At 38.0% G+C, this 144,179-nt stretch overlaps 2 protein-coding genes and 1 long non-coding RNA gene across 3 annotated transcripts; 1 reads left to right on the top strand and 2 right to left on the bottom strand.

Moving 5' to 3' along the window:
- The first annotated feature begins 5,792 nt into the window (after positions 1 to 5,792).
- On the top strand, positions 5,793 to 89,298 carry LOC131253207 (V-type proton ATPase subunit a1). Its single transcript, XM_058254105.1, has 18 exons — positions 5,793 to 6,127; positions 18,303 to 18,347; positions 19,861 to 19,983; positions 20,099 to 20,206; positions 26,819 to 26,932; positions 27,022 to 27,195; positions 32,741 to 32,878; positions 61,069 to 61,176; positions 61,408 to 61,515; positions 61,688 to 61,836; positions 72,201 to 72,354; positions 74,813 to 74,973; positions 83,257 to 83,463; positions 83,566 to 83,749; positions 83,886 to 83,969; positions 86,577 to 86,770; positions 86,873 to 86,932; positions 88,652 to 89,298. Exons 1-18 carry the CDS (start codon positions 5,987 to 5,989, stop codon positions 88,854 to 88,856), a joined length of 2,457 nt encoding a protein of 818 aa, XP_058110088.1. The 5' UTR covers positions 5,793 to 5,986; the 3' UTR covers positions 88,857 to 89,298.
- An 11,176-nt stretch (positions 89,299 to 100,474) lies between these two features.
- LOC131253954 (structural maintenance of chromosomes protein 4-like) lies at positions 100,475 to 106,029 on the bottom strand. The gene is made up of 4 exons (XM_058255044.1): positions 105,900 to 106,029; positions 105,739 to 105,812; positions 100,705 to 100,881; positions 100,475 to 100,600 (listed from the first exon to the last, which is right to left on the bottom strand). The coding sequence occupies exons 1-4, from the start codon at positions 105,946 to 105,948 to the stop codon at positions 100,586 to 100,588; spliced, it is 315 nt and encodes a 104-aa protein (XP_058111027.1). The 5' UTR covers positions 105,949 to 106,029; the 3' UTR covers positions 100,475 to 100,585.
- A 240-nt stretch (positions 106,030 to 106,269) lies between these two features.
- Positions 106,270 to 109,390, bottom strand: LOC131253955 (uncharacterized). Its single transcript, XR_009175382.1, has 4 exons — positions 109,248 to 109,390; positions 107,797 to 107,882; positions 107,134 to 107,226; positions 106,270 to 107,015 (listed from the first exon to the last, which is right to left on the bottom strand). It is a non-coding gene; the product is annotated as an uncharacterized LOC131253955 (long non-coding RNA).
- Positions 109,391 to 144,179: the final 34,789 nt, after the last annotated feature.

The following is a 144,179-nucleotide window of genomic DNA, read 5'->3' on the forward strand; positions in this document are numbered from 1 at the left end:
CAGTGATGTTTGAGTGCTTCACCATTAAAAATTCTAAAGGGCCCATCGTAAGATCTTCATAATGTTTATTTGCAATCCAACCTCTTGATAATGTCAAAGAAGACTTGGATAAATGGAAAATACAAAGATTAGATTGATCCAATACTTTTGTGGCCCATAAAATGATTTTAATGGTAATTCATCATTATTTCTAGTGGTATGGTCCACATGAGATTTGGATCTTCTTTAAGGTTTGAGATAACGTTAAAAAATGAGATGAAAAAATAGATGGACGGTACATATATACAACAAATACATCAAGGTGGGCCCCCACGCAGTTAGGATAACACCCACTAAGGTAAATCCCAGTAACAGCAAATACACTTCTGTCCCTATTGGATTTGTAGACTAGACTTTTGTGAGTTGGGCTGGTTGTAACCACCTAATGATGGATGGATCACATATGTATCTGCCTTTTCGGATGAACCGGCGTGCAAATAGGCCCTAACGTGTATGAACCCTTGTTGCATAACTAATTAATATAATATTTAATAAGAACGTCTCAAGTCCAACTGGTTAGACCACAAGGAATGGTCCATCCATTAGTACTTTGATATAATATTTTATAAGAACGTCGGTCCATACAATGGATACTTTTAGTCTACTAAGTGCTTGCGATGTCCGACCTTTCCGTATCCGTTAGCCCTAACAGAAGGATCTCATCCACTACAAAAATTAGTAGTATCTATGATTAATTTAGCTATGACAGATCCAATGGCTAATAAGGCGGCAGGTAGCAACACCACTATTTTGAAGATCAAAACATTATCCTCACAACCTATTAGATTGGTAAGACAAGATTGTGAAGACCAAGATAAATTGTTGCCCTAAGATACATGTCATTGCATCTGTGTAAAAGTTATTACATGACACATGGCAAAATGAAAAGGGCCATATGCTTTGTAATGGCTTAAACAGGACATGTGTTGTTGTTATTTTAGCTTTTAGTGATTTTTCCATATAGCCAGAAGTGGAAAGTTCAACTATGCACTCTTAGTTGAAGCAGCGACTAACTATGGCACATGGTGTGACATGATTGGCCACACACGTCCAAAAGCAAGTTGATTATGTGAAGATCACGAAGGCATATTTCGAGATTTAAATGCAATCAGTTATGCTTGTTAAACGATTGCCCAATTAGAGTAAGTTCTCACAAATTCATCTTAAGTTAAAGGTATAATCGGTCACATATGTTAATTGGTCAATCAATCAAAAGAAAATATGAGAGGTCAATTCTACTATGAGTTTTTAGTAAATCGCCTTACACCTCTATAAATTTAGTAAAAAATGAAGAACTTGAAGCCCGCATTACTCCAATACAACACAAAACAATACAAAACTACTATTTTCAGTTCAATGTTTTCTGTCATTTATTCACCATGACAATTATTATTATTATTATTATTATTCAATCTAAATCCTCCACTGTTAGTCAACAATGTTACAAACTAGTCTGGATTGGTTATATTAGAATATGACAGTTAAACATTCTATATCCACGATCACATCATTGGAACTAAGAAGATTTTTTAGTCTTAAACTAATGGCTGACGGGGCCATTACACCACTTGCTTAGAGATTACACTCAACCATCTTGCCATGAAGTTTGATCAAAGTTACAACACAAGTCACTATTTAACTATACTTGTCCTACCTTAAAGCCTAGTCGAGCAACAAATGGGTGGTTGTCCCATGATGGCCTTTCCCAAGGAGTCTGGTTTCAGGTAATGAATAGTTGGTCATCACGGTTACTATCTTTCCACGAAATGAGAACCTGAGGCGATGAACAAGTTATTACCCCCATCAACCTTCCCGCTACAAAGTACGTGGTTCAGTGACAAATGATCAATCGTTTAACAATGACAAACTTGTTCGTAAAGTTTAGCCGTGCAAGACAATGAATGGACTATCATTTCCAACAATAATCTTACCATGAAGCCTAGCTATACAACAAATGGATTGTTTAAGATCCACTCAGCATCAACCATCTCACCACGAAACTCAGTCCTGCGTGACAAACAAATAGTCGCCATAACGACTGTCCAGCCAAAAAGTCAACCTTATGACAAACAAATGTCCACCCTACACGCGAACCGCAATTGTCTCACTTAACGAAGACGGGCCCATGTCAATCAAATTGTCATCCATAAGAACTGTCCAACTACAAAACTAGTTAAGCAGGCGACGTAACTTTTATGCTCGACATTCTTCTTGCTATGAACATACAATCGTTTCCAACATCTGTCTTGTTATGGATAAATTGTCATTAATTATCTTTTTCTTTTTTATATCATTTACTTTTTCACTTAACTATAGTTAAAATTTTTTTATTTAATTGCTCGACTTCGGCTTAGTTCTTTGTTTATTATTATTATTATTATTATTATTATTATTATTATTATTTTTTAACGTTATATTATGTAAGCTATCACATGCTTAATTGAAAGTCATATATATATTTATATATAATTTACTAAAAGAAATAACTCTATCCCTTGTGAATTGCTTGATTCTACATAGTCGATGGTTGGATATTCAATCGAGATCTTCAAGATCCGATCTTAATTTATCTATTTCAGCACTTAGGGTCACAAGGTGTTCGATTCGAGTTGAGTTGTTATTGGCTCTGGCATGCCCAATGGTAGAGTTTTATTTATTATTTATTTATTTAAGGAGAACTTTTTATCAGCTAGATGTGGCCCACTTTTCTTTCGTGTCCCTATACTGTGCCGTATTTCAACATGCGTGAACTATGTTTTTATATGCGCGTTATAGTAATATCATAGGGATTTGATCTCTCTCTCTCTCTCTCTCTCTCTCTCTTTTGTTTCTATAAAAGGGGTATTCATTTCTTGAGTTTTGACGCAACATCTCAAAAAAGGCCGAGCTCAAAGTCTTGGGGGGGGGGGGGGGGGGAATAGGACTATGACAAATAAAAAATAAATACGGAATACAAAATAGATAGTATAATTAAATAGCAACTTCAAATGCACTAATCTTGAAAGGTTGATACAAACTAAATTCTAAGGACAACCTTTCACCAAAAACTAAAGTTTATGGTAGGACAACCTGATATCTAGAACATTGGTAAGTATCAAAAACTCAAACTGAGAATGAGGCAAAGGAAATAAACTAAATTATTACAACATTCACTACAAGTGCATAAAGTAAATTATAACATTTATTACCACATACACATCACAATCATCATCCAAACTCGAAGAATTATAGTGGTTCGTTTGTGTGTATACCAACTGTTCGCAAACAACCACACAACTACTCTACTCCCAATATCCACATCCACGGGGTATTGGCTTTCACTAAGAAATAAGGTTTTCCAAGGTTCACCTTAAAAAATTCATAATTGTGTTTTTCAAATGGGCTTATACAATCACAAAAATCTCACAATGAGTTTTTCTTGGCTGAATCTCACAAACCAAAAATGCAGAAATTGAAATTGTACTTATCTGAAGATTTTTCTTCTGATGAAGTCCGGTAGAATCAATTTGATGTAAATGTAGATGTTCAATGTCCAATCTCATAAATGAAATGATTATAGGTCTAAATGATTTTTAAATTAAATTAACCTGGGGCTAGCTTGATTTGATTTTGATCTCAAAATGGTAAATCACAATTCCCCCTTTTAATACAATAGAGTTGAATAAAGAGATTACAAAATCAAATACAAAAAGCTATAAAAAGAATCTAAAATGAATAAGTAATATCTTCACAATTATAAGAACTTATCTCTCAGAGTGATAGCTTGATTAGACTTAGAATGAATAAAAAACTCTGAGATTCGTCCTCTATTTATAAGTAAAAATTTTGTTCCCTCGACTAGTCTAAGGGTCGGTTCAATTGGTCGAAGCACCAACCAATTTTCAAAATTTCTGACTCAATAAGATAAACTCGTTACTCGACTGGTCGAGTGGGACCAGATGAGCTTGCTAGACTTCGAGTCGAGCCCTGTTCGATTGGTCGAGACTATTCACTCGACTGGTCGAGTAGTGTGCACGACTAGTCAAGCCACAACTAAAAATTCTTAACAAATTGGACTGGTCGAGAAACTTCTTGGACTGGTTGAGCCAGTGCCTGAACTAGTTGAACAATGATTTATACTAGTTGAAGAAAAGCCTATAAACATATATAATGACCCAAATTCAATATGCAATTAACATGACCTAGCCTATGGTCAATTTAGGGTCATTCATACCTTAAATGTGAGTTGAAACATCGTTCGCTTCGGTAGAAAGCACATGAAGCTTGACCTCGAAGTCTTAAACTTAAGTTTGAGCTAGAGCTTGTGTTCATAAGACTTTAAGCTTGAGGTAGTGATTTTATAATATGAGCTTGAGTACTTAAAACTTGAGGTAGAGGTAATGAACTTGAACCTGAGCTTTGAGCTTGAAATAGACTTTGTGTTCTTGTATTTGAACTTGTATTCGATCTTTGGCAAAATTCTTCAACTTGAAAATGTAGAAGAGTTGACGATGACTTGAAGGTGAACTTTCCATCTTATCATAACGAGATACTAACTCCAAGATGTTTGGCACAACAAAATTTGACAAAACCGATTGCTAAAATTATAACATAGCACCTACAATCTCCTCATTTTTTTAAAAAAAATTTAAATTTCTCTTTTTCTTTTTCTCCCTAGCCATATGAAGAAGGTGTGGTGGTGCTTTTGCCGTTGGATTTCGCTCGAAGCGTGCACATTGATGAGATCGTATGTTGGGCGATTATATTATAGGGATATCACGTTGCAAATGTTCTGCACTGGAGAAATTTTACCAAGCGACACTATCTTAAAGAGAAGAACATAATCCACACATCATCTAACAAGAAAAATGGGGTCTACATTGGCTAAGATTATTGCATTTGTGATCTTCCAAATAGGTGTGAAGTTCTATATCTTTTTATTTATTCTATTTTACATATTTTCCTTTACCATTGTTTCCAACACCTCGGCACACAAACATAACATGTGCAATTGAATTTGACACCAACATCTACCCATCAAGTGGACTACATCATAGAAAATGATGTCTAGCCATTGATATTTACATGAGTGGTTCAATAACTGAGTGGATATGTCTAAGTTTTATAAAAGGTGATCTCATGATAGGCCCAACTTATTGGATTTGTTAGAAGTCGCAAAAAGTGAAAGGTTCGAAAGTTATCCACTGGGTGGACTATAAGTCATAGTGCAAACTTAATAGATTTTCATCTGGGTCCACGGTGTTGGCTAGATTGCCATTTGATAAACTAAAAAAATAAGATCTGAAAATTAATTGAAGTATTAAAAACTTATAATGCTAAATTGTAATTTTAAAATAATTTTAGAAATATTTTAATCAAAAGTAAAATGAAATTTTAACACATCACTAATTTCAGCATTTTGGCTTGGAGGGGTTGTTAAAAAATGAGCTATATTTTTGGGTGAAAATTAATTTAAAAATATAAATTTTGAGTAACAGTGGTCTAAATAGGTTTTATCAACTAACCCTAAAAAAAAAAAAAAGAAACCAATTAAAAATGGGGTCCAAAATGGGTAGACCTGAACCTGACTTGATTTCAGATAATTTTCCTAGAAAATTGGACCTGGATATGTTAGAGTTGAGTCGGGTCCGTCTGAAAAGACAATGGCCCGGCCAGAACGGCCCATCTGTTACACGTTTGACTTTGGACATGTCTTCACGCGAGTCGAGTGAGGCACGTGCGGTTCTCTCTCACCGAGGTGGGGGGAAGTAGCGAGGGTGCGGGGCGCACCGTCAAAAGTGACGGGAATTTTCCGCTTCCAATGGCAGTTGAGAGAACGCAATACTGAAACCCAGGCGACCTTCCCCTTCGATAGAGATCCCACACCAACAACACCTTCTTATTGGAAGCGATCCCTCAGATCTGAAGCTGAAGATCTTCTATGATATCTTTCTCCATTTGATATAAGATGCAGATACTGGAGAGATTGCCAGCCATGGATTATCTCCGGTCCGAGAAGATGAGCTTCGTCCAACTCATCATGCCCGTCGAATCTTCCCACCGTGCCATCTCTTACCTCGGCGACCTCGGCCTCCTCCAATTCAAAGACGTAAGATCCACTTCTCCCCAGATCTCATTCTCTCATTCCATGCCTTCTCTCTCCCTCTCATATCGATTCCACGTCACTTCTTTTGGATTCCCGTTGAGATTGGGATCTTTTCAGGTTCGTATTTCCTTAGGTTTGATAAACGGATCTTGAATTTGTTTTTGGTTTATATTATTCGGTGTCGTCTGTGTGTGTGTTGAGGGATGATCCTGTTTGGTAGATCTGCTGCTGGATCACGGCGAGAGCGTGCTTATGCTCTTTGCTTACACAAGAATTCGACATGTGGAGTTCGAGATCTTTGATGTTTGCTGTGTTGATTCCAATGTAGATCCACCATACTAGTCTAGTGTCACTGATCGGTTGGTTTTAACTGTCTGGCTGGTGACCATCAAATGGCGATGGCAGGAACCAATAGTGACATTTTCAACTGGAAAGGTCCAATAATTTGATGGTTTGGATTGCCCAAAATTTGTGAGTTGAGGATAGTTGTCCTTCCATGGTGGGATGCATCTAATGAATGGTCTGGATCTTCAACCATTTTGCCACGTTTCCAATTGTAGAAGAGTGCACCAGATGGTGAAATTGGTATTCTGCGATCAGGTTATATTTTTGTAGTCTTAAGTACCCCAATTTTAGGGTCTCGGGTTGTGAGGTTATAGTGATTTGCATTGAGATCTACATTAATGTTTATTGTTAAAGCTTACAGAAATATGCAGACTGAGGCGAGTGGAGATAAAAATGAAGACCAAGGGTGTGTTTGATGACTGCCCAAATCCCCATTTGGTCAGATCCAGTAAATTGGAATGTGGAAAATGTTGTTTGGGATGAAGTCCATTTGTAGATATTCATTTTGATAAGCGTGCAGATATATATATTTTTTCCTTGTTGGGATTCGTCCAATTCTTGCAATTTGAGGGCAGTGGTTCATTCATGGTGGAGTGAACCTGATGAATGGTCCGGATCTTGGACCATGCTGCCACTTTTCAAATTGTGGTGCAGTGCACCAGATGATGAAATTTATGTTCTCACTCAGGTTATCTTTCCACAGTATCCTCTACCTGAATTTTAGGGGCTGGGATTGTTAGGTTATCGCGTCTTTCTTTGAGATTTACATGGACGTTTATTCTAATAGCTCAAGAGAAGTATGTAGACTGAGGTGCTATTTGATAAAACTTATTTTCAGCACTTATACGATTCAGATTGTTTGGCAAATCCAGATTATTAAGTGCTTAATTAATTTTCAATGAAAATATGAGTCTTTTTTTTGGCTCCTCTCTCTTCACTCTCAGGCTGAATGCTGAAAATGGTGGCGCATTCCATTTATTTGGAATCGAACTCGACTTGTGAATCGAGGGCGGTAGCTTCCTTTCCCAGTGAAGAGGGAAGCAAGCTTGGGACGGATACAAAAAAAGAAAAAAAAAAGAGGATAAGCAAGTCGTGTAGTCAAAGGTTGTGATGCTTCACCGATTGAGAACACAGGCCTCACCGCTTGAGAGTACCTAGAAATAGGATGTCCGAAGAACTCATTAGTTTGGTTGTTACTAGGAGTGAATGAACAGAGTGATAGCTCAATGATGCGAGGACATGTGATGACCTAATCCTAGATGTATGTATAATCAGGTTAAAGAATGTTCAAGTAAATACACGAATCAACTAACCCTTTCCAATCAAAGGGATTAGGTAAATTTCAACACAAAGATGAGGTCATTCCATCAGGATCATGCCCCTTAGCATAAAATCGCGTAAATAGTAAAAATGGAGGACCTGAAGATATGAGGATATCCCAGATCTAGCATAAGTCGGTCCATGGTGAAGTTTGGATATGATTTTATTGACTGACCATCCCTCTTTTCCGTTCAAACTAGAAATGAGGTATCCAGAGGAACGGAATGGGTGAAGAATGAAGGGTTCAAGATGAAGAAAGTACGGGTCCTTTTGTTGTCAAAAGAAAAGGAGGATGATTCTTACATTTTCTTGCACCTCGAAGATCTAAAAAGAAGGAAACTTGAAATCAGGGTGGAATCCTCAACACCCAAGGGCCAATCCTGAAACCCTAATCTCTTGAATAAAGAGGAAGAAAAAATACGAATTTCTATTCATTTAATAATAATGAAAATAGGGTTTCTCACAACGTATATATAAGCTATGGAAAAAGTAAAAGTTCACTAAAGCCCCTAAAAACAAGAAAAATAATAAAAAGACGAAAAAATAAAGAAAGTGCAATAAAGCCCTTGAAACAAGGAAAAAGAACAAAAAGGCCTAAAACTAAAACACCCGTGTGGTAGGGTGTGAAAATCCGACCTATGGATATATGGTCAGGCTGTGGTCATGCCGCTCTTGCACTAGTAGCGCGTCAGAAAATGGATCTGATGGACCCAACGTCCATCCACATCTACTCTTTCGCTCCGGTACTCTGTCGGCGACGCCTCCTTTGGTACACTTTAAAGGGTGCACCACTGATGTCTGCATCACTCAACTCCTGTAGCAAAAACATGCTCCGGTTTTCCATTCTTATATGAGACCGGAAAGTTTATTTGCAACAAGTCGACACACCATTTTGAAAATTTCTTATCACTTTTGACTAAAAATCCCTTAAAGTATTTCAAAATTACAATTCAACACTTTAAGCTTTTAGAGCTTCTTCTTCTTATTTTTTTAAATTTTTTTTTTTTAAATTTTTACCTTCAGTTTATTAAACGGCACCTGAGGAGAGCACATAAATATGCAAAGGGTGTGTTTTATGTACATCCAAAGTGCTATTTGGCTAGATCAATAAATTGGAATATGGCAAAGCTGTTTGGGAGGAGACCTTTTTTAGATATTCTTTTTCATCACTTCAAAACTTTCTTTTTAATTTCATGATTTGAAGCCAAAAAGGGCTTATTTCTACTTCAAACAATCTCTATACTAGAAATGATGACCCGAATTGGCAATTATGCTGCTCATATTTTGGTGGAAAGCTTTTGTTCTGCCTATCAATTGATGACTGCCTAGATGGGCCTAACATAATTCAAAAGATCACCATATAGGATATATAGATCAATAATTCATAATAATGTAGAGATTTAGAAGGAACTCGCTGATTGTAATCAACCTATATACTAGATTATCAGATGGCACTCGATTGTAATAAACCTATGTACTAGATTATTAGATGACACTCGATTGTAATCAACCTATGTACTAGATTATTAGATGGCACTCAATTGTAATAAACCTATTTAATAGTCTATTACATTGCCTTTGTGGGAGTTTCGTGCTCTAATTGCTGGTCCCAAGCTCGGATAAAGGAGGGTTCGGTCAGGTTAGTCAACGTCAAACTTATGCCATAACTTCCATCATGATTCCAAACAATATGATGATGTAGAGATTGAGAAGGATGTTGCTTGGTGAATTAGACTTGGATGGATAAAGTGGAGATGTGCCTTTTGAGTTTTATGTGATTGTTGCATACCAATCAAATTGAAGGGTAAGATCAGCCATGCTTTATGAGATAGAATGTTGGGCAATCAAAGAACCATGTGTTCATAGAATGACTGTAGCTGAGCTGAGGTTGTTAAGATAGATGAGTGGCAGGACGAGGAATGATAAACTTAGAAATGAATACATATAAGGGAACTTAGGAATAGCCCCAATAGGTAATAAGATGGGGCAAGTGTACTAAAGATGGTTTGTCATTGTGTGTCAGAGACCAAGAATTGCACCAAGAATTCCATCATTACCAGATTAAATTCAATCTTGTAAGTTGGCATCTTTGACGATATGAAATACTAATGCATTTTTCTAGGTATTGAAATTGGACTCTACTGGTAGTTATTTTGAGAACATAGGGCCAAAACGTATTGGGAATGTACTCAGAAATGAAATGGGGAGGTTATGTATTCTTTTCTGATCCAATTAGAATAAAGGAATCCATGAGAGCGGAAGCTAGAGCTCTCCACAGGACATCAACTATCCTCTTGTACTCCGCAACAACTTCTGTGCATATAGTAGAAGGGCCTTTTTCTAAAAAAATCTAACAGGGATTGTAATGTAGGGGCATTTTCACATTGGGCTTGAGTGGGGTGGCTTGTGGGATGCGGGGTCACACTCGGGGTGGGCGGCCTGTGTGAGGCGGAACCCATGCGACGTGGGGTTCATGAGGGTGGTTTGGTTGAGGACCTAACCCATGGGATGCGGGGCGCGGGCTATGAGATAAAGGAATTGATTTGCCACGCTCTATCAGTTCAAGCTTTTAAAGCAAGTGATTAGTTGTCCTGCATCAAAGTAGTATTAGAGTAGGAGGTCTTGTGTTCTAGACTCCTCACCGGGAGTGATTAATGTAGGGGCATTTTCACATGGGGCTTGAGTGGGGTGGCCTGTGGAATGCGGGAGCACATTTGGGGTGGGTGGCCCGTGTAAGGTGGGCCCCATTCATGGGAGGTGGGTGGCTCATGTAAGGCGGAACCCATGTGATGTGGGGCCCACGAGGGGAGTTCGGCCGAGGACCTAACCCATGGGATGTGGGGCTTGGGCTATGAGATAAATGAATTAATTCGCCACGCTCTATTAGTTCGAGCTTTTGGAGCAAGTGGTTAGTTGTCCTGCGTCAGATTGTAGAGAAATCTAGAAGATCTAAAAGACTCTAGGAAGGTCTAAAAGGGGTATAGAAGACTCTAGAAGATCTACAAGGTATAAAAAACTCTAAAAGGGAATAAAAGAGTGTATTAGTGTGCAAAGCCCTCTAGAAGCTTCTAGAATGCTCTTATAATTACATGTATGTAAAATTGAGTTGAGACCTCTAGAATATGGAGTTTAAGTATGAAAGATTCTTAGTAGGATGTTACATAGCAGTATCTACTGTCGTATTGACTAGCTTGCTGGCTAAATATGATATGGGCCTTATCGGTCAATACGACCCTATAACGACTAAAAATTTTCTTGGGAAAAAAATCTAAAAAAACATTGGTAAAATTCTAAAACATGTGAGGATCTCAAATATGTTATTAATTTTTTATTGTTGTTTTGGACATGTATTTGATGGTTCAACCAGCGATTTTTTAGTAAGAATGCTATTTGTTGGGCAATTTCGGCTTGACTTGCTATAATTTGGCTAAAAGGGCCCTGATCAAACAACTAATGGATGTACTTATTTGGTAAGAATGCAGCATGATTTGGTAATTTAGGGCTTGTTACATATAAATACAACAAAAAAAGATGGTAGAATGAACAGAAGTGATGGTTTACCCTTATGATATTCTCTAAAATGGGCCACTTAGCTTTGATTCATTGAATCCTACTCAAAATTTGTGTTTTAATCATCAAAATAGGCCTTAATTTAGTTTAAAATTGGTTTTTAAGCTTCCTTCATGGTTGAAATGAAGAAAGAAGTGGAAAACGAGAGAAACTGATATAAATTTTTTTTTTTTCAAAATGGGCCCTTTATAGCCATATTGGCCTTTAATAGTCGTATCCTCTCGGTAATTGCACTGATACAACCCATTTTTTCATAATGGATCAACTTAACCTTGTATTGTGTAACAAGGCTAACCGTTTCCTTTACATATCGGCTGATATGTAACTGTTTTTCAATACCATGATTCTTAGGCCATTGGATAAGTACAATTTGGCAAAATCTACATCATTCACAAAGTCCATGAACTTATAGATATTTGGGGATCTGCTCTTTAGTGTTGTAACATTCTCCTCATTAGCATTATGTAGTTTTGTAGATTAAGAATAGAAGAGAGAGAGAGAGAGAGAGAGAGAGAGAGAGAGAGGGTTGAATTGAGGTTGGACGTCCTTCCCTCCCCTTTTATATTATTCAATAAAATGATTAAGACAAAAATATCCTTAAGTGGAAAAAGTTAGAATCTCCACTAAGTCCTAACAACTAATTAACAAAAGGAAAAGACTAGGTGGGTTGTATAGTGTTACGACTCACATTCACATGTCAACACTATCCCTTAAGTTGGAGCATAGATGTTGTCGATGTCAAGCTTGGAGTTTATGCGTATAGATTGACTATGATTAAGGGCCTTGGTGAACATATTAGCAAGCTGATCTTGAGACTGAATATGTGGCGCAGAGATTTCACCACTAGAGACTTTTTTCATGTATGAAGTGACAGTCGACTTCAATATGTTTTGTTCTTTCATGATAGATTGGATTATTTGCAATGTGGGACGCTGCTTGGTCATCACATAACAACTACGTTGGTAAATTCCCTTCAAACCCCTTTTCTTGCAATGGCTTCTTGATCCACATCAACTCACAAATAGTATGAGAAATTGCTCTATATTTTGCTTCAACACTTAATTGGGCCACAACACTCCACTTCTTACTCTTTGACATGACTAGATTTCCTCCCACAAACGTGCAGTACCACTAATAGATCACTTATCTGTTAAAGAACCTGCCCAATCTGTATCATAGCCATCATCTCCTATGTATGAATCCTTTCAAGAGCTATCATCTACTCCTCTATAGCTCAACCTTGGTGCCATAGAGGAAAAATAAGAACCTCCTTCAAATTTTTAGAAATGGTGGATTAAGAACACTTAATGGTCGAAACAAAGGACTAATGCTGAGGGGACATGGAATGAAGGAAACAAACCTTTGAATAAGGTGATACGTACATTGTCTTTTTTGCTTTTCTGACAATAAGAGGTAAATATAAGACATGTTCTAAATAAGAATCATCATAAATAGGCAATCGAGTAGGAACACTATCAGTACTTGTAGCCGAAGGGGCATGCTTTGTGGTGTCCTGGGAAATACTGGGTTCACTAACATTCCCGCGTTCATATACTATCAAGTTTGACTTAGTGGAATCAGTAAGAACCTTATTTCTAACATTGTCAGGTTCAGAAGACAGACACTATCTAATCAGACTTGAGCAGGAATAGGAAGAATCATAGAATGTGTCACCCCTTTTCTATCAGAAAAGTATGGAGCATCTTCTACAAATTAACATCCATAGAGACAACTTTTTAGTAAGAGGATCAAGACATTTTACCACTTTTGTGAAGACACATATTCCAAGAAAATGCATTTGACAACTTAATGCAGGGGCATTTTCATACTGAGCTCAAGTGGGGTAGCTTGTGGGATGCAGAGGCACGCTCGGGGTGGGCGGCCCGTGTGAGGCGGGTGGCTCGTGTGAAGTGGAACCCATGTGAAGTGGGGCCCGCGAGGGGGGTTCGGCCTAGGTTCTAACTCATGGGATGTGGGGCCTGGACTATGAAATAAAGGGATTAATTCGCCATGCTCTATCAGTTCGAGCTTTTAGAGCAAATGGTTAATTGTCCTGCAACACAACTCTATTTGGCAATTTGTTTCTAAGAGGATCAATGTTATAGACAACTCTATCTGACAATTTACCTCTTTACGATACGGGCTGTAATGGACGTTGCAGCCAAATTGAAAAAAAACCAAAATACCTATGTTGGTCCCGTAATGGACTGTTATAACCTTTACGGAGGGTGTAACGGGCCATTACGGGGGTTGTAACGGGATAAGTCATTTTTTCTGTAACAACCATTATGGTTGTTACACGTGTAACGGTTGCCGCCATTACCTTTACATAACGGCTGCCACCATTACCTTTACGTAATAGCCGTTACGACATACCATGCATAACATATACATGCGAAGGCATGTAAGGGAATGCCATATATTGGATAAGAGTCCAAAAAATATGGAATAGTAGACTCTCCAATAAGAACTTTAGTGAGAAGACGATTGATCGGATATTAGGCTATAATAATAACATTTGACAAAAAAGATTTAAGAATAGACATTCCAACCAGAAGAGCATTAGTTTGAGTGACTTCAAAAAGTTGTCTATTCTTCCTTTCAGTCACGCCATTATATGCACGTGGTCTAAGAGTTGATACCTCCTAAAGATAAGATATAATAGTATGGGAAATGTATTTTTTTGCATTATCTGTACAAAGAGTACCAACACTCACATTAAATTGATTTTTAACCCAACTATGAAATGCTTCGAAAATAGAGTTAACCACATCTCTAGATTCTATCAAATGAATCAATGTCATATAAGATGCATCATTAATAAACAAGATAAAGTATTTGAACCATTAGAAACAATAGGAATTGGACTCCAAACATTCAAATGAACTAAAAAAGGAAAAAAAAAATCCACTGGAACATTTCTCCATAGGGGGATAGACAAATTTATGGTGTTTGACTAAAACATAAGCCTCACACTTTAAAATTTTAACATCACTAAACTTGACTAATGCTGGTAATAAAGATTGGAATACAAGACTTGAAAGATGACCAAACCTTTATTGTTCGTTATAAAAGTCTTCCTTTTGGACACCAAGACACTCACTTGAAGTATTTAAACGAAAAAGGTATAAACCATCCTCCTCATGTCCACCACGAAGCAACTTGTTCGTCTTCAGATCCTAGAAAATACAATGATCAAGATAAAATGTCACATTACAATGCAAGTCATTAGTTACCTTACTAATTGATAACAAATTAGGCGTAATCTTAGGCACCAACAAGATAGATGACAACGAAAAAAAATGGGGAAATAGATATAGTATCCTTAACCCCCAATAGGAGTTAAGACTACCATCTGCCAATTTAACACGACCTAAACTTGAATTGGGAGTAAATGAAGAAAAAGAGCCAAATGTACATGTCATATGATCGGTAGCCCTTGAATCAATGACCCAAGGGCTTGATGTAGAGGTAGTATGAAGAGTAGTAGATGTATTACCTGTCTGACACAAGGAAGTGGATGAGGAGGCCTTATTTTGAGTGGTGTATCTTAACAAAGCATTATACTTAAAAGTTTGAGACGTGAACAACATCATCAGCAGATGGAACCGCAAGCGAAGTTGAGTGTAAGGAACTGTGTCCCCGGTAGTAATCTGAGAATCTCTGCCATATGATGTTGCAGAGTTAGCAGCTTGGCTTGGAGGTCTACCATGAAGAATCCAACAATTATCCACACTATGTCCCCGTTTACCACAATGAGTAGGTAATCGATCGATGCCATGACCACAACCAATACTACGGCCACCATCATTTCCTTCTCTTCTTGACCCTCTACCACGACCAACATTAGCATTATTGAAGTTTCAAAAACTTGTCATTAGAGCAAATTTCTCAACTACAACCAATCCCATAGCAGTGCAGCGCTTCTCAACATGCAACAATAGTGCATAGACGCTATTTAGTGATGGTGAAGAGGGTGAGCCAAGAATCTGGGTATGAATTAGTTCAAACTCTGTATTAAGGCTTGTCAAAACTCAAAAATTCGTTTCTTCTCGATGCTCATCTTATATGCCTTAGCATTTGTGGAACACACAAAATAAAGATTATCTAGAAAGGATAATTCCTGCTTCAGATCATAATAATCAGGCACTGATCGTTCCCCATCTTAGATTTCCAATCTCCTTATAAATATTATAAATCCGAGCCTTATTATTTTGATATGTATACAATTCATGGGCAGTTTGCTAGATGTTACGAGTAGTAGATAACAAAAGAGGCCTTTGCTGAGGGCTCTATGTGAACATACCATTTCTAAATGTGCCTTCACAAGCTTCCTCACGTGTTCTTCATGCGTGTTTTCCTTATCACCTCTGGTTTTATGGTGCTCCTCCTTGAGTTGCCGCTTTTGTATGGTTAGTGGGTAAGAAACGAATATTAATAGTGGACAATTTACAACGGTAGGCCTTTATTCTTCCAAATGTATGTTTGTTGTTTATGGGGGATGCGGAAACAATTGATCATTTATTCATCCATTGTAATTATGCAAGACGAATCTGGGACCATTATTTTGCTGCTCTTTGTACAAAGTGGGTGATGCCAAGTTCAGTTTTTGATCTTTTATGGGCCTGGCATGGTGGGGGGCTAGTAAATCTACAAAGGCATTATGGCGATTACTCATCATGGCTATATTTTGGATAATATGGAGAGCTTGAAATGATCGTTGCTTTAACAATGGGGAGGTTGCAGTGCTGGACTGTGTACATAAGATCAATGTCTGCGTGTTGGGATGGACTCCTTATGTAACTATGATAGACTTTGACCAGCTTCATTCAGTATTCCATTTGTAATTTTATTTGTGTTTTTGTTTCTTTGTATTTTTAGCTTGCTTCTTGCGAGTTTTTAATAAAATTTTGTGGTTAATTAAAAAAAAAACCATTTCTAAAGATATGCTGGTTAACTCATAAGGTGAGCCATGTGTACTATGAATACAAGGCTGTTTGTGATTTTCCTTCTGTCCATTTTCCTCATGTGAGTGTGACCCAACTCATGACTATATTGGCATAGTCCGTGGGCAAGGGCCAAGGCTTGTAGTCACCAAATCTCACATACTTTTGCAGTGATTCGCTCATCAGCCTCTCCTCTCATGAATGACTGTAGCATTTCTCATTACACGGTGCTCAAGCCAAAGTTCGTATAGAACCGTCTTGGTTTTAAGTGTACAAGTGTGGTCCATGGTTGAATGATTCAAACCATTGATATCATGGGTGCCATTTAGGACAGCCTCTGCACCAAAATTCCCGTGGAAGGAAAAATCTAACCCTCCTAGGTGACCAACAAAAAGAAGGCTAAAAAGAAATTACAAGATTGGTTCTTTTCGAACCAACAATAGAGGGCCAAATATCCTATTGCTAAGATCTTCTAGTTGGGTTTCTTTTGACACATTGACCATCCACAGCGAGTCCCATCATATCAACAATTTGGATCAATGAACCACAGGCCCTACTTGTACAAATTAAACACTGGATGGTGCTTTACGGACTTTTGGTGTGAGCATATTTTAATGATAAATGCTGTGGTCACTCTTTAGGAAAAAAAGAAAGATAAATGCTATGCTCACTTCACAGGAGTGGTTGAACAAGCAAGTCACTGCACATACGTGAACCTGGCAGACATGTAAGATCTGGCCATTCATTAAGGTTAGGGCTGTCTGTGGACATGCGCTGGCCGATAAACCATGCCAATCATGTAAGATCTGGCCATTCATTAAGGTTAAGGCTGTCTGTGGACATGCGCTGGCCGATAAACCATGCCAATAATGTCATCAGGTGACCACCCTTGTATGATGAAAATGGATGGTTAGAAAGAAATCATGAATGGCCTTTATGCAATGTACATGTGTGGCTCACTTGATGAGTGTGCCAGACTGGCTTTTGGGACAGGGCATTTTCGCATAGTACCAACCTGGTACATTGACAGCATCTTGCACACACTTGCCATGTATAGCCCAATTGGAAAGAGGATTCTATAAAGTCTTAACCTAGTTCTTTTAAGTTGATATGACTTATCCTATTCCTCCCAAGCTAGGTCATGTTGGCTGCTTTAGAAGATCTAGGTAGTAGAAATAAAAGTGAGGTCTAAGATTTAGTAGAAAGTTCTATGTTAGTGGTCAAAAATAAAAATGAGCATCATTGGGTCTACAAGGATTCGACTGACTGTGCAAATAAACTTACATATCATGTGTTTGCAAGAGGAAAGATAAAATTTTAAATTTCTTGACACACAAAAGAATTCATTGAAGACATGGAGAGAAGGAATTCCGAAGCAGTAAGGGAAAATGAGGTACTCTTGAGAAGGAAGAAGATGAAGAAGAAGAAGAAGAAAACTCGTGTAAACCAATGATAGCAGACCTACCTGGTAATATACACTAAGCATGTGAGTTGACTTCTTATCTATTTTCTTGGTAGTGTCGCTGTTGCATAAGAGTTTTGTCTTACTGTGATTTCTCTGACTATCATCTGATTAAAATCCCAGCATAAGCTTGTAATTACCAATAAATTGCATGGAGCTGTCCAGATAAACTTGTATTATTGTGTCCCTTGCCTGGACAAACTCGAACACTAGATACACATATTTTGATCCTTGAACTATATATATATATGTTTATATATATATATATATATATATATATATATATATATATATATATATGTATATATATATATATATATATATATATATATATGTATATACTTTTTGATTTACCTTTTATTTTCCAAAGTACTTTCCAAAGTACTCTTCCTGATGCATTTTACATTTTCTTTAAACATTAAATTGCATTCTGAACTTATTTGGTTGCTTTTTTACATTTTCTTTAAACATTAAATTGTATTATTAACTTATGAGTTAATTTATCCAATGTCCTCACTTTCTTTTCTCTTGCCAGTTAAACGCTGATAAAAGTCCTTTTCAACGAACATTTGTCAATCAGGTACACACTGTTCATAATTTTCTATGCTTGCTGAAAGGTTGTCCTTTTTAATTGAGAAACTAGTGGAAAGGCTTTCACTAATTGGATGTAAACGCGATGTTCATTAAAGTAGTTCCATCAGTAGCTACATTTCTGATTCCTCAGTTGCTACCTGATCTTAATGCTCATCATGCAACATGTATTGTTTGTTCCTTTACAGTAGCTTTCTCATCAGTAAAACTCTATTGTTTGATCATTGCTGGAAAGAGCAGCTTAGCTTGTGATAGTCGTTCTTAGTTTCTAGAAATGGCAGGTAGCAGAAGCATGGGTGGCATGAAAATAATCATTAGCTATGTTAGAACCCTAAATGCCTAAGAATCATGGCATTCCAAAGCAAGTGCTAGGTAGAAGTTATGTGCAACTTTAGATACACATACACCAAGGTGTTCCAAAACAGTTACGGCGGCCGTAACGGCCACCACCGTTACTGTTATGATATGGGCTGTAACGGCCCTTGTATCGGCTGTTACAGCCCTCTTTAATTTTTTGAAAAAACTGTTACATGACCATTATGGGACCGTTACGGGGCTGTTACAGGGCCGTTATGGGGCATTATGGGACCATTACAGGGCATTTATGGCCGTTACAGCCCTCTTTTATTTTTTGAAAAAACTGTTACATGACCATTATGGGACCGTTACGGGGCTGTTACAGGGCCGTTATGGGGCATTATGGGACCATTACAGGGCATTAACGGCCCGTTTTTTCTGTAGCGGCCGTTTCGACCCTGTAATGCGTAACAGTTATGACCGTTACCATTACGTAATGGCTATTACATAACCGATTTTGAATACCTTGACATGCACATTAAATATGTGCTGTTTCCTGATTTGTCCAGCCAAGTGGGACTGAGAAAGTCTGTAATTTTTTCATGTCTACCATCTTTGATTCGTGAGATGCATCTTTGACTTTATAGTCACATGCCTTCTTTTGAGTCTCTATGGTTCTTCCCCCAAAAAAAAAAAAAAAAAAAATGACGACATTTTCATGTCATTACAAGTATCTCAAACAAGAGTTAAACCAACAGCCTTGTCCATATGGCCTTGATGCAAAGCAGTATTTTGGTGAAAAAAGAAAAAAAAAAAACAACGCACCCTTAGAATTTATGAGCTTTAAAATGTCATAGTATGCATCAAAGTTGATTGAGTCTTTCCAATTTGATTTGCCATTTCCTGTAGAAACTTTACAGTATTTATTTTATTTTATTTTTTTGTGTTGAACTAATGTAGCATGTGTTTACGGTACTTGATTAGGTCTCTCCATGTTTAATATGTATGTGATTTAGCATTCAAGCCTTCTATTTGTAGTTATTCTTGAGTTCTTTCTTTTTCTTTTGGGTTTTTTAAGAAACGAAAAAAGATCTCTAAATGGTTCAAGTTGCAACTATGGTACATCTTTTCTGGAATTCATCTGTGGGACTTTTGTCAGCTGCTTTCATTGTTTCACTAGAGATTTGCTGATAGCTGTTCCTCAGGTTAAACGATGTGCGGAGATGTCACGGAAGCTACGGTATTTCAAAGATCAAATAAGTAAGGCCGGTCTATTATCTTCCGCTCGTCCTGCGTTGCAACCAAATATTGACTTGGAGGCTCTAGAGGTGCATATGTATATGATTTACTCTAGAAAGATGTTTACGAAATCTTTATCTCTGTAAGAACAGTTGAATTCAAAATGCCACTGCAGATTAATGTTGTAGACTTTCTTGATTTCAGATACAACTTGCTGAGCATGAAACTGAACTTCTTGAAATGAATGCAAATAGTGAGAAGCTGCGGCATACCTACAACGAGCTACTGGAATTCAAGCTAGTATTGCTGAAGGTACTTTTTTATGTGTACTATTTCCTTGTTTTGTGTTTCTGCTTGCTGCTGCTTGATGTATTACTCATGTGATTTCACCTTTACCCATTGTTATTCTATAAGATTTGTGATATTTACCGCTTAATTGAGAGCTGTCATCTTTAGTATGTGGGGTTATTATGATTTAGAGACTGCTATATGAATCTAAAAGTGCTTCTTGCTATCCTTAATGTACCATTTCTAATTACTACTACTAATTAATAAAGAACAAGAGAGCAAGTTAATTCAAGGAGAGTTTGTCCAATCCCAACTCCCAAGAGAGGTGCAGGAAACCTCCTCTTTATCTAAATAGTTGGCTAAGCTACTAACATCTTGGAGCTACAAATGTCTTTCTTCAGATCCTGGTCCCTCTTTCTATGTAAATGGCGTGCGTGCTGTATTCACTTATTTTGGGAAATTCTCATCTTAAACATTGGAACATTTTCTTGTATGAGTTTTATTTTTAATCACCTTTTCCATAACTCCAACTGGATTTATTTAGAAAATCAAGTGCTGTCTACAATTAGTGCAACTGATGTAGGATTTTATCTAGGTGTTTGTTCCAATATAGGGAGTCATGTAGGATTTTGTATCCTTTGATCAACAATGACATTACTTGGAAAGAAGAGGATGTAGAAGCATAAAAAGAATGGTCAGAATTACAAGAATGGAAGCTGAACCTTTAGGTGCAGTAACTCCATCTTCATCAAGTTAATCAGCCTCCAATTAGCTTCTCAGTGGATGTGGTGCATCAGGCCCCCCTAGTAGGTCACTATCTCATGAATTTTCTCAAAGACACATGGCAGCCTGTAAGGGATCCTCTTATGGACAGATACCCCCAACCTCTGATGGCTTCAAATTTTGTGATAATTTCATAACCTGCAATAGGGCAGGCACTTCAATAATTCATGAATTCTTTATACCAAATGGCCCGATTGGTATTCTTAACTTGTCCCAAATCATCTTTGACAACGCCTCCGATGCCTGCAGGGATCTGGTTGCAAAAGGAACTAGCAACAAAGTTGAGGTCCACAGACCCATCATTGGAGGTCTGCAAGAATCAGCCAGAGACTTAGAAGGCCCTAAGTTTCTCAGGCTCAGGAATGACCCAATCCCCCAAAGAAATTTCTTACCTGTTTATGCTGGACATGTTAGTTATTCATCTCTTTTTATATTTTATTACAACTTTCTGAATAAGTTCTCAACAAATTAGGCAAGGAAAAAGGTTGGAACAAAAGGCTTCAGCATTCGCATCTTTAAGTAGGATTTTGTAAACACGACCATGAATGGCCATACATGTGGAACATTTTGGGGGCATGCTTACATTTAAATTGATATTGAATATTTATTTTCCTTTTCCTTTTATGGTTTCTTGAGACTATGGCATAATTTCGACACTGGCTGCCAACCTGACGCAACCCTCCTTTATCCAGTCTGGGGACTGGCTATGAGAGCATAAAATTCTTGCAGGCGCAATGTAATTGACTATTACATATGTTGATTACAGTCAAGTGCTACCTAATAGTCTATTACATAGGTTGATTACAGTCAATAAATTGATTACAATCAATGAGTTGATGACCAAGTTATGGCCCTTATCGAGTGGAATGGCTGACAAGGATTCATGTAGCTGAGCCCAATTAGTTGGGATAAGGCTCCTTTAAAACAAAATTACTTGGGGTAAGGCTTAAATGATGATGATGATGGTTTCTTGTGATTAGAAACTATCTTCAAGAGGTGTGATTCTTCTACAAACCTAGGAGGGAGATCTCTTTAGGGTTTTGTGTGGCAAGACTTTAGTTATTTATCCTGTTTAAAAATTGTTTTATTTGTTTATTTTCTGCTGCAATTACTGTTATTGAAGAGATTTGAATCATCTAAGTTGGAATTATATCAGTAAAGTGGTACCTTTTCTTGTCCCAATTAAGTAGATTCAATTCTGTAATAGTTGCTTCTTCAATTTTTGGTAAGTTCCATCTTATGGAATTTTTTCATTGTCTTTCCCTGTTCCCCTTTACCCTTGATCTGTCCAACATCCTACTCCTAAACCCAAAATTTTCCAATTTTCCCTAAATTAACCCTATCCCTGAACAGCAAAATTCTTCAACTTTCCCAAAACCGAATCCTGACCCGAGTTTATTAAACTTTCCCTGATTTGAGAACCAACACCCTAATTCCCGCCCAAAACATAATCCTGACCTTCTATATCCCAGCTGAAACTGCAGCTCTTATTCTTCCTAAACCCTAACCGAAACCTAATTCCATCTCTTAGCTTTGAACCATAATCCCCATGCTCAATCATAGCATATATACAAATCTCATACACAACTGTTTGCCTGGTACTTCAAGCTATCTTATTATGTAGCACCTTAACACCCTTGGAAATTCAACTTTACACCAAATAACCCCTTCATTTTACACCCTAGGCTTCCTTAGCCTCTATGCAACCCCCTCTTTTAAAGACTAGACTACATAGTCTTTAAATTCACTTGCAACCTATCACTACTACTACTAATGACTCAAAAGCAGTCTCCCATAACCCAGATCTTTGCTTTAAAATCAATCTTATTTACAATCAAGGTATTACATGATGGTATCGGTTGGTGTTGGCTGATATGATATGGGCTGTATTGGCCAATATGGTCTTTTAATGGTCAGTTTTTGAGAAAAATCATCATTACCATCATCATCTAAGCCTTAACCCAACTAATTGGGGTTGGCTACATGAATCCTTTTTCATTATTCCATTTTATCAAGGGCCATAACTTCAGTTAGACCATAGGTCATCTAGTATTTTCTTACTACCTCTACCTACGTCCTTTTTGGGCCTACCCCTTGCCCTTTTAGAGCCTTCATAATGCATGGGCATTTTCACACCGGGCTTGAGTGGGGTAGCCTATGGGATGTGGGGACACTCGGGGTGGGCGGTTCGTGTGAGGTGGATCCCACCCGTGTGAGGTGGGTGGCTCGTGTGAGGAGGTACCCATGTGAAGTGGGGCCCACGAGGAGGGTTAGGACCCACGAGGAGGGTTCGGCCGATGTCCTAACCCATGCGATGTGGGGCGTGGGCTATGAGATAAAGGGATTAATTCACCATGCTCTATCAGTTCGAGCTTTTAGAGCAAGTGATTAATTGTCCTACATCACTTCAACTTGTACCAACTCACTCTCAAGTTCTAACCAGAATAGTTCTTGGTCTCTGTTGCACATGACCAAACCATCTAAACTCTAAAGTCTACTTCACTCATCTTGTTACCTACTGGCGCTACTCCTAAATTCCCTTGAATGCATTCTTTTCTTAGTCTATTTTTTCTTGTCTTGCCACTTATCCATCTCAACATCCTCATTTCAGTTACATTCATCCGGTGGACATGTTTTTCCTTAATTGCCAAACATTCTATCCTATAAAGCATGTCTGGTCTTGTAGCCATCTTGTAAAATTTCCCTTTCAATTTAAGTTGTACATGCCAATCACATAAAACTCCAAAGGGACGTCTCCATTTTTGCTTGAATTCTATAGGCATCATCCTTCTCAATCTCTCCACCCATGAATTATCGGTCTAGGATATTGAAAGTGGTCTTTTTGGGAAACTCCTTGGTCAACAATCTTTATCGATTCCATGTTCCCTATGCTTCTTTCTTTGGGAAATTTCTTGGTCAACAATCTTTACGAATTCCACGTTCTCTATGCTTCTTTTCTTTGGGAAACTTCTTGGTCAACAATCTTTACCAATTCACCGTTCCCTATGCTTCTTTTTCATTTGTTAAGGTGAATAACATCTAGAAGCTAGTTCTTGTCTTGTAAGTTGTAAGCAACCGTGCTTATATTATATGCTTGAATTCTTCTTACCAAATTGGTCCTACTAAAAGGAAACTAAGCTTACAGTTCCATTCCAAGTGACATGAGGGGAGAATTTTCCCATGTGAAGAGTCATTCATATGACGAGAGGGCATAATGACTAGTTTTCAGAGGAGGTTTGTTCGTGGGTGAAGGGGAGTTTTGAAGGCGAGTAAGAGATCCATTTTAGGGGCTATTCCCAGAGCCCCTCCTATCGCCCCTAGAAGCCTTGCAAACGTCTTTGATAGTAGATCCCTTCTCTGGCCTCTCCGCAAAGGCAACTTCCAACGTTCATATCCTCATCCCACTCTCAGTCTGCTAATCATGAATGTGCCCTGGTGGTAGTTGACCCAACCACTCAAACTGTTGTCTCCTTTTCCCACCTTAACTTCAATATTCCTTGTTCTTTTACTGCTTCGTTTCCTATTACCAAGGTCCCTCCTCTTCAATCCTTTCCGGATTCCCAACCTCTTCAGGAGCCCCATGATCTCTCTCATCCGGTTGATCTCTATGGTCCAGGCTCAATCCTATCTACATGCAAGAACCCCTAACGTATTATTGTAGCCTTCATGGAAGTTGGGACCTCAATGGGTATGTCATTTGGAGATAAGGAGGATGATTATATTACTTTACTCCCGTTTATTAAACAATGTGAAGCCATGATAACTTTGGAGACCAGGAAACATGCGAAATCCCCAAGAGGATGGAGGGAATTAGTGAGCCTAGAGTCCTTGGTCAACTACAAAGCAGGTTCTATCTCGCGTTCCACCAAGAAAGGTAGAAGGGGCAAGTTAGTTGTCTAGTGATCTCCTGGAATGTTAGAGGCCTTGGGTCCGGAAGGAAGAGAACTCAGGTCAAGGACATGCTCTGCAAATATAAACCTCATATCGTCGCTATTTAGGAATCCAAGCTCTCGTCAGTAAGTCATTCTGATTTAGACTCCATTTGGGGTTTAAGGAATAAGGATTGGATCTCCCTAGATGTGGAGGGCTCTTCGGGGGCTATTCTCTTAGTCTGGGACTCCTGAGCTTGGGTCAAAGAAGACTCTCTGGTTGACTCTTTCGCTATCTCAGTGGTTCTCAGGAGTCCCTCCTCTCACTTCAAATGGGTCTTCTCCTCTATTTATGGCCCATGCTATGCTTCTATGAGACATCTGTTATGGCATGATTTGAATTCTATTTAGGATAAGTGGTCCCTTCCTTTGGTGATTTCAACATTGTTAGGTTTTCTTTCAAAAAAGTGAACAGCGGTAGAATTACCAGGAGCACGGGAATGTTTTCCGAATTGGGGGTCGTTAGATTTTTAGATATGGAATTAGAATTTGAGTAGAAATGTGTTTTAGCTTGATTAAAAAAAAAAACATATTTTTGCTTATTTTCTGTTTGTTTGATGGTTTTGATTTAGATCCTAAACATGAAATTGAGGAGAAAATCATATCAGTGGGGGAGAAGAGCTAAAATCTCAAAGAACTTCTTGGTTTCTCAATGTTGTCTCAAATCTTTGAGTTCTTTCCCCCTCTCTCTTTGAAAGGCCGGGCATGGGCCAGACCTTGAATTTGTATCTCGGGCTCGAGTTGGACTATTTTGGCCTGTCACGGGCTTGGGCCAGGTTTGGGTATATATTGAAGAAGGCGGGGCCAGGCTTGGACAGAGCTTGGCCCAGCCCATTGACACCCCTACAAGTGACACTTGAGTTGCATGTGAATATAGGTGATTGGCATTAGTTATGAAATTTGGTCCGTTGTTTACAATTTCAGCAACCACCAAATGCTGGTTTCACGTAATATAGTGCTTTTCCCAAAGGAAGAATTTGATCCCAAACATGAGATTAGATGGTCAAAATACCATGGTATTGCTAGACATCTAGTCCTTGTGTAATAATGGTGTTAATTCCATCTAATGTAATGCAATACCACCTAATCAGCCCAATCCATCAACATTTGGTCGTCCATGTCCCCATCAAATACCAAATGGGGCTATAGCCATACATATGGAACTTTGGTGGCGTGGTTATGATTGATTCGAATGAAATATTTCTCATTCTTAGTTTCTCAATACTATCTTTTAGATGTGAGATCTTCTATAAACCAATTGAAGAAATTCCTGTAGGAGGCTTTTGTTTGTTGTGTCTCGAAATATTTATCCCATATACAATATAATTCTTTGTTTTCTGTTGCAATTGGTGTTTTATTGAAGAGTTTTGAACATCTAAGTTCGAATCATATCATGAAATTCATACATTTTCCATATCCTAATTGAGTAGATTCGAGTCCACAATACTTGCTTCTTCAAACCAGTTCCAAATGGTAAGTGAGCTCAATGCAGGAAAGAACCGAATTGAGCACAATGGTAATTTACACTAATGGCCATTCCACTCAATACAAATATGGTAACTTCCAAAAGCCTTAATGTACTTATGCAACTTGGAAGATTGCTAGTGTATGTGGTCTTCAGCATGTATTTTTTCTTTCAATTATCTTATTTTTGTTAGCTAATGTGCTAATCTATGTGAATGTATAGTATCTGAGGAAATTCTCTCTATGCGCAATCTAATCACTTTTTGAAATTTCTAGTGGCCATGTTGTCTAATCTGCTTGTTATTACGACATGCATTATTCTAAATTGTTAACCTCTTTTTCTTGGATGATGATACTTTCATGCCATTTATGGTTTTCTAGTGTAAGCATTTGTTCTGACTTTTTGAATACCTGTTTTGAGCTGCTTGTCCTTTGCCTTCTCATATTTTTTTTATTCCAGGCAGGTGGCTTCCTTGATTCAGCACAGAACCATGCAGTTGCACAGGAGAGAGAATTAGATGAAAATGTGTACTCCAAAGACGATTATGTGGAGACTGCATCATTACTTGAGCAGGTCCTTTTCCTATATTTCACTTGAATGGTTAGTTTCATCAATCTGTCATTATGATTTCTATTTTCATTCAACCTTTTTCTGTTTTATAGGAAATGCAGCATGAGCCTTCGAACAAAGCTGGCTTGAGATTTGTAAGTGGGATTATTTGCAAGTCAAAGGCTTTAAGATTTGAGAGGATGCTCTTCCGTGCTACTAGGGGTAATATGCTTTTCAATCAGGCACCTGCTGGGGAACCCGTCATGGATCCAGTCTCCACAGAAATGGTTTGGTTCCCTTATTGTCCTTACATGTTCGATTATCCCTTTTACTGTCTAATCTAGAAGCTATTCTTCTCTCTTATTTTATCTATTTATTTATTATTATTATTTTTGTGGTTGCAACGCAGGCCTTTTGCTTTTGTGTGTGCGCTTGTGCTTGTGTCTTTTACTTCTCAAACAATCTGGACGCTATTCTCTCTTTTCTTCGCATGCAGCTCATGTGTGTGTGTATGCGCATGTGCGCCCATTGATTTCAATGGTGTCGCCCACCTTTTGAGTTAATCAACCAGATTTTCCCACCAAGTGGCCTGTAGGGAGTGACCACCTTGTGCATGGGTCTGATGATGACATGCTGTGTGATTTTCTCTTCGCTTCCATCCTCTGACTACACACATGCATACACACATACATTTATATTGGGGGTGATCACATGAACTCAACTCCACAATTGTGGTGGATTTGTGTCCAATCTGAAGATTCTGGACCCTTGGATATACCATCATAAGATTATATGGTTGATTAGCTCCAGCTTGTTTCATGGGCTACAGTGAGAAAACGACACTGATCAGAACATTCTAACATCTGATCAATAGTCCATAAAAGGGATAGTTAATATCATTTATAGAAATTAGGTCCACTCAACAATTTGATATTTCTATTTAATGGGCCTCATCTTGGATTGCTTATGATTTTAAAGCATCCCTGTCATCAGCTCATCCTAACTACCCACCCATTGCTTGGAATGACTTTAAAATCGAAGGCCATGTTATGGATGGATTTGATCATCCAATTGGTGTAATTTTTTCATGGTACCCCATAAAATGTGTATGTTTCACCTTATGGGCAGTCTGGACCGGTTGATTAGTCCAAGTGTCCTCATTAAACTCAACTACACCATAGTTGTGGAGTCGATTCCATGTGATCATCCCAACCACACCCTGATGCAACCAAATCGAAAGGAAATCTCAATTCGGATACCTATCTTTCTGGAATATCAAACCAGAAAGTTTTGTCACAGATGCAATGAAAAGATGAAAATAAGGGTTGTGGATGAATTTCCAAAACCTACTGGCCAGTATGGTAGTAATCATAATAATCCTTTCTTTTACCATAAGGTAATACACGCCTAATGAATGCAACTCATGCTTTAAACCTAAGAGAAATAGTTTTATTTTATTTTATTTTATTTGGTATAATCATCATAACTCTTTAGAAAAGACTCTTCACATGTATATATAATAATTCTCGGAGCAAAGGAAACCCGAATATGATCCTAACCATCCATCACTTCTAATCCTAACCATTTGTTTAAAATATTAAAATGAATACCCTTGAATCCCGTCACAAGACTCACAACCCTCCCTATAGTCTCTCACTCAAATGGTGCCAGAATTGCAATATCTTGGACTTGTCTAAAAGTTAACTCAGTTGGCTTTCGAATGGACCAATTTCGCATTATTCAGACATTGTTTGATATCCGAAAAATGACCCACAAAAGAGGTGACGAAAATACAAAGGGAAACATTAAACAAGTCATAGACTAACTCTAAATATCTAACAACTAATTGAATAATTGCTAATATGATCTGGAATACATGTAAGGACTTTTGATCTTTCATTGGATAAATTAGACTCTGTGGTTCAAAACTTCAATCTTGCTGTTTGGATGGTCTATATTGACCTTGATCATGACACTTGGATGGGCCTGATCTTTGACCAACCAGCCTGTGTGGGTCAAATGTATCATTTCCCCCGGCTTTGGAAAGAAAAAACTCATCTGCAAGTTTCGGTGGTGGTAGTTGGTGAAGGCCCCCACATCATATCGGGATCTTTCATGTGGTGGTGTTGTATATCATGTTGTTCCTTCTTTTGTGTCTTCATGTTCCTCCACGTGTTAGGTGTCAACTTCCACTTCTTCTGCAAGATTGGATTTGTGAACTTGGACTGCTGGAAGGTTGACTGTGGCTTCATTCCCCTTTGTAGATTGGTTCTTTGATTTGTGTCCTCCCATTGTCACTGAGACATGACCAAAGCATCCATCACAGCTTTGATATTCACTGTAGAATTCACTGATTTCATCATTGAGGGACTTATCCTTTTGGTCACCTCAATGCATGAGTTTTCTGCCACTTCATACTTTGAGTCAGATCCACTTGCTCCTGTCAATTTATCTGTTAGTTCTTCTGTTTCAGTTGATTCCTCATTTGATCCTGTTGTGGTTTTTTTTTTTTTTTTTTGGTTGAAAGGTAACGATGCTATTATAAAGAAACTGCTGAAGGCAGGAAACAACACAGCCAAAAGCAACTACAACCCAAAAAGAGAAGGAAATTTATAAATGTCTATAAACTAAGAAGAAGAGGCCCAATCCACAATGTGACATTTTACAGACCCAATGGCCTTGAGGAGCGAGTTTTTGATCCCGTTGTTGATCCATCAATGAGGCTATTTGTGGATCCGTTGATCAATCCAATGCGGATTAATCATGAGCATCGCCTTAGATTAAGATGTTGATAGTAATCCAATTATGTTCTTCTTGCCAGTTCTTCCTTTGACAATTTAGAGGATGACTAAAGCTCTCTAGACATTGGGCTCATTGTGAATTTTATTCCATCACAAATTTATAGGTATTTCTTTTATCATCATGGATGGCCTTTTGATGTTGTATCCATGGTGTTCCAAGTTGATGTGACAATGTTCCATGGGAGTGACTTTACACCACAGATCTTCATATTACTTTTCTTGGAAGGAATATGTCAAAAGATATTGTTGAAGGGGCCTTCTTCATACTCAGAAAAATATCCCAACTGCAGCAATCTTGCAATCACTCTCTCTGATACAAAGTTCTCACTACTATTTCCATTGATTATCATCTGAACAGTGTTTCCAATTTCCATTCACTGCTAATTTCATTTTAAATACTTCACTTAGTGGAGTTTTACCAGGCACCGACCCACCATGGCATTAAAATTTTCAATCATCTATTGAGTCATTTTTACCATGTTACTTGATTTTCTAAAATTGAGTTTGTGTGATGGTATAGGGCTGATTTTGGATGTAGGGCTAAAATTGAGTTTCTAATTTGGCGAAGATGGGAATTTAGGATTGGGATTTGCGGATATTGACAAATTGGGTATTTATGAGAGAAATTGGGAACTTTGCAAAATTGTATTTTTAGGGTTTTGAAAATTGGCATTAAAATTTTCTATCATCTATTGAATCATATTTACCATGTTACTTGATTTTCTAAAATTGAGTTTGGTGATGGTAAAGGGCTGATTTTGGATTTAGGGTTAAAATTGGGTTTATAATTTGGGGAATTTTTGGGAATGGGAATTTAGGTTTGGGATTTGGGGATTTTGACAAATTGGGTGTTCAGGTTGAGAGAAAATTGGAAAACTTCGCAAGATTGGATTTATAGGGTTTGGAAATTTTGGGGATTTTGGCATAATTGCGATGATGGGTTGAAATTTGGGGAAATTGAGAAAATTAGGGTTTGGGAATGGTGAAATTTGGGGGTTTTATTAAATTAGGGTTTGGGTGAAGGAACTTGGGAAAATTTGTAAACCCTTGTTTAGGGAATTGGGGAATTTTGGGTATTGGGAAACTTTTAGGATTTCGTGATGGGGAAGAATTGGAGAATAAAAAGGAAACGAAAAGAAAACAAATCCTAAGGAATGGAACTCTCTTTGATACTGAAATTGATGTAACCAAATGGAAAAGGAAGAATCTCAATTTGGGATTGTACCTTTTCTTGAATATCAAACCACATACTTTTCTTCATAGGTGTAATGAAAAGATGAAAATAAGGGTTGTGGATTAGTATCCAACCATGTACTAACCACTAGGCTAGTAACTGTAATAATCCCATGTATGTGCCCAACATGGTATGCCGTAAAGGCCGTTACGTAAAGGTAACGGTGGCAACCGTTACACGTTACGAGGTCGTACAGCCGTTGTGGAAAAAAATGACCGTAATTGCCATTAACGGTGTGTTATGTCCCCCATAAAGGCCATAACAGCCCCGTAATTGTCTATTATGGGGCAGATACAGGTTTTCCATACTCTTTAATCAACATTACGGGGCAAATACAGGTTTTTTAGGAATTTTTTTAATAAAAAAAGAGACCGTAAAGGCCATTACGGCCCCCCGTAATGGCTGTTACAACCTGTATCGTAAAGGTAACGGTAGTGGCCATTATGGCCACCGTTACTGTTACAGAACACCTTGGTGCCCAAAGAAAGCAACTCATTCTCTAAATCCAAGGGAAGTAGTTTTAGGGCTTGTTTGGATTGTGAGAAAAGAAAAGAAAATTTTGTAATTACCCAATAATGTTTTTTGTGAGCATTATTTGATATCGATTCCCATGGATTCCATTTTTAGGGGTCTTGTTTGGATCGCAAATGATTTTTGTGAGACATGCTTGTATTGTATTTTGGGTGAGGGAGTTGACTATGCAAAAGTATAATTGTTGCTATGTGAAATGTCTCATCATGGGAAAAGTTCTTCATTTTACTTTCATTTCCATTCTTTTCCTCCAATCCAAACAGGTCCTTGCTCAAATAACCATCATAAGTATTTAGAAAAGAGTCTTTACATGTATATATACCAATTCTCAAAGCAAAGAAAACCCAATATAATCCTAACCATCCATCAGTTATAATGTTAACCATATATTTAGATAAAACGTTAAAATGACTAAAATACTCTTGAATCTCATCACAACCTATTGGCTCTATGTAAATTTGCTGTAATTCATTTAAATGGTATCATAATTGTATGATCTTGGGCTCATTTGATAGTAACTCAATAGGAGGCTTTGAAATGAGACCAATTTTGTGTTACTTGGGCATCATTTGATACCTGAAAAATGGCCCTACAAAATAAATGACAAAAATTTAATGGGAAACTTATTGAGCTGGTCATAGGCTAACCCTAACAACTAATTAAATAACTGTTGGTATGATCTAGAATGCACATCAGGACCATTGATTTTTCATTGGGTTAAATAGACCCTCAAAATGGTTCCACTCTTCAATATAGATGGTTGGGTAATCTACATTTTCCTTGATCAGCACCCGTGGATGGGCCCGATCTTTTTGATTGGCTAGCTTGTGTGACCCAAAAACATTACACTCCCTCCTGCCCACACACTCATATCATAGTTAAACTTGCGCTAGTAGTTAACCTTGCGCCATCCTATCTTCAGCCTAGGTTAAGGGGTGTTAATGTCAGATAGTAGCTAGTCGTTGAACTTTTGCCAAAATCATGAGAATGCTTGTCTGGGGAAACATGATTCATAAAGCTGATGCCAAATAGCTTGGACAGTGCTATGGTGATGGTGATTTTACTCAGCAGAAAGCTTCTATTTCTTTATTCTCTCCACGTACCAAGTTTTTGTAGTACACATGGAACTTGATAAATATTTGAGCTCATGCAACCTCATAGTAGTATTAACAGCTTCTTGTTTTCATAGTCCATTTCTATGGATCTTTAAATCTAGATAGCATCTATGAATTATTGCTAGACCAACTCTTTTCTTTCCTATTGCAGGTTGAGAAAACTGTCTTTGTAGTTTTCTTTTCTGGGGAGCAGGCTAAATCGAAAATCCTGAAAATTTGTGAAGCATTTGGTGCAAATTGCTACCCTGTTCCTGAGGCTTCCGATAAGCAAAGGCAAATAACTCGAGAGGTATGGGGGCTCTTAAGGAGGTTAACTATTGCTCTTATGCATTGTGAAAAAGTTTTCGGCATGATATTTTCTTTCTATATTCGTTCTCTCATCATCATCATCATCATCATCATCATCATCTTCTCCTCCTCCTTTCCCTTTTGAAGAAACAATGAATGTTGAGTGTGGCATATGAATTTCTGCCTAGATATTGTTAGCTTTTACACCATGAGTAAAAAAGGGCAGATTTTAGTGTGTGTGTGTGTGTGTGGTTTTTATTTATTTATTTTTATCTATAAGGTTAATATCGGATCACAGGGAGGATGTTTAAAGAATGATCAGGATGGAGCATATCTTGCTTGGATATGGTGATTCATTTATCTGGGGTGTGCCACATGTAACACTGGACTCTGTTTGATCACAAAATGGATGTGTGAACTCAAAATCTTCCAAACATTCTCCAGGCTGTTTTCTTTTCTTTTCTTCTCTCTCTCTCCCCGTGGATAGGCAACCAAAACTTTATTAGGAGAAAAGAAGTATGGTAAAAAATGAGGAATCCATGCCCCCTGTGAAAACAACTAACAAGACCAAAGTGAAACAAAAGACTCAAGAGTTCAATTGGCAAATTGCCTAAGTGACATCAGGCCACCACGTCCAATTTGGTTCTCAAACACCTCATTGGGGCATTGGTGATGGTTGTGGAAGCATATGTTCTCTTATACCAAACTGACTAAAGACCTAGTACCAGAGAGCAAAATTCTCACCTTCCTGTGCCATGCGAAGAAGAATGAATTGATTGGAGAAGGCATCACCCAGGTGCACTAAAACAAATCAAAGACCCTTCCCCACATGGCTCTAGCGAAGATGCAATGCAAGAGTAGGTGATCCACGGACTTTGCGTCGTGAAAACACATATTAGAATTGATCATGTTTTTTCCGAAGGTTATCAATTGTCAACACCTTGTCTCGCTAGCCAAGGCTGACCCTTATATGACCAACTGGACTGTTCGATCGCGGTAAGCCCAATAGAATGGAAAGTGAATTGCTGCATTGAAAGAACAAAGATAGATCTACATCTTTGATATCTCTCCAACGTACAAATCAAACCATCCTTGTCGAGCATGAGAGTCCACACTGCAAAAGATTCAACAATCTCATCATAACATCTAGCTCCTCATCGGATAAGTCCTTGCCACAAGGTGCCCGAACTGCTTGGTCCCTCAAGAGTGAGCAACATTGGGAGATAGATACCTCCCGCTCAGAAGCAATGTTAATGAATCCCAAGCAAAGAGACATTTCTGAGCACTGGACATCCTGTCAAAATTGGATACGAGAGCCATCACCCACTGCGTATACAATATTCTTCTTGAATAGGTTAGTGACTCTAAAAATTGCCTTACATAGACGAGGGATTTTGAACCAACACCCCTCTGTCATCCCAAATTTGCAGGAAATAACTTGTTTCCTTAAGCTGCCTTCTTTTGTCCCTAATCTCCACAACCATTCCCCAATAATGCTTTGCTCATAGATTTCAAGTCTCTGATGCTGACTCCAACATAGCCAATAGATCCACACATACCGCTCCATTGCATGGGAGATGGAATTTATGCTCGCCTTCCTTTACTTTCAAAAGAAATCCCTTTGGGTCTTTTCTAGCTTGCTGAGGACACTTGCTGGCATTGAAACAGAACACGAAGTAGAAAGGCATATTAGGCGTGACTCCCTTGATCAACATAATTCTTCCTCCCAAACAACAACTACATGCTCTTCCAGCTAAGAGAGTTTCCTCTCTAACCTCTTGACCACCTTATCTGGAAGATGTTTGGCAGGCTTATGGGAGACCCAAATTTGATGAGGGAAGTCTACCAGTCTTGCAACCAGACATCCTGGCCAATCTCTCAACTTTTGCCAAGCCCAAATTTGATGCCTAAAGTCTGGCTTTTATGGATGTTGATCTTTAGACCTGAAACAACTTTAAATCACTAAATAATCTTCTTGAGGTTATCGATCCAAGCTATGCCAGCATCATAGAAGAGTGTGTCATCAACAAATTGAAGATGAGAAATATGAAGAAACTAGCAATTTCTACCTTGAACCCAATAACCAAGCCAACTAATCCTGCTTTCTCCAGCATCATGTAAGAGCCTCAGGCATAGCCATAGAGAAATGGGGAAAGTGGTTCGCCTTGACACAGACCTCTCAGATGCTTGAAGGATCCTTTGAGCCATTAACCAGACGAAAATATTTGGTGGCTCACACACTTCTAACCCATTTTATCCATCTACTTCCACACCCCATCAACGCCAAAATGTAATCAAGAAACTTCCAATCAACGTGATCATTAGCCTTATCCATATCCAGTTTGCAGATAACTCATTTTTCCCTATACATCGAATGAATGCATTTATTCATGATCATGCCTCCATCTGAAATTTGCTTGCATATGTGAATGATTGGGCATATCTGTACCTAGGATTTAGGAAGTAACCTGCTGCATGAAGATCGTGAAGGAGTTGTTTTGTCCATCTCCTGTCGATCATCCTCCAATAAGACTTACAGCTTATACAATCACGTTGAATTGCAACTTTGACTTATCCATGACATTGTATAGGAAGCTCATGGTAGGTGCTTCGTCGGTTTCAACAAGACGGAGTATCCTCATTAGTGGCTCCATCACCTTTAGGATCGACTTGACCCTCTTCCAATATTTGTTGTCCTGTATAGTGTTCGCAACTTCAACTGGTGTCCCTGATGTCTTCTGCCCATGTTTTGTGTTGAGCGATTCTCGGGAAGCGAAGATCTCACTCAACTCTCCCCTATGTTGGAATAAACTCTCTAATGCTATAAAGTTTGTTGCGAATCTAGTCGCCGCAGGCCTCAACAACTCTTATCCTTTTGTGAACTTTCTCATTATTGCGGTTACTTGATTATTCTTGTAAATAAATGTTGTCACTTCTCTTGCCCTTTCGACCATTTCCTTAACATTCTTCTTCTTCCCAATATCTTCCAATATAAGATTAATACAATGAGCAACACATGGTGACAAAAAAAGATGTCGTCTCTTATTCATCAACTTATGTCCTGCAAGCTTATATGATGCTTCACTATCTATCACAATTTGCACTACATTCTCCTCTCCAATCTCTTCCACAACATTATTCATTAGTCTAGTAATATAATTAGAATCTTTTGTTACCTCTGAGGCATCAATTGACTTGTGGTATATAGTTCCTAAGTGGCAGTACACCATGAAGTTGATTATGCTACGTTTGGTTGGGCTAGTCCAACTATCACACATGATCGTGCATTGTCTGGCTTGCCATACAGGTTTAAAGGTAGAGACGTATGCTTTCACATCCGCATACTCTACATCTGTTCATTTCCCTCTAATCTCCTTAGTCGTGGGAGCTTTTATTCCTTCACCTGCTTCTGCTGCTGCATCAATTACCACCTGCCAATAAGGTATGTTGGCATGTATAAATAACTTTGTTGCTGCTCTACCTAGCTTCTCAACGGAAGTTCTATTCCACATTTGTTTAATCTTCTTTTGTTTAGTTGATTCTTTCCTAAATAGGATTGGATCAATAGAGAGTCTCCTAGGCTCATTTACTTCTTCATCCAAACGTATTAGGGGCATCACGTGAAGATGGTCGGCTCCCAAACACACGTCGTATTGATCCATGCGCACCAAACATGCGGCGACGTTTTTCCTCTTCACGAGCTAGATGCAAGCTCTCTCTCCTAGCTATAATTAATTTCTGATTTGAATCTTCGTCAGAATCAATAATATCTTCATCACGAACGCCCATATATTCAGGACCAAACACCTCCTGTCGAGCTGCATCCAAAATCTCATCTTTCTTCTTTTATACAGTAGCACGTTTATCCTTCAACTCATCTAGACTAGCTTGCATTAAAATCACTATCTCGTTTGATACTCTAGTACATCCCGCAACTTGACCCTTTCGATGTGCCAAATGTTGTTTAAGACGGGTAATTCCACCAGTCATTAGTCTATCACAATAGTTGTACTTCATTTGGTGCCTAGTACCACCGACCCTCTGAGAATGTTGCCATCCAATATCCTCACTTGTTGGCCAGACCCAGACATTTCTTTAGGTTTAGGTAGATACTAGATAATTAGTTATAAATTAGATATGAGTACGAGTGTATGACCTATGTCTATGTGAGATTGTGAGTCCGGTCTACTCGGCACTCGCTATTCTAAATTTATATACAGTTTTAGAATCTAATCAATAAAGATGATTTTATATTCTAAACCCTAAGAAGCTCCAAAACCTGTCCAATATAAGAAAATAAAAACATAAAGTCACTAATTCGAAAATAGAATTTTTTTTTTTAATTTTATAAATATAAAATGACAACAACAATCTGTAAAATGCACATTAACATATTCTACTATGATTAACACCATATTCTACCATTAAAACAACAAAACATTTAATAAAAAATGATTTTTCGAATTTTAAAAAAAAAGGGCCAAAAATAATGCGTAAATAGAAAAAATTTAAAAATATATAAAATGACATCAACAATCTGTAAAATGCACATTAACATGTTCTACTATGATTAACATATCATATTCTATCATTAAAATAACAAAATATTAAATAAAAAATGATTTTTCGAATTAAAAAAAAGGGCTGAAAATAATGCGTAAATAGAAAAAAATATAAAATGACATCAACAATCTGTAAAATGCACATTAATATGTTCTACTATGATTAACACATCATATTCTATCATCAAAACAGTAAAACATTCAATAAAAAATGATTTTTCGAATTTTCAAAAAAAGGGTCGAAAAGAGTGTGTAAATAGATTTTTTTTTTTTTTTTTTAATATATAAAATGACATCGACAATTTGTAAAATGCACATTAACTTGTTTTACTATAATTAACACATCATAGTCTACCATTAAAACAATAAAACACTCGATAAAAAATGATTTTTCGAATTTTCGAAAAAAGGGCTGAAAATAGTGTGTAAATAGAAAAAAATTAAAAAAATATATAAAATGACATCAAGAATCTGTAAAATGCACAGTAACATGTTCTACTATGATTAACACATCATATTCTATCATTAAAACAACAAAACATTCAATAAAAAATAATTTTTCGAATTTTCAAAAAAAGGGCTGAAAATAGTGCGTAAATAGAAAATTTTTTTAAAAAACTATAAAATGACATCAAGAATCTGTAAAATGCACATTAACATGTTCTACTATGATTAACACATCATATTCTACCATTAAAACAGTGAAACATTTAATAAAAAGTATAAATACCTAATTTTGAGGAATTTCTAGAACATGGCCCATGAAGCTTCGAATCAAGAAAATCCTTAATATAAGTTGTTTTTATCTGAAATATTAAGCTAAGATTGGTCGAAAATAGTAATAGAATGATTTACGAAGAGTTTGGAAGAAAGAAGTTTCAAAAAAAGTGAAAAAACGGGCCTTAAAGAGCCAAAAAAAAAGTTACCGTTTTCTGACCGTTGCGCCCTGGCCGTTACTGGGTAGTAACAATATCAGTGGGGTGCCCGTTACGGCCTCGTATCGCATAATGGCATCTGCCGTTACCGATATGTATCGGCTGATACGCCCGTATTGTAACTGATACGGGACACCCTGGCCAGCCCCCCACCATGCCAAGCCCATAAAAGATCGAAAACGGAACTCGGCATCATTCCACTATTGACACGATCTTATTGAAGATCACAGGTTCTGATCAGAGTTTCCCTTCAAAAATTGTTTTTTTTCCTTTCCAACTGTAACCAACAAAGGGAAGCCTTTGGGACTGGCTATCATGGCAGTTTGCCAATTGGATCCCAACCCAACACCCTCTTGACCTTGATCAAAGGTCCACTTGGCATCACCCAACTGATTCTGAAGTTAGAACTGTTGCTCAAATCTTACCAGCAAATTTGGAATGAATTCGGAGAGGCTAGCATTTTCTTCCACCTGTCCATGCATTTCATATCCATTTGGCATCATGAACCACTTCTTTGGAGCTGGATTATCATAAGAATCCTGCTTTGGCATGCCAGTCAAGAGAAGACGTTAACCTTCATGGTTAGACCACTTCTCAAAATAGACGGAGTCTACTCCACATTGTTCCCACTACTCATGGTAAATATCTTACAATACAAACGAACTGGGAACATATGATTTGCTTCAAGGGTTCACAACCGACAGTCAGCGGCGATCCTCTCCACATCCGGATCCTCTAGTAAGGACAATAACTGAACCCAAACCAGGATCTCTTCGCCTTTCAAAGCTTGACTGAATTCTGGCCTTGATCTGTGAAAACATTGAGAGATCAGACCGTTCTTCTATTTGGCAATGTGAAGAAACTTCTGTGAATTAGCTGTCCTTCCAAAATTACGTTGAACACCCATCTCCAACCTCTTGCTGAATGTGGAAAATGAAATTGCTGTACACCTTGGATATCACCTTCCAAGCTGTTGAACCTCTGTTGCTACTGCATGCTTGGATATCTCAGCCGTTTTCTGACAATTCGTATTTGCTCACCAAGATTTCTTTTAGGCTAGGGGAGTTTCCACGCCCAATATGCCCCTACCACTTCACTAGCATAGCTGAATTCGTCTCTCTCAACAGCCTAATTCCAAGACTGCCATCTTTGGTAGGCTTACATACCTCCTTATTGCCATTAGATGAAGTTTTCTGTTACCTTACCGATTATTCTAGAGAAGTTTCTTCTTAAGCGACTCTAACTTGGTTAGCATCTTGGCAAGGCACCTGAATAATGAGAAACATGTAGATTGGAAAACTCTCTAGAACTGATTTTATAGGCGTGAAGCGGCCTCCAAGTTCCATCTCCCTTTCCACACTCCAACTTTTGACTGCATTTTTTGAGCGCTTCATCCCTAGCAACTATAGTGGGTATACCAACTCCAACTAGCATACCCAGTAGTCGAATAGGTAGCTGAGTGACTACATACATCCCGCAAGCCTGATTACTTCCCCTTCGTCAAGGTTAATGCCGGATAAGCTACTTTTTAAGCGTGGTTCAACCACCGATTGGTAGCCATCTCCCTTTCTATGACGCTAGCTTCTGGTTTCACTTTCTGACCACTTCATCCATAGGTAGCCATAGTGATGTAGGACAATGCCACCCCACTCGAGCCTGGTGTGAAAATGCCCCTACATCAATCATCCCCGGTGAGGAGTCTCGAACACGAGACTTCCCGCTCTGATACCAATTTGATGCAAGACAATTAACCACTTGCTGTAAAAGCTCGAACTGATAGAGCATGGCGAATTAATTCATCTCATAGCCCGGGCCCCACATCCCATGGGTTAGGACCTCGGTCGAACCACCCCCCCCACATGGGCCCCACATCACATGGGTTCCGCCTCATACGAGCTACCGCCTCACATGGGCCGCCCACCCCGAGTGTGCCCCTGCATCCCATAGGCCACCCCTCTCGAGCCCCGTGTGAAAATGACCTTGCATTACATAGTGGGTTTACCACCTCCTACTAGCATACCCAACAGTTGAATAAGTAGATGCATGACTCCACAACCAACAAATTCTACGAGCCTGATAATTTCCCACTCATCAAGGTTAACGCTAGATAAGCAACTTTTTAACAAGTTAATTTTGAGCCCAAACACAACTTAAAACATTTGATAATTTTCCTAAAGCCTATTGCAAGGTGACCCATTGCAGTAATTGTGGGCATAACGGTGCCCAACGTTACCGATATGTGTAATGGCCGTTACACCCTTGCATTGGTCGATTTTTATTTATTTATTTATTTTTTGGCTTCAAAAAATCTGAAAAAATATCCAAAAAATTGTAAATATTCCAAATATGCAATGATTTATAATTTGAAAAAGTTTATGGTAGTGTAATGGTCTACTCTTTGGTAAGAATATTGTATTGGGTTGTCTGATGAATTTATGAAACTGACAATATGGAATTGACAACAAAACTCTTGGATTTAATTTTCTAACTATCTAATACCAATGATTAATATATTAGAATGAATGTAATACTAAAATATTTCACATTTGTTGGTACTTGCTATTATTTACCAGAATTTAGTGTATATTACGGATCTGCTTTCGCCTGATAAATGGGGTAGACTGACCATGGATAATGTTCCATTTAGGTAGGGAGGAAGCAACTGGGTACTTTGAGAAGCCCAATCTTGAAGAAGAGGTTCAAGCAGCTTTGCGATTGATGTGTCGAGAAAAAGCCCCTAGCCTTGATGGCTTCCGCATTTTGTTTTTTTCAAAAACTCCGGCATGTCGTCGGGAATGATGTGATGGACTTTTTATCGGAATTTTTTTGAGCGGAGACGCTCATCTACTAAATTGGGAGCCACTTTCATCGTTCTGATTCCTAAAGTTGAAGGAGCCGAGTAGGTGAAAGACTATATAGGCTAATTAGTCTCAACGGAGCGCCTTAAAAGATTCTAGCTAAGATCCTGTCGTCTAGATTCAAGGAAGTTCTATCCAGTGTTTAAATTATCAGCGATAATATCGAATTGTCGCCGATATTTTCGGTATTGCTGGGTCGTTGATACCAAACACCACATATTTCATTTCTCTTCCGGATATTGGCAAATTTTCGTTGATTTTTTCGGATTTTTCGACAATTTAAAATTATCGCCGCTAAGTTTCTATTTCTATCCAACAACCACCCTATTATCGTTGACAGAAAGGGAAAATTTTTGGCATTTTCATCTAGTAACAAATTCGAGCAAGGTCCAGATTAAATACTCGAAAAAATAAAATAAAATACCCCACTCCAGCATCGCCGCCCCCCTCCCCCTTTTTTTCCCTTTTGGAGGTGCTTGGATTGCGATTGATAGTTCGATCTTCAAAGGAATGAAAAAACTTGAAAATTTGGGAATTTCGACGAGGGTGTAGGAGATTTTCCGTCGAAATTTCCTTCTATTGCAATGAATCAGCGATTTTTGCATTGAATGGGCTTGAAAATGCTCAGATTGAAAAGAGAGAATCTAATTTAGGGTTTTGAAATGGGGGTTAAAAAAGGTCGGCTTCGACGATTCGACCCTCACTTTCCCTTTCGTTTTTATTTCTTATGGATGCAACAACCGTGATGTGTGTGACTGTGGGGCTCACATCAATGTATGCATCGTATATCTACACCTTCTATTAGTTTTTCCATGTAATTTTAGGGCATGGGCCGAAAAACGAAAGTAGATCTAGAAATCAGGTGGACCACACCACAAGAAACAATGGTCGTTGAACACCCGCCATTAAAAACTTCTTAGGGGTAGGGTCCACCATAATGTTTATTTCCCATCCAAGTTGTTCATAAGGTCACACATAACTGAATGTAGGAAAAACATAAATATTAGCTTGACCCAAAACTTTTGTGGCCCACAAAAAGATTTTAATGGTCAGTTACCATTGTTTCTTGTGGTGCGGTCAGTGGTCCACTTGAGTGTTGGATCTTCTTCATTTTTTTGGACCATGCCTTAAAATGATCTGGTAAAATAGATGGACGATGTGGATATACATGTACATTGAGGTGGGCCCCAAGGACAGGTCCCGTCCCACCCACCTAGCTGGAAAAGGACGCGGATTGGCTTACGACATAGCGAATAGAAAATGACTACTTGTCAGCTTTCTGTGGGCCCCACCATGATATGTGTTTCATCCAGGCCATCCATCTATTTTTCATATCATTTTATGATATGATCCCAAAAATGAGGTAGATCCAAATATCGAGTGGATCCCCACCAAAATCATTTTATCACCGCTGCTTCCTATGGTGTGGTCCACTTGAGCCTTGGATCTGCCTCATTTTGGGGCTTATATCCTAAAATGATATGGCAAAATGAAATGGACAGTGTTGATAAACTCATACATCACAGTCGGCCCCTCAAATAAAATGTCATTTTGCCACGTGTATTGGAGGGGCTGCAAATCATAAAACTCCCGAGAAGAGTGCACCCTTGTAGGGTTTCTTTTGCCCATGGAGCCTTGCTAAGCCACACGCACGTGCAATAAAGCTCATGTACGGTTATGTACGTGCCTACATGGCATGATACGTCCAAGATCTAACTATCATAAAAACGACACCACTGCATTGATGCCATTGTCCAAGAATCAGTTTGATCTACTGGTCGAGTGGGCCACATTTTGCAAAACAAATGTATAGCTCTGACAACTAGGGTGAAGCTTTTTAACTATCCACCTATTTCCCATATTGGGGCTCGCATGTTGATTTGATCATAATTATTTTTGAAAAACATGTATAAGGTTGGATCAACCAGATGAATGGATTGCATCTTGTACTTATGTGCCATGCTAACACGTGTATTGTGTACGTCAATTTTTTCACGAGCAGATTAGTATTAATATTACCTAGGTAACACCGTAGTAGGTGTTTCCCTAACCATGGGGCCCACCTTGATGTATGTGTGTTGTATATCCATGTCATTCATCAATTTTTTGAGCTCATTTTAGGGCGTAGTCACAAAAATTGAAACAGATCCAAATCTCATGTGGACCACATGGTAGCGATTGAATGTACACCATTTTTAATTCAATGGTTTAAATAAAGCACCGTAGCTGATCAACATGGTTGATCTTATGAAAGTTGCACCATTTGTACACCATGTGTACATTGTGGCACTCTTAGTGGCCGCATGACTATATGTGGAGATAAGGGGTGGCCAGAAAGGTGTATTTTTTTAGTTCATTTACTTTGACATGTCTTAATTATTATATAGTGGTTGCATTTGTATTATATAAAACCATTTTGATTACTATTGGAATGATATCTTATGATAGTGCATGCTTTTAGGCCCCATTAAATGTAAACTTATTGTGTATGCATTCTTTGTGCAAATTTTTAATTGCTAAATATGCAAATATGTGTATTTAGGCATCTCTTGAAGTTTCATTGAAAAAAAATCCACCGTTTCCCTCATGTTTCCCCTTTTTTTCCCACATTTCCGGTTATCGGCGATAACGATATTATATCTTTATCTCTGGCCAGCGAAACTTGTAGCGATACCGACAACTCGAACATTGGTTCTATCCAATGTGATCTCTGACAATCAAGGAGCTTTTGTTGCTGGCAGACAAATTCTAGATAGTGCGCTGATAGCCCATGAACACGCATAGATGCAAGATTTAAAGAGAAGAAAAGTAGCTTAGTTTGCAAACTTGACTTCGAAAATGCCTACGACCATGTGGATTGGAAATTCCTGGATTACATGCTTATGAGGTTGTGTTGCGGCCAAAAGTGGAAGCGCCGGATTAGGTCTTGTGTCCTTTCTTCGTCTTTCTCCATTTTGGTGAATGGGTTGCCTAAAGGTTTTTTTCGAGCTTCTATAGGATTGAAGGCAGGGGAACCCTCTATCCCCTTATTTGTGGTTGTTGGGGAAGCACTTAGTGGTATGCTTTAGAGAGGTGAGGAGTGGGCTTTTCCAGGGATTCAAGATAGCCAACGATGGGCCTCGGATTTCTCACCTTCAATATGCACAGATGATATGCTCCTATTCTGTGAGGCAGATGCAAGTGCAGTGGACAATATTCGGAAATTGCCCGTTTGTTTTGAGGCAGTATCAGGTTTCAATATTAATGTAGCTAAATTTGAACTTCTTGGCATTCACATCGATGAGGAAGAGGTTTGGTCCTTGGCTGATGTTTTTGGGTGTAAAGCTGGTTCGTTCCCATCCACCTATCTCAGTTTGCCCCTTTGTGTTGGAAAACTTCCTATCCATTCTTGGAACAAAGTGATAGAGAGAGTTCAGAGAAAGTTTGCTTGTTGGAAGGACCATCGCATGACTTTGGGGGGGGCAGCATTTTCTAACATGCTCATCTATTTCCTATCTTTATTCCGCTACCCAAAGTCGGTCCTCTCTGGGATTGAAAAGTTGAGGAGACAATATTTGTGGAATGGTGCTAGTGAGGGGAAAAAATTTGACCTCCTAAAGTGGGGAGAGGTGTGTAAGTTGATAAATGAAGGGGGGCCTAGCATTAAGCCTTGGGGTGATATGAACACCACTCTATTGGGGAAATGGATTTGGAGGTTTGGAGTGGAGTAAGGGAAGTTGTGGAGAAAGGTGGTGGAAAGCAAGTACAATATGCAGACAAGTGGTTGGTTCATGAAATCTTCATCCTTTTGCAGGTTGTTTACCATTTGGAAAGGGGTGGCGGCTACTGAGCATTTTATCCGCAGGGGCACGGCCTCTTCTTTGGGAAAAGGGTCTCGGATTTGTTTTTGGGTTGATGCTTGGTGTTAGGATCAGCAATTGCAATCTTTGTTCCCTAGGATTGCTCGGCTAGCTCTAGACATATTCATCTCTGTTGCTGACTGCGTCTCTTTTAGGGGACGGGACGATTTGGACGCCCCCCTGCCGTAGAGATCTCTTGGACATAGAGATCGGCGAATATACTAGCCTCCAAAAGATGCTGAGGAATGTGAGGTTTGATCCTCAAGAGGACTCTTTGGTGTGGTGTATAAGCGCTTCCGAGAAGTTTTCTATTAAATCATTATTTGGTGCGGTTTCGGAATCTTTGCATAGTCTCCTTGGGCATCCGTTCCATCATTGGTTTTATGAGGCTCCTTGTGTGGCTGGTATGTCGAAAGCGAATCCTCACAATAGATAATTCATAGAGAGGTCAATGATTATTCATAATATTTGCTTCATGTGCATGAATAATGAGGAGACAACTGACCTCATCTTTAGCCACTGCCCCATAGGCTATATGGTGTGGAGCTATTTCCTCTCCTCGGTCCACTTGTCTCGGGTGATGCCGAAGTTGGTGGACGACCTCCTTTGGGCTTGGCATGGGGGAGGAGTTGGGAGGACCGACAAATCTAGGTCGAGGCTCCTCATTATGGCAGTTTTCTGGGCTATTTGGAGAGCAAGGAATAGATGTTGTTTTAACAATATTTGGGTGAGGTTATTAGTAGAACCTATTTGTATTTAGAGTCTTGGGTGTGAAATGCGAATGCATTTTGGGCTTTGTTTTCGTTGCTCATCTTTGGCGAGTTAATTTAGTTATCTCCTAGAAAAAAAATGCATATTACATACTTGAAGACCACATTCATTATAATGTGCATTCCATTTAAAGTTTTCAATATACCAAAGACTTTTGTGTCCTATCCTGTGATTCCTATCCTGTCATCCACAAGAAAAAAATAGTATTGTTTGATTAACTCCCTTGCACCGTGATCATGGAGAACTTGAGTCTTTGTCAGTGAAGTTATTTTAAGCACAAGTTCAGTAGTGTCTAGTTTGTGCTTGCTTAATGAATGTGTGGGTGTAGAAAGACTTACCTTAAATGTTAATAATATTAAAAAACAAAAAAAAAAAAATACTTAATAAAACTCACTAGTCAATCACCCCCACCAAAATGAAAATATGCTTTGTTGTGGTTGCTCGACCTTGATGTCCTCATTTTCATCTGGCGGCAGCTATGAAATGGGTATTGCATATTCATAATATCTAGTGGTAAAGGAAAAGATCGGGTCAACGCAAGGTATCCCAAATCGGTTACGTATCGGCCGTAACAGCCGATACGTAACGGTAATGGTGGGACCCGTTACACGATACGGGGTCGAAACGGCCGTTACGGAATTCTATGACCGTAACGGCCGTTACAGGGCCTTGAAAAACACAAAAAAACCTCACCTTTTTTCCTTTCTTTTCTTCTTCTTCTTCTTGTTCTTCTTCTTCTCAGGCAGCTGCGGCTTCTTCCTGTTCTTCTTCTTCTTCTTCTTCTCTCTCTCTCTCTCTCTCTCTCTCTCTCTCTCAATCTCTTCTTTCCCCCTTTCCCTCTTTTTTCTTCTCTCTCCTTTCCCTCTTTTTTTCTTTTTGGTTTCCCTCTCTCTTCATTTTTTTTTTATTTGCAGCAGCTAGTTGCTGTAGGTACGTGTCATGCAAAGACGAGCGCTGACACTCCTCGAGCTCCGAGTTGTATGAACGGTTCAAAGGAGATCAAAGTTATATGGGCTCCATAGTGATGTATTTATTACATCTACACCGTTCATCTATTTTCAGAGATCATTTTAGAGCACCACCCAAAAAATGAATTATATTTAGAGATCATCTGGACCACACCAAAAATAGCAGCGGAGAAAATGATTTTCATGGTTAAACAATTCGTAGGGTGCACAGTAACATTTATTTTCCATCCAATCTGATCAAATCCGAGTGGGCCCCACCATGATGTATATATTTTATCCATATCGTCCATCCATTTTGCCACGTCATTTTAGGTCAGGATCCAAAAAATTAGTAATATCCAAATCTCAGGTGGACCACACCATTGGAAATAGTGGTTATAGAATGCTCACCATTAAAAATTTCTTAAGGTCCACTGTAATGTTTATTTTCAGTCTAACCTATTAATTGGGTTACACTGACGTGGATGAAGGGAAAACACACATGTCAGCTTGATCTAAAACTTTTCTAGCCCCTAATAAATTTTTAATGGTGAACGTTTAATTATTGTTGTTTCTTATGGTGCAGTCCACCTGAGCTTTGGATGTGCCCCATTTTTGGGCTCATGCCCTAAAATTATTTAGCAAAATGGATGGACGGTGTGGATATAACACATTCACCCAAAAAACTTTGACACGTGTGCTGCACTTTACAATCCGAGTCCCTCCTAATTCAAGCCTTAAAAAATTGTACACGAGACATATATTAACTTAAAATTTGGCAATTAAATTATGGACTGCAATTGCTAACTCACAATGCCAAAATCAAATTGTTTGAATAGTTTTAATTGTTAATTTGTGGACTTTTATTTTTTAAAATAGGGCTTTTTGATTTATTTATTTATTTATTTTTTTAATGATTCACTATCCAATAAATGTCCACCAATTTATAAGTGGGATAATGACAATAAATGACATGAATTTGAGGTTGATTTGGAGAATAGATTGGTCCTCCAAGTCAGCCCCAAATTGGCAACGCCATCTACCTGAATTTAATTTCATTTTTTTAAAGAACTATTGGGAGAAATGATATCAAGTTGTTAAGTATAAATTACATATTTAGAAAATTAAATATATGAATTTTGTAGTCAAATTCAAGTTACCTGGTTAAAAAATTAATCAGACAATTCGATACAACTTCTCACCAAAGAGTGGATCGTTACACCACCATAAACATGTTCCAATTTATAAATGAATGCATGTTTGGAATGCTTAGAATATTCCGGATTTAATCCATATTTTTTCATATTTTTTTGGCAAAAAAAAAATATTTGCGCTGTTACGGGCCGTTATGCCCCCGTATCGCCGTTATGTCCCCATATCCGCATCGGTTTCGGAGGGCACCATTACGCCAACCGATACAGATACGGGACACCTTGGGTCAACGAAACCAGAGGACTGATCCTGAGTAGGTAATGACTCCAACCCCGAGTAAGGATATCCACTAGTGCCAGACGAATAGTCGTACTGCTGCTTGTACTGTTGAGACTGAGATCGTGTCTGTGATGAATAACTTGGATCTAGATCTAGATATTTGCATTTATATGGAACATGTGGATTGGGAGGACTACTCCAACATGAATGTGGCGTAACAAGCTTTGTATATTGCCATTGGCCATAAGAATATCTATAAATGTCCACGACTGTAAGCTTGATGATGTCCTTGTGCTTCACTAGTGCCAACCTTCCCTTAATGCTCCTCCCCCTTGGTTGGTTGTGTTATGACTCAATGGACTCAAAAGTTCGACATCGTGTATCCTGTCGATGCTCATCGGCTTCGCAATCTGTAGACGACTGTATAGTGTGTTGAGCAACACCAAAAGTGGGACCAACATCAAGTGCACCACCACCATGACCATCTATCCTTGTCTCGCTACTACTAATTCTCATACTCTTATGCCAAACTAGTCTCTAGATGAAATCTGCCCCCCTTTGTGGGTCCAAGATAGTTGCATGACTCTCTTACTATGTCGTGCATACCATTGGGTCATCCACTTTTAATTTTTCATTGCCCTCTTTTATACGTTTCTCCCATTCTCCAACCAAGGCATTAACATGCTGTCTTCATCATAAATGTTGTTTAAGTTTATTGGACAGTAGTCGGTATCATCGTCGGCTGCTGTAATGCTCTTATGATGTCTTCGCATTCTTAGCCTTATATTGTAGTGCATGATGATGGGTCGATCCAATGTCCCAATCTGCAATATATACTACTTGATTGTGGTTGTAAATGAATGTCGTTGCTTCTCTTGTCCCTTTGACTAATGTCATAACACTCTTTTTCTTCCTAATATCTTCTAATATAAAATCAATATAATGTGCAACATATGGTGACCAAATTGTATGTGGTCTCTTCAGCATCAACATATTACCTGTAGCTTTATATGTTGCTTCGTTATCGGTCATAATCTGCACCACATTCTCCTCTCCAATCTCATCCGCCACTTTATCCATTAGGGAGAATATAATTAGCATTTTTTGTTTCATCTAATGCATCGGTTGACTTATGCAACACTGTTCCCAAGTGGCGGTACACTGTGAAATTGATCATGCTGCATCTGGTTGGGTCAGTCCAACCATTGCAAATGATTGTGCATCGTACGGCATGCAACACAGGTCTAAAGGTAGCCATACCTTCACATTCTCATACTTTGAATTTGTCTATTTCCCCTTAATCTCCCTAGTCGTGGGGTGCCTGAATTCGTTCATGTACTTGCGCTGTTACATTGATTACCACCTGTTAATATGGATAGTTGGCCGCATTTGCGGGTATGTTGGCATGTATAAATAACGTAGTTGTTGCCTTACCTAGATTCTTAATGGAAGTTTTACTCCATATTTGTTTGATCTTCTTTTGTTTACTTGACTGATTCCTAAACAAGATTGGATCAGCAGGGGTCTCTTGGGCTCCACATCTACGTTCATAAGGGCATCATGCGAAGATGTCTCCCGTTGGCTGCCAATCATACTCCGTAATCCACTAAACCAACCCACACTTGTAGTCGCACTCTCAGCTATACTCTCCCCCCCCCCCCCCCCCCCCATCACGTACGGACCTCCTCCCGCCAAAAATGCATTGACGTTCTTTATCTTCATGTGCAACATGCACGCTCTCTCTTAGCCATAGTCACGTCTCTATCTGAATCTTCATCTGATTCAACATTCTCTTCATCATGAAGTCCTACATAATCAGGACCAAACACCTGCTAGGCTGCTTCCAGAACCTCACTTTTCTTCTGTATAACAGCTTGTTTCCCCTTCAACTCATATAAACTATCGCGCATCAAGAGCATTATCTCCCTTGACACTATTGTACACCCCACGACTTAGCCCTTTCAATGTGCCAGATGTTATTTAAGTTGCGTGATTCCACCAGTAATTAATCTGTCATGATAGTTGTGCTTTATTTTGTGCCTAGTACTACACACCTACTGTCGATATTGCTATCCGATACCCTCATTTCCTTGTTGGCTAGCTATTTTCTTACTAGTTATATAGCCTATGAGAGCCTAAGTCTAAAATCCAAATATAATATGGGAGTCTTAAGTCCAAAAAGATTATGACTTATGAGAGGCCAATTAAAGTCCAAATGGGAATCCAAGTACTCAAGTCTAAAAGAATAATCAATAACCCTAACCAACTAATCAATTCTAAAATCCAAATGCTAAAGTGAAAGACTAAAGTAAATAAGTATTTCTTAATTAAGAATGAATCAACCATGATTTATGAAGCTCCAAAACCTATTCAAAATGACAAAATATAAATGTATAATCATTATTCACGTGAAAATAGATATATAAGTAGAAAAATATCAAACAAACTGATTAATATACAAAAACAACATGGTAATAAACAATATTAATTATGAAATAACAAAAACAACATGCATCTAATGTATACACATGATAATGAACCATCACAACTACAAATTGGAAAAAAAAAATATTTTTCATTTTTTTTAAAATTTTTTTAAATTTTTTTAAATTTTTATTTTTATTTTGTTTTCAGCATATTAGTTCCAAAAATAGAAAAAATACAAAAAAAAGGAAAATAAAATAAAATAAAAAACTGATTAATACACAAAGACAACACTATTATATGCCTCTAGTGTATGCACATGATAATCAACCATCACAACTACAAATCAGAGAAAAAATATTTTAATTTTTTTTCATTTTCAGCATTATTTTTTAGACGTAACAACAATTTATTAAGAAACCCGCAAACAGGGGGAACGAATACAAAGTAAAACTAAGCCAAAAAAGAAGAAATAGTTGCAACATTAGCTGCCTTTACATGAGGAGTCCATCCTGATAGAAGCCATTTGACCCTACAAAAAATTTCATCCACCAAGCAACTCTTATTAGAGAAGCATCAATCTTTCCACTCCTTCCAAATGGCCCAAAAGATAGCCATGTTAAGAAGCCAACATAATGCTTTTTCGGCTTTGCCAACTCCTCTCCTATGCCACATCCATAAGAGATACTCGACTGACTTCGACATAACCCACGGCATGCATCGCGACGAAGAAGAAGTTCCACACTCCTCAAGTGAAAAGGCAATGAATGAATAGGTGATCAATAGACTCTGCATCACTCATACACATCAAACAAATATTAGGAAGGATGAGGGATCTCCCTTGGAGATTGTCAATCGTTAGAACTCTCTTTCTTCCCATCAAACAGTTAAAAGACCGCCACGGAGCCCCATAAAACGAATGGTGGAAAGGATGGGGAGGCCAGAAACTCTATTTAACGATTGCAGACTGGAGAAAAAAGATCACATAGAAATTTCCCAGAAGGGTGGCCTTTCCAAAGGAGGGAGTCCTCTTCCAAGGAAGAAGGGATCAGTAACTTCAAACGGTTCAAAAGATCTAAAAACTCGCAAACTTGAACATCGGTCAGATTCCTATGGCAAGGAGAATTCCAAACCATGGCTCCACTGACAATAGAGAAGCATCTAGTGATCGTAATGGAATGATCTAGAGTGAGGAGGGCTAATCTAGGAAAGACCTCTTGGAAAGCCACATCACCATGCCATACATCCATCAAAAAATGAATGTGGGTCCTACTGCCATACTGCCAAGAGCATAAGCAATCCTACTCCGCATAAGGTGTTTTGTTGTTGTTACACCTTTCCAAATACCCAAGGCATGGTATAGAGATGACCTCTTCACAAACCATCCACCTTCAACTACTCCATATTTAGCCACCACAACCTCCCTCCACAGTCTTCCGTGCTCTGTCCCGAATCTCCAATGCTAGTTGCTAAGAAGAGCAATATTCATGAGGCCCAGGCTCTTGATTTTGGCACCCCCCTTTTCCACTAGCCTACATACCTTCCCCCAACAAAGAAGATGAAATTTCCTACCCTTGTTTGCCCCTTTCCAAAAGAAATCTTGTCTCATCTTTTCAAGCTTATCAACCACCGAACTTGGACACTTAAATAGTGACATGAAATAAATTGGCATGTTGGCGAGGATTGCTTTTATAAGAGTCAGCTTCCCCCCATAAGATAAGTAACGACATTTCCAACTAGACAGCTTCCGCCTGATTTTTTCAATGATCTTGTCCCACAAATGTTTGGCTGGCTTCCCAATACAAAGAGGCACACTGAAATATGTAGAGGGAAAAGCTCTTGTCCTGCATCCGAATACTCTCGCAAGAGAGAGAAGCTTGGCATTAGGAACATGGACTCGGCATTAGGAACATGGACTCCTAGCATCTAATTTTGTCGACATTAATCTTTAGCCTCGACATGGCTTCAAAACAAATGATGATTTTATGTAGATTATCCACTGAAGACGTGTTTGCATTGCAAAATAACAAAGTGTCGTCCGCATACTAAAGATGAATGATTTGAGTCTCGTTTTCTGATACTTTGAAACCCTTTACCAGGCCTACAACCTCTGCTGTAAACATCATTTTGCTAAACACCTTATCGACAACCACAAAAAGATAAGGGGAGAGGGGATTGCTCTGTCTGAGGCCCCAAGAAGCCTTGAAAAGCCCTTGCGGCAAACTGTTGACCAATGTAGAAAAAGAAGATGCCTAAACACAGGACTAGATCCATCCCCTCCACCTATCTCCACAACCCAACCGAGCAAGCATGTAGTCCAAGAACCCCCATTTGACATGGTTGTAGGATTTTTTTCATATCTAGATTGAACTCTATACCACTTTGCTTCTCTTTGTATCTAGAATCGACACACTCATGAGCAACCAAGGCACTATTGAGAATTTGTTTTTCTAACACGAAAGCCCCTTGATTTTCTACAATAACCTTAGATAGCACTCCCTTGACATGAATCAACGTAATTAGTTCTGAAAATAAAAAACAAAAAACATATTAATACACAAACAACATTGTTACATGCCTCTAATGCATACACATGATAATCAACCATCACAACTACAAATTGGGAAAAAAATAGTTATTTTTCATTTCTTTTCATTTGAAAGCCTTTGGAATCAAAATACAATAAAACGAATGCCAAAATGACATTTAAATAGAAAAAAATAGTCGTTTTCTGATCGTTATGGGGTCTTTTTCGACCGTTACGAGCAGTAACGGCTATTATGCCCCTTAATATCTGTTACAACCCCTGTAATAACCATTATTGTCCCAAATTTCAGAGGGTCACCATTTTGGACCTGTATTACGTAACGGTATCAGCCGTTATCGTTACGTATTGACTGTTATGGCTGATACGTAACCATTTTTGCACACCTTGGCCTATTGCCTCATCGATGCCTCTCGATCCAAGTACCAGTCTCATTTGCATATTGCACGTGCGTATAGACAACATTAGAATTGTTTAGAGATAAGCCTTTCACAAAGCTTAGCTCCTTTTGGCCTTCTTTAGCAACTTATGGAGACCTTCCATCCACCAAATTACACAATAATGATGATAGGGGTCTCCTTGATACCATGAAAACTCATGAAAAAATGAACAGGAGACTTGTTGGTTAGTTTAGAAAATCAAACTGAATCAATGCATCCTTTGATCCACGTTCTCCATCTTCGTCCAAAACCCATTCCATCATCATCATCATCATCATCTATGCTTTATATACCAATTAATTGGGGTCGACTGCATGAATCTTGTTCCTCTATCCCATCTTTGGAAACTTCTTGGTTAGCAATCTTAACTAATGCCTCATTTCACTAAGGTATCTAAAGTGGTCATCTTCAGAAACTTCTATGTTAGCAATCTTAACTAATACCTTGTTTCACTCTATTGTTACTAAAATTGCACTTCTTATACTTTGTTATATTCTGACTAATTTTAAATCCTTTAGATTCTAAAGCACCACTCCATAAATCTAACTCTGTGTTTGCGCACTCCTTCGTCTTGTCAATCTAAACTATGCCATTTGCAAACAACATACACCATGGGATCTCTTTTTGCAAATGCCTCGTTAAATCGTCTATAACAAATAGGAAAAGGTAGGAGCTCAATGCCGATCCTTGGTACAAGCCCATAGTAATTGGTAACTCCTCTCCACTAGTGGTCCTCAAATTTGTTATCTCTCTCATACATATTCTTAATCATGTCAATGTATCTTCTTGAAACTTCTTCCTTCCCAACACCCATTAGATTAACTCTCTACGGACCCTAATATATGCTTTCTCTAAGTCAATAAAGCCCATGTGGAGATCCTTTTTCCTCTCTCTATATTTCTCCATTAATTGTCCAAGTAGGAAAGTAGCTTCAGCGGTAGACCTCCCTGGCATGAAACCAAACTGATTTTTTGATAGACTCATCTCATGTCTCAATCTTTGCTCAATCACCCTCTCCCAAAGTTTCATAGTATGACTTATAAGTTTAATCCCATGAAGTTAGTGCAACTCTGTATGTCTCCTTTGTTCTTATAAAAAGGTACTATGGTACTTTTCCTCCATTCTTTTGGCATTTTTTTTTTTGTTCAATCTTACAATATTGTTTGACAACTTTGTCAGCCAAATAACCAAGCATCTCTCATACATTTCCAAACCTCTATTGATATACTCTCTTGTTTGAGGGCCTTTCCTGTTTTCCTCTATCTCAAAGCTTCTTTCACTTCAGATATCCTAACCAACGGAAGTATCTATGGTCTTGAACGTCATTTGAGTGTGGTTTCTTCTATCCTTATGCTCTCAAATTGGTTGTCTTTTAACAAGTTCTGAAAATAGCTTCTTCACTTGAATGTAGCTTCTCCACCTTTCATTGGTTTCATTGTCCTTTACTAGTGCTATTTGGTTATCACTCTTACTCCAAAGCACATCGTTGAAAACCAATCTAAAACACAATTGTACTGAGTCTCTTGAACCAAGCGCGAGGTGACTGTCTAAGGCCATATAAAGCTTTCTTAAGATGTCATACTTTTCCAAGTGAGCCCTGATGCTGGAAACTAGGAGGAGGTGACATGTAGATCTCCTTATGAAGATCACCATTCAGGGAGGCCTTTTTAATGTCCAGTTGATAGATGAGCCAATGGTGATTTGCTGTTATTAATAGTAGGGCGCCCACCGAATTAAGTTAGGCAATTGGAGAGAAGGTGTCATGATAATCAACGCCAAACTTCTATGTGAAGCCTTTAGCAACAAGAGGAGCTTTATGACATGCAACTGATTCATCTAGGTTATACCTAACAGTACATACCCACTTGCACCCAGTGTTCGAGTTGTCAGTATCGCTACAAGTTTCGCTGGCCAGAGATAAAGATATAATATCGTTATCGCCGATAACCAGAAATGCAGAGAAAAAGAGGGAAACACGGGGAAAACGATAGAATTTTTCAATGAAACTTCAGGACATGCCTAAATACACATATTTGCATATTTAGGAATAAAAAATTGCGAAAAGAATACATTACATAATAAGTTTTCATTTAATGGGACCCAAAAAGCATGCGATGCCATAAAAAATTACTTTAATAGCAACCAAAATGAGTTTATATATTACAAATGCAGTTGGCATACAGTAATTAAGACACGTAAAAGTAAATGAACTCAAAGATGCCAAATCAAGGATGGATTGGATTATCCAATCAGTGTGGTTTTTGCATGATAGAGATGTACATGTGGCAAAATCTAACATAATCTAAACCGTGTTTTCGCTTCATCAAGATCTGTGTGACCTGATCAAGAGGTTGGATGGCAAAAAAAAAAACATTACAATGGCCCAATGAAGTTTTTAATGGTGGGCATTTAATGACCACTGTTTCCCTTAGTGTGGTCCACCTGAGATGCAGATCTGTCTCATTTTGGACTCATGCTTTAAAATTATTTATCAAAATAAATGGACAACATTGATAAAATATTTATCATTATGATGGACCCACAGAACATGGACTCATCAATCCACGGATCCAAACAAGTCACACGTGTGCACCATATAAATCAGTACGCTTATCATACTGAGTCAACTGTGTGGGGCCCATAAGTTTTGGAGCAAGCTAGTATTTATGTTTTCCCTTCATCCAGGTCTATTAGACCTTATGAACAAATTGGATGGAAAACAAACATCATGATGGGTCCTAGGAAAGCTTCAACGGTGGATATCATTCCCACCACAACTTCCTGTGGTGTGGAACACTTGAGCCTCATATCTGGCAACATTTTGGGCTCATTCCCTAGAATAACATATCAAAATAGATGGACGATGTAGATAAAACAAATATATCATGGTGGGCCTTACAGAGCCCTGACAGGACCATCCATCTCTAGGCTCCTGATCTGCGCCAACGCCGATTTTCCCAGAAGCAAAGTTATCGTGAGAACTTTTTGAGAACTCATCATATGTGATGTGAGTCCAAAATCTGAACGGTCTAAGTGATGCAGCACTCCATGAAACCTCTATGGTTCAACTTTTGCTTTCATCTAAGACTTCAGTGGGCCATTATAAAAGAAAACATTTTTCTCCCTTGATTTGCATCTTTCTTTGCTATGGCCCACCAGAGTTTTAGATCAGGGTAAAATTTGGTGCCTGGGAGTTTCATGGGATGCCGCATCACATGAACCATTCAGATTGGAGGCCCATTACATGTGTGAAAAGATGCCTACGTGCCTCGTGTAGCCGTGCTCGATAAAAAAGGACGTGGATTAGCTATGAAAGGTTGAGTAGCGAGACTCGCTACTGAAGTGACGTCACCAAGTTATGTGGGTCCTATCATGATGTATGTGTTGTATCCACACCGTTCCATCCATTTGGAGAGAACATTTTAGGGCATGATCCAAAGAATTAGGCGGATCCAAAACTATAATGGACCCCACCACCGAAAACAGTGGAGTGAGTTACACCCACCGTTGAAACCTTCCTAAGGTCCACCGTGATGTTTATTTGAGATCCAATCTGTTCATAAGTTAACACAAACATTAAATAAGGTAAAACACAAATATCAGCTTCATTGAAAACTTTCGTGGCCATTAGAAATTTTTAATGGTGGGCGTCACTCTCTCCACTTTTTTCTATGGTGGGGTCCACTCGAGCTTTGGATCTGAATCATTCTTTGGCTCATGACCTAAAATGGTCTCTCAAAATGGATGGACGACGTGGATGCAAAACATACATCATGGTGGGACCCACAAAACTTGGTGACGTCACTCATTAGCGAGTCTGGCTACTCAACCCATTAGTAGCACATCCGCGTCTGATAAAAAAGGGCTCTGAACCCATTTTTTTATCCAAGAGACCCTAAAACCCCTGAATTTTCCCCCCCAAATCTCCGGATTTCTTTGGATTTTTTTTTTTCCCCTCATTTCCTTCCTAAATCAATTCCGTTTTCAAGTGACAATCTAATAGAAGAAAGAAAAAAAGGGAATCGAGATTTTCTTTACAGTAGCCTACGAATGGTGAGCTTCGATTCGAATGGCCCACCAAATGTAGCTTCTAATCGGGGCAATCTATTCTACAGGTGCGGAAATCCACCCTATTGAAAGTTTCCCTCTCTCTCTCTCTCTCTCTCTCTCTCTCCAATTTTTTCAGAATATTTCTTCCAACATGTTTCGTATCGTTGGACTGCGATGATATTGCGAACACTGCTGACAACTGGACTTTTCGCAAAAAATCGATAAAATCACCGAAAAATCGGCGATATTAGGAAGAGAAATGAAAAAAGGGAGTTTCGGTGTCGCAACTCTAGTGATACCAAAATTATCGGCGATAATTCGATAATATCGCCGATAATTTAAACACTGCTTGCACCCAACTACGAGATGACCTTCTGGGAGATCTTCCAACTCCCAGGTGCTTTGCTTCTCCGGAGTAACCCTCCAGCATCGCAGCTTTCCACCCGGGGTTTGTTACTTTGGAGGGAACTGAACAAAGGAGAGGGCGGCAACAAAGTTATGAAAAGACGGAGATAGACACTAATAGGAAAACAAAATTGCTAATATGATGAGGAGAGGTAGAGTGATACTGTGCTGGAGCTATGATGGTGCGCTTCACCTTATGAACAACGATAAGAAGATCAATAGACTGTGTAGAAGATTTAAGGATCTGTAGTCAGTGGTGGGACAGGTGACATAGGGAGGCATTAGAGTTGTCCTCATCACTAGTGCTGCATTCATCCGTGACAGGAAGAGGAAAATTAGCAACTGGAGAGCAGCAGTGGACTTTGCCCCAAAGTGAGGAATATCATTCAAGGAGGTAGCATCCCGAGAAACATACCAGTGCTTGGTAGCCAGGCAATAGCACTCATACCCTTTTTGCGTTGATGGGTACCCAAGGAAAACACGCTTGAGACCTATAGCTAAGACCTAATTATCTTGCGGATATCCAGGAGTATGGATTCTGTGAACAGATGCTGGACTTAGATATCTATGGCTGAGACCTAATGATCTTTGAATGATACATCAACGACAATGAGGAGATGCTAGTACAGGGTGAGTTCTGCATGATGAGTTTGGAAGGCAGATATCTGAATTGGACGAGGGGTCGAGATGCACTCTGAAACCCATTCCATTTAGTAAATAATTGAGAAAAACCCAATCGATGCAGTAATAGGCCTTTTCCATAACTATTTTTAACAAAAACTGCTTCCTTCTTTTAATGAATTTATCAATGCTCTTGTGAGCTAACAACCCATTTTCTATGTATCTCCTAGCCAGTGATTTAAATATCAATAATATTGTCAGATATTATAGGTATTACACAGGACTGATATGAAACACCTAGGGAGTTGTACTGGTATCTCATAATTTATTGCAATATATCACCTACATCGTGCTATATCGATATATCATGTGATATATAGGCAAAACCCATTAAATTCCCCTGTATTGTCGATACACGTGATATAAAAGTCCTTTGTATTGTCGATGCATGCGATATGTATCGATGATATGAGGGTAGAGCACCTCCCAAAAATTCGAGAAAAATAAAAGCCCCACAAAAACATGCAATCGTTCCACTTTGCCACTTCTACAACCCCCAATCATGAAATTTAAGGTGGCTATTGTGAGAGATTTCCACTTGCAAATCAAGCATAACATTGATATGGAATCCATTGCAATCCATTTCTCACTAGTACCTTGGGAAATAATTATTAAGAAATCCTTTCTTTTTCTCCATGGATTCCCACTTATCAAACATGAACTAAGATCAGAAGGTTCCCACAAGGATTCGTCATACCTTGAACAGGACACATCTTATATCTTGGTTGAAATAAGAATATATGGGAGCTAAGTCTCTGGCTTGTTTAACAAGCTAGTAGAGACAGTGTGGTGTGTGTGAGTGATGTAGGGTTCAATCCCTGGTAGTGTCTAACCTTTCAAAAATAAAAATTTTAAAAAATGTGGGAGCTAATTCCTGCATTCAACTCGGGATAAATCTCAAAATAAGTTAGGATAAGTCTCAAAATAAGTTCCTAAAAGACCCTTAACCTCATGACACTAGTGTCATATACTTATGTCTGGATCAAGTATCTTACTCTTGTAAAAGGTTAGCATCGGGTAAGTTATGCAGTAATTTCAAGTGGGAAATGCATCCAGCATCCCTCATCCAAGTGGTGACCAATTCTTTTAACATTAATTCCTCAAACCATCAACTTGTTCAGCAGATGACATAGGACTTGCTCAGTTGCAGAATCCTTATAAGTTATAACTACGTATCGCTCCCGCTTCGAATTGTGTTCCTGGCTCCTTCCTTTCTATTTATGCTGGAAAACATTTTGAAACAGATGCTTCCTGCACCCACACCTGAATCTGTTGCCGCTTGGCTTCACGCTGCGCGCAACTATACATCGGAGTGACGGGTGATACAAGAATATATGCTCATGGTGTATGAGATTTCATTGATTTAAGTATAGCAGCCCAATAAGACAAAAATATTGGAAAACATTTCCTCTCAAGGTCATTGATTAACATTATATGTGAATTGCTTTGATTAAGACATCATGTTTAAAAAAAAAATCAGACCAGCATTCATAAACGTTATTTTGCTTGTAGGAATTTTATGTGAGCTTTGTCATATTTATATCTGCTAGAGGGAAAGCTTTTAACTGGCTGTAGAACACTCCACATTTCAGAGGAGCTTATCCATGCTATTATGGGCTCTAGTATTGGGCCTCTTTTGTCATCAACCAGAGCTTTCTGGTGGAAGCACAAAATTTGAATATTTTCCTCTTCCATTATCATCAAAAGGTTTTTGGTGGAAGCTTCAAATTCATATGCTGCCTTTCGTTAGTTGTTAGTTGTTACATGTTCATTTATTTTCTATTAGAACTATATTTCTAACTTTATGGACAGACTATACTTAAACTAATTTCTCATCATCATCATCAAAAGCTCATCCCAAACAAATGGGTTGGCTGCACTTCTAATGCAAACGGGGTTGAGAGAAGTGAAAGGGTTTCACTATGGTGGATGGGTACAAGCTTCCCCCAACCTCACCCTCTTGACAAAAGCCCTCTCAAACACAAAATAGTAAAATGCCAAAAGTCCCGTACATCCTCTACAACCCTCTTTTGTAGAGGCCTAGCTAAAGCACCATGAAATTACTTAGTTACCCCTACTGACCCAACATTCATTACTACATCCAATTTTTGAGAGCAATTACATGAAAGTGACAGATGGCCACTTTGAAGAAATTCTCTTTAGGGCTCCCTACTTTAAGGGAGAGATGGACTAATGTTGTCAGCATTTCTTCAAAATGCTTGTATCTGTTGCATACAAAAATATGACCATCCTTCGTTGTTATTATTATTATTCTAATACTTCCAAAATGACTTCCATTGCAGGTTTTATCACGTCTATCTGATTTGGAAGCCACTCTGGATGCTGGGATCCGTCACAGAAATAAGGCCCTTAATTCCATTGGATTTGACTTAAGAAAGTGGATCACTATGGTGAGTAAGCTGTAGCTGCTGTCTGTATAACGCCTTATGTTAATGTATGACCTGTATTTATTGTGTAAAAAGAAGTAAATCTGCATCACAATAGACAATCAATTGATGTTAGTTAGGATATATATATATATCGGTATTTAACAAATAATATGCAGGAAAGGAAATGTAATATGCAGTTTTATTTGATATCTTTTTTTTTTTTTTTCTCTCTGTTGACTTGCCATCCTCCAGGTAAAGAAAGAGAAAGCTGTGTATGATACCTTGAATATGCTCAATTTTGATGTTACCAAAAAGTGTCTGGTTGGAGAAGGCTGGTGCCCTTTTTTTGCAAAACCTCAGGTAACATTCTTGCTACTAACTTGGGCATATTATTAATGCTTGCATGTTGTTAATGCTTTCTCCTTGGACAAATTTCCTTACATAATGAAATTCAATATTTTTGAGAGATGGATTGTAGTGTTGGCTGATTAACATTACCTTTTAACTGTAATTCTATCTTCTTGTGCAACAGATTCAGGAAGCACTACAACGTGCAACAATTGATAGCAATTCTCAAGTGGGGATAATATTTCATGTGATGGATGCTGTGGAATCACCACCCACGTATTTCAGAACTAACCGCTTCACACATGCATTTCAGGAAATTGTTGATGCATATGGGTCTGTCTTCGAACTTATACCCCATGTGGCTTAACCTCTAATAATATCTTGTGCTTAGGAACTTTTTTTTTTTGGAAGGTATCTTGTGATTAGGAACCTCTCAGAAAAAAAATCTTATGCTAGGAGAACCTAAATTTGTAAATGTATGGCATGTGTCCTGAAAAAGGTGTATCCTTTGTGAACTGAACAATCTTGTTGACTGAAGTGCCAACAATCTAAGAAGCTGCATATTAATGCCCTTGATGCTTGAAAATTTTCTAGTGTTGGAATTGCACAAACCGCCTAGCCTCTTGCGCTGCCACATTTAGATGTATTCTACATCCAATATCATTTATGTTTGAATGTCAATTAAACTTTATTTCAAAGGTAAAGGCTATGCAAGAGAAAGCAAGAATGAGAAAAGAAAAAGAGTGATGATAAGAAATCATCTCCACCAACATAAAAGCGTACACTATGAAAAACAGTAGCCAAAAAATAAGTAACTTGAAAACTTGTCAAAATTGCATGATTTACCATTCAAAATGTACCTTATTTGATGTGAACCACACCTCCACATTGCAAATCCATGAAAATTGTACAAATTGTATATTAATTGCATTGATTTGTACAATTTTTGTAGCCAACCCTTTTGCTATCCCCAAAACTTAAATATGCACTTTATTAATGAAAATGAGATTTTTTATTATTATTATTATTATTATTATTATTATTTTTTTTTTTTTTAACTTCTTGCTTTTAGAAACATATAAAGTCCCTGCCTAGACCATCTCCACCCAGTGTTTCGAAATATCGGTATCGCATTACGTATCACATTCTTGGGATACAGATACGTATCGGTTATTGCAAGGGATATATCGTTTGTATCGTGTAATTTATCTCACTTTTTGGGAAACATTGGGAAAATGGTTGAATTTTTCAATGGAACTTAAGGGATTATTAAAACAAACCTTAATACATACTTTTAAATCATAACATCTCAAAAAAGAAGTGCACATAATAGGTTTCCTTTGTATAGGTCCTATGCGATGTGTTGTCTAACTGAACTAATGCAACTATATTCAAATTGAATGCATAACATTTAGAGTGTATGTGATTATTTCATCAAACACTCCTAAATACTTCAAAATTAGTCTAAATTGACAATTGGTTGAAGGGAAATTTTGAAAAAAAATTAATATTTTAATAAATTTTAATTATTATTTTTTTTTTAATTTTTCGAAAATTGACAAGGACTTAACAAATTAGTAGACCAGCCCTCATACATGCTTGATTTCATGTTTGGAGTCCATCTATCCCAACACCATCTTCTCTTTTCTTCCCCATTTGGGTATTTTCTTCAGGTTCTTAATTCTCCCATCCCAAATCTGTCTTCTCCCAAACTTAACTTTTCCATATCCATCCACAATCCAAATCCTAACCGACCTAAACCCATCCACCCCACGCCACACGTATGACCGTACAGCCACACGTGTGAATCCCGCCTTGCTGCTTTTTGGTTTCCCATCATCATTATATCAAAACCTCTTTCTTCCATCCCCGAAACCCTAACCCTAAACCTAAAATTCCTAATTTTTCTACTTTCTTAAATTACACTAACCCAACTTTTCACCCTAGATTGTATTAGGTTTTCTACTTTGAAATAGACTGTACCCTATGCTAATTGGGTGTCCCTATATCCATTAGATCCTGGTTTCTTTTTATTTAATGGTCTTGTGTTACGATATTGGTAGCTTATGATAGGATTATGCATGATGCTCTTTTGATTTTCATGATATTTGTGATGATTATAGTGATGTTTGTTTGTTTGGTTTTTTTTTTTTCCATTATCTTAATTCGGCTACTTGATCTCACAAGTTAATTGGTTCATGCATTGGTCCTGCATCACCATCTTTCCTAAGTTTGGCCCCTTCATCTTTCCTCTCTAAACTCTCTATCTTGGGAAGAGCTCCACCTTTTTTTTTTTTTTTTTTCCTGTTGTCTTGTCCAAAATTCAACTTGTTCCATTCCTTTAAAATTGCTTTAATGAATTAGAGCTTTTTGATAAACCCGTAACCTGTCTAACCTTTTAGCCTTCATTCTGACTACCTCATCTCAGTGAGCTCCAAGAATCCATCCTGCTTTAACCACTAATTTTGAAACCTAAAAGGGTAAATCTTAGTTGCAATTCCCAAGGACTTAAAAAGCAGATTGGCGGATCGTCGGAAGCTGGTCTTGGAAGAAACAGATTGAACTAATCCTTAGTAATGAATCTCCCATTCAGATGTAATGAGAATTATGTCCAACCTACAGATTGACGCATGTTGCTGATTATTGGTCCATGTAAACTTGCTGCTGCCAAGAGGAAGGTCAATCATGCTTATGAGCTACAGAATCTGCAAACTTTCACACGGAAGTGGTAATTTTACTGCCGCTCAACTTCTCAAATGCAAATTTGTTTGTGTTGAAATCACCCTGCACGCACCACGGCAGATTCCCCTGCTCTTTAAGGATGTCCTCAGCGTCGAGGAACATGTACTAGGGTGTATGTGCGACTCGTTCAGATCATGAGCTAGAACAAATGAGACGATTTTTCCAGTGTCTTCTATTGGCAAAGGATAATTTCATCCTTAGATGATGCAGGATGAGGTTTTCTAACTTAAGATGATAACAAATTCAGATTTCAGATTTCGTGAGCAATAAATGTAAAATTCAGCAACCTCATATCAATTCAAACAACAATCAAATAACCATATGTAAAGCCGTAGGCTACCATATGCTCGAAATAGGAACTATTAAAATACTATCACCATAGGTCCCAATAGAATTAAGGAATTCCACAATTAACATAGGGTTACTCTAATAATCAAAAAGAATTATTTGAATCTAAAAGGGATTAACAAAAATTAGGGTTTAAGATGATCTAGGGTTAGGGTTTTGAGAGAAACTCGGAAAACTTGAAAATTATGGTTTGGGTTTTGAGAAAAGGGGAAAAAGTAATGAATTAGGGTTAGGGTTTTGGTTGAATGATAGGGGAAAAGAGGGGAAACCAAACACGTGCAGGGGGGGCACGTATGGCTCGTCCGTACAGATGGGTGTGTTCCCGCACTAGCGGATTAGGTTATGGGATGGGTAGGTTTTGGGATGTGAGGGTTTGAGGAGAAGTTAGGATTGAGAAAAGATGAGAAAAGGGAAAAGGGAAAAGAGAAGTAGAGTTTGAGAGATACCTTGTAGAGAGAAAAGAGAGGGAGAAGAAAAAAGCTTGGATTCACACCAAATAGTAAACCTTTAGAATCACACCAAGAGAAGGCTCCACACCAAACATACGAAAAGCTTTGTAAATTGAAACTAAACATCTAAACCACTAAAGAACATAAAAATAAAACAATCCTAAAATAACATAATGTCATTTGATGAAGATGGTTCACGATTAATGGTCTGATCATGTGCACCATGTGATCCAATGGTCCGATCGTCGTGCCCATCTAATCTAACAGTCCAAATATCTCCCTCTAGCAACCCACATGCATCTTCCCGATGCTGGGTCTTCCAAATGCTCGTACATGCTGTGGGGTCTTTAACATGGGCACTCGCCTAGCCATAGAGAGACTGAGACCCGCCTCCTCTGATATGTGCGTAAAGGTGTGCATAATGTGATGTCCCCATCATTAGAGCTTCCTACTGGCTAGTTCATTTAGATCATAGGACTTCCATTAATGTGCATCAAAATCCATCTTACAGCAACACATTTGTGGAAATTGAGAATCCTCCTTACATTCGTAATCAACTTCTAGGCTATCAGTGTTCCACATGGTGGTTATGCCCCTTTCCAAAGCTAGAAAGAAAGAAAACTGTTTTATACTGATTCTCCACATTCACTTATTTCTCTACTTGATACACTTTCCAATTTTGATTCCTCGAGAAGGACCACGTCACAATTTCTTCTTCTCAACATTTCCTTTACAGTTTGTTGATGATTAGGGTTGTCAAGACCCTTGATGTTCCATAAAATTATCTTCATTTGTCCACCACTTGTTTATCCCTACCTCCTTCCTACTATATATATTTCTTTCGTCTAAACTTGTTAAGAAGGAGAGAATTTGAGACAGAGCATATGGAGCTGGGATGTCCAACCTTCTCTTATTTAATAAAATTACATGTATGCCCTAATATGAAGGTAAAAACTTAAGGAAGGCTAAGAGGCATAAGGAAAGCATGAAACAAAGAAAAAATGCTTAAAAATTAAGGACAAAGGTCCATAACATATAAGTCCTACGTTTATGTACTTGTGGGCCTAGTCATAGATCCACACACATAATACCCACTCCTCCTCAAGCTGAGGCGTAAATATCAATCACGCCCAGCTTGCCAATAGCACGTCCTCCAGCTTCCACCATAAGCGCCTTTGTGAAGATATCTCCTAACTGCTTGGAGAACGGAATAAATAGTGTAAATAAAACCTACAACTACCTTCTCATGAATAGAATGACAATCGGCTTCAATATGTTTTATGCGCTCATGAAAAACTGGATTGGAAACTCTGTGAATAGCAGCTTGATTGTCACAACACATAGGCACATGAGTCTTCACAGGAAATCCCAATTTAGAAATAAAGCTTTGTGTTCGCCATAACACAATACGCAGCCTCAATACTAGACGGTGTCATAACTGTTTGCTTTTTAGCCTTTAAGGTGACTAAATTGTCGTAAAAAAAAAAGTATAGTAGCCTAATGTAGAGCGACGATCATTTGGAAAACCTGCACAATTTGCATCAGAATATTCTTCAATATAAAGTTTATCACAACAACTAAATAGAGGCCGCGCTCGGGAGATGATTTGATGTAGCGTAAGATGCGACGAATTGCTTCAAGGTGGATAGAACGGGGAGCATGCGTGAATTGGCATGAGACAAATCTGAATGAGTAATTGTCTAATATATTAATCTCCCAACCAAGTATTGGCACGTGCAAGGATCATTAAGAAGTTTCCCATTTTGTCATAAGCTTGTTATTTACTTTGAATGGAGAATCAATTGGTCTGACACCAAGATTACCTGTTGAAGACAACAAATCAATGGTATATTTTCTTGAGACAACTATGCCCTTTTTGGAATGAGAGATTTCAATTCCAAGAAAAGATTTTAGCAGTCCTAAGTCTTTGATATCAAACACCTTACTCAGGTATAATTTCAACTAAAAATGGCATTAGTATCATCACCTTGAATAAGAATATCATCCAAATAGACACTCACAATAATAGTCTCCTTCACATGCCTCTTGACAAATGAAGAATGATTAGAATGAATATGAGAAAATTCAATACGAATCAAGGCTCCGTTGAACTTATCAAACTAGGCTCGAGGAGCCTACTTCAAACTATATATCGCCTTCTTCAGACGACATACCTTCTGCTCATTCTCCTTTTGAGTAAATCTAAGAAGAGGAAGCATACATATCTTCTCAGTCAAATCACCATTCAAAAATGCATTTCTAACTTCTAGTTGATGCAAGCGTCAATGCAAATGGGCAGCAAGAGAAATAATCACCTAAACATAGTTCATCTTAGTAATAGGAGCAAAGGTCTTAGAATAATCCCTCACTAAAAGCTTGCATAAAGCCTTTAGCTACAAGGCGGGCTTTATGTCAAGCTATACTTCCGTAATGATTGTGCATATGTGCATGCACCCAACGATAACCCACAAGATTCCTCTCGACTAGTAACACAACCATCGCCCAAATATGATTCTTTTCAAAAGCTACCATCTCCTCCTCCAGCTTGTCTTCATAGAGGACAAATAAGAGCCTCAAGATTTTTAGGAATAGTGGAGGAAGAGCACTCAAGTGCAAAAACAAAGGACCTACTTATGCTGAGGAGATAAAGAATGATGGGAAACAAAGCGTTGAATGGGATGAGAGGTACATTGTCTTTTTTCTTTTCTAATAACAATAGGTAAGCCCATGGAATAGGATCAAGGACATTCCTTTGTTCATATACTTTCAAGTTGGACTTAGTAGAATCAATATCAACCTTATCTCTACTATTATCGGTTTTGAAAGGAACAAACAATATTTCACCAAACTTAAAGACATGGATGGGAAGAACCATATAATGTGGCTCCCTCTTACCACTAGAAAAATACAGAGCATCTTTAACAAATTTCGCATCCATAGTAACATAATGCTTTTTAGTAACTGGATCAAAGCATTTATACCCCTCTTGTGAAGACGAATATCCCAAGAAAATGCAGTTGACAGTTCGATTTGACAATTTATTTCTAAGAGGATTAATATTATAGACATCACATAACACACTCCCAAATACCCGCAATGGAATTTTAGGGATTGGATAGAAGGCCAAAAATATTGAACAAGTGACTCTTTAACAAGAACTTTTGCAGGAAGACAATTAATCAGATAACAGGCTGTGAGAACAACCTCTGGTAAAAATGATTTAGGAATAGGCATACCAATGAGGAGATCATGAGTAACTTCTAAAAGATGTTTATTTTTCTTCTTTTTAGCAATTCCATTTTGTTGCGGGTTACATGCACACATGGTCTGAGAAGTAGTATCATGCTCCTAAAGATAAAGATAACATAGTATGGGAAAGATATTCTTGTACATCATTTGTACGGAGAGTTCAAATATTCACATTAAATTAATTTTTGACCCAACTATGAAACACTTTGAAAATAGAGCCAACATCATTTCTAGTTTTCATTAAATAAATCCACGTCATATGAGATGCATCATCAATAAACGAGTAAAATATTTAAATCCATTAGAAATAATAGGAATTGGATCCCATACATCTAAATGAACCAAAGAAAAAATTCAACTGGACCATATCTTGGTCTGCACAATAGGATAAATAGACTTATGATGTTTGGCTATGATACAAATCTCATACTTTTAAGTTTTTAATATCATTAGATTCGTAATAAAGACTGTAAGACTAGACTCGAGGGACGACCAAACCTATAATTCCAAATGTAAAGGTCTTCCTTCTTAACACTAAGACACTCGCTAATATGACTTGAAATATTTAAACGAAAAATGTATAAGCCATTCTTCTCATGTCTACCACCGAGCAACTTTGTCATCTTTAGATATTAGAAAACACAATGATCAGGATAAAAAAGTCACACTACAATTCAGGTCCTCGGTAACTTTACTAACTGATAGCAAGTTAGATACAATATTAGGAACCAATAAGACAGATGATAAAGAGAAAGACAAAGAAACATATTAAGTACCCTTATCAGCAATAGGTGTTAGGGTATCATCTGTTAATACATGACCTAAATTTGGATTATAAGTAAATGAAGTTAAAGAACTGGATGTACCTATCATATGATTAGTAGCCCCCGAATCAATAATTCAAGGACTTGATGTAGAAGTATGAAAGACAGTGGATGTGTTTCTTGTCTGGGCCAAGGAAGTAGATGAGGCCTTATTATGAGTGGCATCCCTTAATAAAATATCATATTGGGATTTTGAGAAATGAACCATATCACCAATTGATAGAATCACAGGTGAAGTTGTGTAAGTTGTCACCTTCCCAACAGTAATGTGAGAGTCCTTGCCATTCGAGGTAGCATAATTGGCCACTTTGTCCTGAGGACGACCATGAAGAACCCAACAATAGTTAACGGTGTGCCGATGTGTGCCACAATGAGTACACAGTTGATCCATGCCACGACCACGACTAGTTCTACGTCCATGGCCTTGACTACTATCACGATCACCTCTTCCTGTACCAAGTCCATGACCAGTATCGGTATAATCAAAGTTTCTTAATCTTGTCACTAAGGTGGATTTTTCAACCACATTTGAACCTATAGTTATTCGTGCTTCTCATCACATTATAGCAAAGCATACACTCTATTAAGCAATGGTAAAGAAGGTGATCCAAGAATCTGAACACGAATTGGTTCAAAATTAGTATTAAGACTCACCAATAACTCAAAAATCCATTTCTTTTCTATTCTTTTTATATATGCCTTGCATTTATAGAACGCACAAATAGTGTCCCCTTCGCATTTATAGAACACACAAATTGAAGATCATCGATAAATGATAATTCTTGCCACAAACTATTCATCTTAGCATAATAATCATACACAAATCTCTCCCCCTGTTGCAAGTGGCTAATTTCTTGATACATATTATAAATGCGGGCCATATTGTTTTGATCAACATACAATTCATAGGCTGTCAACCAAATCTCAAGAACAATGGATAGCAAAAAAAGACTTTCGCTAACTTCTAGTTCTATAGAGTTTAAGAGACATGACATAACCAACAAATTGTTTTATTTCCATTAAGCATACAAGGGATCAATAGTTGAAGGTGGTTCTTTTATACCACCATCTACATATCCAAACTTCTGTTTTCCTCCAATAAACATCTCAACTGCTTTGGACCAATGTAGGCCAGGGTTCTCAGAATAAACAACTAGCCGTTCCATTCTGGAATTGACGAGGTCTACAGTCTTAGATGTGGATGATGAAACCATATAGAATCTTAAACAACCAATGCTAAAACAATGTTATAAACAGTAATAGCAAGGAGAACAAACGACTGCATTAAGAAAATTCAACGAATGTCTAAACTCAATCACACATGGAAGGGGGGCTTGTGGCAAAAAAAAAAGGGGGGGCGGGGTTGGGGGGGGTTATTAGAAAATAAGATCAATAACCCAATTGCTGTCCAAAAATATGCTTGCTGGAAATTAGGGCAAAAAATACAAAAATAAAAAATAAAAAATCTGCCTTTAGAAAAAAAAATCCTTGAGAAAGGAACTGAAGAAGAATTTCTAGCAACATCTTCAATTGGACAGCAGAAAAATTAGCAAGGGCTTCCAATCAAGCAACCCATAATTTAAAACCCTAAAAGAAATTGAAAAAACCCTAATATGAAGAAGAAGAAGAAGAAGAAGAAGAAATCTTAGAAGAAGAAGAAGAAAACCTAGGATCACCTAGGCTCTAATACCATTTTAAGAAGGAGAGAGAGAGAGAGAGAGAGAGAGAGAGAGAGAGAGAGAGAGAGAGAGAGAGAGAGAGAGAGAGCATGTGGACCTCTCTTATTTATAATAATAGAAGAAAAGGTAAAATTACATTTATGCCCTTATATGAAGGAAAAACTAAAGGAAGGTAGGGGGCAAATAAGGAAAGCATGAAGCAAAGATAAACGACTGAAAAATGAAGGACAAAGGTCCATAACATATAAGACCCAGGTGTATATACCTATGGGCCCAGTCATAGGCCCACACACACATACACCCACACTTCTCAATTTGATTATCTGCTATCAGTTACTGCTTGTTCTGCCTGATCTCTGGAATCCCTCACTTAAAAGGGCTTTTTGTGATTTCTTTGGAAGGATTGTCCAAGATTGGAACCCAGATTCATCGTCTGTCTTGCTACCACCAGACTATGTGAAACCCATTCACTGTTCTCTTTCTGCTTCCTGGTTCCCTTTCACCGTATAACACTGATTCAAGCTAAAAGATTAGCTTGACGAGGAAGTAACAGCAAGATTTGATCTTCTAAACCATGTAGATGAATCCATTTGACCCTGATTGCCGACAGATTGAGATGTAGAAGATCGACAATCAGTCCAAGAGAGAAATTCACTACCTGCTACTTCTGGTTTGATCATCCGGCTCCTGTCACCATTGTTGTTCTGCTCCAGGGTTGAGCTTTGCTGGGGTTGGGGATCTTTGCAGGCTTGAAAGAGGTTGAATTCATGCCCATTGATCTCCCACTGGTTGCTCAGGTCAGGAGACAGGAGAACTGAGATCCATGACAAAGTGGGCTTCTGTGGAACTATCTTACGAACAGAAGGGGCCTTTGATATCCATGACAAAGTGGGCTTCTGTGGAACTATCTTATGAACAGAAGGGGCCTTTGATATCACCTCACGGCAAGGGGCTTTTTACTCTGTTTGCAGTAATAACCATTCTCTTAGAATTAAATTTCTGTGGATATCTTGTATGAACCTAGATATCATGGTGTGGTTCCATATTTTCTTCATCTATTATCTTCAGGAGAGTTATTCTATGCCAAATGATTAGGCTGATTGCGCTGTGGAGTTTCCAGATTAGTGTCGTTTAGAGTTGTTTTGTTCTTATTATTTATTTATTTATTTTAAAGATTTCTATTGTGAAAGGTGTATTTTGGTTGATATAGATTGTTTCTGTGGCAGAGAATATCAAGTTGATCTGAACTGTAATATGTATGACTCAATGGTTATTATGCTTATTTTTGTTACTTGATCAAACTCTTCAAAAAACTTGATAGCTACTTTGCTGATGATTTGTTCTTCTTCCTTGGATTTAAGCTTCTATGACCTTTCAAATGTTGATACAGCTACTTTGTCGTGCAGTGTTGCTCGATACCAAGAAGCAAATCCGGGGGTTTTCACTGTTATTACTTTTCCATTTCTTTTTGCTGTGATGTTTGGGGACTGGGGTCATGGAATATGCTTGTTATTGGGGGCATTGATCCTGATAATCCGTGAGAACAAACTTGGATCTCAGGTATGCTATATATATGTATGTATGTATATATGAATTTTTTATTTTTTATTTATTTTTTTTAAATTTAAAATTTTTTATTTTATTTTATTTTTAAAATTTTTTTTAAACCACATTCTGGTGCCATGATGTGAAAGAAAAGAAGTTGCTGATAAAAAAAGGTAGTGAAGAAAAGAATATCTGTTATGTCACCTTGGATAAGCAATACTTGTGTAGCAACATGACTATGTTTAGAGGAAAACCTTTGTAGAAACTCTTAGGTTTTAAGTTGGGAAATAGGAACCTAAACTAAAAGTGATTATAGCTTTTCACTTATGTCAATGTTAAGAAATATAACTGTGGGCATTTTGTACAATCTCAATAAATATTGGGTCAATAATTCTTGAGAGCTGAGATATTGAATAGCATCTTGCTCATAGTATTAGAGTGGGGTGGATGGAGTGGAGATTTGCTCTGGTGTTTTATGTGATCGCCACATACCAATCAAACTGAACGGAAGATATTATAGGCTAGCTATAAGACCAGCCATGCTTTACGGGATAGAATTGCTGGATAGAAGGAACAACATGTTTATAGGATGTGTAGCTAAAATGAGGATGTTGAGATGGATGTGTGAGGAGAGGAAGGATAAGAGTTAGAAATGAATGCATTCGAGGTGACATGAAAAGTAACAATCAGAATTTGTTAATCCCTTTTTTCACTGCTAGGATTAGACACGGTTCAAAGAATATCAACTATACACACACACACAGAGAGAGAGAGAGAGAGGGAGGGAGGGAGGGTGTAAGTTTAACAATTGGGTTCATTTAAAATAATCGAATATAAGTGCTAATAGGATTTCGAGTGTTCTAAGTTTTTATTTTTATTTTTATTTTTTTGTTTGAAATTTTTAAGGTTTCTTAAAACATGATGTCACTGCAAGCATTTCACCATAAATGCCTGGCATGATGTAGATTCTCTATTTGCAAGTTATTTATGGACTATATTCTTAGAAATTTTGGCATGAACCATATCTGAAAATTTCATTATATGGACTTCTATTATTGGAAGTGTTGCACTATTTGCAATGAGCTGCAGCGGTCAACATATTAGTTATGGGTGTCTAAGACTGTCACATGCATCCTGTACATTGCTAACTATCTGTCATACTGTATCCACTTCTATCCGTTCAAGTGATGCTTCGTAACCATAATTTCCAGTATGTAAATCTTGACTTGAAAACCATTCCATTGAGGCAGCTGGTTTCTTCAAATCTGCCAATGATGAGTTTGGCAATTATCTCTCCATATGGAAGTTCCTGATTTCATTGACATATGTGTTGGATTACAGTTATGCCCCGTGGACAGCTGCTAGGCTTGGATTTTGTTATGACCCTGCAAGAGAGATTGTTGTATATGTCATATATGTGAGAAACAGGCTAAGGTGCATGGTTGTTGTTTATATGTGGAAATAATGGGTTGACTTACGGAAGGTCCAACCTTAGCTTGCTAGGCATTTACGGACCTTATCCCATTTCTATTATTGTCCTTTCCTATAGTAAAGTTTATATCCATCAATTTCTCTAATTTTGGCCCCCTTCCACTTGGTCTCCTGGATGCAAACGATGTTAACTCTCCTTCATCTCTAAATTATATATTATATTGACACCTTTGCTAAGGAAGTGCTTTAGCAAAGGAAAGCACATAACCTAGTCTGCTGAGCGCAGTGAAGGTGCTTCCCAATTACGTGTGCATGCGCGCATGCACGCACGCCCGTACACATGCGTGCGCATGGTTCTTTGTCCGCTCTCGGCTGTCTTGGTTCTCATCGCTGAGCTGTCTGCTGGCTAGTGGTCTTTGCTTTGTCTATTGGACAGTCCTGGTTTCACTGTATTTACCAACTCTCCATACTTTTATCTGTCAATGTTCATATATTCTATGTGGCAAGATGACTCGTATTCTCCTGGATAGCTTCATTATTCACGTGCGTCCAGAATGGTGCGGGAACCCTTGCCTGCTTCTCACAACAATCAGAGATGGTTGCGCCCATCGCTTTGGGGGGACGCCGTAGCCATTAAATGATATTTTGTTGTTAAATGATTATTATTATTATTTTTAATGAAGGGAGCAAATGTTAACGTGGGTCATTTGGAGTTTGCTTTCTATCCTTACATGCAAAGGGAGAATATAATGATGTTCTGTTCTTACATCTGGCAGGGTTTATGTTGAACTACTGATTTCATTTCACATTATTCATTCATGAATATTTCCAGTATTAAGGAATTAAAACAGAACCAATATGAGAATCCATGTGTTGTATGTGATTGTGTTTATTTTTATTAAATTTCATTGAATTAAATATGTTGTTATCAACTCTGCTAGATACTTGTGAATTTGCACACTAGGACACACACCATGGTTGGAATAAAGGTTCTTAGCTCCTTTAACTTGTAGTTTTAATCTGCATTTTTTCATTTTGTCAGAAACTTGGCAACTTCATGGAGATGGCATTTGGGGGGCGCTATGTACTTCTTTTGATGTCATTGTTTTCAATCTATTGTGGGTTGATTTACAATGAATTCTTCTCTGTTCCTTTTCATATATTTGGTTTGTCTGCTTATAAATGCCGGGATCATACATGCAGGTATCTTTACTCTCTCTCTCTCTCTCTCTCTCTCTCTCTCTCTCTCTCTCTCTTCTGTATGTAAAATGAGACAAGTAAAGCTGCTATGGAAGATCAAAATGCCTTCTTTCTTAAGGATGATTTTTTCTTTTTTCATTATCTATAATTTTGTCAATTCTCAAGGAAAAAAAGGGGCAAGAACTCCCAAACCAAGTTTTCTAACAAATCTTCCAATGGTTATCTTTATATAGTAAGCTTGTTAATATTAGTATGAAAGTGTAATTTGTCAAGTGATTTATTTCAACAATATATCCATTGTCTATTTCTTGCAAGCTGTCCTGTCTCTGTTACGATATGCTCGTAAAGGCTGATAGGCCAAGACGTATAGCCATGACCGTTACGTGATACGGGGGCGAAACAGGGCAGTTGGTTTTTTAGGACCGTATTGACCGTTACGGTGGCCATAAAGGCCATTACGGGGCATGATGAACGTTATCCTCTAACGATAAAAAAAAAAAACGACCACTTTTTTTTTTAAAAATTAAATTTATTTTTCTCCTCTTTTTTCTTTTCACTTTTCTCATTCCAAAAACTCTCCTAAATCATTTTACAACAGATTTCGACCACTTTTACTATAGTTTTTAAGATTAAAACTGTATATTGAAATGTTTGAGCAAATAAAAGCTCCGAGGGCCATTTTTTTCAAAAATTGAAAAAGCTTATGCCTTTTTTTTTTTTTTTTTTTTTTTTTAAAGTTCTAATGCTTGATTGCGATGTGTAAACATTAGAGACATCATCATGTTCATAAGTTCGCTAGACAGCCCAATACAACACTCTCACCAAAGAGTGGACCATTACATTAGCATAAACAATGTTCGAAACAAAAAATGAATACAAATCTGGAATATTTACATTATTTTGGATTTTTTAGATATTTTTCCAGAAATTTTCAGGCAAAAGAAAATTTTTAACCATTATGGGGGTTGTAACGGTTGTTACGCCCCCTTATTGGTAATAGTAGTGACCATTACGGCCATTGTTACCAATATGGAATACCTTGGTTTCTTGACCTTTTTGTAATGTTTAATCGCTTTAAATCTTTCCTGACTTGTAGCTATTGTGCACTTGTCCTATTTTGATCATGTAACGCCATACCCTCTGGAGAATTGGTACACTAGGGATACTTTGAGTGATGATTTACAACACTAGGGTATCATAGTTTTTATGTATTGGTCATACATAGTCAACTATTAACCTATTTGAGCCTTGCAGTAGCCTTCATCTTCTTGTCAGTGATGGCACTTTGTAGGTCCTATTTATCTTGCTAAGGCTAACTTTATTAAAAGAATAAATGAAAATTTGTGTGAACACAACCCCCCTCCCATGGACAAGGTTTCTTTCTTGAGACTGACGTGGTAGCAAACTCTGAGTCACCTTCCACAATAAGCTAATCCACCAAACCAAGCGAATCAAAGGAAATCTTAGTCCAACTTTGGTTGTTTCCAGTTATGCCTAATTAGAGTCCCCAGTAGAGGAACACTAGAGAATATGAGTTTTATAATACCCCTATCATCTCTTAGTATGCTACTTGCTCCTGAAGCCCTAGGATTACCTATCGAATTGTCATCTATGTTTAGCTTCCAGCTTTCCACCATCCCAGTAGAGTAGCAGAATAAATTCAGAAGGTTGAGGGAGTTTGACTCATTTCCACTAAATTCTATGGGTCTCTTAATTATTTGCTTCCTACTAAGGATGGCTTCTGAGGTGTTACCATGGTGAAAGTGAAAGAGAGATTCTGAGATTTGATTTTAGTTCATTAATTTTTATTTTTCTCTTAGCTTGGTAAATTACATAATCAATTTTTAAACTTCTATTCATGAGTTATCTTCTTTTCAGAAACACATCTTAGAGGGGTACTTTTGAGAGAGTATTGTAGTTCCTTTGAATTAGGGTTGAGTTTGGGCTTAAACAAGGATGTTTGGATTATTTCTATAGTATGTTGTTTGTGAGGCTTCAGACTTAGGATGTGGAACACTTCTTCAGTTTTTTAGTCGTATCAATGTTTTCAGCATCGACAACATCGGCTAGTATATCTTGTATCCCACCTATGTGATATGAAACACACGTGGTGCCTATATATATCACTTATTTGATCAAGTGAGCATTTTGGGTTTTCAATCCTTTTTGTTGTTGTTGTTGTAAATCATGTTTAATCAACGTCAGATGATTATAAATCCATGATTCTTCATTTTTTGCATTAAAAATCATGGATTTATAGCTTCAGTTTTGAAATTTGGGGGAGATGGGCCGAGTTGCAGAAAATTGGGAAAATAACAAATTTTCAATTTCTCGCAAATCGGTTGCAATCTGTGTCCAAACATATATACAACTTGATCTTGTGATTCTTCTGTTGCTTTTGAATGTATTGCTTGTGTTTCCATACACGTCTTCTAACATTTATAAATTATATGAATAAACTTTGAATATACTTGCATCAGTTTAGTTAGACTGCTAATAGATTAGGATGCCATACAATGGAAACCTATTTTGTGCACTTTTTTTTTGTAATGTTTTGATTTCTAGGTGTTTATTGATGTCTTTTTTAACGATCCCTAAAATTTCATTGAAAAATTCAACCAATTTTCCAATGTCTCTCCATGTTTCCCAACAATAGCGAAACATTAGGTGATGCAACTTACAACTTATAATCTCATGTGATAACTGATAAATATCCGTAACCCAAGGTTGCGATACATTATGCGATAGCGATACAGAAAACATTGATCATATGAACTCTCTTTTTGTTCTTGATCTGAAGAGGGATTGTTCTTGATATGAAAACAGATTTGTGGGTTGTCTGTAGTTTTCTGTTTCACGCTCTAGGATCGGGGCATGTAGCTTTTTATTTTTATATTTATTTTTTATTTTTGGATGATTGGCATAAGTTCTATTAAGAAAAAAGAAGGAAGAGGATATAAACTGCAGCTCAGACCAGCCAAGGAACAATATACCTGCCAGAAAAGCTAAATATACAAAAAACAGCATAAACTCTAATGTAACGGGGAATCCTCATCCCTTATCCACAACCATCATCTGCTTCCTTTATCACCCTTCTTTGCCAGCTAGCTAATCAGCCTCTGAGTTTGCGATATGATTCACATGAGAGAATGGCATGAAATGGCTGAACATAGGTCTAGTGCTTCCTCGCAAGGTTTGCAACGCCCTAAGGGAAGCTGCTACATTAATCCATTTGATTGCATTGCATGAATCCCTTCATTATTATTGGACTGAGGTTGCAGTTAACAACTAATCTTACGAGTGGCAGCTTCGACATAATTTGAATACTGCACTCCCAACAGAACCAAAATTTCCAGTATTGTTTCTCCCAGATGATTCCTTTCTTAACTACCAACCTCAGTGGCACCCGGGTTCCCCACTGAACTCCTGCCAAAGTTGAGATTGAAAAATCCTTTTGGAGGATTTTGCCATTTTCTTTGATAATCGCTGGGCCCCAGCCACACCTCAACATTTCTGCCTAATTGGACCTGAGTGGTTGGATTGGAATACCTCTCAACACCTTATCTTGCTTATATTATTCCATGACCAGCCCAAAACTTTTAACTGATATAGCACTTACTTGCCTTTCCCTTTAAAAATCTTCCTTTGTAGCCGTAAGCATCACAGAGTTGCCCTGGTAACCAGCTTTCACAGAAACCAACTTTACGCTAAGCATTGGACCACTAGCCTCAAATTCGAGAGCTCACCAAATCTGGAATCATCCTAGCAATACCAAACTTGGCAGAAAACAAAAACCAGATGTGCGAAGTGAAAGAGCTGAAAGGTGTGACATATTCTCTTCTGCTTCAAGACACATTGATGTAGAGCGGGTCGCAGACACTTTCATGTCCAAGATGGAGCAGAGAAGGCCCGATCGGAGGCGGAAGTGATCAGGACCGTCAGAACCCTAAAACAGGCATATCTCGCAAACCGGAATGAGTTATTCGATGTACCATGTATGATTTTGGGGTAGGAGCAGTGTTCGAATTATCTCCGATATTATATTTATCTCCAGCTCAGCAATACTGATAACACTGGTAGCGATACTGATAACGTTGGAAGTATTAGAAATTTCAAGTATTAGCAATGTATCGCAAAGTATTGTCAGCGTATCAATATCTCTAATGTAATCGCCAATATTTTCAACTATGCGAATTCAAGGTGTCACTTGTATTGCCAATGCATCAATATTACCAATGTATCGCCAATATTTTCAACTACATAAATTCTAGGTAATGCTTGTATCATAAGTGTATCGACGATATTTTAATAGTAAATTTTTATTTCATTTTTTTTTTTTTCATGGGCACATGGTAGCATGTAGTGTTTAATTTATCATTGATAATATCTCGATATTATCAATATCACAACATACGTGTTATTGAGACCAGTCTTTCGTTTCCCTTCCAATTTTTGATGATTTCTTGGTGAAATATCATGTGTTATTGATATTTTGCAATATAGATGGATGTTTGGATGGAAGGTTGGATGGTTAAATAGGTTGGATGGGATGGTTGGACTGATTTCTTACAACAACACATGCTTTTAAGGCCCCATTAAATGTAAAACTTGTTATGTATGCATTCTTTTTACAATTTTTATTTTTATTTATTTATTTATTTAATTTCTAAATATACATATATGTCCATTTTAACATCTCCTGAGGTTTCGCTGAAAATCCCACCATTTTTTCTATGTTTCCCTGCATTTCTGGTTATCAGCGATATTATCGGCGATATTGATATTGTTTCCGTATCCCTGGCCAGTGAAACTTGTAGCGATACCGATACTTCGAACACTGGGTAGGAGAAGCTACTTTAGCCACCCAACCCCACTATGCCAGGTTGCCCATGCGGAATTTGCGAGATTCCATCAGATTGACGATCGAAAATCCTCTATAATTTCTTTTTTGCCATATATAATAAGTTTTAGTTCAATCATAACTCTTCATCCTTTGAGCTTTAGGAGGTGTACCCAACATGAAAAGGGCTTAGAAAATTTAGGAGAGTAATGTGGTTAGGCCAACTAGGACACTTACTATTTTTGACAGAAAACCATGAAGTCTAATAGGAATCATGACTGTCTATAAATAGTAAGTTTACTATTTATAGTAAGTCACGAATTTTAGGAAGTTTGATTCTAAAACTTCTTCCTAAGTTTGGTATCACTATTTAAAGGATTGTAAATTCGTTTTTATCATCAATCAATTTATTTCCGATTTCTAGTTTTTATTTTTCCTCGTGGATTCGAGGATTCTCTGTGAGGAGTCCGGAGAAGCTCCGTGGATTCGGAGTAATTATCCCCTTGAGGAAGACGGTGATCAACCTCATCACATCCATCCCTGCGTCACACATCAAACATCTGTTGGGTAAAGATAAGCCCTTGCTCTTGAGATGATCCAGTGTTAATATTTTGTTCAAACAAACCATCCAACACTATGTGCTGAGTTTCAGGGGACCCCACCTGTTCAAACCAATCATACTGAAATCGCCAACCCCCAAACATTTTCTGTTCCAGATCCCACAATCTGGATTATCGGTTATTTATGATCCAGATTGCTATTTTGACTCACCAGAAGTTACAATATGCATTCTTATTGTTGGTTGTGTTTACACTTATATCAATGTTTTAAATAGCGGTAGCGTGATGCGTAGCGCTCAGCCCCTCTATAGCGTGTAGCGTAGATATGTAGCGTGTAGCGTAAGCTACACGATACTTCTATTTTTTAATTTTAAAATAGGACAAATATAATAAATAGTGAAAAAAAAGGGAAAAAAAATAAAAAAATGCCTAAAGATGATTCATTTTATCAATTATAAGCATGTTCAAAAAAGTTATTAGTTATCATTTATCAAAAGCCAATCCACATATACATGCCAAATCAAATAATTATCACATCAACAACTTTCTAAGCAAACTACTTTAATTAATAATGTCTAATTGAAATCACCAGTTACAATTATGAAAAGAAATAAAAATCCCATAGGTTAAAAGTATCAAGTACAATACAAGCGTCACATTTCTCAACATTAGAAACAATGAAAACCTGGAAAAATAATAAAAAACTAAAATAGTAAAAAAATACATTGTAGCTTACACTACGGACGCTACATGCTACCTAGCTGTAGCGTACGCTTTACGTTATTTGGGACGCTATGTAGCGCTACGGCCACGCTACTGCTACGCTACGGGCGGCTATTTGAAACACTGACTTATATTTACAATGTAGTGATTTTATTATTTGATTTATGTAACATCAGGCACACATAACATAATATCAGCCATGCAGATCATAACTATAACATTCTACTAGGCATGCAGGATTTATAATTCTAACATTCATCATGCCATACATAAATTGGAATATCAATTCTGGACATACATAAATAGCATGCATACTCAATAGTATGTATCGAAGCGACCAGCATGATTCTACCCCTAGTGTATCATGTACAGGAGGAAATAGTGTACCTGTACCTGTTCATGAATCACTCATCGGAGCGCTCCACGGTCCAGGTAACCTTGGATGAAACCGCAGAGGGCAATCCAAGGATGATCAGAACTCAGGTAGAGAGGCTTGATAGGAGGATCAAACTGAATTTCTGCTGTCAGCTTCAACGTCCCATATCCTTCTGTCAACTCATGTTCACTGAGTGTAGATTTCTTCTAAGAGAGCTGGCATTTGGATGCGAGATTCGTCTCAAAGATCACCAAACCCACCCACAACACCCCCCTGGCTCTCAAACACACACATTTTATTTTATTTTATTGAAAGGTAATGAGATTTTATTGAAAACGAAAGCTTAAGCTGTAGCTAGAAAAAAGAGAACAAGAAACCCAAGAAATGAAAAGAAAAAGAAAAAGAGAGAACTCCAATACATCAGGTTTTGCTCTTTTAAAGACTTCCAAAGTTGACCCACTACTGTTCCAAAAGCAGTGGTTATTCCCCTCCCCAAAGAGCCCAAAGGCCGTCCAACAAAGCTAACCTCCACATCGCCCTTCCTTTTTTTCCTGGACCTGCGTCCATGTCATGGGTAAAGAAGACCTCGATGGTCCCCCATGCTATTTTGCCTGCTAGCCTCTGAAAATAGCTGACTATTGAACTTCCTCTGTTTTCTGCAATCTCAAAAAGTGGCTCAAAAAGGATGGGAAGCGGTGTATCTCCGAACAATGTTTTCCCCAGAGCTGTTTTCAATCTCCAGCCCCAACCCAATATTTGGTATGATTATGGAAATCAGTATAGACTGATGAAATCGTTCTGTGATGGTGGAACCTCTTTGATTAGGACTGTTGACATCCCAACCATATTTTGCTATCAGAATATTCTCCAGAAGTGTAACCTTACCATTTCTGATCCTCCATTACCATTTTCCAGGTAGTGCTGAATTTACATGTTGGATGAGCCTTTATGCCTACACCTCCAAGGTTAATAGGCTTATACTCTTCTTTCCAAGCCACGAGATTATATTTGTGGCTCTCCTCCCAGTCATTCCACAGAAACTTCTGCATTGATTCTATTTTACCAACCACTTTGCTGGGCACCTGAATGGAGAGAGAAGCAGCTCTTTTGGACATCTTCGGTTGCATGATCTCTCTTTCGTTTGTTCTCGATGTTTGTTACTTAATTGTGGATTTCCAGCATAAGTTCTTCAATGCTACCGATACTTGATTGCCGTAATTTTTCCCATATTTCTGCAGCTTGATGGACTTCCAACTAGTGGATTCTCTTAATTTAGTTGGGTGCTGCCATAGTTTTACATAATATTGGCATTTCAATGAGGTTTCTACAGGAGATCATTTTTGTCATTCAAGCTATTTTGGTTCATCACATTCTGGGATCTTGGTAGTAAATCATCATTGTCTACGGAAGTTTTAAATCTGATTTTAAAATGCTTCTGTCCTTTATATTACCCTTTTTTTTTTAAATTATTTTTATTTTTATTTTTATTTTTGCTTTCTTCTAATGCTTTAACCACACTGTTGTTCTTATTGAATTTTTTTTTATCACTGTGTCACTTGCTCAATTTTGGAGCACTGTTTTCTTGCTTCGTGATTTCTTGAGACTGCTATATTTGTTGCTGCTTGGATAATACTCGTGTTGAAAATGTTTCAATTTCCTTTCTGCAATTTAAGTGCAGTATCTTGTGATTCATTCCTTTCATTTAATTTTTTTTTTTTTTTTTTGGGTTTTGTTTTTCAGTCATCATATTTTAAGAATCTAAAGATAATTTCATGTTCCCTTGTCAGTGATGCTAATACTGCTGGTCTAATCAAATACCGGGAGCCTTACCGGTTTGGTGTAGACCCCAGCTGGCGTGGAAGTCGTTCTGAGCTGCCTTTCCTGAACTCCCTCAAAATGAAGATGTCTATTATATTAGGTGTGACTCAGATGAACGCAGGAATTCTTTTAAGTTACTTTAATGCGAAGTTCTTTGGGAGCTCCTTAGATATAAGGTGGGTGTTACTTCCTTTCATTACTTTTCTCTTCTGGTTATTGCTACATCTTTAAAAAGGAAATAGCAAAGAAAGTTCCAATTTTTCCTTCTTCTTTGTTAGGTACCAGTTTGTGCCGCAGATGATCTTTCTTAACAGCCTCTTTGGGTATCTTTCTCTTCTAATCATCATCAAGTGGTGCACAGGCTCCCAAGCTGATTTGTATCATGTAATGATTTACATGTTCTTGAGTCCCACTGATGATCTTGGGGAGAATCAGTTGTTTTGGGGCCAGAAACCACTGCAGGTTTGAATCTTACACTTATCAGCCATTGCTTTTCAAATGTCAATGCAATTATTTTCACTTATTTCTTGTTTTTAGTGTCCAACTTGCTTAGAGTGTGTGTGGCTCCTTTATTTTATTTTATTTTATTTTTTTGCAGATCGTGTTGTTGTTTTTGGCTATTATAGCTGTTCCTTGGATGCTCTTTCCAAAACCATTCATCTTGAAGAAGCTTCATTCAGAGGTATTTTGATCTGACACATCATGGATATCACTGAAGGCAATGGCCCTTATTTTGAAGATCCTATGATTTATGATTTGAATCTTCTGATTCGTAGCCAAGAAGCTTCATTTGCAGTTGAAATACATTGCATAAAATGTCAATAACATTATTTTGAGATCTTATGACTTGAAGTTTGAATCTTCACTTTAAGACATTTTGCTCAAAATTTAAAAATATTGTAAATTAGAATAGTCATAAAATCGGAAACAGCGCAAATTGAATATGAGATTCTATTTAAGTGGGCATACCAGTTATCCAGTGATTTTGATCTCTCAAGTTTGATACAACATTACCTATTTGTCCTACTAAAAGAGCTATCAAATGATTTTTTGGTGACTATAAATTTGATTTTTTGAGAGATATTTCGATCATAAATTTATTGAAAGAATAAAACAAGAGTACAATCAAAGCAAAGCATCAAATAACAATCAGAATCAAAGTGCCCATACAAAGCTGTGAATTGAGAATGCACAGTTACTAAGGGAATCTGCAATTTCCTTAGGCTAAAATCAACATGTAGCAAATGCCCATGCGAAGGTTGTACATTATATTTTTTTCAATGGTGGCATCAATCTAGATACAACCTACTCTACCTCCAAATTCTCCAAAGCCACAATTTGTCAAATTCTCAACAATCCTTGGTAAGAGGCTGATAAGATAACCTGCCCGGGGTTTGGGCGAATGGCTAGCCTCGTGGGTTTGCTCCCCACATAGATGAGTTCGATTCCCCTCCCTTTGCCTTACCTGATGCACGTGGTTTGCGGGTGATAGCGTGAATCTGCAAGGATTAGTCTCGCCTTAAAAAGGGGGCGGGGATACCCTGTCATCATAAAGAAGAAGAAGAAGAATAAGAAGAGGCTGATAAGATATTAGTGGATGAGTTTCCAGGTTATAACCACTCTTGTAACCCTGTAAAAGCCAAGGGTACTTGTTTCCTTCCCTCAGAAATTTCCTAATATTGTTTTCCTCTCAAATTCTCCAAAGGTTGACATGATTGTGTCACCTTAATAGTAGCAAAAAAAATTTCCTCCTAACAATTGGCTCCTTAGAAAGCCAAAGAGACCCAGCAAACTTCACACAAGGAAAATATTAATTCATACATCTGAGCAGTGAAAGGGAAATAGTTGAAAAGGTTCTTCAGTGCTTCCTCCATCAAACATCTCGCTGGATAATGATTTAGAAAATTCAATCATGGTGATGAAGGTGGTAACATTGTCAAAATATTATAAAACTTGGATTATGTAATTTCCAAAATGTCTCATAGGACTCCTAGAAACCCAAGTTGTGGCCTAATTATCATGTCTCATTACATGAAAAAATTAGGCTTAAATTTCAATCTTTCTAAAACTAACAAAATGACAATTACATCCCTGGGCTTACTAAAATTGTGCCTTAAAATATCATCTTCATATCTTTGCTGTCATCATCATATCAACTATTTGTGGGTTGACACATAATCCTGTTTCACCAATTGTTTTAGCTAAAAGCCCTATCTTTGGTAAGTGAATACCTTCATATCTCTCATCACCACCGACCCAAGTCCTTTTTGGTCTCTCTTTTTCCTCTTTTGAAGCCCTTCAGCCCTAATCAACGTTCCTCTCCTTACTGGAGCCTGGAGCCATCTCTGGTCTTCATTGCACATGACCCATCATTATATGATCTCCATCACTTTCATCTTTTGTTGGAAGTGACCCATCTCAATATGCTCTTCATCATTTTTATTTACAGGAAGTACTATGCTTCTGTCGATCTCCTCATACATAATTCTATCCTTTCTAATCATGCCACACATCCAGCTGAGCATCCTCATCTTTGTAGCACTCAATCTCTGGTCATGTTGCCTTTATACTTCCCATCACTCCAACTTCATAAATCATAGTTGGTTGAATAAGTCTTGTAAAATTTACCCCTATTTTCAGTGTCATGCAACGATCACTTGATCACACAACACTCTAGACGCATCCATTTGATCCATGTAGATTTACTTCTATTGGAAACATGCTTGTCAATCTCCCCATTGTTTTTAATAATAGAGCCTAGGTAATGAAACAAATCTCTTTGAGGAATATATTGACCATCATGTTTGTACTAAAGCCTTGCTTTCATAACTATTCCTACTAAAGCTGCATTCCAAATACTTGGTTCTGCTAATTTTAAGCCTCTAGACTCTAGATCCTTTAAACCTCTAATTTAGCATTTATACCCTCTTTACTCTCTTGGACAACAAACACAATGTCATCCACACCACATTCTGGCAATAATATTTATGTGTTTCCTGGAAATCAGGAGTTTCCAAAATATGTATTTATTCATTCTAAAGTTGTTTATGTTTTATTATCTGGATGGCACTCTAAAAACTCTTAAAATCCTAGTGATGAATTTATGTGCTAAGAAAGAAATTTTAGCTTCTGCTATGTAATTGCAAGTTTTCTTACCATGATGATAGTGTTTTTGTGATACCGTGTCTACAATGTCAGAAGAGGAGGATGAATTAAAAATTCTCCAAGGTGTTGGGAAGTTTGTAAAATAGTTGTTGGTTTCTTTTTTTCCCTGTGGCATGTTTTCTAGAGATTTCAAGGTCGCACTTATGGCATCCTTGGTACTTCTGAGATGGACCTTGATGTGGAACCTGATTCTGCACGCCTACACCATGAGGAGTTCAATTTCACTGAGGTATTTGTGCATCAAATGATACATTCGATTGAATTTGTGTTGGGTGCGGTATCAAATACTGCATCATACCTTCGGCTCTGGGCTCTCAGGCAAGTCATGGTTTCTCTCATTTCAGTTCACTGCCAACTGTCAAAGAATATATATATATATATTCAGCTAATATTATGCTAATATTATCTGTTCTTCCTCAGCTTGGCTCATTCAGAGTTGTCAACTGTTTTCTACGAGAAAGTCCTTCTCCTTGCTTGGGGGTGAGTTGTGACCTAAATCTTTCCTTCCACAATGCTTATGGTTTTTATGGGAACCTACATTAGTAGCCTTTCAATTCTTTGCAAGAATTAGAATAGACATTGAAAGGGGCACATGCATTAGGACGGTGAGTATATTAGATGAATGACATCTTTAAGTATGCAGTGCATGATAATTGCGTGCCTATAAATTATTTGCGTAATTTCAGCTAATTATTTGTTACAGTTAATGACAAGATGTTATCTGTTTGTTAATGTTAGTCCCTACAAAATGTGCCCCCATCTCCCAAAGAATACAATTTTGCACTTGCAGCATTCATTTCTGAGATAAAGTGCTCGGCCTTCTTAATTCAGTGTCCTATCTTATTTGAAGAAGAATTCTGTAAATTCAACTCTTTTTATATCATGTCTACTGGATATATGGATGGGCAGATTGCATGACCATGATCATACATTTGGTAAATTTTTTGGGGATTGACCAATCATCCACTGTGACTTACACCTAGTGTTCAAAATATCGGTATCGCGTTACATATGGCATCCTTTGGATACAGATACGTATCGGTTATCGCACGGAATATATCGTTTGTATCGTGTAATTTATCACACTTTTTGGGAAACCTGGGGAAACATTGGGAAATGGTTGAATTTTTCAATGAAACTTTAGGGATTGTTAAAAAAAGACCATAATACACAGTTTTAAATCATAACATCTCAAAAAGGAAGTGCACATAATATATTTCTTTTGTATAGGGTCATAAGCTATGCGCTGTTTGACTAAAGTAATGCAACTATATTCAAATTGAATGCGTAACATTTAAAGTGTATGTGATGATCATTTCATCAAACAACTCCTAAATACTTTGAAGTAGAAGGGAAATTTCGAAAAAAAATAATAATAATTTAATAATTTTTATAATTTTTAAATGAAAAACCGCTTTTTTTTTTTTTTTTTTCTGAAAATTGACAAGGACTTAACAAATCAATAGATCTGCCCTCATACATGATTAATTTCATGATTGGAGTGCAACATTGCATGCAATTTGGGACAAATTGGGAAAATTTTGAATTTTCCCTAATTTTCCCAAATCTGACCACTTACACTTAAATGTTGAAATTAGAGTGTATGTGATGATCATTTTATCAAATGCTCTTACATACTTTGAAATTAGTCTCAATTGTTAGCTGGTTTTTAAAAAAAAGGAGAAAAAAGAAAAAAAGAAAAACCAATGGATATCGAAATCAAAACTCCATGATTTTCCATGCAAAACATGAAGAACCAATGGATTTGTAAACATTTGAGATTGATTCAACATAATTTCAACAAAAAAGGGGGTCAGAAATTGAAAATGTTCACCGGATCGAACGTGTGGGATACATCGGCACTACTTGTACATTTCACATCGCACGTGGGATACAAGATATATCGTGGGATATTTCGGCCGATATCGTCGATATTTAAAACATTGCTCACACCTGATGATCGGTCTAGACTCTAGATTGATGATCTGACCCTCACCATGACAATAACTTTATGAGTTACTTATGCCATGACATGATGCAAATGAGTTGCACAAGAGCACCCTTCATTTTCGAAAGGTCAATAAATGATGGTAAGAAACCAAATAACATTTGAAGCACGTTCTAGTACACCATCTGAGCATAGTTGAAGTCATTAATGTGCACTTTGATACTAGTGAATGAATTTGGTGGTTGTAACAGGTATGACAACATTATCATCAGGCTGGTGGGCCTTGCAGTTTTTGCCTTTGCTACAGCATTCATATTACTCATGATGGAGACTCTCAGCGCCTTCCTTCATGCCTTGCGTCTCCATTGGGTTGAATTCCAAAACAAGTTCTACCAGGGTGATGGCTACAAGTTTAGACCCTTTTCTTTCACCACACTGGCCGATGAGGAAGATTGATCCCTTCAGAGAAGCCTATCTGCTAACCAGAAAAATACAAACAACAAGCAACAAGAATGACCAAAGTATGCAATCAGATCGAGCTCTGTTCATGCATCAGAGGCTTTTGTTGTTGCTGCACCAAGTGAAATTCCTATTCAGATATTTCTGGGAGCTGTTACCATAGGGATCCGAATCCTAGAAAAATCAACGGTTGAGAGCTCTTGTAAAATTCTAGGCCATGAATATCTCTTGTTGTAATGTAAACGAGCGCAGAGTGGCTCGTGTCTTAATGGAGAAAAATATTGAAATATTTCAACACACAAATGTGTGGATTTTGCGGGAAACTAATCTTTTCTTTTTTGTCTCCTTTAGTCAGTTAAAGAGACCATTGTTACTCTATTTGTATAGCACATGAAGAATAAGATGGAAATGGCATTTTTTACTGTAGTTGCCGCTTGAACCAAGGTTGCCGAACTCGAGACTTGACTTCGCCTAAAAAATTTCACTCGAGCTTATATATATATATATGGGAAATGGTACTATGAGATCCCTCATGGGAACTTCCATGAGGTCCAGCTGTGTGGCCCCACCGTGATGTGTGTCAAACATCTACCCCATCCGTCAGATGCACCGTTTCATGGTGGGCCACGGGCTTAAAAATCAAGTCAATCCATGACTTGGGTGGGCCACACCACATACAACAGTTGAAAGGAGTTACCCTTCCATTAAAACATTCATAATCATTTATTGGGCCCACCAAGATATCGTTCACAAATCCAGTCCATCCATTGTGTGTGTCCCATTTGAATGAGGGGTCAGCCCAAGTTTCAGCAGCATCCAAAACTCAGGTGGGCCTGCCAAGTGCTTTTATATGTTTTTAGCATGTCTCTACATGGTTTTAGATGGTATGGCCCAACTAAGTATTGTATACGGCTGATTTTTGGGATATTCCACAACCAAAAGGGGACCCATCAAATGCACATCATTGATGTCCAACACACATCACAGGGTGGCCCACAGAAGATAACTCGTTTCAACACTGAGGTCTTGGTATTCAATTCCCTAGCGGGGGTGGCTAACAATGAAGCGTGAACTTGCAGTGGGTGTTGGGTGTACTAACAAGCTAACAAAAAAAAAAAGAAAAAAAAATCTGAATGGTCCACGTGACGTGACACCCCTTGAAACCTTAAAAGCCTAATTTTCAGCCTCATCTGAAACTCTAGTGGGCCATGGCAAAAGGAAACAATTTCCTCTGTTGATTTGCATTTTCACTTTGCTATGGCCCACTAAAGTTTTGGATCAGGCTGAAAATTAGGTCCATAAGGTTTCAAGGGGTGCTACATCATATGAACCGTTCAAATTCTATGCCCATGACAATGTGCAATGGTGCACATCCCTCTCTATATACATAGAGGCATGCTCACCGGCGCACGTGCATACGTGTCATGGGGTCTAATCTGAATAGTTCATGTAACGGGACCAATTTTTACCTCATCTAAAACTTTGGTGGCCATAGCAAGTAGATGCAAATCAAGGGAGGAAACCGTTTTCCTTTTTCATGGCCCACCAAAGTTCTTTATCAAACTAAAAGTTGGTCCCAAGGGTTTCATGGGGTGCATCACCTGGGCCGTTTAGATTTTAGAATCACATAATCACATCATGTATGATAGCTTTCAAAAAGTTCTCACGAGTTATATATATATATATATATATATATATATATAAAAAAGGGAGAGATTGAAAAAGTGTTGATTGAACGTTGACCATTAAAAACCTTTCGGGTCCATAAAAGTTTTGGATCGATCTTTGTTTTTTTTTTTTTTTTTGTTTTCCTTCATCCAGGTCTGTATGATCTAATCAACATATTGGATGTCAAATAAATAGTACAGTGGGCCTTAAGTATGATTTTAATGGTGGATATCCAATCACTATTGTTTTCCTGTGGTGTGGTCCACCTGAGATTTATATCCATCTCATTTTTGGAATTAAGCCTAAAATGATATGTAAAAATCGATGAACGGCACGGATAAAAGACATACTTCATGGTAGGGCCCACATGGCTAGTGGCAAGGGGAGTAGCTAATCTGTTTCCCTCGTTTGTGGTACAACGTCTAATCGAGATGAAATCGGATTGCGTACTGAGTTACTCATTACGCTCGCATGTGCTGAGTAAACTCAGTTGGGCCCACAGTTAATGTATTTGGTTTGTCCACACCGTGGATCCGTTTTTCCATATCATTATAGTGGTTGAGCCCAAAATTGAAGCATATCCAAAGCTCAAGTGGACCATACCACACGAAACAGTGGGAATAATGATTTCCACCATTGAAATATTCCAATGGTTCAAAGTGATGTTTATTTGTCATCCAACCTGTTCATAAGATCACAAGTGGATGAAGGGAAAACTAAAATACCAACTTGATCCAAAACTTCCGTGGCCTCCCAGAATTTTTCAATGGTAGATGTTCAATTCATACTTTTCCTATGATGTGGTCCACTTAAGATTTTTATAGCTTCATTTTTGAGCTCATGCAATAAAATTATATGCTAAAATGGAAGGACGGAGTGGATAAAATAAATAAATCATGGTGAGCCCTACAGGTTTTACTTAGTACGCTTAGGGCATGTTTGGTCCGACCGATCCCACGGTATTAGGAGGGAAGGGATCACAATATCCTGAGAAATGCACGACGAGCCAAACAGACCCGGTAAACTTGTCCCGGCATATAAGCAATCCCATGGATCTTAAAACAATCCACTGACATCACCATCATTACCTTAAAATTGATCCCATCCCTTGGTTGGACGGATTGGAAGGTAAAATCTCGAGATATGCCAGGCGTGCCAAACAGACCCAGCGAAGGTGTCCCGGGATCTAGCAATCCCATGGATCTTAAACCAATCCACTGACACCACCATCATTACCTTAAAATCCATCCCATCCCTCCTAATCCCATGGGATTTGCCTGGCCAAATAGGCACTTATGGTACTGAGTTACTCGCGATACACTTCCTATCCAGACTTTTGAACGTGGTTTGACTAGTTACGCTTCCCCTGGCCAGGTGGCTATGGTCGGTGCTATGTGGACCCCATCATGATGTATGTGTTTTATCCATGCCGTCCATCTATTTTGAAAGATAATTTCATGTCTTGATACCAAAAATGAGGTAGATCTAAATCTCAGGTGGACCACACCATAGAAAAAATAAATAAATTGATTAAACGTCGACCATTAAAAACCTCCTAGGCCTATGTAATGGTTATTTGACATCTAACCTATTGATTAGGTCATGCAAAGTTAGAAGAAGTGAAAAAATATACGTCAGCTTGATCCAAAACTTTTGTGGCCCCAAGAAGTTTTTAATAGTGGGCGTTCAATCAACACTTTGCAGTCCACTCGAGATTTGGATCAACCTCATTTTTGGGCTCATACCATGAAATGATATTAAAGAATGGGTGGACTGAATGGATGAAACACACTTATCATAGTGAGGCTCGCGGAGCACCAAACACTAGCCATTGGCTAGAGGGTCATCGGCCAATCCATTTCCCCATTTCCTGCCAAAACCTTTCGCGCTGGAGTTCCTACCCTAGAACTTAGGTGGGGTCCACCATGATGTTTTTGAGAAATCCACCCTATTCAACCATTTTTTGAGATCATATTAGGACATGAGGTTAAAAATGAGCTGGATTTAATACTCAAGTGTGCCGAAAATGTGAGGATTGAATGTCCATGGTTTAAATATACGTGGGACCACAAAAGTTTTGAATCAAGATTATATATATATATATATATATATATATATATATATATATATATATATATATATATATATATATATATATATATATCTCATCCAACATTAGTTCGAAGGGGATCTTAGTAAAGTCACATCACCTAATTATGTGGGCCTCACTATGATGTATGTGTTGTATCCACACTGTCCATCCATTTGTAGAGATCATTTTATGGCATGAGCCAAGAATGAATCAGATCTAAAGCTTGAATGGACCCCACCACACAAAATAGTGGAGAGAGTGATGCTCGCCATTAAAAGATTTTAAGGGCCACAAGAGTTTTCAATCAAGCCGATATTAGTGTTTTCCCTTCTTTAATGTCTACATTAACTTATGAATCGGTTGGATCTTAAATAAACATCACAGTGGACTTTAGGGAGGTTTCAACAGTGGGCGTCTCTCCCTATTGTTTTTTTTTTTTTTTTTCCTGGTGGGGTCCACTCTAGCTGTCGATCTGCTCATTCTTTTTCTCATGCCCTAAAATGATCTCTAAAAATGGATGGACGGTGTGGATACAACAAATAAATCAAGGTGGGCCCACATAACTTGGTGATGTCACTTCTAGTCTTGCTACTCAACTTGGCGGTAGCTAATCCGCCTACTCAGCGTGAGTGAAGGAGAGAGTCAATTTCTTTGAAGACTCTCTCTCAATACGTCTGAATCCCGGCCATTCTCACCATCTCACGGCTTATATGAAGGCTCGCATGTAACCTCCTTGCGATACACTGCACAGGAGACCATTACTATATATATATATATATATATATATATATATATATATATTCACAGGTTGTTGGAGAACCATAGGCTTAAAATCAGGCCAATCCATCACTTTAAGTGGGCTGCAACACATACAACCGTTGAGAGTAGACGCCTGCCCATTGAAACTAATTGTTTATAGGGCCAATGAGATGTGGTTTGGACATCTAGATCATCCATTGTGTCTCCTACTTAATGAGTCAAGTCGTAACACCAAATTTTAGGCCATTCCAAAACTCAGGTCAAGTGCTTTTAGATGTTTCAGGCATGATTTCCTATTGTTTCAGATGGTGTGGCCCACCTTAGTTACAGATATGGCTGATTTTTGGCACATCCCATGACCTAAAGGGGGTCCTACCGAATGCATGGCATGGATGTCCACCACATATCATTGTGGGGCCATAGAGCTCAACCTCATGGAAAGCTCCCATGGTCAACCTCGTTCTCATATATGCGTGTGCACGTGCGTGTAGATATCTACATGTGTGCGCATATGCTGACGGGAGTGGCTCGAGTGAGTCATCTTCTCCGAATAAATTAAATAATTAGCGTTTTTACTTTGACCTCTACTCTCTAGGGCTTGTTTGAATAGAACGCAAAGTAGGGGAAAGCAAAGGATAGCAAGCATCTGACGCAAGCAGGTAGTAAATTGACATTAGTGGTAAGGGAAGCAAACTCTTTTTGCGGAAGAAAAGTCTCGGAAAATGTTTCTTTCGCATTTGAAACTTTTGTATTGCAATCCCACAAAGGGAAACATTCTATCTCCAAATTGCCATTTAAAATGTTATATGAGAACAAACCCCCCCTTTTTTTTTTTTTTTCTTTCCACTCCATTTGACTCTTAAAAAAAAAAAGAAAAAAAGAAAAAGAAAAAGGTTTGATATCTTTGTTGAGCAGGGAAATACAAAAGCAAAGCATTTGCCCCATTATGCTTCACTTCCTGAACGAGAGTAAGCATCTTGTCAATGTAAACTGAATATTAACCCTAGTTTGTACTCTATTCAAATTGGAAATTACATATACTATACTTTTTTAATTAGAGAATTTAACAAAAAAGACTACCTACTTAATATAAACTTTACGTTCTATTACCCTTCTCAAAAGGTTTTGAATATGCTACCTCCTTAATCAAAATAATTATCAACAGAATATTTTATGTTAGATTTACAGTGGCTTTGGTGAGTGAGTCCGACCACGAGGGCATCACCATCTACGAGGCCCGGGGCCCACCTAAATCAGGTCAACTTATTTGATTGGACTTGGGCTTAATATAGGATTACACATCTAATGGACGGAGTGGATATCACATACACATCATGTGGGGCTCTACAAAAAATCAATGTGGGTGAATTCCCCCCATATATATATATATATATATATATATATATATATATATATATATATATATATATATATATATATATATAAGGGGATTATATGTTTTTTTATTTAGAACAATTAAAAGATGGACTGTGTTTTTGGGAACAAATGGGAGAGATTTTTGATGGGTCTACCACCATGTGTTTGTGACATCTACTTCAACCATTAGATGTTAATCCCATGCCAGCTGGTTCATGGAAAAAAGTCCAGGCTGATGTGAAATCAGGTGGTCCACACCAATGGAAACAGTTGAGAGAAAGATGTCTGTCCTAAATTTTTATAGGGCCCACCGTGATGATTATATGAAATCTACTCCAACTATTAAATGTCACACTAAAATTTAAGCATGTGGCCCAAAAATTAAGCCCATCTGTGATTCAGGTGGGTAACACCAAGGGAAGAAATTTGGAGGGTGAGCACCATCCTATACATAGTTTCCAATCACGTGGTCCATTTGAATCACAGGGGTAGCTTATTTTGGACCTAGGCCTAATAGGGGGTTGACATACCAAGTGGTCGAGGTGGATTTCACATAAACACCGGAGTGAGGTTTATCTCTTCTTTTTTGTTGCTCGGCCTACCCAAGCCTTCCTTAAGAAATCTATTAGAAGGTACACTACTAATAATTACTTAGATTAGTGAGGCAGCTTATTGTAAATCATTTTGTAAACTCTAAATTAATTAGGTATTTTGTTGTTGTAAAATTCCCTTTTAATAATTTCAATCTAAATATCAACTTCTTGTACTTTTTTAATTGTCCATATAATTACACCCTGATCCATAGCTCAAGTGGTAGACTGATTGAAGGATACCTCGTTTCAACACCAAGGTCTTGGCATCGATTCCCTAGTGGGGGTGGCTAACAGTGAAGTGTGAACTGATAGGGTTGTGTACTAACAAGCTAACCAAAAAAAAAAAAAAAAAAGTCCATATAATTGATAATACCTAAAATATCCCCAAATCCACTCATCTCTTCCATTATGAAAGGGTTGTCATGCTGCACACGTTGATTTGCATGATCGGGCAACAACCGATGATGAGTACTTGAAACTAGCTGTGCAAAACTATGTCATAGGTGTGTGTGTGTGTATTTAGTTGGCAAGGAAAAAACTCTCCTGTTACAAACCAAAGGCAATAACCCGAATTGAAAAGGCCAAAAAAGGCCTCACCACGGGAAAAATGAAGAAAATAAAAAAATATGAAAAAATAAATTTGATATCAGGTCAAGGGAAACCCACACCGATGAGTCAAGGAGAGTCCACACGCTCTATGTCACGACCTAAACCTGAAAATCAGATTTACAGGAATCCTGATCGCCGAATTCGGTGCCGATAGCCTCCGTAGTACCCCATTCTTGGCTCCCAGCGCCTATACGCTAGGTTCTGATCCTGGGATCCTACAAGGAGAATTTTTCGACGTACATTTATCTTGTAAGAAGTATAACCACAAGTTTACCCAAATCACAAAGGCAACATCATCATCATATATCCACTAATATAAACATTTAAATACAATGCTAAAAGGGAAATACATATATCGAAATCAGAGCTTTAGAAACAGCTGCACGCTCCAAGCTCAACGTTGCTGCAACCTAACACCACCTGCATGCATCTATCGTGCATAAGCTTATAGAAAGCTTAGAGGGTGGTGAAAGTGTGTGTAAGGTAAGTGCCAAGTATACAATAAAACTTATAAATCATACATCATCGGGATAAACAGAAATACTGACAAGATCATGAATCATACGATATCAGAGTAAGCGGAAAGATACTGGTAAGTCCATGAATCATTCAAAAATAGCATACGCAATCCGGATCGGCTATGCAAATGTGGAAGCTAAATATCAGATGTCGATGATGCAATGCAATATGCAAATCATGTTAAGTCCGCCTAGGCCATATAAGTGCAGAAACATAGTAACCCAAAATGCTAAGTAGTGCGGATGCAATGTAATATGCGGTGCGAATGAAATGACCATGCTGTAATGTGAAGTTGGGATGGTAGTACGTAGTATCGCAGGCTATGGGGTCCACCACAGAGACTTCTATCCAAACCAGTCCCATACCTAAATTTGGATGGTCAGACTCAATGTGGTAAACTCCTGATCTCAGGTTAGTCACACACCCAACCGAAATCTTGACCATGCGATGGTACACGTAACAAATAGTTATACACCACCAACTCGAGTGGATAGTGACTGACTGACTGAATGAATGAATATGCAATTCCTGCTCAATAAGTTCACATATCAGTACGGTTGCTCTCTGAAAAATTACCAGGGTCTATTACACTCCACACCGACTGCCGCCTCCCTAGCTGCACAGCCCAGTGAGTGGAAGAGACCTCACTATCCACATAGCTGGCAGTCTACCAATACCTACTCGGCTCGTCGATAGCGGACCCATTTACGAACTGGTTATACTCAGTCTAACTTATAGCCCCCTCACTCGGGCGGATAAGGCCACACCCCCTCCCAACCAACCATGACATAGTAGGAGACGCGGCCTACTGGTATTCGGCACTTGGACGCTCATGTTCTACTCGGTCTAGACGTTGGGGCACCTCCTGGCCTCGGAGATTCTGAAATTTTCACCTAAGGATATCCTAAGCCACAGTGCTAGAACCAAGTATTTTCGGTGTCCCATTTAGCCATCCACGATGTGCTTATGGAGGCCACGACCCTGATGTCGCTAGGGCGTATAATGATCAAGTCACATATATGCGAGATGTATGATTCACACTATCCAGTCATGCAGCAATCCTACGCGTACGGCGCGATAATGTGGGCACTCTGTCTCATAAGGAGTCCTATAAATAGTCTGCCCAATGGCGTATGTTATGATCAAACATTCCTCATATCAGGCATACATATGATGCGTATAAGCATGAATCATGAAGTTATGCTAAGCATTTTATATGGTGATGAACTATCCTCACAACGAAGATGGGCCTTGATGGCCTACACACAACAAGTATGGGCCTATCAATGGGCCTTAGGGAGAGTTATAATGCGGACATTTAACCAATATTATTCTTACAATGTGGACGTCAAACCAACATTGCTCCTAAGGCACAGCTCGCCCTAAACATCATTACAAACCATGGTGGAGTTACACATTGCAATAGGCCTTATAAACATCACATTGGGCCTCAACCTATGGGCCTTAAGACATCACAATAGGCCTCAACCCATGGGCCCCAAATATATCACAGTAGGCCGCTTGGATCAAACATGTACATCACGTGGGGGCCACATGGATGGACAGTGTGAATATACAACACATCTCAAGGTGGGCCCTGCTCGTCCTACGACAAAACAAATGGATAACTGGGTATAGAATGCATGCATCAAGGGGCCCACTGTCCCCCAAAACAGATGGACGACGTAGCTACAAAGCACATACATCATGGTCAGTCCACGCAGCATGTCCAAATGGACGGTGTGGATGTAAAATAAATACATTGAGGTGGGTCCCACCAGACAGATGGTTCAGATGAAACACATATATCATGGTGTGATCCACAGTCCAGATGGACGGACAGCGTGGATGAGAAAACGAGTGGACGATGAGGGGTAAAACACTTGCATCAATGGGCTTCATCGTCCATGGCTGGATGGTGGACGGTGGATATGAAACATATACATCATGTATATGGGACCCACGTGTGTGGACAACGCACACATCAGGTGGGGTCCGTGGCCGAACGGCTTGGATGGATACATACCTCATGATTAGACTCACTTATTGGGACGTCAACACAACAGGTATATAGCTGGTGTAAACGTTCACCAGTCAATCCTCTCCACATGTGGATCCCATGTGGGGCCCACCATAATGTTTATTTCCCATCCAATCTGTTGAGAAAGTCACACGGACCTGGATGAAAAGGAAGAATAAATTTCATATCTAATCCAAAACTTCTGTGATACCCAAAAGGATCTCAACGACAGACGTTCAATCCACACTGTTTCCTATGATGTGGGCCACCTGAGCTTCGTATATGGCTGATTTTTGGGAAGGGCCCATTGCCCTAAGGGGCCTATCACATGCACGGTGCTGATGTTCACACACAGCACGGTGGGGCCCACTGCTGGGACTCAGGTCCCAGCCTGTCTGCCTGAACGCAGTAGGCACTGCCTGTGCCCTTTGGCAGCAGCAACGTTTACTACATATAGATATATATATATTTTATTTTTTTTTGAAATCTTGTTTTTTTATGGTTTTTCATGGGTGGGGCCCGTATCGGAAGTATCCACTGCTTCCCATAACTCAAGACGAGCCAAACAAGCCCAATATTCAATATATTTTAGGGTATAGCAACATCAGAGTGCATTTTAATGGTGAAAACCACTATTTCCTATGCTATGGCCCGCCAAAAAACTGGATCAGCTTCATTTTTTGGCTCAATGCCTAAAATGAGGTAGGAAAGGGGATGGACGGCTTGGATTAAAAATATATATCAAGGTGGGGCCTACATGAGTGGCCAACCCAAAGCCTTTTTTTTTTCGTCAGTACACTCATTGTCAGCTCACACTTCACTAAGTTGCAATGTCCAGCGTCCCTGGATGCTGGACGGTTACATAAGACATATATTTAAGGTGGGCCCCACCTACGGACACGCAATCCAGGTGGGCCACCCAAATGGTTGGATGGTGTGAGTAATACACACATCAAAGTAGGATCCATCCGAGTGGGCCACACGGCCACCTATCACAAGAAAAATGAAAAGAGAGTGAGAGAAAGAGAATGAGACACACGTGATGATGGAGGGACCCCGTCACTATGGGCCCTCCGTTTTCATGCATTTAATCATACATCAAGTGGGTCCCCAATACATGTGGGCCCACCAAATCAAAAATCAACGGTGGAGATTACTTCTCCACCAAGATGGAAGGTCTAGATGACCTCTTTTCAAGCTAGAAAGTAAACATCATGATGGGGGTCCATGGAGAATGGCCCCATCATGGAATGATAATGAGAATCAAGGTGGGCCATCGGCCACATCTTAGGGGTCCAAAGTGAGATCCATACCATCGATCGGTAAGCCTCACTTGGCCCATCATAAAAACATGAAAACTAGCCTATAGAAGCACCCACCGTTCGATCTTCTTGGTCTGATGGAACGCTGATCTCCTTGTGTTTCACTTTGATGGAGGGTGATGAGAAGTGAATGGCTAGGATGAAGGATTTTGGGATGGGAAAGTGGGCCACACAAAACCACTTTTCTCTCACTTGGGATGCTTGGACGTACACCACTTTTCCTTACTTGAAAAATGTGTGAAGAGAAAGAGAGAGAGAGGGTTGTAAGGAGAGAGAGTGATGGGTGATGGATGTGAGGTGAGTGATGGGTGAGGTGAGAGCACTACCAGAAAAATGGGCAAAGGCTACGGATAAAATCTGTAGCCATAGACCTATGGCTATGGTTTTCATCCGTAGCTAGTCCATGGCACGACCGTAATCGTAGGTGCCGTAACAATAGGTCTGGACAACAGCTATAGATATAATCCGTAGCAATTATATCTATAGCGAAAAGCATAAACAGCTACAGATATTATTTATAGCTAAAAGTCTGTAGTAATATGCCAAATTTAATAATGGCTACAACTGTCAGATTATCGGCTACGGTCAATATCCATAGCTATTTTGTACATTAGAAAAATATAATCATTTGTTCATTCAATTACCACCTGGATAATCATTCATTCATTCCATTACAATCAATTACAATCCTTCATTCAATCAATTACAATTACAATTACAATTACAATAATGCTGAAAATACAAATCTTTGGCTTCATTAGAGAAATTTACTCGACTTTACCCTGAAATTTCAATGATAAAGAATTGAAAGAGAAGATATATTTTGACGGTATGATATTTTTTTCACAAGTGAATAGGCCTTTTTCAGCCATCACCCATCACTCACCTGAAGAATCAAAAACCGATTGTTGTCCAAGTCCACTCCTTTCCCTTTCAATTTCTTAGTGACCTTTGTAAAATTACTTCTACAGCTATTTATATAGACATTTGAAGAGTTGTCTCGAAATGCAACTCTAGTAATGACAAAGTCACTTCCTGCAACAGCTTCGTATATTCCACCATCCTACAAATAGTCATGGCATTCATAAATCGGAGTGACCATTGGGGGAAAGAAAGACAGTGAATGAAGTGCATCATGTATAACCATTTTCTTTTTTATTCTTAATGAATTAATAAAAACTCAAAGAAGAATGAAAATTGACACAAAAGGAATAGTCTCACCATATGGTTTGTAGGGCCAAAATAAACGTCTAGACGATTTCCGTTAAAGAGGACCATCGGTAGCCATAAGAACCCACTTCCCAAGTGGAACAGATACTAACCACGAGTATCTATGACCTGAAAAATGTGCAAGCAGAGCTGACCATCGTGAAAAGAAAATCTCCATTTGCTTGTCAATTACAAGTAGGACATGTCAGTTATTAGTGGCAATGCCTCGAGTTCTAGATAGTTGGTTTTGGGATTTGAGAATAGGTTTAGGTTATAAGTATATATAGGTTTAGGTTAATGTTGTAGGTTATAGGTTTAGGTTATAAGTTTATGTTAATGTTGTAGGTTATAGGTTTAGGTTTAGGTTTAGGTTTAAGGATTTGAGAATACATTTACGTTTTAGGTTTAGGTTTAGGTTTTACGTTTAGATTAAGGTTACAGGTTTAGGTTTAGGTTTAGGTTATAAGTGTAGGTTATAGGTTTAGGTTTAGGTTAGGTTATAGGTTAAGGTTTAGGGAATTGAGTTTAGGTTATAGGTTATAGGTTTAGGTTATAGGCTATAGGTTATAGGTTAAGGTTTAGGTTATAGGTTAAGGTTTAGCTTTAGGTTATAGGTTTAGGTTTAGGTTATAGGTTTTGGGATTTGAGAATAGGTTTAGGTTATAGGTATAGGTTTAAGTTAATGTTGTAGGTTATAGGTTTAGGTTTTAAGTTTATGTTAATGTTGCAGGTTATAGGTTTAGGTTTAGGTTTAGGTTTAGGGATTTGAGAATACATTTAGGTTTTAGGTTTATGTTTAGGTTTTAGGTTTAGGTTAAGGTTATAGGTTTAGGTTATAGGTTTAGGTTTAGGTTATAGGTTATAGCTTTAGGGAATTGAGAATAGGTTAAGGTTTATGTTTAGGAAATCGGGTTTGGGTTCGGAATCGGGTTTAGGTTTGGGTTTTCAAGTTTAGGTTTAGGTTAAGGAGTTGAGATTAGGATTAGGTGTAGGTTTAGGTTTAAGGATTTGAGAATACATTTAGGTTTTATGTTTAGGTTTAGGTTTTAGGTTTAGGTTTAGGTTATAGGTTTAGGTTAGGTTTAGGTTTATGTTGTAGGTTATAGGTTATAGCTTTAGAGAATTGAGAATATGTTAAGGTTTAGGTTTAGAAAATCGGGTTCAGGTTCGGGATTGGGTTTAAGTTTGGGTTTTCAAGTTTAGCTTTAAGTTTAGGTTAGGGGGTTGAGATTAGGATTAGGCATAGGTTTAGGTTTAGGGATTTGAGAATACATTTAGGTTTTAGGTTTATGTTTAGGTTTTAGGTTTAGGTTAAGGTTATAGGTTTAGGTTTAGGTTTAGGTTTATGTTATAGGTTATAGCTTTAGGGAATTGAGAATAGGTTAAGGTTTAGGTTTAGGAAATCGGGTTCGGGTTCGGGATTGGGTTTAGGTTTGGGTTTTCAAGTTTAGGTTTAGGTAAAGGAGTTGAGATTAGGATTAGGTGTAGGTTTAGGTTTTAGGATTTGAGAATACATTTAGGTTTTAGGTTTAGGTTTAGGTTTTAGGTTTAGGTTGAGGTTATAGGTTTAGGTTATGTGTTATTGGTTATAACTTTAGGGAATTGAGAATAGGTTAAGTTTTAGGTTTAGGAAATCAGGTTCAGGTTTGGGATTGGGTTTAAGTTTGGGTTTTCAAGTTTAGCTTTAGGAGTTAGGGAGTTGAGATTAGGATTAGGTATAAGTTTAGGTTTAGGGATTTGAGAATACATTTAGGTTTTAGGTTATAGGTATAGGTTTAGGTTAAGGTTAGGTTATAGGTTATAAGTTTCAATTATAGGTTATAGGTTATAGGTTAAGGTTTAGGTTATAGAGGTTAAGGTTTAGGTTTAGGTTATAGGTTATATACTATAGGTTATAACTTTTGGGAATTGAGAATAGGTTAAGGTTTAGGTTTGGGAAATCGGGTTCGGGTTTGGGATTGGGTTCAGGTTTGGGTTTTCAAGTTTAGGTTTAGGTTTAGGTCAGGGAGTTGAGATTAGGATTAGGTGTAGGTTTAGGTTTAGGGATTTGAGAATACATTTAGGGTTTAGGTTTAGGTTTAGGTTTTAGGTTTAGGTTTAGGTTTAGGTTAATGTTAGGTTATAGGTTATAAGTTTAGGTTATTGGTTATAGGTTATAGGTTATAGGTTTTGGTTTAGGTTAAGGTTATAAGTTTACGTTTAGGTTAATGTTTAGGTTATAGGTTTAGGTTAAGGTTTAGGTTTAGCTTATAGGTTATAGCTTTTAGGAATTGAGAATAGGTTAAGGTTTAGGTTTACGAAATCAGGTTCGGGTTCGGGATTGGGTTTAAGTTTGAATTTTCAAGTTTATGTTTAGGTTTAGGGTAGGGAGTTGAGATTAGGATTAGGTGTAGGTTCAGGTTTAGGGATTTGAGAATACATTTAAGTTTTAGGTTTAGGTTAAGGTCTAGGTTTAGGTTATAAGTATAGGTTTTGGGATATGAGAATAGATTTAGGTTAAGGTTATAAGTATAAGTTATAGGGTAAGGTTATAGTTTAGGTTAAGGTTATAAGTATAGGTTATAGGTTTAGGTTTAGGTTATAGGTTTAGGTTTAGGTTAAGGTCTAGGTTTAGGTTATAGGTTATAGGTTTTGGGATTTGAGAATAGGTTTAGGTTATAAGTTTAGGTTTAGGTTGGGTTATAGGTTAAGGTTTAGGTTTAGGTTATAGGTTTTGGGATTTGAGAATAGGTTTAGGTTATAAGTTTAGGTTTAGGTTTACGTTATAAGTTTAGGTTAAGATCATAGGGTTTAGGTTATAGGATTAGGTTATAGGTTATAGGTTTAGGTTTAAGTTATAGGTTTAGGTTTAGTTTTAGGTTTTAGGTTTAGGTATAGGCTTAGGTTATAGGTTATAGGTTATATGTTTAGGTTAAGGTTTAGGGATTTGGGTTCAGGTTTGGGTTTGGGTTTGGGTTTAGGTTATAGGTTTTGGTTTAGGTTATAGGTTATAGGTTTAGGTTATGGTTTTTATGATTTGAGAATAGGTTTAGGTTATAAGTATAGGTTTAGGTTGGGTTATAGGTTAAGGTTTAGGTTATAGGTTATAAGTATAGGTTTATGTTTAGGTTAAGTTTTAGGTTTAGGTTATAGGTATAGGTTTTAGGATTTGAGAATAGGTTTAGGTTAAGGTTATAAGTATAGGTTATAGGTTAAGGTTTAGGTTTAGGAAATCGGGTTCAGGTTCGGGATCAGGTTTAGGTTTGGGTTTAGGTTTTAGTTTATAGGTTATAAGTTTAGTTTATTGGTTAAGGTTTGGATTATAGGTTAAGGTTTAGGTTATAGGTTATAGGTTATAAGTATAGGTTTAGGTTTAGGTTAAGGTCTAGGTTTAGGTTATAAGTATAGGTTTTGGGATTTGAGAATAGATTTAGGTTAAGGTTATAAGTTTAGGTTAAGGTTATAAGAATAAGTTATAGGTTAAGGTTATAGTTTAGGTTAAGGTTATAAGTATAGGTTACAGGTTTAGGTTTAGGTTATAGGTATAGGTTTATGTTTAGGTTAAGGTCTAGGTTTAGGTTATAGGTATAGGTTTTGGGATTTGAGAATAGGTTTAGGTTAAGGTTATACGTATAGGTTATAGGTTAAGGTTTAGGTTTAGGAAATCATGTTTGGGATTAGGTTTTAGGTTATAGGTTATAGGTTTAGGTTTAGGTTATAGGTTAAGGTTTAGGTTATAGGTTAATGTTTAGGTTATAGGTTAAGGTTTGGATTATAGGTTAAGGTTTAGGTTATAGGTTATAGGTTATGAGTATAGGTTTAGGTTTAGGTTTAGGTCTAGGTATAGGTTATAGGGTTCGGGTTCGGGATCGGGTTTCGGTTTGGGTTTAGGTTATAGGTTATAGGTTATAGGTTATAGGTTTAGGTTTGGGTTATAGGTTAAGGTTAAGTATAGGTTTAGGTTATAGTTTATAGGTTATAGGTTTAGTTTATAGGTTAAGGTTTGGGTTATAGGTTATAGCTTTAGGGAATTGAGAATGGGTTTAGGTTATAGGTTTAGGGTGTGGTTTAGGTTAAGGGTGTGGTACCTGCAAATACAGATATAAACACGGCCTGTCCAAGTGGCCAGGCCCCTCCAATGCTGTCCATAGGAAATGGACAGCTTCATCATGGTCATAACATCGGTTCCCACCTTCCAGGGACCCCCGCTCATCCAGATAGCTCCGACGCACATCCGGGTCTGCTCCATTAATTTCGAGCAAATATGTAAACACGGCCTGTCCAAATAGTCAGGCCCCTCAAATGCTGTCCATAGAAAATAGACAACTTCATCATGGTCATAACAGCGGTTCCCACCTTCCAGGGACCCCCGCTCATCCCGATAGCTCTAACACACATCCAGGTCTGCTCCATTAATTTCGAGTAAATACATAAACACGGCCTGTCCAAATGGCCAGGCCACTCCAAATGCTGTCCATAGGAAATGGACAGCTTCATCATGGTCATAACAGCGGTTCCCACCTTCCAGGGACCCCGGCCCGCTCAACATCCAGATAGCTCCGACGCACATCCGGGTCTGATCCATCAATCAGAAGAAAACCAACAACCCAACAAACCAAAGGAAAATTAAAGAAGATCATCTGTCATGATAATCATGGAAAGAGAAGTACTATGCATGCATATAAGAACTTCAAAATTAGAATAGACAAGGCAACAAGCAAATAGAGTTTACTTCAATAACATGAATAGCATCCCATGCACCTTCTTGCAAATAACTTCTTCGGCCATGCCTTGACTTTGAGCCATCTTCATCCCCAACAACCATCACAAATCAGTGCAATCATATAATTTTTTTTTAACAAAAGGACATGCATTCTTTGTTGAAAAACTGACCTTTCTTTATTAGGAAGCAAGCCACAAAGTCTTCATTGTCTTTCCACATGTATACTGATGAAATCCCCCCTTCATAATACCTACCAATGCAGTTGTGCAAAAGAATTGCTTTTACTTCTTCAGAAACAGAGGATAGTTTCTTTCATTTTCTACGTACTGGCACTACTTGCCAAATCATTAGATGAAGGTCATGGACAAAAAATTAAGCCTATTATAATAGATAAATAGTAAATCAAAGATCTAATCTCGCAACATTTTGTTCTGAATAGAACAAAACAGTGAATGTGCACTAAAGAGTATCTCATATCTGAAACATGATTTCTAAGAAAAGTACAATGCACTTCTAGGAAATAGCATCCACTGACATGTAAAGCACTTCTAGGGAAATTGGAACAATTGATTTGGGGGAGCACGATGTGAAGAGGCTTATATATCTGAAAAATTAGAACATTCGGATGGACTATCAAAACATGATCAAAGGATGCATGCGGTCCTACTCATTAGACATCTCTAATTCATAGATAAACACAAAGTAGGTGAAGAAGGCAAGAAGAAAAGAAAAAGACCAATGACTCACCAGGAAGTCATTTATTGTCTTAAAACTTTCATCCTCACAATCTGTTCTTTCGACTGCACCATTGCTAAACCCATGCTCTGATGCCTGCAAAATTCAAACTTCAGATCACCATCTACCAGGGTAATACATCCAAGCCAATGACCTTCTTATATTGGGTTGAAATGCTTTGGTGCTCTCAGAGCACTACATGTTATAGTGCTCCTAGTTGCATTTACTTGTATTGGGGCACTTCGACCATTGAAATTCACTTATGCATCTACTTCAATGAGGTCACAAACAGAAACAATAAACTGTTTACTCTAAAAAGTTTCTGCCATAAAGAAATCCAGAAGCATAAAAATCTAATCTTAATCCCATAAAAAATAGCTCCATTTCCGAACTCTCCCCCAACACATAAGCAGAACTAACTGCGCAGCCAATAGAAAGAAGGCCGATGACAAACTACATTGCACTGTAGCAGGGCAACTTAAAAAAAGAATATACCTAACAAGAGTGTGTAATGACAGATTCAGGTTTCCCTTTGGCCAGTGCAGAACAATCTAAGGAAATTTGACAAGATCCATTACAATACATACTGAGTACACACTTCAGCCTAGATTCAAGACAAGTATGATAGTCGTGACTAGCAAGCAACTGAAATAAGAAAAGTCATCATACCTTGGTGAATTCCGGGGATATTGATAATTTTGGATACCACTTGCTTAAGGCCAAGTAGTCCCTTTCAATGTCCACCAAATAGGATGGGTAAACCTGAAAATAGAGTATAGTTCAATTAACCTACCTAATAAACTCCAAAGACACCACGATTCCCATATAGAGCAAAAGCAAGAAGTAAATGAAGCAGATTATTTGAATAAGCTCTAGATGGAAAAAAGGCAAAAAAAAAAAAAAAAAAAAAAACTATGAAATATTGTAGTTGTTTGCTGACTCTTAGTTGTTTGAAGTGTTCAATGGTTGTTGAGTGAGTAACATTGACAATTGAAAGGGTCAACAATATTTTGTATTTAATATCAAGGCTGTAAAAAAAAAAAAGGATCTGCATACGAATCTGTAAGCTATTGGGAATAATTACAAGATTAACTAGCTAAATTTTGAAAAGAATGGTGCAACAGGATTCACGTAGCTGATCCCCAATTAGTGGGGTAAAGCTAAGATGATGATGACTATCTAAAATTGAAAAAGAAGCAATATCTTCTCATTTTAAACTGTACTTAGAAATGAAGAGGCTTGACAAGGAAAGAAAAAACACGCATTTTGAATTCTGACACTGAACAGCACGAGAAATCATGAGATACAGGTAGCATAATAGGAAAAGGTTACTTGTCTAGAAATGGCATGAGAATGTAGTCATGAACCACAAAATCTAAAGCCCACGGTTTGATGACCAAGAATGCCAAGAACTTCGCCTGGAACATATGACAAACAACAAATAAGCCTCACCATCCTCTATTTCCTATGTCAATGGTAACATGTGTGTCTGAGAAAATATGTAACTGAACGTATCGACTAATGGAATTAACTGTAATACATTTAGATATTTCAAATGATGGAGCCTCATTATAAATGGTCACATAACATTCATAAGAAATTGAGGAATTCTAAGGAGTTGGAAGTCTAGAATTGATGGGTAAACATGAAAAAGCAAAAGAAAAGAAAAAATAAAAAAAAGGAATCCAATTCATGAAGAGGGTGTTAACAATGGTGAGATGTCAGCATTTTAGGGCACTGTTACCAAGGAATGATATGGATACTGCATGGGCATGCCAATCAGTATTACCTAGATTTCTGCATACTATAATACCATATATAGATTTCTGCATACTCTAATACCATACAAAATGTTTTATGACTTTGAAGAAGACAACTAATAAATATTCCCATATATAGAGTGACACAACCTACAAAAAAATAAAATAAAAATTAAAAAAAATAAAATCCCTCTTCTTACTACATAATTACCTAAAGAGTAAAGACCCACATATTAATACATTTTATTGTACTCTAAAATCTTCCATACTTTATTTATGTCATAATATCCTTAAAAATATACCTGCTTGCATGAGAGGATGACATATAGCTCAACAAAAATCCTATTAGGTGGCAAAGATATTAAGTATTTTCTCTCTTTTTTGACTCCTTTTTTTTCTAAGAGAGATAGAGAGATGACAACAAAATTTTATAAATAGAAGGCACCAATACGCAAAAAACTATACAAAAAAAAGGAGCATGAAGCACAATAAATAAAAAAATAAAAAATTTAAGCCCCTTGCTCTCATCATCACCCACCCTAAAGAGTGACTCGAATTTTGAAACATCTCCCATTTCTTTCTTCCCAAATACCCACCATATGCCTTTCATGTCCTTTGCAAGCTCCGACCCATGCCAACCCAAAAAATAGAATCCAACAGAGCTCATATAGGCCCAAGAGATATTGATATCAAGTAAATAATACTCACTTAGAAATCAAATATAATTGTCAAAAATCAAACTAGGTCACTTGATCAATCTATATCTTGTCAATCATCAATATTTCACTTGGAAATTCCAATTTAGCAATTAAGAGGTAACGAAGTTTGTCAACACATAATATCGTGTACTGGATAAAAAGGTAAGGCATAACATTATACAAATATATACGAGAGGATAAGAGAATACAAAAGGCAATGAAATTATTTAGTTATGCTTTTACCATAGCAAAACTATAACTATAATGACATATATAAGTGTTTTCTTCTGAGCTACTAAATTCATAAAAAGGGTAGGAAGATTACAGCCCATCAATGACCCACGTGCCAATGTTTTTGTTAAATTGGCAATCCACTCTGCTCCACGGATGTTGTTGGGGAAGACATGGATCCTCATTCCACCCAAAACGACGAGGAAGTCCCAAGGCATTCTTCACACTTTGTAAAGTCCTTACTGTAAAAAGACAATAAACAGATCATATTAGCAACCATTTGCAAATATTAAGGGCCATGTCCTTCAAGTAAACAAAATTTGAAATATATAAATAACAAATAAAAAAGACATCGAATCTGCTTGTTTATTAATGCATCTCTAAATAATCTTCTATATCCAACATTCTAATTCTAGCATCAAAAGTTCAGAAAACACATCAAATCTACTAGTTTCTAGAGCATTTCAAGACGGAGACTTACATCTCGAGAGCTCGGAAAATGCAGCAAATCTAGTGGATTTTTTGAACAATTCAAGTGAAATCTAAGACATCCCAAGTTCTAATTATGACATTGGACGGCTAAGAAAATTCATCAAATCTGCTGGTTTTCAGAGCATTTCAAGCAGCCTCTTCCACATCCGCAGTTCTACTTTTGACATTGAAAACTCAGAAAATGCATTGAATTTGCTTGTTTCTAGGGTAATTCCAATGTCGAAAGCTTGAAAACCGAATGAAATCCGTTGGTTCTCAGATCATGTTGAGTCAAATCTCGAACACCTGAAGTTCAACTACCGACATTAAAAACTCACAGAAAATATAAAATCTGCGGGTTTTCAAAGCATTTCAAGCGAAAAGTACCACATCTGAAGTTTAAATATCAACATTGAAAGAAAATGTATAGAATTTGATGGTTTCCAGAGCATTTCAAGCGAAAATGCATAAAATCCAATGGTTCTGACACCGACAATGGAAAAAAAAGAAGAGTAGTCTGTTGGTTTTTGAAGCATTTCATGCAAAATCTTCTATACCTGAAGTTCTAATCACAACATCAAAAACTCAGAAAATGTAGAAAAACTACAGGTTCTCAGAACACTTCAAGTGGTAGCTATTACAGCCGAAGTTCGAATTCCGATGTTAAAAGCTCAAAATAACATAGAAAAATGCCCTAAATCTAGATATCGTCACTGTCATTCTTACAAAATACATGGCTGTCACAAGACAAAGGAAGAACAAAGGAACATACCTTTAAAAGAAGCAATGAGAGATCTGAAATGTGCAAGCATTTCCTTTAAAGAACCGCGTAACGATGCTGTAGGTCCGCCATTAAAGCCGCAGAGAACTTCGCTACACAGAAACTCCTTAAATCTCTAAGTTTCTCTCACAAATCCCAATTTCAAAGCTTTGGGTTCTCCATTTGGGCCAAAACCAATGCAAAAGGAGCTCAAAATCTGCAGATTTCTTCCAAAATCCCCTGTAACTCTTCTCGTAATCGAACAACGGAGCTTTCGCTCAACCACTGGAGCTCAATTCAGCTGAAATCACACCAGAGAGCTCGGAATAACGAGATTTACATCAAGAATCCATATCGGTTGATGGGTTAGGGTTCGTAGAATAGACATGGTACTTTGCTTGTGATGGTGGTGCGGAAAGCAACTAGGGTTTAGAGATAGCAACGATCAGGGGTTTGGAGAAGAAGAGGGCTAGGGTTTGGAAAATGAGGGCGTTTGATGTTAGAAGTAAATAAAAACAACAGAAGGTGCACGCGGGAGATAAGGGCGGATGGGATTTCATTTTTAGGTGACGGACGGCACTTTAAGTGCCTAGTTTTAGCACTCGTGGGGCCCATCATGATGTATGTTATTTATCCACTTCGTCCATTCATTTTAACGGATCATTTTAACGGTTGATCCAATAAAGGAGTTAGATCGAAGCCATAAGCGGACCACATAACTTATTAACGATGGAATTTTTTTTTATTTTTTTATTTCTTATGGTGTGGCCCACTTAGACCTTCAATCTACTTACTTTTTGGGCTCATCCATTGAAATTATATTTTAGAATAGATGGATGGCTTAGATAAAACATATATATTCCAACGGGCCCCATAGAGCCCCTTTACTCCATCAATATCTAATAAGAACCCGGTGGGGATGTAGGTTTTAGCTACAGATTAATAGGTTTTAGCTACGGATTAAATCCGTAGCATAATGGCTACGGTTTATATCCGTAGCCAAAAACTTCCAAAGTCTGTAGCCTTTACTCGATTTTTTAGTAGTGGAGGTTTGTTGACTTTTGGTGGTTGCTTGACATGTGGAGAAAGAAAGCATAGGTGCTCTTGTACTTGACATGAGGTGATTGATTGATTGATTGATGGGACATGTTGTAGAGATTCTCTTGGGATTGCAAACGCACGGTATTTTTCCTCGAACTGAACATGGGCCCACATCTCCTGGCCAGGGTATCGGATCGGTATGAAAGGCACGATGTTGGAACTACGGCGACGGTGCTGTCGCAATGGTACAAGTCTCAGATTAAACTAACTTAAATCTATGGGATACGACTTAGGGTCGTGCGCAAACGTCGATCATAAGTCGCAGGTTGTCAAGATTCGATGGGAAGGATCGTGGGAGTTGACGGAACAATACGGATTAGGATACGGGTCTTACACTCTAAGCCAGGGAACACCCACATCTTGGGCTAGGGACAAAAAAAGCCACATCCTGGGTTAGGGAAATTCCTACATGAATATATGAGAATTGGCAAGGAACATGAAATGTAACTTAGGCCCAATTAAAAGGAAATACACAAGCTTAACAATAACCCTCCTATTTGATGAGGTAAGGGAGAAATAGAACCTTAAGATCTGAATAACAAGCTCTTAATAACTTTGGCTAATTGGTGCAACTTCTGCGGGGAAACTGAGGGAATCAAAATAAATTTCTTTATCACAGAGCTAGGCACTTCTACTTAGATACCTATACTGTCAACTTCAAAAAGTCTCATCAAACCAAGAGATATATAGAAGAAAGGAGGGATCTATCAATGTTTTCTCCTCCTACTTCTGAGATAATATCCAAGCAAAATATTCTTGAAATGACACACGAAGGAACTACTATTGTCAAGAAATCTAAAGTTCAAATCCTTAATACAAGGTTTGAGGAAATTCGTATGAAAGAAAATGAAACTTTCATGGATTTCTATACGAAATTAAATGACATAGTTAATTCCATGTGGGGTCTAGGAGATGGAATCCCAGAAAGCAAAGTCTGTGCTAAAATACTGTGATATCTTTTTGAGAAGTTTAATTCCAAAGTAACTGCCATTCAGGAACTAAGAGACACTGATCAAATGAAGGTTGAGGAGTTAGTTTGTTCTCTTCAAACATACGAGTTAAATTTCAAAGCATCAAACCGATATAGCTTCTGAGTAACCTCTCGACACTCAGACTCATACATTCTATCTCCTGTTGAGGGTCAAATATTGCATATTAGACCCTGGTTATTATCTAATTTTATGAACATGATACTATTTAATACCATATTTTAATCGTGTTTTTGTTGCAAGGTGAATTTAAAGAGCTTGGACTGAAAAGGGTATTAAAAACATGAATTTAACGCTCATAAATCACCAAGTTAAGGGACGGACCCCAAGGGACTGAGATCGAAGAACTTTCACGCTAGAGATTTGTGAAAATCGAGCCATTCACGTTAAAGAGGCCTAAAAATTGTCCAGAATGCAAAATCATAGGGTTCCCACCATCTGTTCGGTTCAAAACTTTATATATGACTCGAGGACTATAAATTAACCATATACATCAAATTTCAGCCATTGAATTCCTCTGGAAGTGGCCCAACGGATAGATTAGCCCACATATCAGTGATTTGGGGCCCACCTGATCTCTGGATATGCTTTTTTTTGGTCTCAACCCCTTAAATGAAATGAGGAAAGAGATGGATAGAGCAAATTCCTCATATACATCACAATGGGCCCCACATGGGGTTGAGCGTGCACACATTGCACGCGCACACGCACTACATCGAAACGGTTAGAGCGGTCAAACCGCGCCAACCTGTATCTTTCTAAAAATCAAACGGAAATTTCATTTTTATGCTAGAAAAATGGACGTGTGTCCACTGAAGCACGTAGTGGGCCCACACTGTCCATCACATGGAAAATCGGGGCCATCCATTATGTCCAGAGGAGGCGCAAAACCCTCATCATGGTGGCATTTTGGTATCTTGCTCACGTACACATGTGGATCACCAGAAAACACAGGATGGATGAGGAGTTGATTTGATACAGTGTACCGCACCAAAAATCGACTAAAACTACTCCTTCCTAACTGGTTTTTTGTAAGGAATCCAATGAATGGGGTGGATTTATCCAAAAATATCACTATGGGTCCCTTCGAACACGTCAGTGCAACCTGCGTTGCGTGCGTCCGGGAAAACCAGATCTTCATGGCTGTTTGGTGGCCAAGATCATGATTGGTTTAACAATCTAAACCGTCTAAAACATCACCAAGGTGGGTCTGACCAGGGCTAAGAAGCCTGAACGGTTCAGATCTTGCACGTGAAGCATCCATGGGCTAAAAAACGGAGTAAAACGCAAGTTGGCTGCGTCTTTCGCTGCTGTTTGCTGCGTACACTCCACAGACGTTCCTCACCGCCTCTTGCTGCGTAGGTTCTCCACTCCACTGACTCTAGCCGACCTTAGAGCTTTATAAAAGGGAGAGAGAAATAGAGAGAGGCTATCTTAGACATGTGGGGCAGCTGTGGAGGCAAGGTGGAAAGGATCATCAGATCCTTGGAGACATGAAGTAGAGAAGAGCAAAGAGACAGAGAGGAAGATGTGTAGTGGGCCGGCTGTTTGCATGAGTTCTTCTTCCCTTTTTCTTTCTTAATTTTTGCTTTTGTTTTATTAAGAGATTCTAGCCTAATCATGACTGTGATTGGCTAACCTCTTAGCTAGGGCTAAGAGGTGAAGCTTGTAGTGTGATGGGTAGTTTCCTACGGCTTTGATTCATACTATGTTGAACTCTCTTTGATTATAGTTTGATTATATGGAATGCTTTTAGTCTTTAATGGTTCATTGTGACTTAAATTACAATGGATTTGCGATGGCTCTGAGCATGTTTTGTTCATTATAGGGATTATGAATATGGGAGTCCTGTTGTTCACCATCGTCTCATGAGCATGGTTGGATGATGAAACCCTTCCTAACGTTAATAACTCCCTTAGATTAGATTTGGATTAACTAAATTCTATTGTTTGCTTTGTCTCATGGGCATGGTTTTTTGATGGAATCAATTCTAATTCTCATACCTCTCATCTCTTGAAAACTGGATCGAAGGAAGTTCAGATATGAATTTTAATGAATTATCTTCCAACTGGAGGAAGATGGGACTCTAAGTCCGGTTGTGTTCTTGAATCAAGCGTAGATCTCCCTAATCTCTATAAGTGGATCCTTAAAAATCCTAGTTTTCCACTTTTGAATTTTACAAGTTTTAGTTTAATAATTCATCATTATTCTCCTACAATCCTTTGATTTAGATTCCTAAGGGCTGGTTCAGATTGACCATCGATGGATCTTCTAGGGGCAACCCGGGTGAGGTGGGGGGTGGTGGAGTATGCAGAGGGGAGAAGGGAGATTTCTGCTTTAGGTTCCATGAAGGCTATGGCGTCGCCTCAAACACTCGAGCGGAACTTCGGGTTATCCATGATGGGATGATACATTGCCTGCGCTTGGGGTACTCTAATATCATTGTTGAATCAGATTCCCTGCTCGTAGTGAACTTCCTTTTGGGTTGGTCCAACCCGGGTTGGAAGTGTAAGTGTTGGATTGCCAGGATCCACACCCTATGTGGAGGAGGAAATGTAAAGTTTGTGCATATCCCTAGAGAAGGGAATGGATCGGCAGATGCTTTAGCCAAGATGGGGAGCTTATCCCAGAGATCGGCTTTATTTCTTAGCTACGCTGACCTCTCACGCACCACTAGAGGCCTCCTCTTTCTTGATAAGATGGGCCTTGGCACTATTAGGAGAGGGTCCTAGCTCCTGGCTTTTCCTTTTGGCTTGCGCTCCGGCCGGCCCTGGAGTTCAGTTTTTCTTTGTTTTGTTTTTCGTCGTCTAGCCCCTTACAATAGGCTCTCCCTCCTTTTGTTGGGGGGGGCCCGAATCTTGGGTGCCTCTTTTCATCATTTGTACATCTTTTTGATATATGAATGAAAGCACCCCCCCCCCCTCCCTTTAAAAAAATAAAAAAATCCTCTGATTTAGATTACATCTTTGCCTAGTTCTAGTTCAAGTTACTTTTAGATTACGTATAAGGTTCAATCCCTGTGGATTCGACCTCGGTCTTATCGAGATTATTACTACATCACAACCTTATACTTGGAGTGTGAACATTTGCAAGTGGAGGAATGAGTATACCTTCATCATTTACATTCACATCAAGCAATCCTGAGATCAGGTGCTTGTCAACTGGAAATGTCCCTTCCTTAAAATAAATAGATAATGTAAGGTTTTCAAGAGAGAATTCCCCTATTAATGCATACATTCCTTGAGTGATGGAGCGGTAAGCCATTCTGCCCAACCCAGAATATTTTCTCAATCGACGGCAGACAAGATGGGCAAGAGTTTGAATGGAGCAATGTGATCAAGATTCACAGTCCTTTCTATGATTATATCTCTAGTGCGGAGATCCCTTACATGCTCCGTATCTTCTTCGGGAGCTCATAGGGTTCTCACCCTAACTGGAGTCATTCGGGAGGAGGAGCCATTAAGGCCCTTGCGATAAGCCTTTCTCTTAGACCGATGCTTCATATAGAGTTTGCAAAAGAAGATGTAAATGATAGGTTTGACTTATATCATATTTTTTTCCTCAAAAACCCTCTATGGAAAGGATGCAAATCTCAAATCAACTACAAAATGAAGATTAATTAGCATACAAGAACTCAAATCTAAAACGAAATAAAAAATAAAGCACTTACAATGACTCTATGGAGATGAGTTTTGTCGAGTGGAACCATGACTAGTTGAGGAAGATGAAAGAAATGGCATGGTCGACGACGTATTCAACCCGTCGAGCAAATAGAAAAAGATCTCATTTTTATTATTTTTAAATGTTTTGTAATTTTTATTTATTTGCAATAAAATAATAAATATATGACATGATTTAATTAATTAAAAATACACATACCAATATCATGTTTTAATTTGGAATATCTATTCCTGTCAAGCGGTTTAGTCATAATGTCAACAAGTTGATTTTTAGTCTGGATATATTCCAATGAAATGTTTTTATCCTCAACCAATTCTCAAATATATTGATATCTAATGTCTATATGTTTCGTACGAGAATGTTGAATAAGATTCTTTAAAATATTGATTGCGTTAGAATTATCACAATATAAGATCATTGTATCTTGTGCAATTCCGCAATCAGTTAACATTCTTTTCATCCAAACCAGCCGGGTACAAGCATTACCAGCTGCGATGTATTCACCTCCAAATGTAGATAAAGATATAGAACTTTGTTTCTTAAGGTGTCAGGAAACTAAGCAATTTCCAACATAAAAACATTCACCACTGGTAGATTTTCTATCATCAATGTTTCTTGCTTAGTCAGCATTGGTATATCCGGCAAGTTGTACATTTGTATCATGAGGATACCATAGACCGAAATTAGCAGTACTTGCGACATATCTGATTATACGTTTAACAACAATAAGATGAGATTCTTTTGGATAAGATTGATATCTAGCATTGCAGATTCCAACACTAAACGCAATATCAGGTCTACTGGCAGTTAAGTATAAGAGACTTCCAATCATACTACGATATAAGCGAGGGTTTATACTTTTAACTATTTCATCCTTTGAAAATTTAAGAGTTGTACTAATAGGAGTATTAAACTTTTTACCATTCTCCAATCCAAATTTCTTTACCAAATTTAAAGCATATTTGGTTTGAGAAATGAAAATACTATCTTCCTGTTATTTTACTTGTAAACCTAAAAAGTAATTTAATTCTCCAACCATACTCATTTCTAACTTCAATTTCATAAGATCTGCAAACTCAATGGACAAGTTAGTGCTTGTAAATCTATAGATAATATCATCAACGTAGATTTGTACAATCAATATGTGTTCATTATATTTTTTAATAAATAAAGTTTTATCAACGCTTCCCATGATAAAGTTGTGACTGAGTACGAACTTAGTCAATTTCTTATATCATGCCTTGGGAGCTTGTTTTAAACCATAAAGTGTCTTTTTAAGACGATATACATGATCTGAGAGTTTAGGATCCTCAAATCCCTTAGGTTGTTCAACATAAACCTCTTCATGTAAATCACCATTTAAAAATGTACTTTTAACATCCATTTGATATATCTTGAATTTTTTAAAGCATGCAATTGATATAAACAATCTAATGGATTCAAGGCAAGCAACTGGTGCAAAGGTTTCATAATAATCAATTCCTTCTATCTCAGGTATCCTTGTACAACCCGTTTAGTCTTGTTTCTAATTATATTTTCTATTTCATCAGATTTGTTCTTGAAAATACATTTGGTTCCAATTATATGTTTATCAGATGGTCTAGGATTCAAATACCAAACATCATTTCTTACAAATTGATTTAACTCTTCTTGCATGGCTACTATCCAATTTTCATTGGTAAGTGCTTCTTTTATATTAGTCAGTTCAATTTGAGAAGTGAAGCAAATGTAGTTATAAATATTTTCTAACTGTTTTCTTGTTCACACACCAATAAGAGGATTACCTAATATCAGATTAGTAGGATGATATTTGACTGATCTCAGTTCATCATTAACTAGATTAGATGAAGAGTTAGGTTTCTCAATAAAGTTAACTTCGTCATCATCTAGATTTGGTGAGGGTGTGATTAGGTGGTCGTCAATTACAACATTAATGGATTTTTTTATCACTCCTGTTCTTTTATTAAGAACACGATATGCTCGACTATTCAAAGCATAACCCAAGAATATTCCTTCATCACTCTTAGCTTCAAACTTTCCTAAATTTTTCCAGTCACGTAATATGAAACACTTACTTCCAAAAATTCAGAAGTACTTGACAGTTGGTTTCTTATTGAACCATAACTCATACACTGTGAAAAATGGAAAAAAAAAAGGACGAATTTTGAGACAGTTGTGGACCGTCTCTAAAATTCTTTGGTTTAAAGACGGTTTAGAGACGGCCATAAACCGTCTCTAAAATTTTAGATGACTCTTGACTGTCCCTAATATTGTCTTAAAATGTTGAGCATCCACAAATCATTTAAGACGGTTGTTGACCATCTTATATGCGGTCATCTGAGACGGTCAAAGACCATCCGCATTAGAGACTGTCTTTGACTGTCTTATATGCGGTCATCTGAGACGGTCATTGGTTGTCTGCATTAGAGATGGTCATTGGCCATCTTTTACTTGTAATATGAGACTGTCAAAGACCGTCTCTATTAGAGACGGTCCTTAGCCATCTTATAGCCCTGTCAAAGACCGTCTCTAATGCTCAGGTAAAAAATTAACAAGCTCAAAAAAATAGTTGAGAAGCTTAGAAAATTAATTAACAACATTTAAGAAAATTTTAAATTTTGAAAAAAAAAAACTGTTGATAATTTTGAAAAAAAAAAAGATTTCGATAAAAAAAATGATATTTTGAAAAAGAAAATTTAAAAAATTAAACAAAATTGTGAAAAAATTGATAAATTGTAAAAAAAATATATATTTAAAAAAAGAAAACTAGATTTTGTATTTTGACAAGAAAAATTGAAAAGTTATATAACAAAAGTGAGATTAAAAAAATGATATTTTGAAAAAGAAAATTTTAAAAATTAAACAAAATTGTGAAAAAATTGACAAATTGTAAAAAAAAAATATATTTTAAAAAAGAAAACTAGATTTTGTATTTTGACAAGAAAATTTGAAAAGTTAGATAACAAAAGTGAGATTTCGATAAAAAAAAAATGATATTTTGAAAAAGAAATTTTAAAAAATTAAACAAAATTGTGAAAAAATTGACAAATTGTAAAAAATATATTTAAAAAAAAAGAAAACTAGATTTTGTATTTTGACAAGAAAAATTGAAAAGTTAGATAACAAAAGTGAGATTTTGATGATGTGTTGTATATCCTTGCCGCCCATACGTTTCTCCAACCCATTTTTGGGCCAGGTATAAAAAATTGTGTAGATTTAAATCTTAAGTGGACCACACCACTGGAAAGAATGATAATATAGTAGCTCGCCATTAAAAATTATAAAGAGCCCATCGTAAGGTTTTAGTAATGTTTATTTGCAATCCAACTTGTTGATAATGTAAAGAAGATTTAGATGAAGGTAAACTACAAAGATCAAATTGATCCAAAACTTTTGTGGCCTTCAAAATGTTTTTAATGGTCTTTCATCATATTATTTTGATTGGTATGGCCCACTTAAGATTATTTAGTTCTTATGATTTGAAATCACATCCTAAAATATGATGGAAAAATATATGGACGGTGTCGATATACATAAAATATATCAAGGTGGGCTCTACGCGGTTAGAGTAACACCCATGAAGGAGTTACCTAAAATAGTGAAATGGTACTATAAGGTCACCTCATGGGAACTTCCCATGAGGTTAATCTGTGTGTGCCCCACCATGATGTGTGTAGAACATCAACACCATGCATTTGATGTGTCCCCTTTAAGTCCAAAAATCAGTCATATATGAAACTTAGGTGGGCCATAGCATCTAAAACTATGTGAAGACATCCCTAAAACATATAAAAGCATTTGGTGGGGCCCACATGAGTTTTGGATGTGTATGAAACTTGGTCTAACTCCTCATCCAAGTGGGACACACATATTGAATGGGCTGGATCTATGAACCACATCTAGGTGGGCCCAATAAATGATTATGAATGTTTTAATGGGAGGGTAACCCTCTCAATTATAGTATGTGGTGTGGCCCACCCAAGTCATGGATTAACTTTATTTTTAAGCTCGTGGCCCACCATGGAATGGTGCATCTGACTGACGGGGCAGATCCAAAGTTCAAGTGGACCCAACATAGAAAAGAGTGGGATAGTGACACCCACTATTGAAACCTTTTTAGGGCCCGTCGCGATGTTTATTTGAGATCTAACCTGTTTATATGTAAATACAGACATGGAATAAGGGAAAACATATATATTAGCTTGGTTGAAAACTTCTACGGCCCAAAGTAAGGTTTTAATGGTAGGCATTCAATCCCCACTGTTTTTTGTGATGGGGTCCACTTGAGCTTTGAATCTGCCTCATACTTTGCCTCAATCACAAGAAGTTTTTAATGTTGGATATTCAATCAACACCATTTCATGTGGTGTGGACCAAATACTTGGATGAATAGGAAAAATAAATTTCATATTGATCTGAAACTTTTGTGACCCCCGAAAGGGTTTCAACGCACATTGCATCCTACCCTGCCATATCCAGTTAGCAATGACACAGTGAATGTATTTGGTTTATCCACACTGTCAATCCATTTTTCCAGATCATTTTAGTGGTTGAGCCCAAAATTAAAGCATATCCAAAGCTCAAGTGGACCATACCACAGGAAACAGTGGGAATAATGATTTCCACCGTTGAAATCTTCCTATGGCCTACAGTGATTTTTATTTGTCATCCAACCTGTTCAATAGATCATAAATACATGGATGAAGGGAAAACTAAAATATCAACTTGATCCAAAACTTCAGTAGCCTCCCAAAAATTTTCAATGGTAGACGTTCAGTTCATACTATTTCCTATGATGTGGTCCACTTCAGATTTTTATAGGCTTCATTTTTTAGCTTATGTAATAAAATTATATGTTAAAATGGATGGATGGAGTGGACAAAATGAATAAATCATGGTGGGCCCCACAGGATTTACTCAGTATGCTTAGGAACAAATTGGCTACTCCCCCTGACACCAGCCAATGGCCCATGGACGGTGCTCTGTGGCCCCCACCATGATGTATGTGTTTCATCCATGTCGTCCATATATTTTTACAGATAGTTTTACAATATGAGACCAAAAATGAGATATATCCAAATCTCAAGTGGACCACATTATAGGAAACAGTGTTTAATAAGCGTCGACCATTAAAAACATTTTGGTAGCCATAAAAGTTTTAGATCAAGCTAATTTTTGTTTTTTCCCTTCATCTGGTCCTGTATGACCAAATCAACAGATTGGATGTCAAATAAATAGTACAGTGGGCCTTAGGAAGACTTTAATGGTGGAAATCCAATCACTATTGTTCTCATGTGGTGTGGACCACCTGAGATTTATATCCCTCTAATTTTTGGTATAAAGCTCTAAAATGATCTTTAAAAATGGATGAATGGAATGGATGAAACACATACATCATGATGGGGCCCATAAAGCACCGTCCATGGCCCACCCAAAATTGGGCGCGTGCTTAAAATAGAGCCGCGCCCAATCTCCCTCCATTTCTCTCACTTGCCACGCGCCCTCCCTCTGCCCTCTCTCTCTCTCTCTCACCCCTACCCTCTACCCTCTCTCACCGCCCTCCCTCTGCCCTCTCTCTCTCTCTCACTCCCTCTCTCTCTCTCTCTTTCTAAAATTTGTTCTATTTGGATGCGCCATCCTTCAATCCCTATGAATGGAAACTCATTTTCATTGACCAGTAAAGTTGGTCTGATGGACCCCAACATGGATGGCAGATGCCCCATAAATCTACCAAATCTAGATCTCCATGCTCTGACGTCTCTTGTGAAGTTTCATATGAAGTTTCTATTTTCCTGATTTTCTTTGGGTGGTTTTAGCATTAAATGATAGTTCAAAATTTTTGCTTTTTTCTATTTTCTTTTCAAAATTTCTGTTTGGGTGATCTTTTCGTTGCCTTTTCTGAGGTGGGTTTTTGTTTTACAGAGATTTGGGTTTTCTTTCTTTTCTTTTTTTATTTTGTAAATTCTGCGGGTATTATTATTATTATTTTTTTTTGCTGAGGTGGGATTCTGTTCTTGGGTAATTTTAATTTGAAGTGTTTTTTTTTCTTTTAAAAATCAATTTTAGCATGGATTTATCTTCAGATTCCTTTTCTGAGGTGGGTATTTGTTTTTGGACTATTTTTAGCATTAGATTTTGATGGTAGTTTTAGCTGAGAGCTTTGAATTTACTGCTGTTATCAACTGGGGTAACTTTCTTATGATTTTTTCTAATTTTTTATTATTTCTGTATGAATTGGGAGCTTTGAATTTTACTACTTCTATAATGGGGAGAGAGAGAGAGAGAGAGAGAGAGAGAGAGAGAGAGAGAGAGAGAGAGAGAGAGTTTTCTTTTTTTGGGTTTGTAGTGGAAACTGAGAAATCGGTTTGTTTTTCTGTCACTGATTCTTCTGAGGTGTCTTTTTTTGTTTTTTTTTTTTTTAGTTTTTTTCTCGGGTTTAGCTTTGAAGTTGAAAGCTTTCAAGTTACTATTTTTCGAAGTTAGGATATGCCATTAATTTTTTATTTTTGAATTTTTTGTTGGGTATTTTTTTCCCTAAGGTTGGTTTTTGAATTTATTGTTTTCCCTCATTTAACAATGTTTTCAATCTTTTTTCAAGATAGATTTTGATGGTTGGATGAGTTGGGAAATCTGAATTCTGTTTTACAGCCATTACTAGTATTATCTTTTCATGTAAAGTGAGATTTACTCCTTTTTTGTTGCTTTAAATGAGGTTAGGTTTGTTATTTCCGTAGTTTTCTAGATTGCGATGGTAGCATCTGTCGAAAGCTTCAAAATTTAGTGTTTTCTCAGCATTTCAAGAGTTTATGAGGAGTTTCTTCCTCAAGTAGAAAGTGGTTAGTTCTTGTTTATTTAGTTGAAAAGCCAAAAATTTGCCTGTTTTTCTCCTTGTTTCATGGGTTTGCTGATTGAGAATCGCTGTATTTTTTTTTTTTTTTGAAGACACAGGATGTCCCCACCTCTTTTTTGAAGTGAGACTAATCCCGGCAGATACGCGCAATCACCTACAACCACGTGTATCGGGTAAAGCCAAGGAGGGGAATCGAACCCTCAACTATAGGGATCAAACATACAGTGAAGACCATTCGCCCAAACCTCGTTGGGTGGAGAGTCGCTGTATTTTTGTGGGCTACTAACAGAAAAGCTGAATTTTTTTTTTCATTAGTTTGAAGCATTTTTGGTATGTTTTCGTCGTGGAGAATTGATAGATTTCTTTGTGGGCTTAGGGTTTCAGTGATCTGCTATTGATGTTAGGATTTGCTTCGATTCAGGACGTGGTTGAGTGGCAAGTTATTGGTGTTAATTCTTCTTAATTTTGGGATTTTGATGGCGTCGACGCCGCCCGAAGATGAAAGTAATAAAGGGAGCATGTGGGTCTTAGACCAGAAGCTTGATCAGCCCATGGATGAGGAGGCTGGGAGGCTGAGGAACATGTATAGGGAAAATGTGAGATGTTTGGTTTTGATTTTTTGAGAAGATTCTTATTCCATCTTTTGTCAAGTCCAGATGATATCAAATTCCATGTTTTGTTGTGCAAAGTTTCATATGAAGTTTCTATTTTCCACATGTACAAACAGGGAAAGAGGCTATTTTAAAGAATGCAAATACCATTATAGCTCATCTTATTGGATTGGTTTCCTACCCACACATGATGGTAATATCTCATCCTCAATCGTCTATCTGCTGGCCACCAGTTGAAGGCTCAGGTTATCCTTATGTGGAGGATTTTTGGTTCATGGGCCACCATCCATATAGTGTTGTCGTTTGTATCATTGAACCAAGGGCCCAACTCAACAACCCAAAAAACTAAGAAAATTGTTTTTCTCTTGGGATAAGGTGTGACTTGACCAAACTTGCCATGTGTCAAATTGGTTTTATGTTTGTATTGTGCTGCTCATTCATGTCTAATTACCTGCTTGCCTTCTTTTCTTTTCTTTTTTCTTTCTTTCTTTTAATTGTAATTCTCTTTAACTGTTTTAGATCAATAAGGGACGTCCTCATATTCAAGGAACGGTTTTCAACATGACACTGACTGTAAGCTTAACTCTCTATATATAATAATAATAATAATAATAATAATAATTATTATTATTATTATTATCTTACAGCCTATGATCTATGGTAGGGGACAAACTCCTACTGGCATGGTGCCAATGCTATTGCCCGATGGACACACTAATTACTATCACTCTGATGATTAAAATTTCAAAGAAAGAAGAAAAAACATCTAAATGACTAAACTGCTTTTAGATTTTCCATTCATGACAGTGCCGAAATATGCACAATAGTCAATTCTGACCTAGGAAAGCTGTAAAATATGCATGATTGCAAGAACTCATCTTTTTTGTTAAGGATTTCACTAACACCCACACCGTTGACACACACACACACAAAATTGTACAGGATAGTATTTGCATCTTTTCACAAGAGCCATAATTTGTATTTTCTTCTCTCTTGTAGAACTGCATGATTAAGAGAAAGTGAACCTGATTAAGAGTATTTACCCTCATTGCGCCCTCTCCTGCTTCCCATTCTTTTGCACTTGCTAACATTTTAAAACAGACTCTTCCTCGCTTCGGAATCCCTCCTGCTTTCCCTTCATGCTTTGCAAAGCTATGTTGGAGTTCCTTGCTTTTTAGTGGATTCCTTTGCCAGGTGATTCGCAACATTCACATTTCCCTGAGTCTGGTACAATGCACACTGTTGGAAAGTTTTCAATTTATCTTTGTGGTTTACTGCATAAGCATGGACATTTTGGTTCACTATTTGCTTCCCATTTCATATAGTGTGCAATAGTTGACTGCAAATCATTAGATTTTCCTAGATTTGGGGGGTTCCCGCATAGTGGCAGTTTGGTAATTTTGGAGTCCTTCTTGGTTAGGGTTTGGGCTGAAAGTATGAGTGTTGGAGCTGACGCTTTTGGAGTCCGAACTCATTCTTTTGAAAAATAGAAAAATGGGAATATTAGTAAATATGGATTTTCTTATTAAGAAGAAAATGGAAGATGGATTGAAAAAACATAAAAGAGTTTTTTTTTTTTTTCATCTTCTTCTTCTTTTTTGCTTCAAGAGAGAGAGAGAGAGACGGAGAGGTGAGAGTGGGGAAATCGAGGGAGATAGTGGGGGAATGAAGTGGTCGCGTGAGATTTGAAAATAGCGAGTGTAGTTTGGTTTGAAAATGACGTTTCGCATGTGTGGCGTGTATTTCTTTTAAGATAGTAATTTGATTTTACTGAAGACAATTGAATTACATAGGTAAGTGTTTAATATAGGGAACTTCCCTCGAAATGTTATTCTAATAACTAACCTGATGAAAGTAATTTGTGGTTCAGTTCCTGGACCAATCTCTCTATCATACTCAAAGAAATCCACATTTTTCTTCGTATTTTTTACATGGTTCTTTGTCCCATTTTTGTTTGACTTGAAAGTAAAGGTGATGCATCTTCTTATTTATTCAATCATGAAATGCAGGATGTTGCCATTAAGGTTCTTACAGATCAGGACTTTCATGAGGATCAACTGAAGGACTTTCTAAGGGAGGTATCCATTTGAAACATTGCTAATAATGTTCTTTGCAACTGTACCCATTTATATATCCGGATGTGCATCGGAGCTATCTGGATGTTGAGAGGGGGTCCCTGGAAGATGGGAACCGCTGTTATGACCATTGGAGGGGCCTGACCATTTGGACAGGCCGTGTTTATGTATTTGCTCAAAATTAATGGAGTAGACCCAGATGTGCATTGGAACTATCTGGATGAGCGGGGGTCCCTGGAAGGTGGGAACCGCTGTTATGACCATGATGAGGCTGTCCATTTCCTATGGACAACATTGGAGGGGCTCGGCCATTTAGACAGGCCGTGTTTATGTATTTGCTCAAAATTAATGGAGTAGACTCGGATGTGTGTCGGAGCTATCCGGATGATGAGCAGGGGTCCTTGGAAGGTGGGAACCGCTGTTATGACCATGATGAATCTGTCTATTTCCTATAGACAACATTGGAAGGGCCTAGCCAATTGGAGCAAGCCATGTATATATCTGTATTTGCAAGGACCACACCCTTAACTTATAACCTAAACCTATTCTCAAATCCCAAAACCTATAACTATAACCTAAACCTATAACCTATAACCTAAACCTATAACCTAAACTCAATTCCCTATACTTTAACATACAACCTAACCTAAACCTATACTTATAACCTAAACATATTCTCAAATCTCAAAACCTATAACCTAAACCTTAACCTAAACCTATAACCTATAATCTATAACTTGAACCTATAACCTAAACTCAATTCCCTAAACCTTAACCTATAACCTAACCTAAACCTATACTTATAACCTAAACCTATTCTCAAATCCCAAAACCTATAACTATAACCTAAGCCTTAACCAAAAACCTATAACCTAACGTAAAACCTAAACCTATAACCTTAACCTAAACCTAAACTTATAACCTTAACCTTAACCTATAACCTTAACAAAAACCTATAACCTAAACCTAAACCTAAACCTATTCTTAAATCCCTAAACCTAAACCTATAACCTAAACCTTAACCTAAACCTATAACCTTAACCTAAACCAAAACCTATGACCTAAAACCTTAACCTATAACCTATAACCTAAACTTATAACCTATAACCTAACCTTAACTTAAACCTAAAACCTAAACCTTAACCTAAAACCTAAAACCTAAACCTAAACCTAAAACCTAAATGTATTCTCAAATCCCTAAACCTAAACCTACACCTAATCGTAATCTCAACTCCCTAACCTAAACCTAAACCTAAACTTGAAAACCCAAACCTAAACCCGATCCCAAACCTGAACCTGATTTCCTAAACCTAAACCTTAACCTATTCTCAATTCCCTAAACCTATAGCTTATAACCTTAACCTAAACCTAAACCTAAACCTATAACCTTAACCTAAACCTAAACTTATGACCTAAAACCTTAACCTATAACCTATAACCTAAACTTATAACCTATAACCTAACCTTAACCTAAACATAAAACCTAAACCTTAACCTATAACCTAAAACCTAATGTATTCTCAAATCCCTAAACCTAAACCTACACCTAATCCTAATCTCAACTCCCTAACCTAAACCTAAACCTAAACTTGACAACCCAAACCTAACCTGAACCCGAACCCGATCCCGATTTCCTAAACCTAAACTTAAAACCTTAACCTAAACCTATTCTTAAATCCTAAAACCTATAACCTAAACCTAAACCTAAACCTAAATCTTAACCTATAACCTTAACCTATAACCTAAACCTATAACTTAAACATAATTCCCTAAACCTTAACCTAACCTAACCTAAACCTAAACCTTAACCTAAACCTATAACCTTAACCTAAACCAAAACCTATGACCTAAAACCTTAACCTATAACCTATAACCTAAACTTATAACCTATAACCTAACCTTAACCTAAACCTAAAACCTAAACCTTAACCTATAACCTAAAACCTAAACCTAAACCTAAAACCTAAATGTATTCTTAAATCCTTAAACCTAAACCTACACATAATCCTAATCTCAACTCCCTAACCTAAGCCTAAACTTAAACTTGAAAACCCAAACCTAAACCCAATCCCAAACCTGAACCCGATTTCCTAAACCTAAACCCTAATTTATTCTCAATTCCCTAAACCTATAGCTTATAACCTAAACCTAAACCTTAACCGAAACCTATAACCTTAACCTAAACCAAAACCTATGACCTAAAACCTTAACCTATAACCTAACCTTAACCTAAACCTAAAACCTAAACCTTAACCTATAACCTATAACCTAAACCTAAACCTAAACCTAAAACCTAAATGTATTCTCAAATCCCTAAACCTAAACCTACACCTAATCCTAATCTCAACTCCCTAACGTAAACCTAAACCAAAACTTGAAAACCCAAACCTAAACCCGATCCCAAACCTGAACCCGATTTCCTAAACCTAAACCTTAACGTATTCTCAATTCCCTAAACCTATCACTTATAACTTAAACCTAAACCTTAACCAAAACCAAAACCTATGACCTAAAACCTTAACCTTAACCTATAACCTAAACTTATAACCTATAACCTAACCTTAACCTAAACCTAAAACCTAAACCTTAACCTACAACCTAAAACCTAAACCTAAACCTAAAACCTAAATGTATTCTCAAATCCCTAAACCTAAACCTACACCTAATCCTAATCTCAACTCCCTAACCTAAACCTAAACCTAAACTTGAAAACCCAAACCTAAACCCGAACCCGATTTCCTAAACCTAAACCTTAACCTATTCTTAATTCCCTAAACCTATAGCTTACAACCTAAACCTAAACCTAAACCTTAACATAAACCTAAACTTAAACCTATAACCTATAACCTATAACCTAAACCTAAAACTAAAACCTAAATGTATTCTTAAATCTCTAAAACTAAACCTACACCTAATCCTAATCTCAACTCCCTAACCTAAACCTAAACCTAAACTTGAAAACCCAAACCTAAACCCGATCCCAAACCCGAATCTGATATCCTAAACCTAAACCTTAACCTATTCTCAATTCTCTAAACCTATAGCTTATAACCTAAACCTAAACCTTAACCTAAACCTAAACCTAAACCTTAACTTAAACTTAAACCTAAACCAATAACCTTAACCTAAACCAAAACCTATGGCCTAAAATCTTAACCTATAACCTATAACCTAAACTTATAACCTATAACCTAACCTTAACCTAAACCAAAAACCTAAACCTTAACTTATAACCTAAATGTATTCCCAAATCCCTAAACCTAAACCTACATCTAATCCTAATCTCAACTCTCTAACCTAAACCTAAACCTAAACTTGAAAACCCAAACCTAAACTCGATCCCGAACCCGAACCCAATTTCCTAAATCTAAGCCTTAACCTATTCTCAATTTCCTAAACCTTAACCTATAACCTAACCTAAACCTAAACCTATAACCTGTACTTATAACCTAAACCTAAGCCTAAAACCTAAACCTAAACCTAAAACCTAAATGTATTCTCAAATCCTTAAACCTAAACCTACATCTAATCCTAATCTCAACTCTCTAACCTAAACTTGAAAACCCAAACCTAAACCCGATCCCGAACCCGAACCCGATTTCCTAAACCTAAACCTTATCCTATTATCAATTCCCTAAAGCTATAACCTATATACTATAACCTATAACCTAAACCTAAACCTATAACCTAAACCTAAACCTTAACTTATAACCCATAACCTAACATTAACCTAAACCTAAAACCTAAACCTAAACCTAAAACCTAAAACCTAAAACCTAAATGTATTCTCAAATCCCTAAACCTAAACCTACACCTAATCCTAATCTCAACTCCCTAACCTAAACCTAAACCTAAACTTGAAATCCCAAACCTAAACCCGATCTCGAACCCGAACCCGATTGTTGTAGTAATGTAGCCCAATCACATGGCAACAAACAAAAATGTATCCCTTTCAACACATTGCCCTTTTTACAAAGCTTTAGTTTTTGTTGTTGTTTCTATTAACTTGAATTGAAACACTTTTTTGCATTATTTGCTTGCATTAGTTTTATTTTAAAAAAGTGTGCCCACTTTTTTGGAAGAAGTTTCTGCAATTCTTCATGATTCTGAATTATAATGTTTTGTTGGTTGAATATTTTTGTATTAGATGAAAGACATAAAAAGAAAATTGTTGCTAATTTTTTTCATTTTTTTATTTATGATGTTAAAGTGATATATATTTATGCGTGGATGAATGTAATGTGGATAAGATTGTTTGTGTTTGGATGAATGTAGTTTATGTTTGGATGGATTTACGTAGTTTGGGTTTAGATGGATGTGAATGTGAATATGATGAAATATATTATATAACAAGAGTATATCAGGAAGAATACAATGAAATATATTGTAACAGGTGTATATCGATGGTGTCATATTTGAAAATTTTTGACAGCTCTAGGCTGTCCATATTTTTCTAAATATTCAAATATGAGATGATCGAAGACTGTCCTTTTAAGGGTCATAAGAGACGATTCATAGCAGTCCTTTTTAAGGACGGTCCACAACGGTCCTTTTAAAGGATGGTCCATGACCATCCTTTTAAGGCTCATAAGAGACGGTTCATAGCAGTCCTTTTGAAAGACGGTCCATGACTGTCCTTTTTAGGGTCATAAGAGATGGTTCATGATTAGTACTTTTTAAGGACGGTCCATGACCGTCCTTTTTACAGACGGTCCATGACCGTCCTTTTAGGGATCATAAGAGATGGTTCATGACAGTCCTTTTTAAGGACGGTCCATGACCATCCTTTTTACAGACGGTCCATGACCATCCTTAAATGTTAATAAGAATGACGGTTTGTGACCGTCCTTTAAGTAATACGACGCCTTCAAATATGACGGCCCATGCGACGGCCCCTGACTGGCTTCATTTGAGATGGTTTTCAAACGTCCTTTTTTCGCTGTTTTGGCATAGTGACAAGCTATTTTATCTTTTAATTTTCTAATATACACATGATTTATAATATAGCATGCAGTATTAACCGCTTCAGCCCACAAGTTTTTTGGTAAATTCATGCTATTTGACATAACATTGGCCGTCTCTTATAGCACTATTCTTCCTTTCAACAACCCCATTTTATTGAGGTGTTTTGGGAGCAGAGAACTCATGTGATATGCCATGATCTGTACAAAATTTATTAAAATTGCTATTTTCGAATTCAGTACTATGATCACTTCTGATCTTGATTATATTTACATCTTTTCAGTCTGAATTCGTTTCAGTATTCTTTTGACTTTATCGAGAGTATCAGATTTTTCTCTCATGAAGGCTACCCAAGTAAATCTGGTAAAATCATTAACGATAACCAGAAAGTACTTCTTTCTAGCTCTACTTTTCGTTCTTATTGGTCCAACCAAATCCATATGGAGAAGTTCAAGAGGTTTGGTTGAGGCTAAGAAGTTCACTTTCTTGTAACTACTCCTCATTTTTTTTTTCCAATTTGGCATGCTCCACATATATTATCAACCTTTTTTTTTAAAATTTGGGTAGACCTCGAATAAGATCTATTTTGCTCAGTCTATAAAGATTTCGGTAGTTAATATGTCCAAGACGTTTATACCATAATTCCGTTTAATTTGTTTGGACCATGTAACATGAAAAGTTAGAAGAGCATGACTCATTGATAATATAGCAATTTTCGGAAGTCCTACGACCATTTAATATCACACAACCTTTCTCATTTGTAATCTCACATCCGTGGTTAGTAAATTTCACGTTGTGTTTGTTATCGCAGATTTGAGATATACTTAAAAAATTGTGTTTAAGTCCTTCAACACGTAAAACATTTTTAAAAGGAGGAAGCTAGAAAGTTGAATAGTACCTTGACTTATAATTCTGCAGTTGCTTTCATCACCAAAAGTAACCGAACCGTCATTCATTTATTTGAAGTTGGTGAAGATTTCTTTGTCACCTGTCATATGTCTTGAACATCCACTGTCTAGGTACCATTTTGCAGTTGCTTTTATCACCAAAAGTAACTTTTGGAACCCATTTCATTATAGTTCTGGGTTTAAGAGTTCCATTAGTTTTTCTCTGTTTACAAGAGTTGGAATTTCTCTATCTATTAACTCCAAATTCATTTAAGTTAGATTTAAAAAGCACTTTGAGTAAGTCCACTATTTTTTCATCTGAAGGATTATATCTTTGATTTCTATAGTTAATGGCAATAGAATTAATATTAGAAGTTTGAAAAGATTTTGAATTTTTAAAATCATTTTGGTTATAGTTTCTCAAATTCTTACCTTTTGAGTTTGAGGATTCTCCTTTTACAAATATAGGAGATGCATTTTTATTTTTCAGCGAACTACCTTGGGTATAGCCCAGACCCGATTTATCGCCACATTTTCTGGAGACAGTTAATAGTTTTTTCAACTTAGGATCTCCATGAGCATATTCCAAGTATCCTTAGAACTTAAAAAAGAAGAAACTTCGAGTTTTAGATTCTCATTTTCAATTCTGAGTTTTTCTAACTCAATGGTTTTGAAATTTAAATCAAGTTTTGCCTTTTCAAAATAATTAAAAAGATAAGATTTTTTCAAAATATTATTTTCAATTTCTTCTTTTATTTTAAGATATTTTTTCCTTTTAAATTTCTAGTTTGACAGCAATTTTGCAACTTTCCTTGTATAGGGTATTGTAGGTGTCTTGAAGATCATCTTCATTTTCATTTTCAGGGTCACTCTTGAGATTATCATAATCAGATAAATTACAACTATCTGAGGAGGTAACTCTGGCTATAGTCATCAGGGCTTTTACTTCGTTTGAAATTTCTTATTCTGAATTATCTGACTCAGAAGAACTTTCAGAGCTGGATGATTCATCCCAAGTAGCAATCATACCCATTCTTTTTTATTTATCCCTTTTGGGACATTTATTCGCTAAATGCCTGTATTCATGGCAATTGAAACATTGATTGTCTTTTACAGATTTTCAAGTTTTAGATCTTCATTTTCTTTTATCAGATGATTTTTTAAAATCAGTTCTTTTCTTATTTTTGAAAATCCTGTAAAATTTCTTAACAAGGAAAGTCATATCATCTTCTATATCTTCAACATCAGAATTAACACAGTCATCTTTTGAAATAGATTTGGATGACTTAAGAGCAATAAACTTACCTTTAGAAGCTTTAAAATTTAACTCATATGTTTGAAGGGAACCAACTAACTCCTCAACCTTCATTAAATCAGTCTTTCAGTTCCTGAATGGTAGTTACTTTGGAATTAAATCTCTTAAGAAGAGATCGCAGTATTTTAGCACAGACCTTGCTTTCTGGGATTCCATCCCCTAGACTCCACAAGAAATTTACTATATCATTTAATTTCATATAGAAGTCCATGAAGGTTTCATTTTCTTTCATACGAATTTCCTCAAATTTTGTAGTAAGGATTTGAACTGTAGATTTCTTGACTATAGTAGTTCCTTCATGTGTCATTTCAAGAATATCCCAAGCTTGTTTAGCCATATCACATGAAATAATTCTTTTGAATTCATCAAGTGATAGAGCATAAGTAATGGCATTTAAAGCCTTAGCATTTGCACTGTTTTCATTTTTCTGAGGTGTAGTCATAAATAAAATGGAGTTTCTTTCATAGACTTGGTTCCGTCACTGCCTAGAACTTCAGACACGGGTGGTTTCCATCTAGTTACAATGGCTTGCCACACACTTTCATCTAAGGATTTTAAGAAAATCCTCATTCTGGCTTTCCAATAAGCATAATTAGAGCCATCAAAAGGTGGTGGCCTGGTAATAGACAAGCTATCGAAATTTAACATAATATGAAAGCTCTAGATCATTAAACTCAAGAAACTTAATCCAAATAAATGAGTAACTTAGATTTGATACCACTTGAAAGAGACGAGTTAACAGTCCTGGGGGGGGGGGGGGGGGTTGAATTGAATTATGCCAAATAAAAATTTTAAGGTACTGAAATAATAAATAAATCAAAATTAATCATTAATCTCAATAGCAGTAATGTTGAGAAATTGATTCAAACTTTGTTCATATGACAACCTTACACAAAAAATAAAGTTTTAGATAGGACAACCTGATTTCATGAACGTAGTAAGGATCAAGATCACAAACTAAGCAAGAGACAAGAGAAAGCTATTTATTACAAGCATTCACCACATAAGCATAAACAAATTACAATCATTCACCACTGATACACAACTTAAACCATTTACCACAAACATCAGGAGTTATAGTGGCTCGGTGTGTACACCAATTGTTCTCAAACAACCACACTTACTCCACTCCCAATAATCACAACCCACGTGATATTGGCGTTCACTAATAAACAAGGTTTTCACAGGTTCACCTTAAAACATATACAGTTGTGTTTTTAGATGGGCTATCACAAACAAAACCCCACGCTGAGATTTTCTGGCTATCTCAGTCAAAATCAATACATGAGATTTTTTGGATATCTCAAAGAAACCACAAAATAAAAGTACAGAATGATACTTATCTTCTTCTTGAAGACGTTCTTGATGTGGCCCGTAGAACCACTTCGTTTGATGTATAATGTTCAATGTCCAGTAATACAATCAAGGATTCTAGGTTCTAAATTGATTTTAAATTAATTCAAACCTCATGCTACTTGTTTGAATCCTTTAGATCTCAAAAGAAGAGTGATTACTCTCTTTTCAAAAGGTAAGATTCATAAACGAAAGATCAAAGAATCAAAATAAAAGCTATATAAACAGAAATATAAAATACTGTGCAATAGCTTCATGATAGTGGGGACTTCTCTCTTTCTAAGTGAAGGCCTTTCTTAGCTTGGATTGGTAATTTCAGAGAGAAGGCTTCTATTTATAGGTTAAGATGTTGTTGCTTTGACTCGTCTAAGGTCTCCTTCGACTCGTCTAAGATCCAACCAAATTTTAAATTTTGGGCGCGATCGGATAAAACAGTTCTTCGACTGGTTGAAGGCTCTACTCGACTGGTCGAGCACAACCTTCGACTGGTCGAGGGTGCTAAAATTTAGTCGCTGGACTTCAAATCGAGCACCCTTCAACTGGTCAAAGGTGTCTCTTCGACTGGTCGAGAAACCACTAGAAATATCCGTTTTTTAAGTTTAAATCTTGGACTGGTTGAAGATATACTTAGACTAGTCGTGCCATAGCTTAGACTAGTCGAACTATAGCCTAACTAAAGTATAAAATCCCGTATAAGTTTAATATTTGAAAGCACCTAAGTCTAAGGTCTTTTTAGGATCATTTATACTTGAGAAAACTGGACATTAAAGTGTATAGGATAAATCTTCTACTTGAAGGTGGAGCTTGATCTTCTACTAGAAAAGTAGTAGAATTTGAATACTCTTTGGCTTAAATTATCCATGACTTGAACTTGTGCTTGCACTTTCTAACTTCATGGTTTGTTCTTGAAGGTAAACTTTCCATCTTTTGTGAAGGTAAACCTTCCATCTTGCTTCTCTTGAAGATTCACTTGAAGGTTCATTTGCAGGTCCATTTGAAGGTGAACTTTCTATCACTTAAGTTGTTTTGTCTCATCAAAATTTGACAAGAAAAAGTGTGCACAACACTTACACTAACGGATTAGATCCGATTTATGATAGGCCCAGAGACTAGACCAAGATGATCGACGCTTGGTTTTAGGCATTGGGAATTGTGAGCGAAACTTTTCGCCTTCTCTCACCATTTTTTTTGTACTTACGTGCGATTTATTGAAACGGTACAAAGTAAGATATGTGGGGCCCAGAGTGATGTATATGTGTTATCTAACCTATTCATCATATGTAATATACATATATAAAGGGATAACATAAATATAATGTTTATCAGAAAGGTGTATGACCAACTTACTCAATGCTTGATAACTATTTATTTGGGTGTGGTCCACTTCATCTGTAAGTAATGCTCATAATTTTGGATAAAGATTACAATGAACTCATACTCCTTATGAACTGTGTAGATTGAAAATTTACATCACATTTGTCCCACAACCGAGAGATAACCAGGGCCATATGAGACATACAAGCACCACAAAAGACTTCCTGCGCCGATGTCTCATCTTCATCATTACCTTTCTTAATAAGACATATGAGACATACAAGCACCATGTGTAAATGAAATTTTGGACCGAAAAAATAACAACCACGATCTATATAACATGACAACCATGACCCATATAATATGACAACCACGACCAATAACAAATGACAACCACAACCCATGAAACGTGACAACCACGACCCATATAACATGACAACCACAATCCATAACAACTGGCATCCATGACCCATGTACCGTGTGTCACGCCCCAAACCTGAAAATCGGATTCACAAGAATCCCGATCGTCGAATCCGGTGCCGACAGCCTCCGTAGTACCCTATTATCGGTTCCTAGCGTGCATATGCCAGATTCCGATCATGGAATCCTACAAGTAGGATTTTTTTTATTATGTACATTTAACTCTTAATAGGCATAACCACAAGTATACCCAAATCACAAAGGTCATATATCCACTAATATAAATTTTGAATACACTGCTGAAAGGGAAATACATATATCAAAAATCAAGGCTCCAGAAGACTGCTGCATGCTCCAAGCTCCATACTGCTGCAACCTAACATCATTTGCATGCATCTATCATGCATAAGCTTATAGAAAGCTTAGAGGATGGTGTAAGTGTATGTATAAGGTAAGTGTCAAGTATTCAATACAATGCCATAGTCATACAATACTGGAAACACTGGTAATCCATAAATCATACAATGTCAAAAATAAGCAGAAATACTAACAAGATAATGAATTATCAGAGTAAATAGAAGTACTGACAAAATCATAAATCATACGATAATGGAGTAAATGGAAATACTGACAAGACCATGAGTCATACAATATTAGAATACGCAATACAAATCAACTATGCAAATGAGGAGTTATAGGGAGCCAAATATCAGATGCAGAGAATGCAATGCAATATACATTCTTGATGAGTGACACAAATAGCGTCAGCCATACCTAGACCATATAAACGCAGAAGCACAATAACCCAAATTGTCATATGTCGTGGATGTAATGCAACATGTAGTTGAATGGAATGACCATGCTGGGGTGTGAAGTCGGGATGGTAGTACGTAGTATCGCAGGCTATGGGGTCTATAACAATGGACTTCTATTCAAACTAGTCTCATACCTAATTTGGATAGTGAGAATCAATGTGGTAAACTCTTGATCTCAGGTTAGTCGCGCGCCCCAATCAAAATCCTGGCTAATGCGAAGGTACACATAACAAATAGTTATGCACCACCAGCCTGAGTGGATAGTGAATGCATGAATGAATGAGTATGTAACTCCTGCTTAATAAGTCCATATATCAGTACAGTTCATCTCTGGGATCATCACCGGGGTTTAGTACACTCCAAATGACACTGCCCCTCTCCCAGCAGCACAATCTAAGTGGGTGTAAGAAACCTCACTATTTGCCTGGCCAATAGTTTGCCAATACCTATTCGGCACGTCGATAGCGGACCCATTCACGAGCTGGTCAAACTCAGCCTAGCAATGCCCCCTACGCTCGGGCGGGTAAGGCCACATCCCCTCCTAACCGACCATGACATAGTGGGAGACGCAGCCTTCTGGTATCTGGAACTCGGGCGCTCATGTATCCACTCAGTCTCGACGTTGGGGCATCCTCTGGTATAAAGAGGGTTTAAGAATTTTCACCTAGGGCCATCTATGACAGCTCGATGCTAGAACAAATTTCCAGTGTCCCATCTGGCCATCCACGATATGCCTGTGGAGGCTACGACCCTTATGTCGTTAGGGCGCACAGTAATCATAATGCAATACGCATAAGTCATACAATCCAGTCATACCTCAATCCTGTGCATACCGTGCGCTCATGTGAGATAACCTCCACCTATCAGGGAGTCTTATAGCAACATGCTCAATGACATATGCAATGATCAACCACATCTCATAACAAACATGCAGATGATGCGTATGGGCATGTATCACGATGCTATGTTATCATGTACTCATTATCGGTATCAATAACCAGCATCAACAATCGACCTTGACAATATGGACATTTAACCAACAATGCGTCCAAGGAATGATCCCTCATAGAGTGGACCCATGGCCCCACACAAGGGCCAAATATACCACACCATGGGTCTCACTCAAGAGCTTAATACACATCACGATGGGCCTCTCTCATGGGCCTAATCTACATCACAATGAGCTCCATTGTCTGGCCCTCAAATGCATCATAATGAGCTTCATCACATAGGTCTCATATACATCCCATTGTGTCTTAAACACGGGCTGAATGCACATCACAATGGCCTCAAATACGGGTCATATATACATTACAATGGGCCTCGGCAATTAGCCTTGATACCCGGCCTCGACAATCAGAATCGGTAATTGGTACCAATAATCAACATTGATAATCGGCACCGACAATCGGCATAAGGGAAGGTCACAATGAGGACATTTAACAATCATTGCCCATCAATGTGGCCATTTAACCAACATTGCTCCCAAGCAGTAGCCTACATAGAGTCAAACATATAGTGGGCCCCATGGCCCCACACAAAGGGCTAATATACATCGTAATGGGCCTCACCCAAGGGCCACATCACATGGGCTACACATACATCACTTCAAGACTCATCATATGGGCCGGAAATACCTCATAATGGGCCACGACATATGGGTTGGGAACACATCACAATGGCCATGGCATATGGGCCGGGAATGCGTCACAATAGGCCATGACATATGTGCCGGAATTACATTACAATGGGCCTCGCTAAATGGGGGTGGGCCCTGCACATGGGTCTCAAATACATCAAGTGGGCCACATCAATGGGCCATGCCAATGAACTTCATATACATCAAGTGGTCCACATCAATGGGTCATACCAATGGACCTCATGTACATCACAATGGGTCGAAATACATGGTGTCACCTGTATGTCAGTTGGGCCATAATACATGGGCCGAAAAATACATCTCATTGGGCCTTACCAAGTGGGTCGTGCCAATGGGCCTCGTATCCAACACATCAAGCTGGGCCTAGCTTGCACATATCAAATGGGCCCCAACAGATGGACAGTGAGCCTGCTATACACATATCGAGGTGAGCCGCATAAGTGGACGACATAAATGAAATGCATACAACATAGTGGGCACTGTGAATCTGCAGTAGGTGGGCTTATCGTCCAGCAAGTTGGATGGTGCAGATCAACATATAAATCGTAGTTGGCCCCACGGCACGTCCAGATAGACGGTGCTGGAATACAATACATACATTAAGTTGGATCCCACCCCAGAAAACAGATGGGCGGCGGGAATATACATGAGGTGGGTTACCACCATCCTGGGGTAGATGGACGGATAGTATAAAACACATACATCAAAGTGGAGTCCACCGTTTGACAAACTAAACAAACGATGGATATAGAATATATACACTAAGGTGGGTCCCATTTATTGGGGATGAATGGTATGAATATACATCATATGGGCCATAATCACATCATGTCAGGCCTTGCTCCTAGGTCTCGAATACATCAAATGGGCCTCACTCATGGGCCTCATATATACAACAGGTGGGCCCTGCACATGGGCTTCAAATACACAGCATGTGGGCCCTATACATGGATCTCATACACATCACAATGGGACTTGCCCATGGGCCTCAAATTCAAGCAAGTGAGCCCTAACATATGGGCCTTAAATATAAGACACGTGGGCCCTATCACATGGGCCTTAAATATACATCATGATGGGCCTCGTGGATGGCCCGCACCAATGAGTCTTAAGTGGGGGTGGACCACACCAAAAATTATTTCAATAATTAAAGGTGTATCCTGTGACACTGTACACCATCATTTCATGGGGCACATGGCCCACTATTGATGATCGGCGCTGTCCAAACATTATGGGTAGTGTGGATATGGAACATACATCAAGGTGGGATCCACAACACCGTTCAAACATTATTCAACACCATCCAGACGTTCTGGACGGTGAGGATGAAATAAATACATCTAGGTGTGGTCCACCGTCCAAATCTGTTGGATGGGGTGCATACACTACATACATCAAGGTGTGGCCCACAGACCTACTGACATGTTAAGGGTATAGCAGCCAATCGTTATCACAACAGGTGGGTCCCACGTGACAGGTGGGTCCACACGTGTGGGGCCCACCAGCAAAATGGATGGACTGTGGTGGAAAAAATACATATATCATGGCGGGGCCAGTCCACATCCAAGCAGTGGATGACGTGGATTAGAATATCATCGTCGGTCCCACCGTCCCACGTTAGAGGGTGCGGACAACATATATATCAGGTGAGGTCCCCAGCACTGCTGGACGGATGGACGGCGTGCATAATACATATGTCAGGTGGGTTACACCATCCCACGTACTGGACATGAAGACAAAACGTATGCATAAAGGTGGGCGTCCCCGCAGCTGCTGGACGGTGCTCAGCAGCGTCCCACGGATGGTCCATATGCAACCTACAGAAGTGGGGTCCACGTATAGCTATGGGCGGCCCATATGCAACCTACAGAAGTGGGGTCCACGTATAGCTATGGGCGGCGTGGATGTAGTACATACATCAAGGTGGTCCCACGTCCAAGCAATGGACAGCGTGGGGACCACATGTGCAGGTGAGTTCCACCGTCTAGAAATACCGGAGGGTGTGGAAATATACATCTGGTGGGTCCACACGCTGAGTACAATGCATACACCAGTGGGTCCCACGCGGGGCCCACCATAACGTCTATTTCCATTCAATCTATTAATAAGATCACGTAGACCTGGATACAGGGGATAAACAAATTTCATATTGACCCAAAACTTCTATAATGCCCAAAAAGGGTTTCAATGGCAGCCGTTCAATCACTACTGTTTCCTATGATGTGGGCCACTTGAGCTATGTATATGGCTAATTTTGGGAGGGGGGGCCCACTGCCCTAAGGGGCCCACCAATGTACGGCGTGGATGCTCAACACGCATCTCGATGGGGCTACAACTGGGACCCATGTCCCTGCCTCTTCCGTAAACAGCAGCGGGACGCTACAGACATCCAGACGTTAGCAGCAGCAGCAGCAGGTGCTTGGTTATTATTGATATTATTATTTTTTTCTTTTAGAAGAAACAGATTTTTCCACGGTTTTTCATAGGTGAGGCCTGCATCTAAAAAATCTAACCCTTTCATAGGATTCTACAGCCCTTGATTGACCAAACGAGACCAATATGTGACGTGTTTTTGGCTAATAGAAAAATCAAGGTAGGTTTTAACGATAATACCACTATTTTCTATGGTATGGCTTGCCCGAGAATCGGATTGGTCTCAAATTTCAGCTCAATGCCTAAAATGATCTGAGGAAAAGGTTGGACGACTTGGATTAAGTACATACATTAAGGTGGGGCCTGTAGGAGTGGTCCACACATCCCCTTAGCCACTCCCACACGTCAGTTCACATCTCACTTAGCACGTCCAGTGTCCAGAGACGCTAAATAGACGGTGTGTATATATATCATCAAGGTGGGTCTCACATAGATGCAGCCCACCTAATTGGATCAATCAGATATTTGTGTTTTCCCCACACCCAGCCTATGGATTATGGGATGTCAGGTGGGCCCACTTGATGGACAGCATAGATAAGTTGTATACTTCATGGTGGGGTCCACTTAAGTGGGCCACATGACCAAATCAACTCAAAATGAAAGAGAGAGAGAGAGAGAGAAGCACCCACATATGATCTTCTCCTCCTTTCGCCAAAGTATCCTAGAGCATCAATGGACGAACTTCAACGATCGAGATTGGATCATGAACGGTGGAGATGGGAGTAAGGAAGGTAGGCCACACTAGCTTCTCCTCTTAGAAGCCATGGACGTGGGTTGCTTGGAAAGAGGAGCTTGAAAAATGAGAGAGAGATGAGAGAGAGAGGTGTAAGAAAAGTGATGGGAGAGAGGATGGTGAGGTGATGGGAAAGTTGACTTTTGGGATTGCTTTTTGTACTTAGGAATGGGATAGATTAATGTGTACTTTGACAAGTGAAGTGATTGATGTGATAGATTTTCTAAGGATTCTAACGCGTGGCATTTTTCCTCAAACTGAATGCGGACCCACATCTCCTGGCCTGGGTATCAGCTCGGTGCGTAATACGCGGCATCGAAACCGTGGCGACGCGGTCACAATGATATAAGTCCCGAGTCAAGTCGACTCAGACCGACAGGATCCAGCTTAGGATCGCGCGCAGACGCCGTTTACAGATTACGAGTCGCCAAAATTTGACCAGGAGGTCTGCAAAGGCATACGGAACGGTACAGGCTAGGATATGGGTCTTACACCGTGACAACCACAACCCATATAACATAACAACCACGATACAAAGTTATGGGTTAAACGAGTTGGGCCTTGCAAAAGGCCTTAAAAAACACGAACCTTATAACCTGACAACCACAATCCATGTAACATGGCAACCACGACCCATTACAACTGACAACCATAACCCATGTAACTTGAAAATCATGACCCATATAACATGACAACTACGACCCATAACAATTAACAACCACGACCCATGTAACATGACAACCACGACCCATATAACATGACAACCACGATATCACGTTGTGGGCCAAACGAGTTAGGCCTTTGCACACAACCCTGAAAAGCACGATCCTTATAATATGACAACCACGATCCATATAACATGACGGTAATGATACAACCGTGTAGGGCCCAACAAGTTAAGGCTTATGCACAGCGCTGAAAACAACGACCCATGTAACATGAAAACCACGACCCATGTAACATGACAACCACGATACAACGTTGTGGGCTAAACGAGTTGGGCCTTGCACACGGCCCTGAAAAGCACGATCTTTATAACATGACAACCACGATCCATATAACATGACAGCCGGCCCAACGAGTTGAGGTTCATGCAAGACACTGAAAATAATGACCCATGTAACATGAAAACCACGACCCATGTGACATGACAATCAAGGCCCATAACAAATGACAACCACAACCCATGTAACATGAAAACCACGACTCGTATAACATGACAATCATCATGCAATGTTTTAGGCCAAACGAGTTGGGCCTTACACACGACCCTGAAAAGCACGATCCTTATAACATGACAACCACTATCCATATAACATGACAACCACGATGCAACGGTGTGAGGCCCAACGAGTTGAGGCTTATGCGCGGCGCTGAAACAATGACCCATGTAACATGAAAACCATGACCCATATAACATGATAACCATGATCCATCAAATGACAACCACGACCCATGTAACATGAAAACCACGACCCATATAACATGACAACCACGATGCAATGTTTTGGGCAAACGAGTTGGGCCTTGCACATGACCCTAAAAGGCACTATCCTTATAACATGACAACTACGATCCATATAACATGACAGCCATGATGCAAGAGTGTGGGGCCCAACGAGTTGAGGCTCATGCACAGCGTTGAAAACAACAACCCATGTAACATGAAAACCATGACCCATATAACATGACAACCACGATGTAATGTTTTGGGCCAAATGAGTTGAGCCTTGCACACGACCTTGAAAAGCACTATCTTTATAACATGACAACCACGATCCATATAACATGACAATCACGATGCAACAGTGTGGGGCCCAACGAGTTGAGCCTCATACACGACCCTGATAACCACGACCCATGTAACATGAAAACTACGACCCATGTAACATGACAACCACGACTCATAAAAAATGACAACCATCACCCATATAACATGATAACCACAACCAATAATAACCAACAACCATGACCCATGTAGCATGAAAACCATGACCCATATAATATGAAAATCACGACCCATAAAACATGACAATCATGATGCATCAGTGTTGGCCCAACGAGTTGCGCCTTGCACACGGTACTAAAAAGCATGATCCATCAAACACGACCCTTACTCTATTATATAATATTATAATAATGTTATTAATATCAGGACTAGGGCACATAATATCAGCCTGATCCTAAAAATATAATAATGTTATTAATTACATTAACTTTTACAACGACGACCCTAACTACATTACAAGTAGGACCATTACCACATTACAACCATGACCAATACCAAATAATTTTAGGTCGTGGTTATAATGTGGTAAGGGTCATGGTTTTCGTATGGTAAGGTTCGTGGTTGTCAATTGTCATGTATCGTGGTTGTCATCCACGATGGTTCATAGTTGTAAACCACGTCCTTTGTCATCCACATTGGGTCGTGATTTACATGTACAATGGTTCGTGATTATCATCCACATTGAGTCGTGGTTCACATGTGAAACAATTCGTGATTATCAACCACTATTAATAAGTAGATTACAATTCATAAACTTAAAATTTTCATTAGTGTTATTACATTACATTATAAAAAAAAATTAAAAAA

This window comes from Magnolia sinica, chromosome 8 (assembly GCF_029962835.1).
Source record: "Magnolia sinica isolate HGM2019 chromosome 8, MsV1, whole genome shotgun sequence".
In the NCBI taxonomy this organism is placed as follows: Eukaryota; Viridiplantae; Streptophyta; class Magnoliopsida; order Magnoliales; family Magnoliaceae; genus Magnolia; species Magnolia sinica.

Excerpts from the sequence above, each read along its gene's own strand:
- LOC131253207 (XM_058254105.1), top strand. The coding sequence starts at position 5,987 with ATGCAGATACTGGAGAGATTGCCAGCCATGGATTATCTCCGGTCCGAG. Across the intron at positions 18,348-19,860 it reads AACGAACATTTGTCAATCAG|GTTAAACGATGTGCGGAGAT; the intron begins GTACACACTGTT and ends GCTGTTCCTCAG. Across the intron at positions 74,974-83,256 it reads TGCCGGGATCATACATGCAG|TGATGCTAATACTGCTGGTC; the intron begins GTATCTTTACTC and ends TTCCCTTGTCAG.
- LOC131253954 (XM_058255044.1), bottom strand. The coding sequence starts at position 105,948 with ATGTGGAAAGACAATGAAGACTTTGTGGCTTGCTTCCTAATAAAGAAA. Across the intron at positions 105,813-105,899 it reads TTGCTTCCTAATAAAGAAAG|ATGGCTCAAAGTCAAGGCAT; the intron begins GTCAGTTTTTCA and ends TTGGGGATGAAG. Across the intron at positions 100,882-105,738 it reads ATGCTATTCATGTTATTGAA|GATGGTGGAATATACGAAGC; the intron begins GTAAACTCTATT and ends GACTATTTGTAG.